A 144179-nucleotide genomic window follows, 5' to 3' on the forward strand; every position below is an offset into this window, starting at 1 on the left:
AGAGTGATTGTTTGGCTCTAACCTTTCTTCTCAAATTCACATGTGCTGATGATGTATTTGTCTTTCACTCTGGCTGATCAGTAGGACTTGTCAGGATTAGGTTAGAAACTATCATTGTGATGCTTTCCACAGGCAATAAAGAATATTTACATTCTGAAGTTACACTTCAAACAAGGGAGATTTAGGGTTTGTCTGCATGGAAAGTTGCACGGGTAAACCTAAGATGTGAATTTAAATCAATATAGTTAAACTGGTGCAAACCTCTGTGTGAACACTCCGATTTTAGTTTGAGTGCCTTATTTTGGTTTAGCTTAAGGTGATTAGGAACAGGTTTAACTAAACTATAATAAACTGTTCTGATATTAAAATAAGAGTGTTCAGAGTCTTGTACACCAATTTAACCATACCAGTTTAAAAGCCAGTTCAGGTTGTATAGGTGAAACTTTCTTGTGTATTAAACTTTAGCTTGATATTAAATCCTTCCAAGAGGGAGATTTTGCTGATGTATCATTTGAAGTTCACCATCTAGTGGATCAACAAATAGTGATCATTCAAGTGATTTAAAGATGACTTATCTAAACTGATACCTGGATTTCCATTATATTTATAAGCATCTTTCCAAACCACTGTGCATCATCCATACCACTCACAGATATTTTAGGTAATTATTATTACACACCTCTCCAAAGCCTTTTAATATTAGCTTGCAGATTGGTGTCAGGGAAAACTCTACAGAAGCCTGCCCTGTTTTGTATAGAACTGAACACATGATTAATGCTTAAAAATAATAATAATCATACAGTGTCTGACATATGGTAAATAATTAATCATAGCTGAATCGTGAAGGCAACTGATGGGAGAACACAGCAATAGCCAAGGGGCACACTGTGGAACTAGTGAAGGATGAAGAGACAGAAGAATAGGAGATGTGAAAGCAAAGTGGCCAAAAATGAAGTAGCACTAAAAATGCTAAGGAATCTGAACTGCTGCAAGCAACCAAGGAGAGCTGGGAGGGGTTCAAAGTAACCAAGGAAGAGGGGATAAGGAGAGACCCTGAGTAAGTATAGTATGTGCTGGCAGAGTCCAGTCATAGCCAATGAAGTGAGATAGAAGGATCCAGTCCAGGCAGCCTTCTACAGTACCAGAAAAGTTGCATAATACCTTTGTGGAAAGCTTTGCCCATGTGTGTTTATAGGTGGCTCTCAGGAAGCAATGTAAAATTGAATGCCAAATCTTTATATTTCTCTTACTGTAAAAGTCTGTCAGACGAATCCTTCAATCACCCTTAAGTGGCTACTCTGAGGCTTTTTCATTGTTCCTTGGAAATGAAGAGGACATGAACAGAAACATGCCACAGCAGTCAATGGGAACCACTTCTGTGCATTCAAGAAAAAAATACAGCCTTTGGAATCTTTATATATGTGGATTAGAAGACAGATTGGCATTGCTGCAGAGGAAAAATGCTCTGGGGAGGGTTTTATGTTGCTCAGCTGTGATGCCCTGAGCAGATTAACAGGCAGCATTTCTGGGGTCTGCAGGGAGTTCTATCCAGTTGTTTTTGTTTAGAGAGATGATGGCTGTGACATTAGGCCTGGTAGGTGTCACTGTACTTGGAGTAGTGCCGTGTTCCTTGTCAATGTTTCTAGATAGTCTGCCTACTAGAAATACTTTTTTGCTGGTGCTATAAAGGCATGTTGGAAGGAACCCCTGAGCTGAAAAAAAACCACACACAGAGATAACTGGATACAGCACATATGGGTGTATATAAATTTTTGCTAGGGTCTATTTATTGGAAACCCCTTGTCCTTCCTCTCCCTGTAAGACTGTTTATTTCTCACAGTAATAGGAGAATTTAATGTAAGTACATAAGAATTGCTAGTGATCTGGTTTGGAACAGATAAATGGCCTATCTAGTTTCGTATACACTTTCTGCAAGTAGCAGATGCTTCAGAGGAAGGAGCAAAGCACATAACTGCAATATTTCAACAGGACTGATGGTTTTTCTTTACTGAAGCCCTGGCTCAGTTTGCGACCTGAAACTTGCATTGATGACAATGAGGAGGGGAGTGTTAGCAGTGATGGGCACACAGGCTAATAGTCATGGTCTAGGATCTAAGTGTCACCCAAGTAATTGAACTATAAAGGTTTCAGTGTGTCCCACTCCAGCATTTACATGGGCCTATCCTCTGGTTGGGTGCAGCTGAATTTAACTTGTGTTCCAGTATCGTCTGATGCCCTTGTACTCCAGTTTCTCTACAGGCAAACAGCTAAGGGACCCAGGAGCTCAATGAGGGGGGAAGTTTGTTGAATTTTCTGTTTCCCACCCCTTGAAGTCAGGAGAGGGGGAGCTCACCCCACCAAGAGTTGGATCAAGCCTGTTCTTTACCAGTGTTCAGGAAAGGGTGCAGGACTGAGCAGCAGAGTTATCTTCATCTCCCTAACTCTAGTGAGAGAGAACAGAGCCAGGATCCTTACCATGTCCTCTTCCCCAGCAACAAAGCAAGACAAGCGGGGATGGGTGTCTGCTGCTTTTCTCCTCCTCCTCTTCGGGTACTGGGAGGAGGGATGTGTACCCGACAGCTCAGGCCAGCAAAGGGAGGAAAATCCAATCAGTGCTACTCCTGTAGCTCTCCTTCACTTGATAAATATTCTGCTGTCATTCATACTTTTCAGCATATGTATTCTCAGCTACACCAACTTATATCATAGAAACATCTATAATTTTGTTGTTTTTTTAAGTACTAAGCCATTTGCTTCAGTAATATCCTAGAGTCTCTGCTCCAGCCTCCTTATAGTCTCCTTGCCCAGCCACTCCCAGTCTCCCTAGCTCTGATCTCAGTTTCATCCTCACCTCAACCAGCTCTTGGGTCCCCTATAGCCCCCCAGAGTCACAGTCTCTTCATCCCAATTTTCTCTCTCTACCACTCCATTCCTTCCTCCCCCCGCAGGTCTGAATCTTCTTTCTTCCTCCATGCTGCCTCAGGAGGGAGCATTGAGAGCACCAGGGAAACAGTCAACATGCTCTCGGCTCCTCTGCCTAACACCACAACAACTGGGAGCAGCCATTGCAGGGGAAGTGTTGCTCAGCCCCTTCAGCGGTAGCATGGAACATCCTCACCACAGACACAATCTTCAGAGAATTTGCAGTCTATTAGGGAACCCTGCAGCAGCAAGTCTCAGAGCCTGGGTTAACTGAGACAGGCTCATGCTGCAGGACTAAAAAATAGCCATGGAGGCATTCTCATTTGGACTGGAGCCTGGGCTTTGAAACCTCTCGCAAGTGGTGTGGGTCTCAGACCCCAGGCTCCAGTCTGAGCAGGAATGTCTACGCTGCTATTTTTAGACCCATAATGTGAGACCCATGAGCCCAGTCAGTTGATCCAGGTTCTGAGATTAGCTGATGTGTTTTATTTTGTTTTCAAGTGTGGACCTACCCTGTGAATCTATGAATAACCAAAAAGTTGTGAGAATTTTTTAACATGGGCGAAACAACATTTTCCCATAATCTTATTTTCATAAAGGGCTGAACCATTTTTGCTGAAACTTCTCAGAAACATTCAGCCTGAGACTGATATTGGGCATGGAAAATTTCAGCTCGATCAGTTAAAGTTTGACAAAGTTATAAGCAACTGAAAATAAGATCTTAGAATGGGACATGGTGGGGAACCTTAACTAGAGGGGACCAGCTCTGGCTGTAAGCAACAAAGTTCACTATAAGCAGCCTGGCTGTGGTGGGACTTTGGGAGACCCAGATGTGGACAGGGGAGGGGTCTCGTGGATGAGCCCATTGAGGTAGAACCATGCACTCTGGGCTGCATAAAAGAAGGCACAGAGAGGACAAATGGGAAGGCGGTTGGGGGCACCGACAGAGCGGAGGGCATGAGAGACTACAGGAATCTTCACAAGGGAGGCACAGAGATATGTAGAGCTTTGTAGGTAGTGATAAGTAGCTTAAAATTTGATGATATATATCATAATTCAAGAGAGGAGTAAAAATGATATCTTAGACCTTCTTTCACATCATGCACAAGTTCCTCTAGAACAGCTAGGGGAATACACAGGACACATGTAGTATAGATTGGTACCAAAAAGAGACTGAACCTTGAAATCCAGGAGAGCCCTTACTCATGAATAGACTTGCACACAAGTGCACCCAGGCACCCTATTCTTCTGATGTCCATCTGAACAGGATGGCCTCAACTCCAGATTAAGTTACAAAGATGCACGTTTTAAAAATGCCGAGCATTGCAAAGTTCCTCCTAACTCTATAACAAATACCAGAGCTTTGCCAAGGCCTGAAGGGTTTCAGGTGGCTAGTGGGTCAATTAACCACCTAGAATGCACCTGGAGGAGGAGCTAGGGAATAATGAAGGTTAATTAAAAAGGAAGCACAGCCAAACAGGGGGGGCCTTATAAAGCCAGGTAGCTGAGAGGAGAAGGGGGCTGCAGAGAGAGAGAGTGTGAGCAGGCAGGTGGGTGCTTCTGCTGCAGTTACTCTCAGGTGAGTAGACAAGGTAGGAAGTAGCCTAGGGATAGAGCAGTAAAGTTTAGGATTGTGCAGACCTTGACTGGTAGTTGGAGGGTCCTTGGGCTGGAATCCTGTGTAGAGGGTGGGCCTGCGTTTCCCTACCAGTACGTGGAGAAGTAGCACTGTTAAAGGGACAGTGAAAGAGAAGACTGCCTGGGACAGTTGGTCCAAAAAGACTTTAGATACTTGTGAGTTTCCCAAAAGGGGAAAACCACAGTGACCTGGCCAGAAGGCAAAGCCATGAAGCAGGAGCAAGTTGAATCCCAAGAGAGCGAGACTGAGAGAGCGGTGGAGTGCAAGTGCAGGAAGAGGTGGCAGCCTGGCTGAGCTAATCCCCAGAAGTGACCAGAAGGAGGTTCTCCAGCAGTAAGTAGTGCACCCTAGGACAGGTCTATGAATAACTCTGACAACTATTCCATTTCAGTAAAGTTATTGCTTTAAAAATACACTTTTTTTTCATTGAGAACTGGTATAAGGTATCTGATACTTTCAGCACCTGGTAATGGGGGGGTGTGTGGAAATCAGGCTTGTCATAACGTATCTACTTACCTATTTATGGGTGTAATCCTGATTTCTTGACTCCCCTGAAATTAATGGCAAAACTCCCATTGACTTTAATGGGGCCAGGATTTCCCCCAACCTAGATAATCAGTTTAATTGATCTTCTGTATTTCTAGAGTTCTCATCTCCATAGTATGTATTAACTGCAAAGGATTTCATAACATTTAAAGCTAATTCCAAATAAGAGTTTAACTTACAAGAAAAATATTTCTATATTTATAGAGAAGCAAAATATAGTAATAACTTTGTAGAAGACTTAAGTTGGAATTTTTTTTTAAATGACTGCCTGAAGTTAGTTCCTAAATGTGTAGGTTTCTAAATTCTAAAGTAGGTATCAAAATATGAATTTAGGAGTCTAACTTTAGCCACTGTGACAAAGCTCTGTCCTTGCCTCTATGGGTCCCGCGTTTCCTGGCAGATTTTGCTAGCCTCAGAGGCTGACTGTGACCCTCCACGTAACCCTTCTCTCTCTAGAGACAAGGGTCACAGTCTACTGAGCCATTTTCATCATAAGCCAGCGAGGGAGGTGAGGAGAAGTTATCCTTCCTGGCACAGTCTCTGTTGTCTCACAGTCTCGGTGATTAATCGGGAGGGCAAAGGATGGGGGTGGGAAGCCCAGGCCCACCCTCTACTCCAGGCCAGGGACCCTAATAGTATCAGCTATGGTAGCTGACCTTTTAGAAACATAACATGTACAATTCCCTGGGCTACTTCCCCCCCAGCAGCCCTCACTTCCTCAAGCTCCACTTCACCCTTACCTTAGGGCCTCCTTCCTTGTGCCTGATATGGTGTGTACTACTCAGCCTCTCCAACAGCACAACTTCCTCCCACAGCTCCTGACATGCACCCCCACCTGACTAACTGGGAGGCTTTTAACTAGTTTCAGCCAGCCCCTGATTGGCTTCAGGTGTCCCAATCAGCCTAGCCTTCTCCCTGCCTTCTGGAAAGTTCTTAATTGGCCCCAGGTGTCTTAATTGACCTGGAGCAGCTTCCATTTCACTTATCCTGGTACCAGGGATTTGTTTAGCCTGGAGCTAATATATCTATCTCCTACGACTTTTCTATAGCCATCTGGCCTTGCCCCATCACACCACCTAACCTTGAAAAAGTTTTCCCTGAGTTTCTACGCAAATTGATCTTTGGCATACTCCAGAGTGCAGAGCTTGCTTCCAGCAAATGTGGCTGTGCATGGTTGGTCTGGTCAGAAGATAGACCATATGTCCTGACAACCTGGCACTGCAAATGCACTTAGAAAGAGAGGCCTTTCGTGTATAGAGGACGTGGCTATATAACGCCATGATTAAATGCCATTTTATGTAGCTATAAGTACAAGTGTTCTTAAAAGAAGGTAATGCCTTGATCCACTATTGGAAAGTGGCAAGAAACTCACAAGTGGTCCACTAAAAATGCTTAGGAAACTGGAATTTTCTACTGTCTCTTACAACCTTCCTGTAAGCACATACTTTATTCGCTGTGTTAGAGGTTTTCAGGTTACAGAAACAGAGCATTAACAGCCTAGAGATGGTCTTGACAGGGAGGCAGTGTGGTCTAGTGGATAAAGCACTGGACCATGACTCTGAAGTAGTAGCTTCTCTTCCTAGCCCTGCCACTGGCCTGCTGGGTCATCTCCTTTCTGTGCCTCATAGGTAAGTCCTGACTTCAATCGCAGGATGATTGTCAAATAATTGTTGCTGAGTTATGAACAAGACATGGAAAAGTAATAATGGACCTTTTATCAATAGCAGTAATTTGGAAGAGCCAAAAGACCTATTTGTTTAAGAAAAATTTGCTGGAACAATATAAACACTCAAGTATTCTATTGTACCTGCTAATTTTTTTGATAACCAGACATTGTGCTGCAACTGTATTACACTAATTTGTGTGTGGAGCTGACAGCCTGAGGCCCATCACGCACAGGGCTGACAGCCCAAGCCCCAGCTGTGATCAGTTTGGATAAATAGGGTTCTACTGTACTAATGGCGGGGGAAGTGTGTGTGTGTTGTAAACCTCAAAATGTATTGAAAAAATGTGGACTGTGCAAAGTAAGCTAATTTAAAATCAAAATTGTGGTAGAAACCAAATATTGCAGTTTCCACAGTATCACCAATTAAATAGGGCCTTACCCTTATGTAATATGCTGATAATGATACTTACCTCCTTTTTGTGAAGCACTTTGAGATCTGCTGCTGGTAAGTGCAAGAGATGGTACTGAGCCACAAAGTTCATTTCAGGGATTGGTGCCAAACATACCCAAAGGTTAACCATGTTCAGAACCATGAAGTTCTGATCCAGTGTTTTCCCCAGGAATTGAAATTGGGGTGTCAGGGCTGATGAGAGGTGAGACCATAAGGGTGAAGGTGGGCTGTATGGCACCATAGTAAAAACTGAAAAATGTTTCATGACCATTTTATCAAGTTTTAAAATCATCACACAAATTAAAGTTGGCTACTCAAGCCTTCTATGAAGCCCTACACCTACATCCTTCTTGGTTTCTTGTTATTTTGCACAACTCTGTTAATTTCTTGAACGCAATGCATTCATCTTTGGTGGCTTCTTGTGTGTCCAGTACTTCCATTCCTTCAATTGATATGCTCATTAGTTCATTCACATGATCAGGCAGAAGGCGACTTCTTTCAAAACACAAAATTCTATTCAATGATGAGGAACACTCAACTGTAGCTGTTGTGTCTGGGAGTAGCAAGAGATGAATTCCTACTTATTCAGCCCAGGAAACATAGCATAAAGATTGGGTTGAGCCACTAGTGATGATAAAAAAAAAAGTTGAAGTCAAATCTTCATTCATTCATCGTAGGATATTTCACTCTGTGTTCAAATTCTCTATTCTGTCCTGAGCACATGGCAGCCCCATTGCTGGTAGTGCCTCACTCCACTCAACTGTCAGTCTTTTATAAGACAGGGATCTGTAAAATCTACGTAGAGGTTGAGTAGAATCTAGAAGTCGCTGCTGTAGATTTTTAAGAATCAAGTCTCTGTACTTTTTCAGTTGTCTTAACAAACACTTCTTGTCCTCTTCGCTTAAGGATTCAATATAAATGCCTTCATTAGTCAACTTCTGGACTGAACTCTTTGTTTCTCCGAGTACTTTTTCAATGGATAGCTCTGATTGGTCCAAATGTAGCTTCTATTGCTGGACAAAGATCTACTACTGTTGTAGCAGATGCCTGGATGGCATTGTTTAATGGCCCAAGTGGTTACGAGAGAGAACGGCATAGTCTCTTCTGAACGTAGTAGCAAAAGTAATCTATCAGCCTCACTACTTAGAATATCAGTGTTGGAAGGGACCTCAGGAGGTCATCTACTCCAACCCTCTGCTCAAAGCAGGACCAATCCCCAATGTTTTTGCCCCAGATCCCTAAATAGCCCCCTCAAGGACTGAACTCTCCACTCTGGGTTTAGCAGACCAATGCTCAAACCACTAAGCTACCCCTCCCCCTGAACTCCATCCCCTCTTGGTAGATACTTTCCAAAGCCAGTAATAATGACTGGAGTAATTTTAAGACAACAGCCAAGGATCACTCATGAGAAAGCCAGAGGGTTTTTCCAGGTTGGACTAATTTGAACTTCAGTCCCACTGTCTCTCCTATATTTTCCAAGATATTCAGTCTTTTTGGGCTCTTGCTGAAAACAGAATATAATGAAGACATTAAATTTATAGCTTTTTTAAAATGTCTTTTGAAGAGTCTGCAGCTCGTACTAGCGCTAGTTGGAGTAGATGGCTCCTGCAGTGTGTATAGGAGAGACTAGGGTTACACTTTTCTCTGAGCAAAGATGTGCGCCACTATGTCTTCCAGAGAAGTTTGCAACTCCATCAAATGCACAAGTAGCCATCTGTTTGGGGTCCAACTGACAAGCATTTAACTCTGCTAAGCTGTGGGTTGTCACAGATGCAGCCAATCTGCCTTCTGTAACTTGAACATCTAGAAATGCATGTACTGGCCTACCACTGACATCAAGATAACGTACACAGTGACTTAATACTTGGTGACCATTTGCATTGGTGCATTCATCAGCCATGTATGCAAATTTTTTTCAATGTGGTGATAGAGTTCTTCACTTTTTCAACTGTTGAGTCTTTCACTGTTGCACCACATGCGTCTAGCCAGTCAGTTGAGTTTCTTGCAGAAAGATAGTGAGCATTTGCTGGTCTTGTTCGGAATCAATGTTCAACTTCAGGATGAACAAGTGACAATGCACTTAACATTGGCCTCCAGTTTGTAGTGTGTGGTATCTCTTACCTAAATAGAAAGTATGATGCCACAGCCATGTTTGTTCGCATGAACTATGTTGTGTAACAGCCTCATTAACACTCATCGGTGTTGTCCTTGGTCAGTGGAGACTCGGAGTTCAGAGGTGCTTTCACATGAGTTCACCTCCCAGGTGGGGGGCAAGAAGGCACCTTGCTCATTCCTCCAGCTGCTCACTGTTCGCTCTGGCCACTGTTGTTCCTTGTGTCACTGTTCACTCCATCGGTCTGTTGCCAAAGGCCCTGCGCCATCGCCTTCTGCTGCCACCTGCCACTGTGACCTCTGCGAGTTGGTCTCTTGAGGTTCCACCCAGCTCTCAGTGATTTCAGCTGAGCTCTCCGTGGGGGAACCTCACTGCTAGTGCAGACTGGGCCATCTCTTCCACAGAGACCAGGCTGTAGGACTCTGCAAGGTGGGAGGGTCCCAGAGCCCACATGTCTATACTGCAGTTAAACAGCCCCTTAGCCTGAGTCCTTTGAATCCAACTCTACTGGCATGGGCCAGCTGCAGGTTTTTAATAGGGTATGTCTACAGTGCAAAGTCTCCAAGGGTCAGGGTTTAGGTCACACCCTTCTCCTCAGCATTTCCTATTGGCTACTTTAGGCAGCTCCCTTCCCAGCTTATTGGGATCCACAAAAGCCATTCTCAAATATCTAATTTTCCCTGGGCATTGGATAGGGAGCCTTTGTGCCTGACCCAGGGCTGTGGATTCCATCTGGCAGCAGGGCAACTAAAGTTGATGTTGCAATGCTGAGCCCAGTCCCCTTTGTGGATTCAGCCCCTAGGCACTTTTGAAAGTTTTTTACCCTTTTGTCAATATGAAAACCTGGATGTTTCAAAACATGGCAGAAGTAAGGGTCTCCTTCTGCCAAGTGCTAAATGCCCTCAATTCAGTGACTTGAGAGGGTGAATTGAGGGTAATTAGCATATTGGAGGATCAGAATTTAAATTGACTATTGCATACATATGGTGCATGGAATATTGTATCACAAGTTGGTTGCAAAATATGGATAGCACAACACAGATAATATAATAGGCAAGGTATACAAGCCAAACAAACTATTACATAAAATAATAGACTCTTAGACCCTATTACTATATAAGGAAGTAATGAAATCTTTGGGTATTTCTTCAGACTAGTTTTCCTAAACCTATGAAACCGGAAATGCTTCAAAGGACCAAGGAACAATACAAATATTCTTTTTTCTCTTGTATGTTTAACCAACACACACATTAGTAAGCTGTTGCCAAATTTGATTGTATATATTTTGCCTTTTAAAGAGAATCTAATATAAACAATCTTTTTCAAACCTGGCAATTCCTTAAAGTATATTATATCACTGATCAGTATTTGAAGTTTTTTTGTGGTCTTGCACAGACCAAGAATTAGGCTTTGTGTTAGCATGCCTCTGAAGAGCTATTTTTGACCCTGGAACTCTGTTTCATAGTTGGTTGCCATCACTGTACAACAGTTTGCAAATCTTTGACACAACACAAAATTGATGATATTGACCATGTTCGTATAGAAAGGCAGGAGTTGTGCATGACCAGATTTGTCTGACAGCAGACTAGCCCTGCCCTGGCACCAATATGGAGGAGTACATCTCTTGGATGTAGTTTTTGTATATAATTTCCTGTGGCTTTTAAAAAAGCAAACTGAAAAAAACAGAAATTTCTTCATGTGGCATCATATTGATATCCACATGGCTTATCAAGAGGGTTGAAACCATTAGATCCATCACACAGACCTTTACTACTTGAGCTAACAGACTAACTGATACCAATAGTGGGTTGTCATGCTCTGTGGACCAACACTAGAAGTGACACTTTGGCCAGTAGGTTTCACAGATATCGCTGAGAGCAGATGAATGGTAAGATTGAGACATGTTGGGTTCCAGTCTAGACTTGGGAGGGACGTGTGCTGTAGTGGGCACAGGTTCTTCTGCCCACTCTTCCCCTCCCACCCCCCTGCACCGTGACCCCTTCTGCCCCATCCCCTCCAACCTGTCCCAATCCTGTCTCTTCCCCACCTGCAGCTCCTCCTCCCAGTTCCATTCTCCTCTCCTAGACAGTCCCAACTTCCTTGCCCAGCCAGTCCTAGCCTCTTTAGGTCTCCTCGTCCCAGCCATTCCCACTTCCCCCGGCTCCTTGCCCCCAGTCTCTTTGTTGAGGCAGTCCCAGCTTCCCTTGTCTCAGCTCCTAGTCTGAACCATCTTTCTCCCTTCCCTTGAGTCACCCCTCAGTGCACATTGCACATCCCCACTGGGTCCTAGTCCCCCTCCCCAGGGTTCCTGTACAATCTCAGTGGCCCAACAGGCTCCTTGTCTCAGTCTCTTTGCCCAGCCAATCCCAGTTCTCCCCTTGCACTGAGGCTCCTTGTCAGGTCTGTCTCCCGCCCCTTCTCCCCACTCCATTGTTTCCTAGTCCCAGTTTCCCCGCATCCGCTAAGCCAGCCTCCAGTCCCACCTCTAGCTCCTTGTCCCAGTCTACTGCCCCCACCAGCCGCAGGTCTGCCACGTCTTGTTCTTTGCATTTGAATTAAGCAGCTTACTCCTTCATACTGCCTGAGACCAGCTGGGAGTGTGTTGAGAGCACAGGAGAGAGTATCCCTGCTCTGGTGACCAGTCCAGAGCTGCAGTTGTGCCTCAAGTCCCATTCAGCCCTGGGCTGAGCATGCTGGTTGCAGATGGAATACTTGGGGAATCTAGCTGCAAAGCTCCAGCAAGTCTCCACTGAGCACGTGCAAACTTCAGTTTTTCAAAGGCTTCTAGTTTGGGCGGCACCCCCTTGCCAAATTTCAAGTCCCTTTGCCAAAGTATTGGGGTGCTAGAGGTTTCTCAAAAGTTTGCCAGAATTTTTTAATATGGGCAACACTGTGTATTGTCCTCTAGCCATTTTCTGGGAAACAGCTTAGCCGTTTTGTGTGATATCCTCCAAAAAAAATTCGGCCTGAGACAGACACTCAGCATGGAGAATTTCACTGCAAACAGTTGAAATTTGGCAAATTTACAGGCAACTGAAAACAGGGTCTTATAATTGGAAGTGCTGGGCAACCTTAATACTAAGGCAGGGCTGGTAGGTGATGCTATACATATACACAGTGAACTAAAAGAACATTTATATTTCCCAAAGCAGTGTTCAACAAAGTAAAATGGTTTGTAGCAAACTCTTATCTGTAGAACTGTATATGCTGTTGTAATATTATTTAGTGGGGGTAGCATTTTCACAGGTTTTATTACTACCACAAAGCATTTTGTTTATAACTATTAATGAAAAAAGGTATGTTGATCAGTAAACTACAAAGTAAGTGTTAAGATGAACTCCCTGTTACAGTGTGGTGTTGTCTTAAGCTTATGAGAATAATGGCACTGCATTCACTTTAATAGTGGTAACAGTGAGTAATTTTGAGTGTGTGTATATATTCCTCTGAGTTCTGAGGGTCCAGTAATGTACAACTTCTGCTCACCTCTGCATGTAGCCTCTAACTTTTTAGGTCCCAAGCTGTTACTTGTGATGCCTCCTGGATTTGAAACTGTCTTTTTCAGTCCAAAATGAAAATATTTGTTTTCTGGTTTGAAGGCTAGACAGACATATTAGTCAATTTTTCAAGCAAAATTTCATGAGTCATGGTAACATGCTTTACTAAAGTCTAGATATAAGTTGTCTACTCTATTCATTTTGTCCAATGATTTTGCAATTCAGTCAACAGAATGTTTGTTTGTTTCGTTTAGTGGCTATTGTGTATCACTTGCATGAAAGAGCAGTTCCTATTTTGCTTCAAATAGGGAAGCACATATCTAACCTGTAGCGTTAATGGCAAAAAGACTTGGATTGTAAACAACTAAATAGCTCTTCTTTAGGTAGCAGGACATGATATATATAAAACTGTTTCCCCCTTAAACCTTAACATATTAAGCATGGTGGGGGGGGCCAGGGAAACTGATCTCTTTCCCATTTTCTGGAAGCACAGCTGCATTAATATTGTGTGTGTGTTCTCTCAGGCTGTATCGGTCACATTGTGGAACGTGTCAAATAACAAGGTGACATGACTGGCACAGCATGACTGGATGCTCAGGGAAAGCCTCAGAGCTGAAATGTCACCTCTAATTCATTTATGGGTGTTCTAGCCTGTATTTTGTTTACCCTTGCCATTCTCTATAACTAGTTTGCTAGATCACACAAATGTTCCAACGCTACTATGACACTTCTTTCTTTGGCTGTCCACAATGTAGTATGACTCTCCTGAATCGGGAAGTCCAGGAGGAAAAATAGGTTCTGACACTGTTTTTCATTTCATACAGTGTAGCACAACTTGTTTTAACATCTGGTAACTTTAACTACTGAAAAAGAAGGGTCAGTTGTTGCCTTCTAAGTATGGCTTAAAAATTTGTGTGCACGTCCGTGTGAGCACGCGTGTTTTGTACAAAAATCTGTCCTGCTGGCTGTGTTTGACTTCAGTGGTTTAGGGACAAAGCCTGCCTGGCTCTTCAGGGGTTGTGAAGTGGGTTGTTGCCAACTCTTGCAATTTTATCACAGGTCTTGTGATATTCATTGTGTTCCTTAAAGCTCCAGCTCCTGGAATCATGTGATCACGTGAAACTCATTCTTTTATTATTTGTTTTTTCCAGTGCAAGTTCTGGCCTTTCATGGTTGTGGGGAAAAAAGGTTGAAAATCTGTCCCCTAAAGAGTCAAAATCAGAAGGCAAATAAAAACTCAGTTTGTTTTTTAAGTATCATGATTTTAGAGGTCTGACTCATGGTCTTTGAATGCCGGGGGCTGGTAAAACATGGAGCTCCTCTCCTTCCCCTCGCAGATGGGGTAAGGACATGCACAGTACCAGTGAGCATAGGGACTTTTCTCCTCAGTTCTTCCCTACCCGCAGGACAGTCCATAAAACTGAATAGGCATGGTGAGGGAAGGAAGCTGCATCCCTTGAATGGAGTGCTGAAGTGCACAGACGGAATCTGCACTGGGAACTCTCTGTGGCAGGACCGAGTGTAATGGTTTTGCACCACTCCTTACTATGGGCTGTGCCCACAAGGCATACATGAGCCCTTAATATTTAAAAATCTGTTTACTCTTCCATACAGTACAGTGCCCAAAGATTTATTGCAAAAAGAAACCACAGTCTGTGCTTGCGGGTGCATTCTCCAGGCACTGAAGAATTATTGATCCATGGCCTTTTTTTAAATGAATCCTGTGTGTGACCCAGGAATTGTAGGTCTCTTGTGTGTGTCGAAGCCTTGTTTCTGTCTGTCAGTGTTACAATAACACTCTTTTCCTTGTCTGTATCAAAAGACCAATCCAATGAGCCAAAGCACTTTTGCTTCCTTACAGGGCAACAAATCATCTCCATTCCAAATGGAAAAAGACAAATATTATTAAACAGGAACATACATTCAGCTCCTGAAAGAGCTATGGCAACAAGCCCAAGATTAAAGACATAATAGGCTGCAGGTTTGATAAACCTGCCAACAGCCCTCCTGAACAGGAAGAAAATACTTAGAGATGCCAAAAGTACTAAAAGGTACAGTCCTGGCCCTTTAAAATGTCACCTGCTCTGCAGGGGGAGCTTCTGAAAATCCGTGAGTTCCTGTGAAAAAGGCACCTTTCCCGCGGGGCAGATGGCATTTCAAAGAGTCAAGATTATCAGAGCAGGAAATGGAAGTCTAGAAATCTGAGTTCTCTTCCCAACTCTGCCATTGACTTTGTTTTCTCTTGGTCAAATCACTTACCCTCCCTGTCCTTAGTCACATCATCTGTAAAATGGGGGTAAAACCCACATTTGTGAGGTGCATTGAGATCCTCACATACTAATTCTGAACTTCGTAATAAGCACAGAGAGTACTTATTTTCAGCACTGAACATGGGCCAAGATTTGGCCTGAGATTTCTATAATTGAAGGACAGCAAAGAAAAACATTTTCTTTACCTTTTTAAAAAAAGGTTGTTTTATTTTGTGCATTTGAAAACACTCTGAAATGCTGATTCCATTGACGTTAATGGGAGCTTTGAATTTTTCAGGTGCTCCAGGATTTATTTGTGTGTGTGTGTGTGGGGGGGGGTGTCAGTATTATTGTTTTCCCAAATAGTCACTCTGTTAGTAAGTTTCCATAACTCATGTGTGTCTTTCACACAGCAACAGAGGAGAGAGATTCTTTTTTTAAAAAAATAGGAAGATGTGTTTGTACAACCACAAAACTTGGCAGGGAACTCAGAACCAAGTATACTACCTGAAACTACTCAACTCCGTTTTTTTTACATATTGATTTTTCAGGTTAATCTGTGTCCCTTAAATTTTCAGAATTTTTGCTACTTGAAATATATCTTTGCAGAGGTAATTTACGATTTTTTTATATATATATCATTGCTGGTAAATACAAATATATGCCAGTACAGAGGTGTGGATAATATCTGTGGACTGAAATACTTCTATTCTTAGTTCATACACTTAACGGTGTTGCCAAACTTCAGATTTTTGAGTCACTGCAGATAACCAGTCACCAGCTAATGCAACAGGTGCTCTTAAATCTAATCTGCCTGTTTGTGATGGGTTGGACTCCCCCCACACTACCCCAGGTGGGCCCAATCTGCTAATTAGGCTGCAAGCAGGGGAGATTTAGAATGGAAGCAGCTAATTAAGGACAGCCTCACCTGTGCAGGAACAGGTAGTTGGCTGCAGAGAGGGTGGCAGTAGGCTGTAGCCACTTCCTGAGTGGAGGGAGTTGGAGGCTGGCAAACTCAGAGAGGAAAAGCCAGATATGTAGGAAGAAGCCCAGGGAAACAGCAAGAGGTTGGACTGTGCAGGGACTCTGACTGCTTGTTGTAGGGTCCCTGGGCCAGAACCCAAGGTAGAGAATGGGCTTGTGTTCCCCTACCAGCCACTGGGAAGTGGCAAGGGAATTAGAGGCACCAGCCAGTCTGGGAAGACTTCTGAATTTCTCAGAAGGGGAGGACTTTAGTGTCCTGGCCCGGAGGGCCAACCCACGGAGAGGAAGCTGCAGACCCAGCATGAGTGGGGCAGCAGAGTGAGACCAGATGGGAGAAGCCAGCACCAGAGAGAGAGTGCAAGCTGGCAGAACTAATCCCCAGGATGGCTAGCAGGAGGTGCTACTCATGGTGAGTGGACCCTGTGATACTGTTGCATTGTATATGTTTGAGGGTAGCTGTAGTGGCACATAAAGATAATACTTTTAATCCCACTGAAGAAATGCAACTAAAACTACTATTTTGCCGTAAAGTTCTTCTTAAAATAGCTATATTACAGGAATCCTGTCTGAAGGCTTAAGTTTCTATTTTAAGATTCTAACACAATAGTATGTTGGTAGGTTTCTCCAACATAATAGTACATCCATTACTTTGGATACTTAATGTTAGCACAGTATAAGGAAAAACATTAACTTATTACAGTGCACCCTGTTATGTGACCTATTGAGACCAACAAAAATAGGTTACTTAATAGAGGTGGTCATGTTACACACACACTCTCACACAAAAGGGTCAGAACTATACTTGGTGGGCCAGATCCAGGCCTACCATGCAGGTCTTTGTGCCACTGTGCTGGCACAACCAAACTATAAACCTCACCTAATTGGGGAGCTGAGCTGATTTCCCCATTGGGAAAATTTCTAAGTGGTATAGAGCTAATGTAGCTGACTCAGTGCTGCCCCTAGATTCTCAATGTTGGTGACCAGAGTAGCCCCCAGCTTCCCCAGGGATTGGTGGGGAAGTAAACATGGTTTATAGCCAACTTTTATTATGCTGTTAGGGGGCTTATTCCTTCACCCACTTACTTCCCTGGTCCTCCTCGCATGAACAGAGAGCAACAATACCCGAAGTCCAAAGGTGCAAACAATTTGATGTTTATTGGGGTGAACTTCCAGCAAGCATCATTCTAGTTTCCTTCCTTAGTGTCCCCCTTCCCAGCTCTGACACCACAGAGCCTTACACCTGTGTCCCTGTTCCCATTCCTGCCCTTAGTCAAACATGATTCCAATTTCCTTACCCCCATTCCCTGCTCCCATCTCCCACACCCACCCCCTCACTTCCTGATTGACTGCAGACTATATAGTAAAACTTGAGTTCTGCTTAGCTATACCTTAACCAATCATTTTCCTGAAATTTAACTAACCAATCCTAACGTATTGTAACATGATTATGTAACCAATTATATCTCACCACCTTAATTAGTTTACACCCAGCAAAATTAATTATACAGCAGACAGGAACAATCACAGAACCAGACAGAGATTATACTGATAAACAATAGCAAAGTGGGAACTATAATGACAAAACAATACAGAAGTGAGGATTTCACATCCCAGCTATTGATAAGTGAGTTCTTGCCAGACAGGATGCTATCAAACTAAGTTTCCTTTTACATTTTCTAGGCACTTCCCTTTCTCTGGAGGTGATAGGCACTATCAGGACAGGATTGTATTCCTAACAGCCCAATAGCACCTTATTTCAGTGTGACTCGTTTGGAATGTGAGGAGGTGACCGGTCGCTTCCCAGCTTATGGCTGCCTCTGCTGCTTAGCCAAAGGCCTTAGCCTAAGAACAGGGCCTCAGACTGTCACAGTAAGAGAAGGACCTTACACCGGCAGACAGTGATTTTGATTCTTTCTTTTATGCCTCTAGAACTAGCCAAGTGATCAGAATACATCTAAATTCTTCGAGTACAGGCCTTTACCGACAGGCCTGAATATCTATATCCTAACACTTTGCGTCCTCTGCTAAGTAGAACTTGGCCGGGCCCAAGGATTGGGGCCAATGTGGCTGGGGATTTTGGTGGCGAGGTCTCTTCAGCCAAGAAGGCAAGTCACAAGGCAGTTCTTGTTAAGTTTCACTTTATTGCTCACAGACTGATCTGAAGGCACCACAGATTCTCCTGTTAAATGTTTGTGAGACACATCATCATTGCAAAATACCATCTGCATTTTCCATTCCCCGGGATAGGAGAGAGTGAGTGGAAACCATCATCTGAATTATTTCACTGATTTTAAGAGCGCCTTAAAATGATTTTGGAAGAATCTGTAGCTTTGACCGGATTTGTCCTATCTTTCAAGAAGTGAGGGTTTTTAAATTAAATTTAATAAACCAGTAATTTGAGATCGGAGTGAAATATTCCAATCGAGCTATTCATAAAGGGGAATACTGCATCAGAGATTTCTACTGATTGCTCTCCATCTTCAGGAGTTACTCAGCACCTTGCAGGATCAAACATTCCCCAGGACCATCTGCCTGACTTCCTGCTGAAAATGTAATGAAACTGTATACTGTCTCACCCACTTTTCTAGGAAGTGGGAAGTAGCAATGCCTGGGGTAGGCATAAATCTTTCCACCTGAGGTATTACTACTCCCATTATTAATTATTTTATCATCTCAAGCTATATTAGGCTGCCCATGAACTCTTGCTCTAGTTAGGAGCAAAATCTTTGTCATTTCAGTAGTCAAAAGATGCTGAGTTTAACCTTTAATTTTGGCTGTGGGGTGATGATATTCAAGCGACAGAGAGTAGCCTCCATGCTGATGTGCTCTAGTTAGTTAAAGAAATGCTCAGTGTTTGCTGCTGCTGCTACTTGCGCCAGGCACACACATGATGTTCTTATCGTGAAATACACTTGTATGACCCTGAAGGAGTCAGCCTGCATAACACAGCTATGCCCACAGCCTGCCCATGAGGTCTTGCAGTAAAACCTTCTTGCTACTATACTTCACACAGACATAAGTTCCTGCTTTAAGCCTTCAGGGGACCAAAGTGACTTCTGGGGAGAGGAGGAACTCCAGTAATCTAGCAAAAGGAAAAAATAAAATGGCATCATTCTCTAACATTGGCATGATTAGGTCATAAGGTCAGTCGGTGACTTGAACTGCACATCCATGCAGGAGAGTGGGGTGGGAGGAGGTATTTTTTTCATGCTTTGTGTGTATATAAAAAGGTCTTCTACACTTTCCACAGTATGCATCCGATGAAGTGAGCTGTAGCTCATGAAAGCTTATGCTCAAATAAATTGGCTAGTCTCTAAGGTGCCACAAGTACTCCTTTTCTTTTTGTGAATACAGACTAACACGGCTGTTACTCTGAAACCTGAGAGAGTAAGGAAACCTACCCTCCCACTCTTCCCCTCCACCCCCTCACTGAGGGATACTGGGACTTTGGGTCCAGCTTGTCAGGATTGACAGGATGTTGTGTGCCTCCTACTCCCTCCCTGGATCAAGTGGGTCGGGAGTGGGCAGAGCACTGGCTTTGCTCCACCTCTCCCCTCCTTCACATTGCATTGGCCAGCACAGCTGAGTCCATGTGTAGGGAGTAGTTATTTGCTACATATATAATCCAGCAACAAATACTATTCCCCTGCCCTGTGTCTGAGGCAAAATGCCTCCCTGGGTTACTCCTGGAATCATGCTGGTTGAGTCTTTCCTTGCCTAACAGTACAATCAAACGGGGGTAAAGGGTGTGGGGAGAAAGCACTGCAATTTGACTTGAGTTCTAGGCTCAATTGCCATTGAGCTGCTGTCCAGCTTTGGCAAGTCACTTGAACCTTTTTCACCTTAGTTTCCTCATCTGTAAAATAGGGATGATAATGTCCACTTTTATAGAAGCAGTTTGAGGTCTCTGAATGAAAAACGCTATTAATGAGTGCAAAGCATTATTATTAAATGTACACATGCAGTTCTATTCTATATGTGCAGAATATACAGCTGCATGCACAGTTGCTTGTTTTACATTCACTCCTGCATTTTACATGTATAATTTATGATCCCCTTTATATATACTCCCAAAATAGCAAAATTGAAGCTTGAGAGTTCAAATATTTGCCAAAAAGCACAATTTGAATTGTATTGATTGAATTAGCCAATACAGTGCTAATTTGAATGTCAAATATGACAATCAGTCAGGGCACTGACACAACACTGTGTAACATACACTGGTAACCAATACTATGCAAATCTTGACTCTAGCTTGTGAACAGTTTGTGAATATTCTAATCATATAGAGTAGTGAATTGCCTGAAGAAATAAGCAAACAATTCTTAATAACGAATAATTTAAAGAATTTCACCATCCGAATGAAAATATTTCTCTAACAGAAAAGGAGAAAATTGACAACTAATTCTTTATGAATTATTTACTCACCCTATTTTTAGAAATAATGCAAAAGGTAAAAGGTATTTCTTATATGGGTGAATCTTGCCCTTTTTGCACATGGCATACCTCTTCAGCTCACCTTTATTGAATTACTCAGATAGGTTGAGTGATGCAATATATGGGCCATGGTTTCAGCTGTGCTACATGTAGGGATCTCCAGTTTCTTCTGTGAAGTTAAGTGACATTAATTGCTATCTGCTAGTGAAGATCGAAGCCACTGCAAGACAAGGGAGTGTACATTGGATCTGACGGAACGTGAAGGAATGACACTGTACGCACAGACTATTTTTTGTCAATGCTTTGGCGTGTCACTTGCTAGAGAATGTTTTAGAATATATGACATTTGCATTTGTCATCCACACCATGAGAGACTATTTGTCAGGGATGCCCAATGCTAATAAAGGGAGAAAAACATAAGGGAAGAAGGCACCCAGAAGAATTGTTGTCTCAGCAGACAAGATGAAAATAAGTGTTTTCCATGTTTAAATCGGATGCATCCTGTAAAGGACTGCTCACTTAGGCTTGTGCGTGTACTAATGTACTGTAAGAAATCCTTTACAACTCCTGCAACCTGACTTGCTCATCAAAATACTAAAATCAAAGTCCTGCCCTGACTGTGTTGGTAAAGTATACTTGTAAGATGCACTAGCGCCCTTCAGGACTCCTGTGAGGCTTTGAGGGGTTCTGTCACTGCCTGCCCTGAAACCTTGGGTGCCTATAGGCTGTGCAGCTTTGGCTCAGAGCCCTGACACCAGCAGCCTGCTCACAGCATAATAGTCTCATCTGCCTTCTGCCAGCCCAGTTACTACTTGCAGAGCGACCCCCAACAACCCTTCCAGTGGTCCAGTCCCTCTTACAGGACACTCACAGAAGTAACACCAAGTTCGCTGCCTCCTAAGAGCCAGTACACACAACAGCTTGTTAGCTCAGCTGGCATGATACACTCCACTCTAATACGCAGCTCTGAGATGGTTTGTAGTGAAACTAAACAAGCTTATTAAAAAAAGAACATAGACTTAAGTGATTTCAAGCAAGGATGAAAGAGGTATGGAAGGGCTACAAACAAATGGAAAACAACATGCTTGCTAGTATCTCAAACTTTTTTCTAATAAAAGAGAGCTTTGCCTGACATAGTTTTCGTACTCACAGCAAGTTGTCAGCATTCTCTAGCCTGTTGTAGCGGGAGGAGCCATCGTTTATAGGTACAAAGTGCTGTCATCTTTGTTTTTCTCAGGCGATAGATGCCCCAAAGACTTCCGGCAGTTCCTTTTTTATCCCCAGAATTTATCTTTGTCTTCCAAGTCACAAAGCCCTCCTGGGGGCTCAGCTTTCTGTGTCCACCAGGGATCTAACACCAAGCTAGTTTTGCCCTATCCTGTGATTTACAGTGCAAATTATATTCCGGGAATTGCCGATGCAAATGAGTAGTCCATTGTCCCTCACTCTTGTCACACCTGGCTCAATCTGCAATTGAGCCAAAGAGGTGTTTGCCTTTCTCCTTTTTCTGGACAAAAACATCGTGTTTTGCCTCCTTGGTCTGTTTACATGCTCCAAAACACGATACCGGCGAATATGCATAATCTCACATACAGCTTTGTTACATTCATTTCGCAGTGATATTAATGACCAGCGTGGTGTTAGTTTTCAAATTTATATATTTCAAAGACACCTTTTAAATGAACATCATGACAATAATGCATGAGGTGTTTTGAGCTGGTCAGGCCAGCTGAGACTTTTTACATACAATGGAGCCGCTTGCTGTCTGGCATTGGGGGTGTTCTTACGGTCACAACTCCTCACTGTTGCTGGATACTTTATAGCTATTGTTACTAAAAACACACTCTCTCATCTGTGGCTGGCTAGGATGGAGTGCAGCTTTTTATCAGTCAGATGCTGACTTGGCCACTGTGGTCCATATTGCCAAGTCCTCCAGGCTAGATTATAGCAACTCCTTATACTGAGGAATGAGCCCTCAACTTCAACTTGTTCAGAATGCAGCATTTGGCCTCTAGCAATCCTGGTTGTTGAGAACACATCACCATAGATCTCTGCTTATTACACTGGCTCCTCATAGAATATCAGGTCACATTGGTCTTGGTATTAAAGTGGTGTAAGGAATTGGCCCAACCTACCACCCAGAACAGTCCTTTCTCCACAATCCAGTTGGAACAGCTTTCTTCCTCAGGAACCATGAAACAGTTAACCTGGACTTGGGGGGTGGTGAGCGGGGGATAAAGCTTTCTCAACAGCTGTAGTATGCCCGCAGGAATCATGAGTCGTAGAAGCATGCTGGCTCAGTGTGGGGGAGGAAGGATTGAAGCTAGACCGGATCCTTTTTTAATATACAAGATAGTGCTTTCTATTTAAAGGGACACACGAGTTCAGGTTTTAGTATCTGCAGTTCTTAGTTAAATATTAACACATTAATGAATAAGATTAATAAAAACTAAAGCTAAGTAGTATTACGAGCTCTGGTCCTTACTTGGCCTAACCCAAGTCCTGATTTGCCTCAGCCCTGGACACCGGTTTTATGGTCCCCTTACCTTGGTTCCAACTTCCTTTTGGCTTCAGCCAATCAGATTCATCCATCAAACCAATAACACAATGTGCTTTTTTTCTCTCCAACAGCCACGAGAAAACTGGGGGTTATCTGCACCCAAAAAGAGAGAAGAAAGTATGGGGAGGGAGGGGGAAAGGAGGGGGAAAAATGTAAGTTGATAGTTGCACTCTCCCTCTGGGAGACTGAATTTCTGCTTCCACGTGGGCTCTGTGAGACTGACAGTCAACTGCACTCCCAGGCCCGCTCATGAGTCCAAAATGTCAATTCCTAGCCCATAGGAACTGCCGGTCTCTCCTGAGACTCTGAACTTAGAGGGGACCCAAAACATTGGTGAACAGTTCCCCTAACTTGAGAGTGTTGAGACTTGTATTTCTGTGGTTGCAGTGGCAGGACAATGGAGGAGGTCAGCTTTCTAGTGCTTATCCTCTTCCTCAGATCTCCATATTAAGCTCCATTAAAGGGGGTTGAGATGATTAACGTTGTCCCATCACAGTTGGATACAATGGAACAAGATTCATGTTTTGTCCTTGAATCCACTGAGCAGTTAGAGGCTGCTGAATAAAGTATAGGAAAGCTCTCCTTTACACTTTAACATGAACTGAAAGTACAGTAAACTACTAGAGGCTAATACACATTCATATCTTTCTGAATTTGAGGATGATAAATTAATTACCCTTCAGCCAACACATCCAGTCTATTGACTAGAACATCTAATGTGAGCATTTTAATAGGATACTTAAATCAGCATTTACATGTCTAAGTGCAGACATCAGTGTTCATTTTTGGACACAAAGTCACACTACGCTGAAAATTGAACTCTGAGTGTGCAGTAACAGACTCAGATAATCATAGCAGGGCTCTGAATGTTCCTCTGACGTTTCCCTAGATTGTGTTCTATTAATGTTGGCTGGGTTTGACAGGAAAACTTTGACATTCATTTGCTTGTTTTTCCTGTAACGTCTATGACCATTTTGTTTCAAGCTCAGATACTTTGTGTGTGTGATTTATTTGTTTTGTTTTTCAAATATGTATTTTTTTTTGAATGTGGAAAGAGTGCTTAAAAATCCTTTTATGGTCTATTATGACCATTCCAGCTGAAACTACATACTTGTAAATATATATAAAAGCTACCAATGTTGGTAACTGGTTTTTAATCAGCTTTATTTATTATAGACAGTGCTATTCATTTGCAAGATAAAAAAATATAAAGCGGCAGAGTGCTGCCAAATTTTTAATGGAAACCAATATTTATTTTATAAACTTACGTGTAATAATGATCAATACATATTTGTTTTCCTACCTACATACATAGTGGATTTTTAAAACAAAAATCCAGATCTACAAAAGTATTCATTTATGCTAGAAAAACAAACCAGGTTAGATGTAGTAATCCTCCAAAAAGTACCCCCTCTTCTCTGTTTTGAAGGTGGTTTCATAATTTCTGTATGTAATTAACTTTTCATTCCTTTTTTTTTTTTTTTTTTAAATTGAGGGTCTAATGCTGCCCCTCCTCCCAAAATAGTCCATCTGGTCTCCTCTCCTCTCGATGACTTTTTGTAAGGGACGTCTTTGTTAATCTCCCTTCCTGCACTATGTAATTGTTTAAATCAACTCGTCAGTATAACATATTATTGAAATACATTCAGTATATTCGGTAGTGGATTTGAGGGCTCTTGTTTGGCCAAGATAAGAATTGACCTGTACTTTCTCCCATCTCTTCAAACTGAACCAAAATGAGGCCTTTTCTGAACTTGATCTAACTTTGGTTAACCAATTACTTTTTTTTTTTTTTTTTCAAAAATCTACATGCCTCTTCTCGAGACTCTATACTTAAGAATATAGGATATCCCACTGCAGATCAGACCAATGGTCTGTCAAATCTTTTGTACTGCCTTTGATTCATTTTGCATGAGCAGTGTGACCAGTCGTTAACCTACTGGATTAACAGTTCTATTTTGATACTTAGAGAAGAAACTGGCCACCAAGAAGGCAAAAGGCACAGTAGAATAACTGGTCAGTACCACTCACAGCAGTGGAACTAATTTTTGGAATGGCCTGTGAGAGTACTGGAAAAATTCAGCATGGGAGTATCTGTGTGAATCTTCAAATAGTAAGGCCTGTGTAGAAGAAGTTATAATATTTCATGCTGCACTGAGCACCCTGTGGTACTCCCAAAATTTGTAAGGTATAAGTCTCACCTAGTAAGAGATCCCCCAAAAGCCAAAGTTTCTGGGTTCAAGAGAATGAAAAATTTCCTCTTGCTGTTCTGCCAGCGCCTATTCTGCCTGAGTCCCGCTTGTCCCCATGCACACAATATCTACTTATTCTCAGTGCTTTCTACATCCATGGGAGATCTCTGCAGGATACATTCAACATGGTGGTTTGCGAACCCTTTACAACATGTCTGAAACTCAGCCCAAATTGGAAAGCCCAGGTAGAGTTTCATACAGATGCCCTTATCCCTCAAATCCGGGGTCAGGGTTTATGGTTTCAATCAATAACTGTGTGAAACTTGGAGGTTTAGACTGATTGCTTTGAGGTTTTTTGGAACATGGAACTTGTATGGTAGGTATCTATGAAAACGGAAACAAAACAGCTTGCTTAAACTTCTGAACTTTGCACAACTGTAACCAGATCTGTACAGTCACTCGGTGGGAGATAGGCCTACAGATGATGATCTATCTTTATCTTCCAGCTTTGTTGCATTTGAGAGGACATAGCACAGTTTTTCTCTGCTTGGCATCAGCACTGCCATCATTACCCCTCACTAAGCAGAAACTCCAGCAGGAACACGTACTAGAACAATAGCTATGTTCCAAGGTGCACACTTCCTGCAAATGTGTGTAGCTGAGAACATTAAAAATCAGCTGGAATTCTTGGTTTATGTCCGGATCACCTTAGTGGGTCTTGCAAAAATCTTCTTTATTCTAGAGTGTGATAGCAAGGGAACAGAAAAAGTTGGGGTTTGCTCACACCTGCTTCAACAGTCAGCTTTCTTAACAGCAGGAAGTGACCACATTAGGTTCAGTACACAAGAGTGGCAGTTACACTAGCTTTAATCATTGAATATATGTTCATGAGACTCTTGTCCTTATCCAGCAAAATCAAACAATACCCAGTGCCAAAGACCATTCAGGGTATAGAATTCCATTCAGTTTGTAGCAACTCTGATGTCATGATCAGAAAATAGCAATTGCAGTATAAACCAATTAAAAAGACGTGTTGGAGGATGCCACCCTGACATATATTAGCTGTTTTGAGGGATCTCTATTTCATATCCTGAAACACTTTGTTTGCCTCCAAATGAATCGGCGCTGCCATGTTTAGGGGTCCCACTCTCCCAAATTTTGGGATTAGGGGCAAGTGAACAGAATAAAGGAAAGTCTAGACCTCATCCAGGATTCTTTCTTTCCTATTGATCACTGATGATGAGAGGGGGGAAAAAAATACTGTAGTGGTAAGTGGCACAAAAGCATGGATGGATAGAGAAGCTGCTAGCCCTGCAGTGAATAAGCCGCACGCAGTGGCTTCTCACTGAGTGGTATGTTTCCAGGAGTGGCAGCTCCCAGTTGAAAATACAGACCTAGGAAAAAGATGATTTGCAGGCAGCATTTAACTGAAACATTAAGCAGAGAAACTGATGATTCTATGCTGCAAAGATCTTTTCCTAATTGCACTCCTGCAGTTCCAGCAAAATCGTGCCCTTTCTACTGGTACCACACTAACCAAGTTCAGATCTGGACCAAACCTTTTCAAGATTTGTGGATGTTTTAATTCTAGGGGGTTAGACTGAGTTGTTATAAAGATGGCCAGGCGTGTAGTTTGGATCAAATTCTGAACTTCTGCAAAGTTTGGGCTTGTTTAGAGACTAGGTTTTAGTTTGGGACTATTTCCAGCTAGCGCATTTTCTGCAGCATTGGCCATTCCTGCAAATTGGCCCACAAACTTTCTGAGAAGAAGTGTTAGTGGGTCTGGAGCCAATGCACTGAAATATCAAAAGAGGGGTAAATGTGTATTGCTGCTATTCAGCTTCCACAATGATAGGAGACAGTATAATAATACTACTACTAGCTTAAAGGAAGTTTCTTTGCACTACTTTTATTCAAAGAAAGCTATTTGTCCTGCACTTGAGGCAATACAGCTGTGCCTACTAAATATCTTGGCTGCTCCTCTCCAGTATCTGTTGTGAAAGACTTCATTTCCACAGGGAATGTGGTCAGAAACAGAAATCTAAAAATGTTGAAAACTCCGTTGTAAAGTTAATGTATTTTCAGCTACAAAATATGCTAACACTAAGATTCAGGGAGTGTTCAGTGTTTAAGCTGAATTCCTGCTTGTATAAGGCAATCAGAAAACTTGGCTAAAATTAGGGCAGAATCCGGACTTTTGGGGAATTCTTTCACATGCAATGGTCTCCAAACCTCTTTAAGTTCACTCATCATAGATACAGTATACCGGAAAACCCTTAAGCCCAGATTTTTCAAACTGAATTTCTGAACCTCTGTTTAATTGAGTGTGTGAGAGCTTCAGTGAGAAGGGTATTCTATTTTCCTCCAATTTTATGAAAGTTTTGAGTTTTCCTAAACCTTCATAACATTTAGGCATCTCTGTAATGGAATTTATAGGATAAATTGTCTACTTCACATTGTTCCTTCTTATCTATAGGTCTGTTCTGGCTAAGAACATGAAGCAATGAACAAAGCATGAATCCACAGTAGCTGTGCAGCTGGTAGAGAAGAGATAGTAGGGAAGTAAGCAATTCTGTCTGCTGCACATGTGTGGTGCCTGAATAGCTCTTGATCTGTATGGAGATTAGGTCCCAGAAACTAATGAACCAATCACTGTGTGTGTGATGCAATATGGAGTAAAAAGCATGTGCAGCAGTCTATTTTAGAATGTGTATGTGTGTGTGTGTGTGTGTGTGTGTGTATATATATAAGCTGATTAATGACCTTTGTATTTTGGATGTGTGGTATGCCCTATACCCACTCGCTTCATGTGAGTCTGCTTACTCTGTGTAGTTTGATTATATGCCAATAAAGAAACCTCAATGATGAGTTTGGAGTCAAGCTGAGTTTTTGGGACATGAGTGGATAAGGTCTTGGAAGCCATCCCATCATAGGTCTCAGAGGCTACCCCAACTGAATCACGACTGCACCATCCTGGTATAATAATAGTAGTAATTTGTCATGCCAATTGTTTGCCTTACACTGCTTGCCTCGAGAGAGGAATGTGTACTGTGATGGAACAACTGTGGGACTGGTAGTTCCCAAGTGGTGGAAGGAAAGGGCTGGAAAGCTATTACATGGCAACTGTAACCTTCTGCACTCTACTCTTTTTGACCTCTGTTCTCTGGCTTTAACCATGATTTTGGTCTCCCTTCCTCTAAGTAGCCAAAGGGAGAACTTGAGCAAAAGTTACTTATCAGAATTGAAGAATAAAAATACAGTAACATGTTCATTCAGTGGGTGTTTCCAATGTACTGCGTGAGAAATTAACCTAAACTGCTCTCTGCAAACCTTCTTTTTGGGTACCTATATGTGACGGTGTCTGGCACTGTGTGAACATCTAAGACCGAGCTCTTAAGAGAGAGAGAACCTCTTTCTTAGGCAACAGGAAATAGATAGTTCATACTGCCTTTTTATTCCAAAGGGAGTGATCTAGTTAAGGTAGGATGTTCCCCTGCAGGATACTACAGCACTGTAGCCTTTAAAATTTTTTGGCTAAAGTGTTCTCCTTAGAATACCTCTTCAATTCACGTAGCTTACATAAATATTTAACTTGTACTGATGCTACTCATAATCTGTTTAGAATGCTGCTGTACTATTTACATATAGAGGAAAGCCATAAGCCTACTTGTCCAAATAGTTTAAAGCAAGGGAGATGCTGCTTTTTAGCACCTTGCATAAATATTTGTAAAACCTATAAATCCTAGATAACTTTGTCTCCCTTTAAAGATATTTACTACTTCCTAAAACCTTTCTCCAAAATGTCCTTTATTTTTTGTTACTGCATTAGAAGAGCTTGACCTTCACTGTGAAATGTATTTGTACGTCCTTGATGACTCTGGGCAGTACTGTGATTTATGAACTCTGTCCACCTGATGCTATACAGGTGACCCAGTCTAAGATCTGTTTTCAAAAATCCCTACTGTATGAAACAAAGCAAATTACAGCAACTCAGGACAAGTAAGTAAGTTGTCTTCAGTCTACACATAATCTATATGGTTTAGTTTACAATATATAGAAATCTGAACCCATCTTTACTTTTGTGTTTTTGCTGTGATAACAAGCTGTATTTATATTATAACATTTAAAAATCTAGTATTTCTACAGTACAATGGAGACTTATTCTGGCTGAGACAAATATTTAAAGAAGTTGTATTTTATTTAGCTAAACTGTATATGAAACATTTGTTTTTGGAATGAAATTTCATAATTTTACTTGTCACACGTTGGTGTCTACAGTGTGAAATGTATACAATTTCACAACAAAATCTATAGTGAGTTTCTGGTTTTGCTGGCGAGGTGCCAAAAGGAATTTTGCTAGGTTGTTCTATTAAAACTACATAGCTCAGTGCACCCAGGGTAAATGGCAAAATTCCTAAAGGGACTTTAAAGATGCCAGGATTTCACCCCTACTTCTATTAAGAAAACATTAGTACCATCTCCATAGTTCAATTTTTCAGTGAAAACAAAGTTTAAATCCCATTGTTAGACACACACACTAATTCTGATCGCTATCAAAAGTACACCACTTATTCCTCTGCTTATTCCTAGGAGTAGTAGACTCTGCTAGCATAACTCGGACCTCAGTAGAGTTATACAGGCAGACAAGGTTTTGTGAAAGTCAGATTTTTAAAGTTTTTAGGGCAGGTGTGTAATGCATTTGGGGATCCCTCTCTCTTACAAATGACTTAGTTTCAACAACTCAAGCTTCCAGCAGAAATATTGAAGGTCTAAACAAATTTTAACCCATCGGGTAGTCTTTCAGCTGTGTGTATATTTAAGTTATTAGCACTATTCTTTAGTTAATGTCTGTCACAGACACTGACATAGAAAATATTAGCCAGAATGGAAGCTGATGTAGAAAATATGACATGCAGCATTGACATGTAGACTATCATACATAGGCTCTTTTTCCAGTCTGGGGCAGCTCTCAAGAAGAGAGTTCCAGAAGAAGGTGCCTGCCCAACAAAGCTCCAAGTTCCTCAGAATCAGGAGGTGAAGTCCTGGCCCCACTAAGTGGGAGTTTTGCCATTGACTTCAGTCCAGAATGTCACCCAGGTTCTCCACTCCACAGGGCAGGCACTTTTCCCAGCAACACATTCACGTACAAGAGGGGAACCTTGTTGCTGTGGATCTTCTGAAATCCAGTGTTCACCCTAGGAGATGCATAGGAGTGGGGAGCCTAATGCCACACAACCAAAATTATGTGCCTGGTGCATAAAGTTTTATAGGAAAACTACTACTGGCCTGACATAGCAGAAAACATTATATGCCAAGCAATAGTTTGCTGTGCCAACTTGACTTAAATTTTCTTGTCTTCTTATCTATTAAAAAAGAAACCCATAATTCTTGCACACAAGCGTTGCTAATTTAAAGTTAAAGTGGGTAAAATAATTAATGTGATTGTTATGTGAGGTTCTGACTGGAACAGTCTCCTAACAGGAGTTGTGGTGGCAAACAATTAGTTTTAAGAGAGAGAGCTGGACAAATTTGAGTGGGATTATAGGGTTGCTTGTGATGGAGGGGGGCAGAGCTCAGCAGCCCTGGGAGTCCATTCCAGTTTGTCTTATGTGCCTAAAAAATCCCATGTTTCAGTACTTCAGCCGGTCACCTGAGTCAGGGAGGGATATTCTTTTCTCCCGCCCCCCATCCCCTCCCGCCCGCAAGTATTCTGCTTGGGTTTTTGTTTGTCTCCTTCTGAAGTATCAAGGATGACCATGACTGGAAATGAGACACTGGATGGGGTGACCAGTGCTCTGAGGTGGTACTGGTAGTACTCTTTGGCTGGCTGGTTCTTGCTCACATGCTTCAGGTGTAAAAGATTGCCATATGTGAGGTTGGGAAGGAGTTTTCCACCTGGTCAGGTTGGCAGTGACCTGGGGTTTTTTGCATTCTTCTGCAGGATGGGGCCCGGGTCACTTGCCAGGATTATCTGGGTAGATTTCGGTTAAAATGTTTCCTGCCTTTGCACTGACATCAGGTACCAGTAAATCTTGGTCCTTCCTATTCTCTGCTGGTGGCACACAACAGTTAGTCTCCTGAGCACTGTAATGCTGGGTTTAGTGTGCAGGTCTAATGTGTTGGTGGTCTGGGATATACCAGAGGCTAGACTAGATGATCTGGAGGTCCCTTCCAGGGGAGTGTTCAGAAATATTTTTCCATGGTCTGTACTGGCAATCCCTGTGGAGCTATCCCTGCTGCAGCTGTTGGCCTCATTGCCTCCCCTGCAGAGTCCATGCCATGATCAGCCCCTGCTTTCCAGCACAGCTCGCCCAAGTGCAGAGTCACTCCCTATCCCTGAGAGATGACCTGGGCTGCTGAAAGCCAGCTCAGGCTGGCCAGGCCCCAGAGGGTTGGATCCTTGCTGCAGGATCTGGCTTCATGGAGTAGCAAGGAGGAGCAGCACTGACTGCCACACGGTCCACTCAGGGTTAGTCCAGTGGCCCCTCCATCACGAGAGCTGTGGATCCAAAACAGAGTGAGTGATGTGACCCCTGTAACTCCGGTTTCACCCTATAGCCGCTCTGAGGCCAAACCTGAGCAGCAGTGTGACCCCCATGCATCAGGTCACAATGCTACTCACTCAGTTTTGGCCCCGCCAGCCCCTGTCGTGATGGAGGGCCAGCAGGGTCAAACCTGAGTGGGCAGTGGGGTAACCAGTGTTGCTGCTCCTCACTGCTGCCAGGTGTATGCACTGTGCCTAATGAATGTGTGGCGGAGAGTGCTAGCAGTCCTTTCTGGCCTCAAACGCGGACTCTGTTGGGTGCTCAGGATTTGGTCCAACGGGTGAATGTAGCTGAACCACTTCGTAATAGTGACCATAATGTAATTAAATTTAACATGCTGCGGGGGATGGGGGGATGAAGAGAATACCAAAGAAACTTGCACAGTAGCATTTCACTTCAAAAAGGGGAATTACACAAAAAAGAGGAGGCTGGTTAAACAGAAATTTTAAAGGAACAGTTACAAGAGTAAAATAGCTGCATGGAAACTTTTTAAAAACAACATAATAGAGGCTTAAATTAACTGTATATCTTAAGTGTAAAAAAATAAAAAAAAAATGAGGACCAAAAAAAGCCCTACTCTGACTAAACAGAGAAGGGGTGATTAGAGGCAAGAAGGCATCCTTTAAAAATTGGAAGTCAAATTTTAGCAAGGAAAATAGAAAGGAGCATAAATCTGTCAAGTTAAGTGTAAAAGTATGAGAGGTCAAAAAAGAATTTGAAAAGCGTCTTGCAAAAGATACAAACTAATAATAAAAAATTGTAAGGTACATCAGAAGCAGGAATGCTGCCAAACAATCAGTAGGGCCAGTGGACAGTCGAGGTGCTAAAGAAGCATTCAAGGAAGACCAAGCTGTTGCAGAAAAACTAAATTAATTATTTGTATTGGTCTTAACTACAAAGGGAGGTTCTCACACCTGAGCCATTCTTTTCAGTCCCGGACTGATGTCAATAGAGATGTTTTGGAATAAATTCATAAATTAAACAGTAAACACCAGGACCAGATGGTATTCACCCAAGAGATTTGAAAGAACTCAAATATGAAATTGCGGAATTCCTAACTGTGGTATGTGGCTTAAATCGGCCTCTGTATCAGATGATGGTTACGGCCAGTAAGCCTAACTTCAAATTGGTTGAAACTATAGTCGAGAACAGAAAACTCAGACCTATAGACAGGGCCCTACCAAATTCCTGGTTCATCTTCATAAATTTCACATCATAACATTGAAACTGTGAAATTCAATATTTAAGATATATTTAAATCTTAAATTACACGGTTGTTTGTAACAAAACGTGACGATGTATTTTAAAATGGCAAAATATAAACATGTAAAGCCCTTGACTCAGCATTTCTCAAACTGGGGGTCCTGACCGAAAAGGGGGTCACGGTATTGTCACCCTTCTTCCACACTGCCTTTAAGCTGGGTGTCTGGAGAGCAGTGGCTACTGGCCGGGTGCCCAGCTCTGAAGGCAGTACCACCACTAGCAGCAGCACAGAAGTAAGGGTGGCAATATCGTGACCCCCTTCCCATATAATAGCCTTGCAACCCCCTTTTGGGTCTGGACCCCCAGTTTGAGAAATGCTGCATACTTTTACCCTATAATATAGAGTTAAAGTACACTAAGGACCAGATTTCAGAGTCTGAGACAAGTTTTTCACGGCCGTGAATTTGGTGGTGCCCTACATATAGATGAACGCTATGCTGGAGAAGAGTCCATGTGGCTTTTGTAAAGGGAAATGATGATGCACCAATATATCCGAATTCTTTGAGGGAGTTTACAAACATGTGGACAAGGATGATCCAGTGGATATAGTGTACTGGGACTTTTAGAAAGCCTTTGACAAGGTCCATCACCAAAGGCTCTTAAACAAAGTAAGGAGTCCCGGGTTAAGAGGAAAGGTCCTCTCATGGATCAGTAACTGGTTAAAAGATAAGAAACAAAGGATAAGAATAAATAGTCAGTTTTCACAGTGGAGAGAGGTAAATAATGCGGTCCTCCAAGGCTCTGTCCTGGGACCAGTGCTGTTCAACATATTCATAAATGATCTGGAAAAAAGGTAAACAGTGAGGTGACAAAGTTTGCAGATGATTCTAAATGACTCAAGATAGTTAAGTCAAAAGCAGACTGCAAAGCGTTAAAGGGATCTCATAAAACTAGGTGACTGAACAAGAAAATGGCAGATGAACTTCAGTATTGATTAATGTATAGTGGAAAAAATAACTGTACATAATAAAGGATAGGGTCTGAATTAGCTATTGCCACACAAGAAAGAAATCTTGGAGTCTTTGTGGATAGTTCTTTGAAAACATCTGCTCAATGTGCAGCAGCAGTTAAAAAAAGCTATCAATGTTAGGAACCATTAGGAAAGGGATAGAAAATGAGACAGAAAATATAATGCCACTATATAAATGCATACTATGCACATACCTTGAATACTGCATGTGGTTCGGGTTGCCTCATCTGAAAAAAAAGATGTATGAGAATTGGAAAAAGTACAGAGAAGGGCAACAAAAATGATTAGGGCTATGAAATAGCTTCCATATGAGGAAAGATTTAAAAAGACTGGAACTGTTCACATTGGAAAAGAGATGACTAAAGGGGGGATATGATAGAGGTCTATAAAATCATGAATGGTGTGGAGTAAGTAAATAGGGAAATGTTGTTTACACCTTCACATAACACAAGAATCAGGAGTCATCCAATGAAAGTAATAGGCAGCAGGTTTAAAACCAATCTAAGGAAGCACTACTTCACATGCTGGACAGTCAACCTGTGGAACTCATTGCCCAGGGATGTTGTAAAGACCAGAAGTATAACTGGATTTAAAAAAAAAAGTTTGTGTATGGGGTGGAAGTTTGTGTATGGTCGCTATTAGCCAAGATGATCAGGAATGCAATCCTATGCGCTAGCTGTCCATCAATCTCTGACTGCCAGAAGCTGGAACTGGATGACGGGGATGGATCACTTGATAAATTACCCTGTTCTGCTCGTTCCCTCTGAAGCATCTGGCACCAGCTGCGATCGGAAGATGGACCATTGGTCAAACCCAGTATGGCCATTCTTATGTTCTCAGCACATCTGAAAATCAGGCAGGTGCCTAAGTATGGATTTAAGAGTGCAACTTTAGGCTACTATGTTTTAAAATCCTGGCTTACAGTATCACCATTACAAAACCTTAAGCACTAAACTGTCAAGGTAATTTACATAAATACCATATTAGCCTTACAGTTCATACATTCAGCTGACATTACTGACATGTGCAAACTCGCCTTATACATTTCAGTAACCTTAACTGTGTCCCCGTTTCCATGTATTTGTAAACTTCTTGAACAAATGGGAGGAGTAGCAGATGGAAATGAGGTTATCTGCATCGGAGGCAGAAGGCTGGTGGAGGGTGAGGCACTTATCGGAAAGCAAGGGTAGGGATGAAGGCAGGGCCTGGATTAAGGGAAATGTCACTATCAGTGAAGAGAAGGAGCAGGAAGTTGGGGATGAGTGAGATTTATGGAAGTAAGGGAGAAGGGGGCAGAGCAGAGGAATCTGCGGGTGAGCAAAATATGATTGATCTTGAGGGAGGGAGATGTAAGAAGGCAAGCCACAGAGAGGTTTATACCAAGTGGAAGACCCATAAGAGCATGGAAAGGTAGGAGGCTGTGAGGAGGATAACAAAGAACATGGTAAACTCTGAGGAAAATTTCTTTCAGAGGAACTAATCAATCACATTACACCATAAACCTAGCTAGCAGATTTCTATTGTGATCAGATGTAAAAATCAGAGAGGTGGTGGTTGTTAACTCCAAAGGTGATCCAGACTGGTTCAAAGTAATTTCCAGACTACACAGGTCTGCTCTGGAAATCCCAATACCTTCTCCAAGATCTGGGCACCTACCATTTTTTTTAGGAGGAATTCTTCCTAAGTGCCAAGTGTCCAATGAATTAATCCTTATACAGAGAGGAGAGAAGATGAAAGGTCTGGTTTTCCTTGTGAGATCTGATCAGTTGACATGAAAGAGAAGAGGAAACAACTAAGCATGAGAATCAGTTCTACATAGCTAGCAAATCTGCTAAACAGGCATGTATTTATATGCTGTGAATAGTCCTATCAATATAAATACATTCATAATTTCTTTCCAGTCTACTCTTTCATGCACAGAAGCTCTGCTTAACTTTCAGAGATGTTTAATTACAGTAAAAGGATTAAAAAGTGATTTGTTCTGTAGCTGTTGCTCTGTAAAGTAAATGCTCACAAAATGTCTATAAATTCTACTGAATATAAAGCAGAACCAGTTGTAGCCCTGCTCCAGGAAGCCTGCCAGATCCTTCTCTCTTCTGCATTGTCTGAGGCAGGAAAGCTAAACGTATTCTAGTTTGTCAAACTTCCCAAAGTGCTGCTATGTATTTTGTTGCATAATATCATGTTTAAGCCAGTCTCAGCCACTGGTGTGTGAGGAGGGGATAGGAGAAAAGTTCTGTGTAAGAGTAACGGAGAAATATTACTTTCTATTTGGAACATATATCCAGACTTTTACTATACAGGCCACCATGTTTAAACTTGGGTGCCTACAGTTAGTTAAATAAAAATGGCCTGATTTTTCCAAGGGATTGAGAGTATCAGCACTGAAGTTAATGGAAGGTACAGATACACATTGCCTCTAAAATTCAGGTTCCTTATGCAGTTACCTCAATTTGGATGTCTAACTTTAGGCAGCCAAGTTTGAAAATGTTGGACTTAGTCTACCAGCAATGGAAACATTCACTGTGCCTCTCTTGAACTACTGCTACTTTACAAGGAAAGTATCAGTACCCAGTTACTACAGTGATAAGAGTCCATACAAAACCTTAAGTTAGATGTAAAGTTAGAAATAACTTTGTACAGCAGCCTTCAGTACTCCACTTGTGATCATGGCTACCAGACAGTTTAATGGGCTGCTGTCAAGATAAAAAACAATATTTTAAAATATTTTTATCCAAGACCAGAAGGAGACCACTGCGATCATCCAGTCTGACCTCCTATAAAACACAGGCCCCACAGAGCTTCCCCAAAATTATTCCTTTTGAACTAGAGTATGTCTTGGATTGGGGGGAGGGGGGAATCTAATCTTGATTTTAAAATTGCTAGTGTTGAACACTCCACCTCAACCCTTGTAGTTAGTTTCAATGGTTAATTACCCTCACTGTTAAAAACTCGCACCTTCTTTCCAGTTTGAATTTGTCTAGCTTCACCTTCCATTGCTTGGATTGTGATAACTTTCTCTGATAGTTTGAAGAGCCCATTATCAAATATTTGCTCCCCAAGTAGATACTTATAGACTGGGGATCAAATCATTTCTTAACCTTCTCTTTGTTAAACTAAGTAGATAGACTCAAGCAGCTCAATCATTATAGGGCATGTTTTCTAATCCTTTAATCATTCTCACGTCTCTCTCTCTCTCTCTCTCTCTGAACTTTCTCCAATTTATCAACATCCTTCTTGAATTGTGGGCACCTGAATTTGACACACTATTCCAGCAGTGGTCACACCAGGGCCAAATACAGAGGGTAAACTATAACCTTTACTTCTACTTGAGATTTCCCTCTTTATGCATCTAAGGAACACATTAGCCTTTTTGGCTATAGTGTCAAACTAAAGGCTCATGTTCAGCTGATTATCCACCACAAACCCCAAATCTTTTGTCACTGCTTCCCAGAATACAGCCCCCTTATCCTGAAAGTATAGCCCATATTCTTTTTTCCTAGATGTATATATTTACATTTAGCCATATTAAAAGGCATATTGTTTGCTTACACCCTTCTTTCTAAGAAATCTGGATTGCTTAGAATCAGTCACTTGTCCTCTTCGTTATTTACCACTCCCCTAATCTTTGTGTCTTCTGCAAACTTCATAAGTGATGACTTTACATTTTCTTTTGGGTCATTGATAAAAATGTTAAATAGCACAGGGCCAAGAACAGCTCCCTGTGGGACACCACTAAAATCATACCCACTCGATGATGAATCCCATTCACAATTACATTTTGAGACCTATGGTTTTTAATCCATTTAATGTGGTCCATGTTCATTTTGTATGTCTAGATTTTTAAATCAAAATGTCTTGTGGTACCAAGTCAAATGCCTTACAGAAGTCTTATGTATATTGCATCAAAACTATTCCCTTTATCAACCAAACTTGTAATCTCGTTTTTAAAAAAGATAGCAAGTTAAACAGGATCTATTTGCTATGAACCAAGGTTGATTGTCCTTAATTATATTGCTCTCCGTTAGTTCTTTATTAACTGAGTCCCATATCAGAGGCTCCGTTATGTTGCCTGGGATCAATGTCAGACTGATAGGCCTATAATTACTGGGTGGTCCCCTTTACCTTTTTTAAGTATTTGCACAACATTTAAAAAAAATTCTTTCAATTTTAACAATATTAAAAATCTACCTTAACTTTCACCCTTTAGGATATTAATTGTGCATTACATTAACATGGACAGGAAAATGAACCCGCTTTGTTTTGTTATCAGTTTGATTAGTTTTACTTCCTTCAAATGCCTTGACTAGCACAGTGCTTCTGTGGCTTTGGGTTTGCAGGACCATGTATAAATTACAAATGTTTTAACTGAAATATTTTTTAAAAACATAAAATTATCTTAGTCTGCTCAGTAAAACCTGCTTTCCCTATCCTCGGAAAATAAACAAGAATAGGCAAATCGTCTGTTTTGGCTTTGGTAATGTATTTGAATGCAAGTTTCAGGTTGGCAGAAACTTTACCACCAACCTATAAAACAGGGTTCATTAGGAAGTTTTAGGACTAGATTCTGACTGGGACCACATACCCATGTAAGTGAATAGGAGGGAGTCAGGACTCTTCCTTTTACCCCTTGGGCAAGCTATTTGGACCTTGGGTCCAAGATGTAGAAGTTGCACCTTTCCTGTAGCACATGTGAGCAGAGAGATGCAGAGAATAGGCTGAGTGTTGCCATCTCTCCCCCAATGCACTGGCCAGCAAGCAACATATTATTGCGCTCTCTCAGCATGTCAGAGCAAGAGAGAATCGGGGAGAACTGTGCCTGAGATGGCTATATCGGTGTCCCGGTGCCTCCTGGTGCTTAAGGCTGTACCCAAAGACGCAATCTGGCTTTTAACTACAGCAGCTGAACCAAACCAGTGTAATTAAGATTAGGAAGAAAGTCCCATTAGCAAAAATTTTACCTTGCTACAACAAATTTGTACAAACCCATTTTAACAGCCTATTGCAGGAGCCAACCTGACCCTGTAGTATCCTAAAACTGAATAGAAAGATGTTGTATTGAATTCAGCATATGATCAAATCAGCTATGTGCTGATCAGCCATAGTATGTGATTCCTTCCAATAATGGCCAGGTGATAGTGTATCTGTCAGTTAACTGTATGCTGCTATTGAATTGCAAAAGGACAAGACATATTAGGGTCCATAAACCTAAGATGAGAAGTATAGACTAAGATGATGTACAACCACAAGAGGATGAGCCCACCAATGACTTCTTAGAAGTAGGTGACATTTTTAAAGAGATGTAGGAATGATTTTAGCCTCTTGCTATATGTTAACTCAAAGTAGCTATCTGTCCAGTGATTGATGTGTAATGAGAGACTTGACAGTCCCAAAAAGGGAGAAGAGACAATGACAGGAAGAGAGAAAAATTAGGGATGGGAGAATATTGTGGAACTGGAGGCTTTCCAGATGATGTGAATGGTTTCTGGATTTGCAACCCTCTTAGAGTTTGCATCACCTTTTCCTGTAATTTAAACCATGTTTTTGGTGGGTTTTTTTTATGGATTATTCAATGGTTCCCCAGCTAAAAGGAAGTGTGTACTATGTGTTAAGAGTAGAACAGAAGAATATCTAGGTGAGTATATTGCATCTGTTTTTTTCATTAGCATTTTTCTTTGTTTAAACAGTCTCTCTGAAGTGAGGCATGATGCTTCTCATATTTGAATTAGGATTTAATCTCAAACCCATGGTGATTTGAGTTGATTAGGCAAACAAAGCGTGGCCTTTTCCCTATCAAGACTATCGTGAACCTACTTGTGTGGGGTGTAGTGCAATTCTGAGCTTCATGAAAGCACAGTCAGGGACCATGTATGGAAACAGATGTCTTCAAGGATGAACAAGTATTTTTAAATAAAATAAGTATTTTTGAGCCATTTTCTGGGCGTGACTTTCTGGTCAAAAAATTATGTAAGATGTGGCAGTGTCAGAACCCAAGAGAAGAGAAAATGATGCCCCTAATGGGTTGAGGAGCCTGAAGAGAAAAGTCAGTGTTTAGAATGTTATAATCAAAATATTTCATTTAGAGTTCTTTTTATGATGGTTAAGCCATTATTAAAGCAGGAAGGGAAGACTATTTTACTCTCCCCCACAGAATTCTCATATTGCCACATTGATTTTTGTTTGGCAAGATGGCTGCCCTCACCTCACCCAGAGGCTGAGAAATGCCATTTTTAACTTAAAAATGTATTCATGGTGACAAGTGATGTGAACTTTCACATGGCGTGGCAGAGCAGAATGGGTAGTCTCTTTTTTCACCAGAGCAAATCTTCTGGTTTGACAAAATAACTTAAAGGCCAACACCACTGGCATGAAAACAACCACCTGCAACTGATCTGAAACCAGTTTGTAAGGAAATAGACCCAAAATGGCTGGTAAGCAGTCTTGCAGGTTCTATCATGTTTCATAAAGCAAGGAGGAGAAGGGGTGAAAATTTGTTAAAAGAGGAGGAAAAAAATAGGACCTAGATATTGAACTAGTGGTGTTTTTTGACTCCTTAATAGGGTAGCAAGATCTATTCAATTTGCTTTCAGAGAAACATGTTTGTTTGAATTTCCATCTCTTAGTGTTTTTCACTTGTTACTTCTGGTAACCAGATTCCTTACTAAGTACCGTTTGGACTCCCTTTGTATTTTCTCCACTAGTTCTAGTTCCTCTTCCTTTATATTCCTAAGCACTTCCAGACATTAGCCACCAGGTGTCACAAGTACTCATGCAGTGCCAATATCCCACTACTGAAAAGAGAATTCCATAAAATTTGTTCTATAGTGCCAGATTGCGTTTCTCCTTAAATGATTTTGTAACCCATCTTCTTTATATGCAGCATTTGACTTTGTTTCTCCAGGAGAAGGGAAGAGAAGCAGTGGGGAGGAGACATGGGTCTGTGTCTTTGCACATGTGCAGACAGCAGGGCAGAGTAACTCAGACACAGAAACCACCAGATATTGCCAGTACCTGTTCTGAGGCTGTGTAGGAAGTTTTTGATTGTGAGGAACCCCAACTGGTAGGTCTTCATATTTTAGTCACCCTCTGAGAGCTGAGCTAATCAGAGAACAAAAGGGTACCGGGGGGGGGGGGAATAAATAAAGGAGTTAAAAACCACTCTGTACTCAGGTTTCAGAGTAGCAGCCATGTTAGTCTGTATCTGCAAAAAGAAAAGGAGTACTTGTGGCACCTTAGAGACAAATTTATTTGAGCATAAGCTTTCGTGAGCTACAGCTCACTTTATCGGATGCATACAGTAGAAAATACAGTGGGGAGATTTTATATATACTCTGTACTCAGTGGCCGGTTGATACAGGACCAAGCATTGTGTTTGCTGTGAAGGCTGGGTCCCAATCCATGTACCAATCTGGATACAGGTTACAGAGGTCTGTCATCAGCTGAGAAGACCAGTCAGCTCGCTGTGGAGATGCCTGTGTTTGCTGACATTCTGAAGTTTTTTGAAAGGATGAAGAGATGCTGCCATTTCTCAAGCTCTGAAGAGTCCAGGTGTCTCTCACTCCATAGTATGCTCACACTATAAAGGCTCAGAAATCATCTCAGAGAAGATCAGAGGGGAATGTATGTTGATGTATGTGCTGAAGTATAGAACTTTATGTTGCAACCTTATATTTGAATGTCTGTAACAAAAACAAAAGGGCAAGTTTGTAAAAACACCAGTAAATTTACTGATCTGAGAGATTATTCATTGTTTTCCAGGCACAATTTACAATACCTTATACTGTACTATTGACTATGTGGTTTTGTGTTCATTAAACTACTTTTTTACCAAGAAAGGGTATGTTGCTCCATCTTTGAAATTGACAGGGAAGATAATGTCTATTAGGGTTTTACATACAATAACCTTGATTTTTAACTCTGTGTGCTGCTTCCTGAAGAGTCCTACAAAGGCAGATCTCTGGCCTGTGCTTCTGCAAAGAGTTAAGCTGAGGTGCTTGGAAAAATGGGAGCGTAATACATTATGCAGAATATTTTTGACAGCATTCTCCCTCTTTCCCTCTTTCCCGCCCCCCCCCCCCCCGCCTTTTACATATGCCCTGTATTGAGAGCAGATGTAAGGAGCATTCATCACTCCTGCATAGGGGCTGGGAAGAATTGCAGCCCCCCATAGTCTGAGGCAGAATGGCTCCCAGTGTTTCAACAAGGACAGCGTGGTTCTGTACCACCTGAACTATGGGCTGGGCCCAATGGTACAAAACAACCCATAAAGAGTAGGAGGAAGAGAGGTAGAAAATAAGCCATTGTTGTTCTAGTGAAGAATAAAAGTTTTCTCTCTCTCTCTATCTTATTCATCATCTTTCACAATAGCTTTGGGTGAATCTTTGAAGTGGTCTCAGGTATAAAGCATCCTTCCTAAGCAGTACTGGTCACTGAGGCCTCTTGTTTTTGAAAACTTCTCCTAGGTCAATGGAAACTATTGAATGCACTGGAGAAATTGAAGCGAAGAGTTGAAATGTTTTTTGTTACCTCTTGAAATGCAGTGTGTGCCATAAATCCCCAATAAATGTTAGAAACAAGCTTCTGCTTGGTCCTCTTCAGGCTACACTGATGACCAGCACGTTGGCTGAGAAACACATCCGAGATTATCCTATAGTTATGCATGTATGTATATATGCATGCATGCATACAAACAGCCTATTAAAAGAATGTTAAGGTCGCAAAGCTAAGCACTCGAAAGTTAGGAAATATTGGAATCAAGGTTGTCCATGCAGCCTTAGATTTGACTCTCTTTTTTGTGCATATATACTATGACTATTAAGGTCTTGTCCTACATTGCTGTGTTAGAAATAGAATCCAGCTCTCTTGGGATAGTCCCAGTGTGTTACCACAGAGAATAGTGCCGCTGTTACAACCCTGTCTCATTTGCTGCCCTTCCTGTGCACTGAACGAAGGGGGTATCCCATAGAAATAGTATGTGATCATGTAATAAAAGATTCTATCATGAGGCATAGGCACAAAGGGGCCAATTAAGATGGCAATGGATAACACTAAATTCTGGTCTTTCCTGATTTTGAGTGCTTGATTTTGCAACCTTAACATTCTTTTAATATAGTTTTTTTGTATACAACTTCTTAGAAAACTGAAAAATTAGAATTTTTCATCATGTAATCGTATTGATCCCCGTGTGAATTATCATTAGTGTTTGAACACAGCACTTTTAGATCCGCAGTGCACACTCCTATGGCTTGAATTAAAGGAGTAGCTGATAATTATTACAATAGTCACCCACATGTTCTATCTATTGCTGTGGTATCTAAATGCATATCTAGGGGAAATCAAAGTCGCTAAAAGGTCTTACCATAGCTAGACAACGATATGAAAGGATTTGAAAATACAAGAAAAGCCTCTTTTATAGGGCACTAGGAAATAGCTAATGCTATTAGTTGTCTTACGGCATTTTTGAATGTTTCAAACCTACTGAAATTTTGTCAAACTTTGATTTTTGCATGCACATTCTTACTGCATAGTTATCAAATGCAGGCTGCTATACTTCGCTTTAGTGTGTGTCAGAATGTTTTTGCTGTTACTCAGGGTTACCGTTCCAGGCAAGGAAAGATTAAGCGTTCTGTTTTTACAGACATAATTTTTGAAATTCTGTCATGTGGAACTCTGGTAGATGGTTGGCATCTAGCTTCAAGCTGGTCAAATCTAAACAGGGGCTCGATGTCTTGGCAGTTGTTGCATGTTAAATATGATCTATGGAATTTGATTAGGGTCAAATCAGTGCGCATAACAGTAACGACTGTGGCTGTTGACCCGTCATGCAACAGGTGTGTTTGGCTTCAAAGCTGTGATCCAGTCTTGTTTCTGCCAGCGAATAAAATAATTCAGTTTTCTTGTCAGCATTCCTGTGTGTCAGATACCTATTACAATGAGACTGGAGTCTCATTACACATATTGTGTCCAGCTCATCCAGTGTATCTGTAGTGCAGAGGAGGGATAACTAATTTTTTTGTTCATGTCTGTCCATTTCAGGTGTCAGTTTCAGTAGTTTCTACACTGTATTTGTACCTTAAATTCTTCTTCTCCTTTTGGCTTAAGTATGCCTTTCTTCATTTAAAGAATAATTTCAATTAATCTCCCTCACTCTCTTGAATCATAGTTTGGTTCCTTTCAAACAAGTAACTTGTCCTCCCTTACTAGTCACAAAGCCATCAGATTTAGGCTTTGGTACTTTTATTTTCAGATCAAAGTTTTTTCTAACTGGAATCAGGGTTAGGCTATGTGCTTGTAAGGTTTCTTTCACCAGCTGTCATCTTATCTAACTTATCTCCTTGGAGTACTATCACCAGTAGTATTGTCTCCATCCACAGTGAGTGAAAATTAAGTCTGTAGGTTCCTGCAAGAGAAAATAAGGAAGATGAAGTTTGATGAGGGGATGGATGAGAAGTGTTGAGATTTGGAACCAGCACACGATTTCATTAAGTATTTGAATGTCTGGTTTTATTTGGGTTTTTTCCAGCAGGAACGTTAATTTTACTGATAACATCTCATCTGGACAGAATCTCAGAGTAATTCTCTTCCAGCTGATGATATCCTGAATCCCATATTGCAAGGCAATCTGGTGAACACTGCTTCCTCTAGAGATTCAGCTAAAATTTTTCATTATTCTGAATGGATTATGTGAGAATCCACTTCAGAGGCTGCAATCTCTGTTTCCCAGTGCATTAATGTTTTATGGGTGATTTTCTTAGATTTTTTTTTTTTCACAAGATGTGTGTCACTAGTTCTCCAGGTGTTGTGGATTTTTGTTTTCTGTACTTCTGGACAAATGGGCTTGTTAGGAACTGTTTACCCTAACTGTGGATGTTACTAGTATAATGAAGGATTCTTTTGTATACATATAGTTTTTCCACCAACAAAGTCATCAGCAGCAGATTTTCTAAACAAATATTCATTTCCATTTTTAATTTGGCTGCTTTCCACATTGCATCTGTTCTCTGCTTCTATGGTTAAAGTACATCTTTAAGCTCGTATGTGATAAAGATCTGTCCAAACTAATTCAATCAAGCTTTCATCTAGGACAAATTGTCGAGATCGCTCTGGCCTATGTGACCGTCTTATAAACACATAGAGTTCAAGACATTTAGTGGGTGTTTATCGTTTTTAACTTTATCGTTTCCTACTGCCCAGAAACCATGAGATCCTACTAAAGATTCCGGTAGCTTTTGCCCCAGATCTGGTGTTACATGGCTGAAAAATGCCACTGCTTTTAGTCCATAGTTCTGAATCTGTTTTGGTGCACAGTGGTTTGCATAGTATGTAGCTTCATGGTTCTGATCTTTTTTTTATTCATTTCCGCATATTACTGTTACCCGCTGCTTTTAGAAAAGTAATTTTAGCTTTTATTTCCAGTCAGATTAACATCAAATCCAATTTACCACCTCTGTCAAGAGATATTGGTGCCAAAATGTTTTGAGCTGTAATATAAATACATTTGCAGAACCTATTTATAAACACTTCTTTCTGCACAGATTATAGAAAAGAACCATAGTGGCTTTTCAAAAAAAAAAGTCTCTGTTTAGACTGCTGCTTACATGTTAAATTAAAAAGTATTTGGAGTGTGTGGTGTTCTAGATGATGGTTGAACTTAGATTATGTATTTGCAGGGATCACCTAGCGCAAGATCCAATAAAGCAGCACTAAGGGTCAGATTCTGCATGGTTCTTGCATGAGTGTGCAGTTGGAGGGGAAGGAACAAGACTCTCTTCCCCTCCCATAATGCAGCCTGTTAGGGCCAGGCCAGGCTGAGCTCTAGTCCCCATATGGGAATTGCTCATGTCCTATTCCCCTTGGAGTGTGAAAGCCGAAAAGAGGAAGGAGAAGAGGTGCAGTCAGGGCTATGCCCTTCTGGCCCACTGGGCAGAAGAACTGGCTGGCCCTGGAAAGCAGGGAGCATGATGCTGTGCGGAGATTCCTATGGGATTTTTGTTGCGTTACAAGAACCCCAATGTTTAAATTCCCAGGCCTCCAACAAGCTAGATACATGTTCATTAAGGCAAGATCGTTTACAGGTGATCGCTGAAAATGAAGTGAGAGAGAGAATGGCTAGAGAGCTGCTGGTGGAAATCTCCTCTGTCCTCATGAAATACTGCCACAGTTGTTCTTAGTGGAGACATCTGGTCTGGAGCCCCATTGATACTGTATAGAGAGAAGGCTGCTGGCAAGACATTCTCTCTGCTATGCTCCCGTGTCTTTGTAATTCATCTCTCCCCTTGCGCTGCAACAGCCCAAGATTTGCATGTTGCGAAGCCCATCTTTTCTCTTTGTCCTATAAGGAGATGGGAGAAAGGCATGGATGAGGAGTGGGACATGTGGTGGTCTTGCAGGGGAAGGGGTTATTATATTTCTGTTGTTTGTTGCTGCAAGGCTATTGTAATCTGGGGGAAATTGTTGAAACCTATTTTATTGAAAGTCTGTTGGATGTTAATAGACTTTCAAGGGCACCTAGAGGTTCTTGTATTTCGTGTAGCAGAAAATCTGAATGAATACTTTAAAAGAATTGACTCTGGCTTTTGGTACAGCCCTATGTAAGGGGATGCTTGTAGTTGTACTTCCCCAGGAAGAAGGAATTGTGTACATGGAGAGTCACTATTCTTCACCTGCTCTCCAGTTTCTCTCAGGGGAGGAGGTAATCTGCTGTTTCCCCTGACCAGTAGCAGATTCCCCTCCCCACCCAACACATGCTCAGTTGTACTTGCTAGAACATTGGAGGGGCAGAGCTTGTGCTCCAACCATTCCTGGCTCCTCCATCTGCTCCTTACCTTCTGCACAGGTGGGCAAGGGAAGTACTAGACACACAGCCCCTGCTTTGCCCTACCCACTGCCAAGCTATAGGGAGTCCATGCAAGGCAGGATGAGGTGGTGTCACTTCGCTGTATAGCCATGTAAGACTGAGTCACAATCTGCTCTCAAAAATGGATACTCTCATAAAAAACCAACCTTCCACACAAACTTCCTCGTGGCTGGACTTTACTAAAACTAGACAAGCCATTTACAACACACACTTTGCTTCCCTACAAAAGAAAAAGGACACTAAACTTTCTAAACTACTACATGCCACAAGGGGCCACAGCAATGGTTCCCTCAACCCACCCAGCAATATTCTTAACCTATCCAACTATACTCTCAGCCCAGCAGAAGCAGCTGTCCTATCTCGGGGCCTCTTCTTCTGCCCCTCCACCCCCACAAACATGATACAGTTCTGTGGTGACCTAGAATCCTATTTTCGACATCTCCGACTCAAGGAATATTTCCAACATACCTCTGAACAACATACTAATCCACAGAGACCTCCCTACCAACACTACAAAAAGAAGGATTCTAGATGGACTCCTCCTGAAGGTCGAAACAGCAGACTGGACTTCTACATAGAGTGCTTCCGCCGACGTGCATGGGCTGAAATTGTGGAAAAGCAGCATCACTTGCCCCATAACCTCAGCCGTGTGGAACACAATGCCATCCACAGCCTGAGAAACAACTCTGACATCATAATCAAAAAGGCTGACAAAGGAGGTGCTGTTGTCATCATGAATAGGTCGGAATATGAACAAGAGGCTGCTCGGCAGCTCTCCAACACCACTTTCTACAAGCCATTACCCTCTGATCCCACTGAGAGTTATCAAAAGAAACTACAGCATTTGCTCAAGAAACTCCCTGAAAAAGCACAAGATCAAATCCGCACAGACACATCCCTGGAACCCCGACCTGGGATATTCTGTCTACTACCCAAGATCCATAAACCTGGAAATCCTGGGCGCCCCATCATCTCAGGCATTGGCACCCTGACAGCAGGATTGTCTGGCTATGTAGACTCCCTCCTCAGGCCCTACGCTACCAGCACTCCCAGCTATCTTCGAGACACCACTGACTTCCTGAGGAAACTACAATCCATCGGTGATCTTCCTGATAACACCATCCTAGCCACTATGGATGTAGAAGCCCTCTACACCAACATTCCACACAAAGATGGACTGCAAGCCGTCAAGAACACTATCCCCGATAATGTCACGGCTAACCTGGTGGCTGAACTTTGTGACTTTGTCCTTACCCATAACTATTTTACATTTGGGGACAATGTATACCTTCAGATCAGCGGCACTGCTATGGGTACCCGCATGGCCCCACATTATGCCAACATTTTTATGGCTGACTTAGAACAACGCTTCCTCAGCTCTCGTCCCCTAACACCCCTACTCTACTTGCGCTATATTGATGACATCTTCATCATCTGGACCCATGGAAAAGAAGCCCTTGAGGAATTTCACCATGATTTCAACAATTTCCATCCCACCATCAACCTCAGCCTGGTCCAGTCCACACAAGAGATCCAATTCTTGGACACAACAGTGCTAATAAACGATGGTCACATAAACACCACCCTATACCGGAAACCTACTGACCGCTATTCCTACCTACATGCCTCCAGCTTTCACCCTGACCACACCACACGATCCATCGTCTACAGCCAAGCTCTGCGATACAACCGCATTTGCTCCAACCTCTCAGACAGAGACAAACACGTACAAGATCTCTATCAAGCATTCTTACAACTACAATACCCCCCTGCGGTAGTGAAGAAACAGATTGATAGAGCCAGAAGAGTTCCCAGAAGTCACCTACTACAGGACAGGCCTAACAAAGAAAATAACAGAACGCCACCAGCCGTCACCTTCAGCCCCCAACTAAAACCCCTCCAATGCATTATTAAGGATCTACAACCTATCCTGAAGGATGACCCAACACTCTCACAAATCTTGGGAGACAGGCCAGTCCTTGCCTACAGACAGCCCCCCAACCTGAAGCAAATACTCACCAGCAACCACATACCACACAACAGAACTATTAACCCAGGAACCTATCCTTGCAACAAAGCCCGTTGCCAACTGTGCCCACATATCTATTCAGGGGACACCATCACAGGGCCTAATAACATCAGCCACACTATCAGAGGCTCGTTCACCTGCACATCCACCAATGTGATATATGCCATCATGTGCCAGCAATGCCCCTCTGCCATGTACATTGGTCAAACTGGACAGTCTCTACGTAAAAGAATAAATGGACACAAATCAGATGTCAAGAATTATAACATTCATAAACCAGTCAGAGAACACGTCAATCTCTCTGATCATGCGATTACAGACATGAAAGTTGCTATAGTACAACAAAAAAACTTCAAATCCGGACTCCAGCGAGAAACTGTTGAATTGGAATTCATTTGCAAATTGGATACAATTAACTTAGGCTTGAATAGAGACTGGGAGTGGCTAAGTCATTATGCAAGGTAACCTATTTCCCCTTGTTTTTTCCTACCCCCTCCCCCCCAGACGTTCTTGTTAAACCCTGGATTTGTGCTGGAAATGGCCCACCTTGATTATCATACAAATTGTAAGAGAGTGATCACTTTAGATAAGCTATTACCAGCAGGAGAGTGGGGTGGGAGGAGGTATTTTTTCATGCTTTGTGTGTATATAAAAAGATCTTCTACACTTTCCACGGTATGCATCCGATGAAGTGAGGTGTAGCTCAGGAAAGCTTATGCTCAAATAAATTGGTTAGTCTCTAAGGTGTCACAAGTACTCCTTTTCTTTTTGCGAATACAGACTAACATGGCTGTTACTCTGAAACCAGTCTGTCCCTCTCTGTTTTTGAATAAATACAGCTGTCCTACTTTTAGAAAGGATATAAAAAATCTGAATGAAAATCAACTTTTATGTCCATTGAACTGAACTTAATAGATTTGAGAGGTTTCAGATATTACATCAGATCCATGAGTAAAAGTAGGGTGCTTAGAACTCTGTTATAGATTTACCCCCTGGCAACATTAAATATGTTTGAGGAAGGCGAGGTCAGGGTAGTGATTCCAGCATTTTTCCTTTTAACCTGCATTATGCCTGGCTTTTTAGTGACTAAAGACGGCAGTTGGAAGTAGTTCTTTGTTTTTGTGTGCATGTATTTTTTAAATTAGAAATACCAAAGTAGTAAAATTATATATGTGCCTTTTGAAAGTAGAATTTTGTGGAAGTTCAAATGTGTCCACCTCCTTCAAAACTTGGAAAATTAAGAACTTCCACACGTTGAGACTGCCTCCCTGATTTTGTGTATACTTCCCAGGGATGATAGGGTACAGTGTCCACAGCATCCAGTGCAGCAGTTTTCAAACTTTTTGAGCTGTGTCCCACCTTTGAGTTACAACTGTTGGTTATGCAGCCCAGACAAAAAGAGGTGAGTCTGGGGGTGGGGATGGTGCTCCCTTCCCAAGCCCCACTGCTTTCCCCACCCCTCCAAACAGTCCTTTGGGGCGTGCCCTACAATTTGAAAGCCTCTGATCTAGTGAATGGAAAGGATTGAGATTGATTGATTTTTGTCTATGTACATTCAATAGATAACTGTCTGTTTCAGAAGGATTGCTTGATTAAACTGGAATTCTACTAAAAATATTCTCTGTAGGTTTTAATACATATCAAGATTTCAGGTAAAACTGCTACAAGTATAAAAAGACAATGGATTGTTTGTTTTTGTTTTTTATTCAAGGCTTCTGATCAAAGCAGCAGCAGGAGACTTCATGCTTTCATCCTTTAAATAGCATTCTTTATTTACAGTTTCCATTTAGGTTCAGTGCGATCCTGGATAATATGCAATGGGACATCATTAGTTTTAAAAAAAATTTAATTGAAAGTTCTAGATGCCTTGCAAGCTGTTGCAACCTTGAGTGATGACTATCAGCTGCTCTACCACTTTGTGTCTAAATTAATATTGTAATGTGCTTTTTATTAAATGTAAACAGAATCTTTAAATCTCCATATTAAAGATAGCCCCAAGGGCAACTTTAAACGAGAGTTGAGTGTTGGTAATCTAACCTCTTCAAAGAAACTGAAGGCTCAAGGTAATATAAATTTTGAATCTATTTGTTGAGTTTTTAGGTGAGGAAGCTTCTCTTTAAAACAGTGGGAATTACCCTCTTTCATTCAGTATTTTGTACTGATGCCTACAAGAGTGGTTAAGTACAGGCTGATCTGCAGTTGGCCATGTTTGTTTCTTCATTCCCGAGGTTTGCTTTGCTCTTGAAATATTTTCCATCAAAAGTGTGTTTTGTTGTGTTTTTGACTAAATCACATTTTTCACAAGTGTTTGCTTTTCACAGAAAACTTCAGTTTTTCATCAAAAAGACTGAATTCCCAAAATCCAACTTTTGTTTTTCAACTGAAAGAAATATTTGGTTTTTAGCTGAAATGTTTTGGCCAAAAGTATTTAGATTCTGAAATGCTGCTGCAAAGCCTCATGGGAACTGGAGTTTTGGTGCCTCATACCTGGTGCCTTTTTCTCTGTAGGCCAGGCTCCCCAGCCAGACATCCTCTCACCAGATGCACCATGGCTATATGACTGCCATGATGCATTGCGTCTCCTTATAAAGAGGAGATCAGGAGGCACTTGAACTACAACTCCCATAAAGCATGTCAGAATTGAAATATTTCAGTCTTTTGGTTTGATTTTGCTTTTCTACCAGCTCTATTATGAACTACTGAGCAATATTTAACTTAGGACACCTTTATAGTTGTTTGGTGCCAGCCTGGGGTAGATGTCCTGCCTGATTCATGGCTTCCTTCTTAGAGACTTTCCAAGTCCTCAGACAACTGCCTTATCCTGTTAGTCTCTCAGACTTCTTCCTCTCAAACTTCCTCTGCTCCTTTGAGTTTCTCCCAAATAGTATTTGCCGTATTACCATTTGTAATCTGTGTAATCCAACCTGGATCATTTGCAAGTCTTTCTCAGTCACTACTCCTTTCTGATCATACTTTTTTTAAATTCACTAAGTAGGGTTAATGATTATTTTAAAAATCGGTTTTCAATTTATATTCTGGTAGCCAAGAGCCCTCCTCAGGCAGTGGAATATATCATGAATGGAATGAGGCAAATTAGCCTAAAATGGCCAGTTACATTCCTTGGCTTTAAAAGATCAGCTTGAGGGGATATAATTTGTTCAGGATCATGTGACCTTTATATGCCTGCTTTTTCTAAATTTTGACTAATAGTTTTTTTTTTCCTTTTAATTTATGAGTTTGACGGTTATCTTGAGATCAAGTCTTCCTTGGCTAGGGAGTGGATTAAAATCAATCTGATCAAAACCAAGCAGCATTCCCCAACCTTTCTTCTCTCTCATTTTTATGGTGTTTTTGGAACAGGTTACTAAAGTGAGCCAAAAAAAAAAGAACAAAAAGAAACCCACCCTGTTGATTTGGATCTTTGGGGGACGGGGGTGTGTGTGTTTTGTGGTTTTGTTTGTTTGTTTAAAGAAGATGAAATGTACTGTGGAGAAATATTTTGATAACTCTGACAAGGCCATACTAGGTGGTAAAAACATAAGATAGTTAAACGCTGATCCAGGATGCAGATGAAGAATTTGGGTTACCCATGTAAGTACAGGTAAGCTTGTTGGCTGAGCAAAGCAAAACCCTTTACACAATGGAATTTCTCTCTGTATGTAACATGACTTTTAAAAACTGCATCTGATAAATTCCAAATTTTCAAGGAATGTTCTAGACATCAGTGAGTAGAACTCTATCATGGGCAGTAGCTTATGAGAGGGTGGAATGCTTCATTGATTATGTAGACTGGGTTGTACACCCAGCCAGGCCCCTAGTCCCCCAGCTCCAGCCAGCTCTCGTGGCCGTGCTGTCGCCCTCTTCACCACTCTGTTCAGTCCCCCACAGCAGGGTTGGAGTAATTTGGGTTACCCATATGAGTAAAATTATATGTGAGTTAAGTTTTATGTAAGTGTTTCAAGATGACTATATCTCTAACATTTAGAGGTACAGCAACTCTATATTTTAATACCCTTGCTTGTGTTACTAATCATTCAGATTATTAAAACTAAAACACTTTTTTAAAAAAAATCTAATTGACAATGTTTATGGTGTTTGCTCATCATAGACAGTGAAAGTAGATTTGAGTTTTAAGTTTGTTTCATTGTTAACTTTGTGTAGTCACTTTCACTTAATATCGAGACCTGGTACAGTACTATAATTGGGTTTCTGAACAAAAGTGAAGAGAAATGGTTAAATTTTAAAAACTGTTTTCATTTAAATTTATAAAAAACAATCATAAAGGCATGTTCTTTCTTTTTGGAAAGAGTGAGACTCAAAGAGCATGAATATCATGCAAAAGCTATAAATCTAAAATTACCTTTTACACCATATGACCTACAAACATCCATATTTCTAAAGATAAGTGAAACAAATACCTTGACGTTTTAGCCTGTGGGCAAATTAATCCCTTGTGTAAATCAATTTATGTGAGGGATGAATTTGAGCTAGTATGTTTGCATCCTTTTACCCAGAGCCAATGGGCCTGATTCTGATCTCACTTCTGATTTACACTGCTGTAGTAACTCCCCTAGCATCAGTGAGTAATTCAAATGACATTGATATCTTAGTAATCTTACATCAACGTAACCCTATGTGTGAAACCAGAATCTGACTCAGTCTTATTTGTAAATCGATATGCTCTGCGTACACGTAAATTAGCTATGGGATCAAAACAAAGAAGAGTATCTGAAAAATTCTTTGCTGATCTGGACTGTGTACTAATGACAAAAACTGGTGATCTGCAAAAAGGGCACTGGCTGCTGAATAAGCAGTGTGGTAATCACCCTGGAAACTTTGACAGTTTTACCACCAGCAGTGTTTACAGGTAGTCATTTTGGAGAACGGTTGGTTGCACTACAATGCATTGATCATGATCCCATGTCATTTAACTGATAAGTCTCTACAGCACTGTACAAGGGTTTTCAGCCAAACAGACTTCATTTAAAGATTTCTAGTATCTTCCTTAATACTGCATATGATCGAGAAGGCTCATTTTTTACTTGGACATCTTTTCTTTTTTGAGGAAACAGAACTCAGGAAGAATGTTAGCTACAATGTGCAGACTTGTAGGGATCTGTTATTTATTTACAGTCAGACTACTTGTCTGGAAACCTCTTCCAATTCTGTATCGGATCCCATGCCCAGCTCATTGTAGCAATCTCTAATAATAAAAGCTCATTTATTCCTGACTTCAGACCCATTCCTCTTTTCATTAATGCTGTTATTCTTATGTTCTTATTTGCACTTATCTTTGAAACTGACAAATCACCTACACTTCATTGTTATACAACTGCATCATGCTGCTGTTACTTACTCATCCATTTTGAATAGCTAAGCACTCCCAAGGTTCACAAGCAGCAGGTCAAAAGTGCACAACATCCATCTCAGGATTTAAAAACGCTTAGAAGTCAGAATCTGACGAGCCTGAGAAGGGAAAATCTTCATTTGAACAACCACTTTAAATATAGTGTTCTGAATATCCCACCAGGAGGAGAATTTTGTATCATCTACTTGTGAGTCCACTGTTGGTGCTTAATAGATCATAAATAAGTACTGATAACGTGAATTTTGTTGAAAGCAATATGCATGAGGCTTGCTCTTAATGATCCCTTCAGTGCCAGTGAAATGCTGTAAAGATCTCTGGAACCCATGCCAGACTCCATTAAAATGTGACAATGTCCAAGACAAAAACAGAAAAATCTCTCATTCTCCAATTTTTTCTCTTTCCTAGGGTTATATTTTGCATGTAACTCCACTGCATGTATAAGGGACCAAATTGGTACACAAAACTCTAGATATTCTGAAGGATCAATGATCTCAAGAATCAGGTAACTGTGTTGATGGGGATGGGGGGGCAGAATTCTACCATAGCATACTAGCCAGTTAAGAGTCAGCTATGCATGCCTTTTATTTTTGAAAAAAGGATAGGAGTTAGTTTTGCGTAACCAGGCTCTCTAAGTGGGGAGGGGACATAATAATCATTAACTTAGCACAAATTTATTATTTGGGATGTTGCCCAGAAGTGATCTGATGAGAGAGAGTCTCCTACAACTATAATGTAGGCTCAGTGAAACAGGGAATAGTCCCCCAAGAGAAGTGATGTAAGTCCTCAATGCCACTCACATGTAAAACTAGATCTACCCTAGAAAAAATACATCAGACGAGTGGACTGGATGAGCTAAGAGATCATTTTCATTTCTAATTTTTGTGTTCACATAATCAAAGATAATACATTTTATGTGCTGTACTAATCTTGCCTATGTGATGTACCGCACACAGACATAAGAGGTCCAGAATGTAGATAAATGAGAGTATGATATGCACCCAATGGATTGTATTCCACATGGCTTTCATATCACACGATGCATAGCATCAAACATAATTTACCCAAGGGTATACAGTGTTCCGCCCTTACAGGTATTATGCAATCACCATAATTCAGGAGAGTTCTCACCAGACAGGTATTAATATGATTCATCTTAGACCTGTTAAGCTGCTCAGAGGCTCAATTATACACTGTCATAGAGCAAAGTGGTGTCCCTGCTGTACCTTTCGCAGCTAGGCAACAAAGAATGCTTAAGGCATGATGTGGTATGCCTCAGCAGTGCGATGACTGTATCCATTAAAAGAACCTATGGTGAATATTTGTCAGACATGTGTACATGACATCAGTCAGTACCTGAAGTCAATCACATATATGAATGCATGAGAAGTATGTGCTAGTATGCAAGTGGATGTCAGTCCAACACCTCATTGCGTGAACACAACCGCGCTGTCACTGGTCCCAGCATGTCATGTTGTTTTCAGTACAAATGTTGCCCCTGAAAGATGTGAGCATGGATGTGATGACGTATACTAACACGCTCAAGCTGGATTTGTGTTATGGAAAGGTCTGATCCATACTTCTACTGAAGTCAATGATAGTCTTGCCTTTTAACAATACAAATTTAGATAACGGAGTAGTGGTTTAATGGCATAACTCCCTCAGCCCAAGGGTGGAATAAGTGAAGAGTCAATGTAGAGAGGATGGCTAGCCCAGTGGTTTAAGTTCTAGCCTCAGATTTGGGAGACCCTGGTGATCCTGCTCTGCCACAGACTGCATGTGTGACCTTGGGCAAGTCTTTTGGACCCAGATCCACAAAGGTACTTAGGCTCTGAAGTTCCAGTTATAGGCGCCACTGCAATCCACAAAACTCCTGCTTGGTTACCATTTAACCCCAAAGTAGACACCTAAACTCACTTAGCACCTACATTTTCAGGGTAAAAGTTCCGTAAGCACTTAATTTTCTGCCTCTATGCATGTACATTGCACAGGCACACCAGGACACCTATTGCCCGCCTAAGCTCCAGAATGATCCCTGAATTGGGGGAAGACAGGTGTTCATCTGCCTAACTCACAGGTGGGGCTTGAACTGGTAGGCATGCTCAGTGGCCACTTACCAGAGCAGGTACCATTCAAAATCTGGCCAGAGAAGAAGGTGGCAATGAACTGAAAGTTGGGCAGCGGTTAGAGGACTCACCTGCGCTGTGGGAGAATTTCTGCCTGAGGGGGTGAAAAGGCACCCACCAATCTGAATCCTAACCAGCAGGCTACAGAGTTATTCTCACTGGATTTCACTGTTTTTCCACAGAGGAACAGCTTCAGCAGGAGAGATTGAGGAAGCCCCACCTCCAACTATCCCATAGCCCAGTGATTAGAGCACTTTTCTGAGAACTATGGGAGACCCCCCCATTCAAATCCTTTCTCCCCCATCAGGCAGATGGGGGAATTGAACCTGGGTCTCCCATGTATAGGCAAGTGGTCTAACCACTGGGCTAACACCTATAAAGGTACCAGTTCCTCCTCCAGCCATTTTGTGTGGAGTGAGGCTGGTACCTAACTTATTCTCACAAGAAACAACTTAAGTACCTAAGCCGCCTGACTCCAGGGGAGGAGTTCCTGGTTGTGGATTGCTACCAGAGATATTTGTCCCCTTGCAGTCCAGACTTAGATGCCTAAGTCCCTGAGAGAGCTGGGGCTTAGGACACCTCTCTCTCTCATTGGATCTTACATAGGCTAGCTGAGGCAGCTCCCCAACTATCATGCTGGCTTTTGTGGGATTGCATTATTTGGGGCTTAGTTCTCCTCATTCATTGTATAGGAAGTCTAGGCATCTAAATCAGGCTTTGTGCATCATACAGCTGTTCCTGTGATTTTTCTAGGTGCCTAAAAGTTAGGTGTTGCAATGCTGAGTGAAGTCCCTTTATGGATCTGGGCCTTGGTCTTTCGTTCCTCAGTTTCCCATATGTACAATAGGATAATAGCACTACCCACCTCAGATGGGTATTGTGAGGATAAACACATTAAAGATTGTGGGGTGCTCAGATGCTACAGTAATAGGGAGCAAGACCAGTACCTAAAATATCTAGATATCTTGGACTGTAAAGTACATAATGGAGCGGAGGGTGGAACACAAATACTGAATCCTCAAATGAGCTCTGCCCTACGTGTAATTTGGGGACAGTGTACTTACTATATGAGGCCACGTCTCAGTAAACTGGCTAAGAGGATGTTGCTTAATGATGATCTTGCATCCTGTGCTCTTATCCTGCTGCAGGTGATAAAGGAGACCGGATTGCATGCAGCCCATCTCTGAACCACTACAGAATCTCCAAGCTTTTGCCCAGCATGCCTATCAATAAGCTTGGAGATTCTGTAGTGGTTCAGAGATGGGCTGCATGCAATCCGGTCTCCTTTATCACCTGCAGCAGGATAAGAGCACAGGATGCAACATGCTGAGGGTAGAAAGTGCTAGTGTTGATCTCGGTAAAAGTACTGGTTTGGTACACTGGCATTCATATATTAGCCTGAACCCTGGTGGGGAGAGAGAGAGCAATAAGATATTGAGCACATTAGGATCACATTCCTCCCAAGCACATATGAGGGGAAACAATGCATCCGATGAAGTGAGCTGTAGCTCACGAAAGCTCATGCTCAGAATGAATTAATACTAATGGCTATAATAATAGATGATGATGCGTACCTACATCACAAGGCTTTTGTGAGGATTAATGTTTATAAAGTGCTTTAAAAATGAAAAGCATGATGTTAATGCCAAGTATTAACATCAGCATTCTTGGTATTATATAACTGATAGCTCCATGGAGTGAGAAATCTGAAGGTCTGATTAGCTGATCTCATGGAGATGCACATGTTGCACAGACATGCTGCATTCAAGTACTGTGCATTTCACATACCCCACCATCAGATAGTGTTCCAAAACAAAGCATGAATCAGTAAAGTGTCATGTTGGGTCTGAGCATAGAGTCCACTGGGAAATCTATGTTCCTACAAGCTTGTGTGTTCTGAACAGAATACATGTGCTGTCGTAGTGACTGTACAGATTGTAACATGTATATTGCTAGTAGCATCGAGAAACTTCAACAGAGATTGGGGCCCATTGTGCTAGATGTTCTGTATACAAATATTAAGAAATCATCCCTGCCTCCAAAAAATTACCCGTCTATAGAAAAGACAAAGGATGGGAGGAAGTATTATTTTCCCTATTTTACAGATGGGCGATTGAGACATGGGAAGATTAAATGACATGCCTGAGGTCACACAGGAAGTCTGGGATGGGGCTGGGGATTGAACCTAGATCTCTTGTGCCCGATAAAGTGCCTTAAACACAAGGCCATACTTCCTCTGACAGTGTCACAATTGTATTTCTTTACAGTTTTCTGGTAATAATTGTTTTTCATTCACGGACTGAATGGGCCAGAAGGGGGACTCTTGTTTTAGGATAAAACCGAATTTGAGAAGCCTCTCTAGTTATTGACATAGTAGGTGAAGTTTTCCATTAGGTGTTCCTAGTGACTACTGAAGACATTTGAGACTATTGACCTCTCATAACACTTAGGTCACAAAAGTGCCATGTGTTTTTTGAAAAGCCATTGGGTGTTGCCCTAGGGTCCTGAATTGCTAGGTTATCTCTGAAGGGCAAACCAGAAAAATCTTCTGTAAGATTGACATATTGGGATAAGAATGCAGGCATCCTGCTGGTCAATGCCAGATGTTATCCAGTCACCCTGCTAGACAGCTGAAATCCTGAACACTACATATATAGTTTACTTAATCATTTAATTGACAAAGAAAGATGTAAATTAAAATTAACCCTGAGCCTACTGAGTTAAAATCCATCTTCCTTCTCCTGCTAGTCCCTGGGGCTCCTGCAAGTTTTGTAACAATTTCTACATTTTCTGAATTCTGGCTCACTTTGAGGAACCCTATGGAACATGAGTGTAAATTAGTCCTGAGAAATGGAGCAGAGAAAGAAATAGGACAGAGAGGTTGCAGGAGGTAAATACGTAAAGAACTCTTCCTTAATAGAAGTGGAGCTATATGCTTTGATCTGTATGATTGGTCATTTGTGTAATGATGATGATCATGAGCTAGATTCTCAGCTGGTATAAGTTAGTTCTGCTAAAGGAAGGTAAGTATCCCTATCCCCATGTTATAAATCGGAGAAATTCAGGCACAAAGGAAAGCGGAAACTTGGCCAAATAATACAGTAGATCATTGGCGGAGCTGGAAATAACTCTTCTTAGATCTCCTTATTGTCAAGTCAGTATGTTATCCACTGGGCCACATCGCCTACCTGTACTCATCTGTGCACACTGCCTCCTATACATGACCAGAGGTGGGCTATTACTTTCTCCAGTTTTGTATTTCATAGTAAGTATCAAATTGGGCCCTGTCACAGACTGGAATGGAGATAAGGGATAGACCCTTTTCTTTCTTAACATTCTTATTCCTAACTAAATCTATTTACTGATAAACGTTTGCCAGACTAAAAAAAGGATTTTCAGTATTTACGTTACTTGTTTCTGTGATAATTCTAAATGCACATAAATATGTTGTTACTCAAAAGCTACATAATCTCTGTTTCTCTGAAGTACAATTAAATCTCCTGCATCTCTATTAATCAAAAAGTATGTTTTTATATATCAAGTTCCGATTCTTAACAGAAATCACCAAAAGTTGTTTGTATTCTGGACAGGATTAATAGATTGCAAGACACACTTGATTCCTTTTATCACAACAGATGCCTTCAGGAAAGCATATACTGCAGTTGTTTTGTGATAGTACTCCGTTCCAAATTCCATTTTACATCTCTGCAGTGTCGTCCATAGAAAGGAAAATCAGAAACATCTGGTTTTTTCCTCGCCCCATCTCTTCCTCCCCCTACCCTGAAAAGAAATGTTACAAACAGGAAACTGGCATAAGTAGTAGAAGTTAATGCACAAAAATAGGATAATAATACAGAGCCAAATGGATGCATATTCTGCACATTAATTAAAAAGACAAATCACTTGTCACTTACTAGCAACAAATATCGAGATGCTCTTTGGGAATAATCATTGCCCATCTTGTGTAGTAATGTGTTAGTGATGCCAAGAGTGCACAGCTGTGGTATTTTAGGAACAACCATTATCAGTGTGCCCTTTATTGTGACGAGGCAGCATGTTCAGATCTGTGGCTGAGAGACTAAATGATGACGGGAAAGGAACCGAGGGTAACAAATACTTGTCTTTTCCCTTTCTGCAATACGTCTGTCAGCCAGCATTTTTGTTCTCTGAAGGATAACAAAATGGTCCCTTAAGTTTTTTATATGATTTTTATATTTGAGCAAACCAACGTATGCTAGGTCCTTCCCAGAAACAAGTACAGATGTAGCTTTGTCCTGCGGGGCTTACAACATGGAAAACAAATGAAGGTCACAGCTGAGAAATAGGGAAGGCAGGGAGGAGGAGGAGAACAAAGGTAAGTATGATAATGATATGGTTATTCATTAAGGTCCTATCCAGAGCCAGCTGGAGACAATAGAAGACTTGTCATTTACTTAGGTTTTGGGTAGGTTTTGGATCAAGCTAAAGGCAAGTGATGGCTTTGTTTAATCAGTTTTTCTATTTTCTAGCTCATTTCTCATTTGCAACACAGTAGAAATGAGAGAGATGAATGTTGAGAGGGAGTTGGCTGTTCAGACAAGTTTAAGGAGAGCATTCCATGCAAAAGGGGTCATGGACATTAAAATTAGGAGGAGAATGCCAGGTTAGCCAAATAACTGCTACAAACCTTTGTCCTTAGTAATGGCTTTATTGACATGTAAAGGAAAATGTTTTCATGCATAAAGGAGAAAACAAACTATAGATAACTAAATGACAGTCTGTCATGTTAAAATCTTCCAAACGTTTTGGGCATTTTTAGAAGGACATAGTAACATAAAGCTAAATTTTTTAAAAAGTCACTATCATTTTAAGGCACTGAAACACTGCTGAGTGTTGATACTGGGATATCCCTCCATTTTCATTTATGATAACTATATTACATTTAGAGCTGAAAGAGCATAGAATTCTACCTCCTGACTACAGTCTTTCCACGGTATGCATCCGATGAAGTGAGCTGTAGCTCACGAAAGCTTATGCTCAAATAAATTGGTTAGTCTCTAAGGTGCCACAAGTCCTCCTTTTCTTTTTACCTCCTGACTATTGACTAAGGTCCTGATTTAACTTCTAAGGCCTGGTCTGCACTGCGGGGGTGGGGGGGGAGGACGATCTAAGATACGCAACTTCAGCTACGAGAATAGTGTAGCTGAAGTTGACGTATCTTAGATCGACTTAGAATCACTTACTTCGCATCCTTGTGGCGCAGGATCAATGGCTGCCGCTCCCCCATCAACTCCGCTTCCGCCTCTCACCCTGGTGGAGTTCCGGAGTCGACAGCAGAGTGATCGGGGATCAATTTATCGTGTCTACACTAGGCCTGGTCTACACCTGTAACTTAGGTTGACTGAGCGATGTCACTCAGGGCTCTGAAAATTTTTTCATCCAGAGCACCATAGTTAGGTTGATCTAGCTCCCAATGTAGATGTGGCTAGGTTGATCGAAGGAGTTACCTCAGAAAGGTGGGTTACACTACATCAGGAGAAAAACTGCATCTGTTGATTTAGGAAGCATCTACACTACAGTGCTAACAGCAGCCACTGCAGCACTTTAACTGTGCGGCTGTAGAATAGACATACACTTAGAAAGGGCTAATCAGAACATGTTAACATTGGTCAAAGAGCAGTTTTATTAACATTGGGCAAAGTTGAAGAGCAACTAACAAAAGACACAAAAACTAACAGAAAATTTTTATTAAGTACATCAGAAGCAGGAAACCTTCCAAACAATCAGTGGGGCCACTGGATGATTGAAGTGCTGAAGCAGCGCTCAAAGAAGTCAAGGCTGTTGCGGAGATGCTAGATGATGCTAGATGATGCTTTGCATCGGTCTTCCCTGCAGAGGATGTGAGGGAGATGCCCGCACCTAAGCCATTTTTTTAGGTGACAGATCTGAAGAGATGTCCCAGATTGAGGTATAATTAGAGGAGATTTTGGAACAAACTGAGAAATTAAACAGTAATTTCACCAGGACCAGACAGTATTCCCTGAAGAGTTCTGAAGGAATTCATATGAAATTGCAGAACTGCTAAATGTGACATGTAATCTATCGCTTAAATCAGTCTCTGTACCAGATGAATGGAGGATAGGTAATATAACACTGTTTTTTTTTTTTTTTTAAAAAAGGCTCTAGAGGTGAATGTGGATTACAGGCCAATAAACCTAACTTCAGTGCCAAACAAATTTGGTTGAAACTACAGTATAGTAAAAAACAGAATTATCAGACACACAGATAAACACAATATATTGTGGAAAAGTCAACATGGCTTTTGTAAAGGGAAATCATGTCTCACCGATCTATTAGAATTCTTTGAGGGTGACCAAAAACATGTGGACAAGGGTGATCCAGTAGATAGTGTACTTGGACTTTCAGAAACCCTTTGACAGGGTCCCCCTCCAAAGGCTCTTAAGCAAAGTAAGGAGTCCTGGGGTAAGAGGGAAGGTCCTCTCATGGATCAGTAACTTGATAAAAGATAGGAAACAAAGGGTAGGAATAAATAGTCACTTTTCAGACTGGAGAGAGGTACATAGTAGGGTCCCCCAAGGTTCTTTACAGGGACCAGTGCTATTCAACATATCCATAAATAATCTGGAAAAAGGGGTAAACAGTGAAGTGTCAAAGTTTGCAGACGGTACAAAATTACTCAAATTAGTTAAGTCCAGAGCTGTCAACAAAGCCTTACAATGGGATCTCTCAAAAAATGGGTGACCGAGCAAGAAAATACCAGATGAAATTCAGTGTTAAGTGTTTGTTTCCAAATGTGCATTACTTTATAAACATAATGGTACATACAAAATGATGGGGGTCTAAATTAGCTGTTACCATTCAAGAAAGAGATCTTGTGGGTCATCATGAATAGTTTTCTGAAAACATCTGCTCAGTGTTCACTGACAGTCAAAAAAGCTAACCATGTTAGAAACCATTAGGAAAGGAATAGAAAATAAGACCTAAAATATCATAATGCTATTAAAAAGTCCATGTTATGCTCACCCCTTGAATACTCCTTGCAAGTCTCATCACCCCATCTCAAAAAAGGTAGATTAGAATTGGAAAAAGTACCAAGAAGTGCAGCAAAAGTTATTAGGAGTATGGAACAGCTTCCATATGAGAAGAGATTTAAAAGACTGGACTTTTCAGTTTAGAAAAGAGATAACTAAGAGGGGATATGATGGCAGCATATAAAATAAGGAATGGTGTGGAGAAACTGCATGAGGAAGTGTTCTTTATCCCTTCATAGAACACAAGACCCAGGGGTCAACTAATTGAAATTAATAGGTACCAGATTTAAAATAAACAAAAGGAAGCACTTCACACAATGCACAGTCAACCTGTGGAATTCAATGCCAGGGGATGTTGTGAAGGCCAAAAGTATAATTGGATTAAAAAAAGAATTAGATAAATTCATGGAGGATAGCTCCATAGGGGTTATTAGCTAAGATGGTCAGTGATGCAACCCATGTTCTGGGTGTCCCTAAGCCTTTGACTACCAGAAGCTGAGACTGGATGACGGGGAATGGATCACTCCATATTTGCTCTGCTCTGTTCATTCCCTCTAAAGCATCTGGCACTGGTCACTGTCAGAAGACAGGATATTGGGCCAAATGGACTATTGGTCTGACCCAGTATGGCTGTTCTTATGTTCCTATGTCTCTAATCTTAATTTCCCCTTCTAATAAAAAATTTTTTCTTTTTTTGAGATTACTTACCTTTTATTTATATTTTTTTCTAAACAGTCAAACATTTCTAGAAGGACCTTTAATACTAATGTAGAGTGGACCAGAAACAAATGACTGGTTAGGGAAAAAACGTATTTCTATTTCAACCAGGAAAGCAAACTTGTTTCAGCCATTTTGGTGATATGATGGTCACGTTGATGACACTGGGGGGTGGAGGGGGGGACTTAATTAGCTCTGGGCCGAATCCTACTCACCTGGCTCACACTGGGCCTACTTCAGTAAGTCACCATATTGTGTCAGGCTCTTTGATATTATAGTTAGGACTCAGCAACTCTCATTCCTTCTAGGAATTTGCCAATACTAATATATTTAAAACATTTCTTTTTCACATTAGTGTGGGTTTAAGGTAGTATAAAATGACCGGATACAGAATACCATTTTAAAAATCTACCATAAGTTAGAGGCCATATAGGCATAAAATGAGAAGAATGTGGCATCTTTAGAAAAAATTTGAAACTTCTGTTTGCACAACTAATTTATCCTTTGTACGTGATAAAGAAGTTAACTGAATTTAAATTGGGATCTCTTCCATTCAGGTGGGTTTTATTTCCATCATCACAGAATTGTGTACAAACAGAAACCCATCTAATTTATAAATATAAAAATAATGCTTACTTGTGTTTAGACTTGGCTTTCAGTCAAAATTTATGTCTATAATTAGAAGAGCAGCTGGGTAGTTGAAAACCATCAAAATGCCTTAAAGGCAGGAGGGAAAATATGTTACATTAGAAATTATTTTAAAATAACTATAGAAAATCCTTTAAAAATTCTTTATACTATTTTTTTTTAAAAAGAATGTGGCTCTGATAATTTAGGACCATGTTTTACTGGATCTGATGTCAAGGTAAAGCTCAGCTAGTATCTTTAATTTATCACACAAAAATCTTTATGTATATTTGTGAAGATCACAACAGGTATGAAATAATAGTGTGCTTAATAAGATATTTCTTTGTTTGTTTTATTTAAAGATAAAATGAACCTTTTAGGCCAGGTTTGAATAATAATAAAATACAAGTTTGTCATTCCCATGCATATCCCGTGTCTTGCAGAAATACAGACAAAGGCATAAATATAAAGGTCCAAGTTCTCTGCTGGCACAATTCTGTTGACTTCAGTGGAATTACGCTAGCAGAGAATTTGGCTGTAGGACTTGTTCTGGGAGAAGGTGCTCCGGTTCTGGCCAGTTGTTCAAGCATTGTGTAGCACTTTCATAGAAATCACTATCTGAAAACTTATTTGCAAAGAGGGTTAGAAATTAGTGGAAAGTTCTTGTGAATTAATGTTTTGACATTCCCCTTAAATACAAGGAAAATATTACATGTATAGCATAATCCGTGACACTAGAACTAAGGCCATGAGCCAGGATTCAAGGCTCATTTATACCAACTTTAAACCAACCTAATTTCAGTCACTTAAGAGTCCCTGGTTTTAAACCAGTATACTGCTTGATCCTGCACTATTTCAGTCACTGGGAGTTTTCCCTTTAACTTAAATGGATTGGTGAGTTCAAAATCAGACCCATGTATCTTTAAGAGCTTGATCCTGCACGTTATGAAATGCCTCATTGAAGGTGAGGTGTTCATTGACTCTAAGGAGGCACTTGGTACCTCACAAGATCAAGCTCTAAATACAGTAGGTGAAATCCTGGCTCCTTTAAAGTAAACAGGAGCACTGATATTTAGTTGAATGTAGCCAGGATTTCACCCAGTGAATCAGAAAAGAAACATAGTAGATGCAGGTGTTGTATTGTCACACTTCAGAGCCACTGTACCTGTATTCCCGGTCCCTGGTCCCTGGAGGGCACCTGAGCTAGTTCCGAGCTCTTCAGCTGTCACCTCTCTTGGGCAGAGACCCCTGTCTGTGTGTGTGTGTGTGTGTGTGTGTCTCTCTCTCTCTCTCTCTCTCTCTCTCTCTCTGCTAATCAGGGATTTTTCAGGCTGCACAGTTCCCTGTCTATAATGTGATAATCCCAGCAAGCAAGACTGCCAAAACAGGACAGCATCTGTGCTCTGCTTCCTCTTCGAAGGCTATGAACAACATAATTGCCAATAGGTACAAGTTACCAAGCTGTCCTTTTCTAAGCAAGCACATTTATTCTTAAGGTGAAAGCCTTACAGAGAAAACATCAAAAATAATAAAAGTTCCTATATACATGATAAAAGCTTACCAGCGGTCACCCATCAGATTTACGGAGCCTCCATAGGCCAAAGTCCTTCAGTCTCTTCTCAGGAAGGATTGGTGTCCTCCTTGGACAGAGGGTTCTGGTCCATTTGCTGAATCAGAAGGAAGGCTGAGTCAATTTAAACTAAGGCTATTTGTCCAAAAGTCCTATCTTTGGCTCTTGGCCTCTGGAGAATCCAGTTTGAGCCAATATATGTGAGCTTCTGTGGGTATCTCTCGGGAGGTGTTACAATTTGAGTGAATTTGCCTAATCACCCCCTACAATTCTTAGTTCCAGAAGGGCTATGGTCACTTTTCCTCATAGAATTACATGGCCCAAAATGATATACAAACTTAATATGGCAAGAACTCCCAAAGATATTGCAGGAAATGGCCATATCTGTCACAGTACACGCTTATGAAAATAAGGAAATCTTACATTCTCTGTTACCTCTGGCTTGGTGTTAATTTGTTTGCCTGGCCTGAGTACTGTACAAACACTTTGATTTTTTTTTTTCATTTGTACAATGAAATGTAATCCAGTTAATTCTTATTTCTGGTTAGTGTTAAAGAACCATAGCAACTCCCCAAATGTGTGTCTAATAAAGGTGGGGAAGGGTCACAGTGCACAAATCTGGTGCAATTTCTTCTTTAATGTAAATGGAGGACTTACATTCAGCTCGTCAGGCTCAGCAGCAGCTCCTCCTCTGCTACATGAGAATGCATAGGAATGGCAATTTATTTGCAAATGTATTTGAATAATGGGTTTTGTATTACACGGAGTATAGACTCTCTCTCTTGATCCCATACTTGCAGCTATAACAAAGTAAAAGCATGGGTGTGGTTGCCTGGTGGCTGGCCAAGAGGATAGAGTACAAGGGGGGAGATGAAATAACATTTACACTTACAGTAACTGTTTAAAAATGTGACTGAGTTCTGCCTAATCCTCAGAAGTCCAATTTGGGAATCCAAATTGTTAGCATTGCGAACAGCTCAACTTTTCTCACCCTGCTTTTGCAGTTATTTCCTGCCGGACAAATGTAATCACAGAGTCAAGGTGGGTGAGGTAATACCTTTTATTGGGCCAACTTCTGGTGGTGACAGAGACAAGCTTTCGAGCTTACACAGAGCTCTTAAGAGAATGTGTACTCTTAAAAGCTCTATGTTAGTGTGAAAGCTTGTCTCTGTCACCAACAGAAGTTGGTCCAGTAAAAGATATTATTTCATGCACCTTCTCTCTGTCATATCCCGGGACCAACAGTGCAAACAAACTTAACTACAGTAATTCTTATCATAGAGTGGGGCAGGACATGTTCCACCACCCTTACTCATGTTCGGCAGTACCTTTCTTGGCAAATAATTGCATGGATTTCAGTGGGATTGCCCATAAGGAACTGCGTAGCATGAGGAAGGAGTTACAGAATCAGGTCCATAATGTTCAACAGGAGAAATGAATTCAAATCTAAAGGAAAGTGTTCTACTTGCAACTCTAATGCCACATGCTGTAATCCCAGTAAACGTCCACAAGCTAAGCAAGGTCAGACTTGCATTGGAGAACTTCACAGAGAGCACAGGTACCGCATGAGGAGGTGATTCCAAAGCTGGTGTTCTTCCCTCTGAGTCAGTACTGGAACTGTACCCCAGCACCGTTTGAGTGGGACACTGCTGCTAGAGCTGCTGTCTGGCTGATGAGATATAAAATTGAGGTCTTGGATGCATGCATTCTTCAAAGTGCCTCTTATAAGAGTGTAGGGTGTTAACCCCTGTATCCTATTAATTCCAGCTCAAGTAATTATTACATTCTGCCTACCTAAATTCCTCCTACAATATCGAGTGGCGATGATAGTATTCTTCACTTCATTCGCTAAACTGCAGTGTAGTGCTGTTATGCATGGCTGAACAACTGATATGTTCCACCACAGAGGTGGCTTTATTTTGGTTGTGGGTGAAGTCACTACCATATATCCCTTACCTATGTTACAAGAGTGTTGTGCAGCTTAATTACTTGTAAAGTGCTAAAGATGTGCCATGTATTATTTTACTAGGAATAACAATCACCTTAAATGTCAGTCTAAATACTTAGCATGGCTACTTAGATTCGCCATAGATTGTTGTATGAAGAACAGATGATTGACACTGAACCCAAGTAAGGCAGTGGTTATGCTGCTGGGACAGAGGGAAACACTTTGAAGAGTTTGCAGCCAGTGAGTGCAGTTTCCTTTGCTTGAAGGTACACACTTAATCAGTCAGTTCAGTCTATAGTTTAGAAGTGCTTCTGCATTCCTGGGTGGTGATAAGCTCTCACATAGCAGCATCTGCAATTAATGCTTTCTACCATCTCTATTCCATGCTAGCAGGTGATTCATAGAGTTTAAGGCCAGAAAGGACTTCGATCATGTAGTCTGACCACATGTATATCACAGGCTATTAAATTTCACTCATACACTTATCCGTGTATTAAGCCCAATAACGTGTTTGGCTAAAGCTAAAGCATATCTTCCAGAAAGACATCCAGTCTTGATTTGAGAACATTAAGAGATCCACCACTTCCCTTAGTAGTTAATTCCTGTGGTTAATCACGTCACCTGCATGGTTAAAAATGCGTGCCTTATTTCTCATTTGAATCTGTCTGGCCTCAGCTTCCAGCCAGTGGTTCCTGTTATGCCTTTCTCCACTAGATTAAAGAGCCCGGTAGTACCCAGTGCTATATCCCTGAAAAAGTACTTGTATATTATAACCAAGTCACCTTTCAGTTTTCTTTTGATATACTCAACAGACTGATCTCTTTAAGTCTCTCAGGATAAGGCATTTTCTCTAGCCCTTAAATAGTTTTTGTGCCTCTTTTCTGCACCCTCTCTAATTTAGAAACATCCTCTTTAGAATGTGGACACTAGAACTCTATGCAATATTCCAGTATCAATCTCACCAGCCCCATATACAGAGGTAAAATCACCTCCCTGTTTGTTTATACATCCAAGGATCTCATGAGCCTTTTTTGCCACAGCATAGCACAGGGAACTCATCATGTTCAGTTGCTTGTCCACTGTGACCCCTAAATCCTTTTCAGAGTCACTGCTTTCCAGGATAAGCACCCTATTCTGTAGTTCAAGCCTGCTTTCCTTGTTCCTAGATGGATATCGTTGCATTTGGTAATATTTAAATATATTTTGTTTATTGGGTCCAGTTTATCAAACTATCCAGATTACTCTGTATAACTGCCTGGTATGACAGCTACATTCCACTGGCCCAGTGGAACTCTCTACCATAACAATAAATCTTGACTGAGACCAAGCTTTCTCGGGAGCCAGTTTAAGACTATGGAATGAAGGACCACCACAAACCTCACCACCTTCTGCTCTGTACGTGCAAGGCATGCAATTTTCAACTGCCTCCTCTAATGGAAACACAGAGTGTCATAAATGTAAAGGGATATAATATAATAGATCCAGGTTTGTTGTAGAAAGAGGACTTTTATACAAGGAAACTCTTTCTGGTGGACACCAGGAAGACTGGCATCCTCAGAGACAGTTGGTAGTTCCAACTAAGTACTGGGTCAAGCTCTTGAGCTTAGCCCACGATCATCCTAGTGGCCATGCTGGGGTGAACAGGATCAAAGACCATTTGGGGAGGTCATTCCACTGGGAGGGAATGGGCAAGGATGTTTCTACCTATGTCTGGTCTTGTGAGGTATACCAAAGAGTGGGAAAACCCCAAGACCAGGTCAAAGCCCCTCTCCAGCCACTCCCTATCACTGAAGTTCCATTTCAGCAAGTAGCTGTGGATATTCTGGGTCCTTTTCCGAAAAAAGAGACCCAGAGGAAAGCAGTACTTACTGACTTTCATGGATTTTGCCACCCGATGGCCAGAAGCAGTAGCTCTAAGCAACACCAGGGATAAAAGTGTGTGCCAGGCATTAGCAGACATTTTTGCCAGGGTAGGTTGGCCCTCCGACATCCTCACAGATGCAGGAACTAATTTCCTGGCAGGAACTATAGAAAGCCTTTGGGAATCTCATGGGGTGAATCACTTGGTTGCCACCCCTTACCATCATCAAACAAATGGCCTGGTGGAGAAATTTAATGGAACTTTGGGGGCCATGATACGTAAATTCATAAATGAACACTCCAATGACTGGGACCTAGTGTTGCAGCAGTTGCTCTTTGCCTACAGAGCTGTACCACATCCCAGTTTAGAGTTTTCACCATTTGAACTTGTATATGGCCGCGAGGTTAAGGGGCCATTACGGTTGGTGAAGCAGCAATGGGAGGGGTTTACACCTTTTCTAGGAACTAACATTCTGGACTTTGTAACCAACCTACAAAACACCCTCTGAACCTCTTTAGCCCTTGCTAAAGAAAACTTACAGGATGCTCAAAAAGAGCAAAAAGCCTGGTATGATAAACATGCCAGAGAGCGTTCCTTCAAAGTAGGGGACCAGGTCATGATCTTAAAGGCGCTCCAGGCCCATAAAATGGAAGTGGTGTGGGAAGGGCCATTCATGGTCCAGGAGCACCTGGGAGCTGTTAATTATCTAATAGCATTCCCCGCCTCCAAATGAAAGCCTAAGGTGTACCATATTAATTCTCTAAAGCCCTTTTATTCCAGAGAATAAAAGGTTTGTCAGTTTACAGCCCGGGGAGGAGATGACGCTGAGTGGCCTGAAGGTGTCTACTACAAAGGAAAAAGTGCTGGTGGTGTGGAAGAGGTGAACTTCTCCATGACCCTTGGGCGTATGCAGTGACAGCAAATCAAGGAGCTGTGCACTAGCTATGCTCCGACATTCTCAGCCACCCCAGGACTGACTGAACGGGCATACCACTCCATTGACACAGGTAATGCTCACCCAATTAAAGTCCAACCTTACCGGGTGTCTCCTCAAGCTAAAACTGCTATAGAATGGGAGATTCAGGATATGCTACAGATGGGGGTAATCCGCCCCTCTAGCAGTGCATGGCCATCTCCAGTGGTTCTAGTTCCCAAACCAGCTGGGGAGATATGTTTCTGTGTGGACTACTGTAAGCTAAATGCTGTAACTCGCCCAGACAACTATCCAATGCCACGCACAGATGAGCTATTAGAGAAACTGGGACGGGCCCAGTTCACCTCTACCGTGGACTTAACCAAGGGGTACTAGCAGGTACCACTAGATGAATCCGCCAAGGAAAGGTCAGCCTTCATCACACATCTCGGGCTGTATGAATTTAATGTGCTCCCTTTCGGGCTGCACCCGCCACCTTCCAAAGACCTTGTAGATGGTCTCCTAGCAGGATTAGGAGAATATGCAGTTGCCTACCTTGACGATGTGGCCATATTTTCGGATTCCTGGGGAGAACACTTGGAACATCTACAAAAAGTCTTTGAGAGCATAAGGGAGGCAGGACTAACTGTTAAGGCTAAGAAGTGTCAAATAGGCCTAAACAGAGTGACTTACCTTGGACACCAGCTGGGTCAAGGAACAATCAACCCCCTACAGGCCAAAGTGGATGTTATCCAAAAGTGGCCTGTCCCAAAGTCAAAGAAACAGGTCCAATCCTTCTTAGGCTTGGCCGGATATTACAGGTCATTTGTACCGCAATACAGCCAAATTGCCGCCCCACTGACAGACTTAACCAAAAAGAAACAGCCAAATGCTGTTCAGCGGACTGAAGTGTCAGAAGGCCTTTAACCAGCTTAAAGCGACACTCCTGTCTGACCCTGTACTAAGGGCCCCAGACTTTGACAAACCGTTCTTAGTAACCACAGATGCGTCCGAGCGTGGTGTGGGAGCAGTTTTAATGCAGGAAGGACGGGATCAAGAATTCCACCCTGTAGTGTTTCTCAGCAAGAAGCTGTCCGAGAGGGAAAGCAACTGGTCAGTCAGTGAAAAAGAATGTTACTCCATTGTCTATGCTCTGGAAAAGCTACGCCCATACGTTTGGGGACGGCATTTCCACCTGTAAACGGATCATGCTGCGCTACAGTGGCTTCATACCACCACGGGAAATAACAAAAAAACTTATTCGGTGGAGTTTAGCTCTTCAAGATTTTGATTTTGAGGTACAACACATCTCAGGAGCGTCTAACAAAGTGGCTGATGCACTCTCCTGTGAAAGTTTCCCGGAATCATCTGGTTGAAATCGTCCTTGAGATGAGAAAAATAGTTTTTATATACTTGGTTGTATATTTAGAGGTGCATGTGTCTTATTAACCCTGTTTTCTCCTAGAGCTCCAGGAAGAAATCACAGCCAGCGTTTCACCCTATCTGTGATTTGGGGGAGGGGAACGTGTCATAAATATAAAGGGAAGGGTAAACACCTTCAAATTGCTCTTGGCCAGAGGAAAAATCCTTTCACCTGTAAAGGGTTAAGAAGCTAAGATAACCTCGCCGGCACCTGACCAAAATGACCAATGAGGAGACAAGATACTTTCAAAGCTGGAGTGGGGGGGAACAAAGGGTTCTCTCTGTGTCTGTGTGATGCTTTTGCTGGGACCAGAGCAGGAATGCAGGTCAGAACTCCTGTAAAGAGTTAGTAAGCAATCTAGTTAGATATGCGTTAGATTCTGTTTTGTTTAAATGGCTGATAAAATAAGTTGTGCTGAATGGGATGTATATTCCTGTTTTTGTGTCATTTTGTAACTTAAGGTTTTGCCTAGAGGGATTCTCTGTTTTTAATCTGATTACCCTGTAAAGTATTTACCATCCTGATTTTAGAGGTAATTCTTTTACTTTTTCTTTAATTAAATTTCTCTTTTAAGAACCTGATTGCTTTTTCATTGTTCTTAAGATCCAAGGGTTTGGGTCCGTGTTAACCTATGCAAATTGGTGAGGATTTTTATCAAGCCTTCCCCAGGAAAGGGGGTGTAGGGCTTGGGGGGATATTTTGGGTGGGAGACGTTTCCAAGTGGACACTTCCCCTGTTCTTTGTGTAACGCTTTGGTGGTGGCAGCTTTTAACCTAAGCTGGTAAGAATAAGCTTAGGGGTCTTTCATGCAGGTCCCCACATCTGTACCCTAGAGTTCAGAGTGGGGAAGGAATCTTGACACAGAGCAACATACATATTTTAAAAAATCAAAACAAAAAAACCCAATAAAACCATACCAAGCACACACAATTCTCCCTCTGGGAAAAGGACAAGGGGAAAAAGTAAACCACATGTGACAGATGTCAGTCCACATCACTTTATGCACTATAGGAAGCTGCTTACATACTATGGTGATGAGGGCAGTATAAGAATCTATACAAGATAGAAGATAGTTGTTAACTTCTCTAATGTACTGTTACATTTCCCCCATTGTGGGATCACTGAAGATTGTTTATCTGAGACCCTAACGAGGCAATATCACCAGATGGTCACTATTGTATTTCTTGGAAGTATTGTGTGAGAAGATACAAGGTCTGTGATCTGGATATACTTTACCTTAAATATCAGCTTTATGAGTATGTACCAGTGTGTTTTGTTTGCCTTTACAGTGTGATTATGTGCTTCTATTATTATGAAAATATTCTGATCAAACATAAGTTTATACAACTGAAGAGGACTAGCATTGTTTGGATAAGAAAATCCCTTTGTAGAGGGAATAGATTGTATTTACTTTAAACTCTCCTAAAGACTACATTTTCTTTTTGTAATTCAGCATTCAATTTTTAAAGAATTTTCTGATAAAAATCTGGCATGTTCCTTGACGCCTTTAAACTAGGGTATGAATGGTTTCTTTTCTTCACAGGCTGCTATAAAGAGCATTGGCTAAGTTTAAATGAGCCAAACAGTAAACCTTGCATGGAACATCAGCATGGTGTTTAGAGTATCAAACAGTCTGAAATCTGGAAGTGATTCAGTAAACTGAGCAGCAACCTTTGATTTTTTTTTAAGGTCCATTTAATCATGTTAGTAAAGAAAACACAAGACTGTTTAGACATTCAAATCAGTGCACGTTAATTATTAGGAAAACTTACTATCTTTATTCACTAAATAAATCCTATCCATCAACTGTGCTGACAGCATCATCTAAAATGAATGTTTAGAAGTGTATTGTTTTAATTATCAGATGGCAGCTTTAAAAGTGCGGTGTAATTCTGAAACAGATCCATTCCAAGATCAGCAACGTACACAGAATAGTTCCAATACACACTTTTTAAATATTTCAGCTCAAAATCTTCTCTTAATGACTACGGTTTCACAAGATATTCTAGTCCGAAGCCAATAGTCAAATCAAGACCCTTGTGGGTTATTCCCAACATCTCCTGCCCTGTGCCAGACATATTCTCATCTGCCCACTTGTAGTAATATCAGAATTTGTCCATCTGTACTGAAGTGTGTGTTCTCAGGATAGTAATACTGTCATGGTTTGGGGTCACTCAGGCGAGTAAGGGGTTCAGTCATCATCTGCCTTGTAACCCGGGGTGTCTCCTGGCTGTGCAGCTTTGGTTCAGAGCTCTGACCCGAAAAGCTTATTAGCAGCCCACAAGCCTCACCCTGGTTTTGTCCACCTTGGATGCTCCTTGCAGAGTGACCTTAGTATCCTTCCAGCCCCAAATTTGCCAGAATCCTCTTACTGTGGAGAGTAGTCCCTCTCACTGGACCCATGCCGGTTCGCTGCCTCTACAGAGACTAAAACTTTACTGAACTGACATGGCACTGAAAGCAAAACAACTTTATCAAGAAACAAGCCTAGAGTGAGTGATACAAAGTAAAAGAAATAAAGGCGGAGATGGTTACAAGCAAATAAAAATGAAAACACCAATTTCGAACTCTAAGATATAATCTAGCAAGATACAGTCTTTGTTCAAGATGGCTTCTCACACCCACAGTCTCTTTACCAGCTTTTACTGGCCAGGATCCATCACAGAGATCATAACGCTTGATTTCTTTGTCTCCTTAAGGTGAAGAATAACGATGGAATCTCTCTCTGGTTCTTATATCCTCAAAGGGACATCTTTCATAGAATATCAGTGTTGGAAGGGACGTCAGGAGGTCACCTAGTCCAACCCCCTGCTCAAAGCAGGACCAATCCCCAGTTTTTGCCCCAGATCCCTCAAATGGCCCCTCAAGGATTGAACTCACAACCCTGGGTTTAGCAAGCCAATGCTCAAACCACTGAGCTATCCCTCTCTCACAAATAAGGTCTTTGTCCTACAAGGCAGGAAGGCTTCCTGGGGATTCAGTCTGCTGTGTCTCTCTGATGGGCAGGAGCCATGTTAATTCTCTGTCTCTTGAGTTCTGGCTCAGGGTAACGCCCCTGGTTTAGCTCGATATCTTTGTTCGTGGCTAATATATAAATTGACCTAAATTCCTTTGTCTAGGGCAGAGCTGTTTATCACCTTTACCTAGACTAGGCTGTCTTGTTTTAATATAACCCTTCTGCCAGGTGAAGCTGGCAGCAACCAGGGCTGGGTTCAATATCTGGGGGTTCCTCTTCAACAACACAACACAGAACCGGCTTGAGCCCCCACCCACTAACCTTGGAAAATTACTCACCACCCCTGGGCGCCTCTGAGAGGCAATACGTCTCCACTTGAAAGCACAGAGTCTGAGTGTAGAAAAGAAACCTTTTTAATGAAAGGAGGGAAGTCACCTGATATTAATTAGGGAAAATGCCACAAGCAGGATTCATAAGCATAAAACTGTGAGCAGGATACCTACCCCAGAGTGTGTGGGGCAGTGCTTTTTGCCTCATGTTCTTGAGTTCTACAACCAAAAGTTCCTTTTCTGTGCTCCTCTCTGCTCCCTCACTGTACCCCACTCTTGGTGGTGATAACTACTAAGGGAACTGGAAACCCTAATTAAGCCCAAACCCCCACACTTCAAGCCTGTCCCCCTGCTGCATCTATCATCAGTTAATGATTTATTCCCAAGAAACCAAAGAGACAGAATTAGGTACAAAACAAATAACCGTTTATTAAAGGACCCCCAACAACGATACCCAATAAGGAAACGGGAAACCCACTCGATGTTAACAATACAAACCGGCTTTAAGCCAAGAACCCAAAACCGTACACCAAAGGTGTGTAAGACAAATTAAAGGTATTAACACATCACCATTCTTCTCGTGGTTTACACAGGACCCTGGACACACAGGAACTAAGGACATCACCGGGACCACAGGACATCAAAGGACAGGAACCACGAACACCAGGATACTCAGGACAGGATCAGGTAAGCTTTCTTCTCAATTGGCCATGTTGTCTCAGTAGGGAATAGATGTAAGCACTGGGCTGCCTCTGTGATGGACAGCAGTTGTCACAAGGCACTGTAACCTTTTATCACCTTTAGTTGCCAGGCAGGATTCTCTAGGTCATCTAACCGTTTCCCGCCCAAATGTACAAAAGGCACCAATACTTCCTGCCAAAGTGCTGTGGCTAGGCAGATTATAGACAAGGGGGAACAAGAGAGAATATAATATGGAGGGTGAAGTACAATTCAAGGAGACCAACATGGCGAACTGAAAATTCCTTAAATTGTCCTTGGTCAGTGAGGACCCAGGGTTCAGAGGTGCAACTGTGTGAGTTCACCTTCCACACGGGGAAGAAGGCACCTTGCTTGTTTGCCATCTGAGCACTTGTTCTGGCCAGCCATCCCGCCACCCACGGATCCTTTCTGCCTGGCTGCCCCACCAGCCACTCGTTGCCTCACCAGACACTCATTCTGATCACCGTCTTGCCAGGTGCTCATTCACCGGCCAACCGTCAGTCGCCTTCTGCTTCCACTTGCCTCTCTCCTGTGACCTCTGCACATCCGTCTTAGTGATTTTCAGCTCTTTTCAGGCTGAGCAGAAACACTGCCCCACCACAAGTGATTTCAGCTCTCATTTGACCACTTTAACATAACAAAAAGGCTCCTAACGATACCTCTTTAGCTCTATCTTTGAACCGTGGGAAGGGATGGGTTAAACCAGATTGGGGACCCTTAGGGAGAGTCCACCTCTCCTGGCTAGGACACCTGTCCCCACCCCTCTTACTTTTACAGAGGTCTGTCATTGGAGCCCCTGGCTTAACAAGTTCCTTTCAGCTGAGGGTGACCCCCTCAGTCGGGACAAGCTCAGCACAGTTCTGCTCTCCTTTAGTCACACAACGAAGATGATAACATTTCACTACCCCTGCATTTAATACTAAAGTGATCTGTAATCCCAATAACCATCCAAAGCTGATCACTTGGAGCTACACAACTCCTCTCTGCTAGATATGTATGCAGAGTAAGGGTGTTCATGTAAATAAAGTTTGCTCCTGAAGTCTCCCCCCATCCCGAACTAGTTATCAGGGGAGAGTTCATTCAGACCCTGCTTACACCAGCATGGTCTAATAATATAATATAGAGGGAAATTGGAACTTCACATATAAGGTTATCGCATGCATTTGACAATTATATTAATAACCAGCATGTTATTAACTTTCACATAATACCTCTCAAGGCATATTTTGCGCACACATTATTGCAGCAGTGTAGAGGTGTGAATACAGGTGTACCTAGGGCAATGTTTCTCAAATGCGGCCACTGTGGCCACATAGAATCATAGAATATCAGGGTTGGAAGGGACCTCAGGAGGTCATCTAGTCCAACCCCCTGCTCAAAGCAGGACCAATCCCCAATTAAATCATCCCAGCCAGGGCTTTGTCAAGCCTGACCTTAAAACCTTCTAAGGAAGGAGATTCTACCACCTCCCTAGGTAACGCATTCCAGTGTTTCACCACCCTCCTAGTGAAAAAGTTTTTCCTAATATCCAACCTAAACCTCCCCCACTGCAACTTGAGACCATTACTCCTTGTCCTGTCCTCTTCTACCACTGAGAATAGTCTAGAACCATCCTCTCTGGAACCACCTTTCAGGTAGTTGAAAGCAGCTATCAAATCCCCCCTCATTCTTCTCTTCTGCAGACTAAACAATCCCAGTTCCCTCAGCCTCTCCTCATAAGTCATGTGTTCCAGACCCCTAATCATTTTTGTTGCCCTTCGCTGGACTCTCTCCAATTTATCCACATCCTTCTTGAAGTGTGGGGCCCAAAACTGGACACAGTACTCCAGATGAGGCCTCACCAATGTCGAATAGAGGGGAACGATCACGTCCCTCAATCTGCTCGCTATGCCCCTACTTATACATCCTAAAATGCCACTGGCCTTCTTGGCAACAAGGGCACACTGCTGACTCATATCCAGCTTCTCGTCCACTGTCACCCCTAGGTCCTTTTCCGCAGAACTGCTGCTTAGCCATTCGGTCCCTAGTCTGTAGCGGTGCATTGGGTTCTTCCGTCCTAAGAGAAGGACCCTGCACTTATCCTTATTGAACCTCATCAGATTTCTTTTGGGCCAATCCTCCAATTTGTTTAGGTCCCTCTGTATCCTATCCCTGCCCTCCAGAGTATCTACCACTCCTCCCAGTTTAGTATCATCCGCAAATTTGCTGAGAGTGCAATTCACACCATCCTCCAGATCATTTATGAAGATATTGAACAAAACCGGCTCCAGGACCGACCCCTGGGGCACTCCACTTGACACCGGCTGCCAACTAGACATGGAGCCATCGATCACTACCCGTTGAGCCCGACAATCTAGCTAACTTTCTACCCACCTTATAATGCATTCATCCAGCCCATACTTCTTTAATTTGCTGACAAGAATACTGTGGGAGACCATGTCAAAAGCTTTGCTAAAGTCAAGAAACAATACATTTACTGCTTTCCCTTCATCCACAGAACCAGTAATCTCATCATAGAAGGCGATTAGATTAGTCAGGCATGACCTTCCCTTGGTGAATCCATGCTGGCAGTTCCTGATCACTTTCCTCTCATGCAAGTGCTTCAGGATTGATTCTTTGAGGACCTGCTCCATGATTTTTCCGGGGACTGAAGTGAGGCTGACTGGCCTGTAGTTCCCAGGATCCTCCTCCTTCCCTTTTTTAAAGATTGGCACTACATTAGCCTTTTTCCAGGCATCCGGGACTTCCCCCGTTCGCCACGAGTTTTCAAAGATAATGGCCAATGGCTCTGCAATCACAGCCGCCAATTCCTTTAGCACTCTCAGATGCAACTCATCCGGCCCCATGGACTTGTGCACGTCCAGCTTTTCTAAATAGTCCCTAACCACCTCTTTCTCCACAGAGGGCTGGCCATCTATTTCCCATGTTGTGATGCCCAGCGCAGCAGTCTGGGAGCTGACCTTGTTAGTGAAGACAGAGGCAAAAAAAGCATTGAGTACATTAGCTTTTTCCACATCCTCTGTCACTAGGTTGCCTCCCTCATTCATTAAGGGGCCCACATTTTCCTTGGCTTTCTTCTTGTTGCCAACATATCTGAAGAAATCCTTCTTGTTACTCTTGACATCTCTCGCTAGCTGCAGCTCCAGGTGCGATTTGGCCCTCCTGATTTCATTCCTACATGCCCGAGCAATATTTTTATACTCTTCCCTGGTCATATGTCCAATCTTCCACTTCTTGTAAGCTTCTTTTTTATGTTTAAGATCCGCTAGGATTTCACCGTTAAGCCAAGCTGGTCGCCTGCCATATTTACTATTCTTTCGACACATCGGGATGGTTTGTCCCTGTAACCTCAACAGGGATTCCTTGAAATACAGCCAGCTCTCCTGGACTCCTTTCCCCTTCATGTTAGTCCCCCAGGGGATCCTACCCATCCGTTCCCTGAGGGAGTCGAAGTCTGCTTTCCTGAAGTCCAGGGTCCGTATCCTGCTGCTTACCTTTCTTCCCTGTGTCAGGATCCTGAACTCAACGAACTCATGGTCACTGCCTCCCAGATTCCAATATGCTGCCACCCAGGGCTTTTCTTGAGGCCTTAACCGTCTGGGCAGTGATTGGGGAGGTGGGGGGAAACAGCGGCCCCTCCCCTGGGACCACCAGGATGGGTTGGGCCCTGCCCCTCTCTGTAGTCACAAATGCCAGTGGAGCAGACAGATGGTGTGAGTTCCCCACCTTCCCAGGGGTAGTGGGACTCTGGCTTCTGGCTTCAGCCCTAGGGTGGCGGGCAGCAGGCTCTAGCTATGTGGTGGCAGGCTCCAGCCACAGGCTCTGGCCCCCCAGCCTCAGGGCCTGGTGAACTCCATCCCCTGATCCATCAGCCCTGGCCCGCACTGCCTCCCTATCCACCTCCCCATCCAAGGCTTAATTTATCCCCCAGCTTGCCAGGGCTGAGAAGTCTGCTGTGAAAAGTGATATTAATAAACTTACAAATATCATTTTTCACAGAAGCAAACTTATTAGCTAGCAAGTCTAAAACAAAAATGCAACCAAAAAAAGCAAAAGAAACAAGACAAGAACATGCAAAGCACCTTATCTGTGTTTCTGTCCTGTTGTTCTACCTATGCTTTTATCCTGACTTTACCTCTAGCCATGCCCTGATATTTGCCACCTAGATACTCCACATTTATTATTGCTATAAACCATAGTGAAAATGTCCTTCAAGGAAACCAAACAGGGAGGGACAGTCTTAGATTCTGAGGGGCAATGGGCTTGATAAGCCACACAGACTTTTAATACTGATTGATTGGAGGATTTCCTTAGTTGAGGCCAGGACCATTGGCAGGGACAAGTAGACACAGAGTGTATTTCTTTGCAGCTCCATCCACAAACTTTACCCTAATGAGGCACCTGCAACCGTCCCTCTTGGGACACCAGATCTTCCTCCTCTAGTTCTGTAGGCTGGAGCTCTTGTCCTTCCTGCTTTTCCTCACATATCTTGCTGGCCCAGTGGTATCTGTGTTGAATCCTGTTGGTTATCCCTCCATGTGGATGATCTCCTTCTGTTCCTACTGAGTCCAGGAATCTTGGGAGCTGTGATCTCTGACCACGGATCTTTTTTTTTTCTTCTGGCTATAACAACTGACTGTCTCCAAATTAGAGGACTTTGCTAGCTTGGCCTGCTCCAATACTTCCTTCTACCTTATCTGTAGGAGAAGACAAGTTATTTCTTTGTATTGGCCCCTAATACAGGTAGCTGTTTCTTTCAGGACAAACTACCAATTACTTAAGCATCCAAAAAACTATAAAAACCTGCCTAAACCGTCACTCATTCATAAAGCAGATAGACGTTGAGATAGAAGAGCAGCATGATAGCCTAGACCACTGCAGGGCTGCTCTTCGCTCTGAGTCCTTGCTCCAGCCGTTAATACTGTGCATGAATCAAACAAGTTATAAGTAGATGGAGAAGGAGATGGGCTGGATCTTGGGAGAAAGTAATTATTTTTTAAGAAAGTTGAGTGGAGCAGCTGGGCGTGAGCACAGCACAGAGAACCTATGCAAGTGCATACATAGTATATGCTCACTGTTGGTGCCGAGACTAGAGTGGGTTATTCTTCCTTTACTGGGTGGGTGGAAGCATTCAGCATTTTAGACTTACCGTAGGAAGGGCAGATTATAGAAGTAATATGTAAGGAAGAGTAGATTATGAAAGATAGAGTAACTGGCTCTCTCCTAAAAGGTACTTGTGTTTGGGAAAGGTAGTAAGGTCCAGAAACAAATTAGAAAAAAAAATGACCTGAGCCATATTAAAAGCTAAGAAACTTATGTAAATTTGGATGTTCAAGACAGAATCACCTTTTAGCTTCACAAAGACCTCCACTCTCCACAGAACAGTAGACAACAGTTGCCCCATGAAACACAAGACAGAGGTATTGTATCAACAGAACAAAACCTCATTGGCTGATCAGTGATTCACGGGGCAAAGGAAACTTCTGATTAATCTCACTCAGGGTGTCAGGTACACCAAAGTACATATTTCTTGTGATCACCGTATAGCCAACACAGTAAATCTATAGAGGGAGTAAAGAATTTTCATCTCTTATTGCTAGTTTTTCTTCCCTTGTTTGCTAGTTCAGTGCAATACTACCAGTCTGGTAGCTGCATGAAGTCTTTTTAAGGGCTATTTAAGTCCTCAACTGACTGAAAGGGAAAAAAATCTGTTTCATATTTTTCCACACAATATATTATGTTTATCCTTAATATAATAATAAAAAAAACTTGCTTATAATGTGGATTGATTCAAATAAGGGAATTCTTCAATAGTCCTTCCTGAGTGGTTAACTGTTCCCATGTTTATAGAAAAAAGAGAGAGAGGAAATTACAGAAGAGATTTTGAATATTATCCTACACGTTAATACCTTTTAATTCTAATAAAGGATTTCTGGAGTTCTCTTCTAAATGTCTGCATGGGAAATAAGAATTAAATTGGGAACAGTTGTGTGGAAAGAGGATTTAATCTTTAGGCTCCAATGTAGTTTGTTTGCTTTTGCCTTGTAAATCACTGAAGTTGTATCACTAACCTTGGGACTGGATCCTCAGCTATGCCATTTAACAAAAAGGACCCAGAAATTCAGCTGATGTAAACTGGCATGGTTCCATTAGAACTGCACTGATGTGTGTCAGATAAGTATCGTGCTCTTTATGTTTAAGGGTGTATATATATATATATATATATACACACACAGCAGTGTAAGCTCATGGTCTCTGGGACTGAAGCCCACAGGGTTGGTGTTCGTAAGCCTGGGCTTGAGCATCCGCACTGAATATAGACAGTAGGTTTAGAGTTTCTGAATATGGGTTGCTGTCACCCGCACTTATGCGTCTACACTGCACTATGCAAGCCCAAGTCAAGTCATCTTATCCCAGGCTTCCTAGTGCCTTTCCCAGTGTTAGCCAGCCTAGCCCTTTGCTTATGATGCAGCATGAGAAAACTTGACAGTCCACCCTGCTGCACTTTACAGAAGGTTGTTACTGCCTGCCAATGCATCCAGCTGAGCTGTCTTTTAGGGCCACTGGCTCCTAGCAACCGGAGCCAGTGGTTCGTTTGAAGAATTTGTCTTGCCCAGACTTCCGCTCCAATTTCAAGAAACAGGCAGAGCATCCATAAGAACATAAGAATGACTGTGCTGGGTCTGACCAAGGGTCCATCTAGCCAAGTATCCTGCTTTCCAACAATGCCTGGTATCAGATGCTTCAAAGTAATCCATCACCTGTCATCCAGTCCCAGCTTCTTGTAGTCAGAGTTTTAGGAACAGGAAGAGCAGGGGATTGCATCCCTGATCATCTTGGCTAATAGCCATTGATAGATAAATTCATGGAGGATAGGTCCAATTCTTTTTTGAACTCAGTTATAGTTTTGGCCTTCACAACATCTGGCAATGAGTTCCACATGTTGACTGTGCATTGTGTAAAGAAGTACTTCTTCTTGTTTGTTTTAAACCTGCTGCCTATTAATTTCATTGGGTGACTCCTAGTTGTTGTATTATATGAAGGAGTCAATTACACTTCCTTGTTCACTTTCTGCACATCATTCATGATTTTATAAACCCCTGTCATATCAACCCTTAGTAGTATCTTTTCTAAGATGAGCAGTACCAGTCTTTTTAATCTCTCATCATTTTTTGCTGCCCTTCTCTGTACTTTTTCCAATTCTAACATCTTTATTGATATGAGGTGACCAGAAATCTTCACAGTATTCAAGGGGTGGGCGTACCATGGATTTATATAGTAGCATTATATTTTCTGTTCTGTTTTCCTAATGGTTTCTAACATTCTGTTAATTGTTTTGAATGCTGCTGGAAGTTGAGCAGATGATTTCAGTGAACTGTCCATGAAGATTCCAAAATCTTTTTGAGTGGTAACAGATCATTTAGTCCCCGTAATTTTGTGTGTATAGTTGGGATTATGTTTTCCAATGTGCATTACTTTGCAGTTATCAACATTGAATTTCATCTGCCATTTTTTTGCTCAGTCACCCAGTTTTGAGAGAGCCCTTAGTTATATCCAAAGCTGATTGTGAAGACTTACAATCTTGAATAATTTTGTACCATCTGCAAACGTTGCCATTTCACTGCTTACCCCCTTTTCATTTATCCATATGTTGAACAACACAAGTCCCAGTACACATCCTTAGGAACCCCGTTATTTATCTCTCCATTGTGAAAACCAACCATTTATTCCTACCCTTTTTTCTTATCTTTTAACCTGTTACTTATCAATGAGAAGATCTCCCCACTTATCCCATGACTGCTTATTTTGCTTAAGAACCTTCAGTGTGGGACCTCAAACACTTTCTGAAAGTGGAAATCTCACCCTTCTCCACATTTGTTGACCCTCTCAAAGAATTCTGATAGATTGGTGAGGCATGATTTCCCTTTACAAAAGCTATGTAGACTCTTCCCCAATGTGTCGTGATCATCTATGTGTCTGATTCTGTACTTTACTGTACTTTCAACCAATTTGTCTGGTACTGATGTTAGAGTGACTGGCCTGTAATTGCTGGGATCTCCTCTAGAGTATTTTTTAAAAATAGGTATTACATTAGGTGTCCTCCATTCAGCTGATACAGAGGATGATTTAAGCGACAGATTACATACCATAGTGAGGAGTTCTGCAGTTTCATATCTGAGTTCCTTCAGAACTCATCACTGAATACCATCTGGTCCTGGTGACTTATTACTGTTTAATTTACCAATTTGTTCCTTAATCACCTCTATTGTCACCTCCATCTGGAATAGTTCCTCAGATTTGTCACCTAAAAAGAATAACTCAGCTGTGGGAATCTCCCTCACATTCTCTACAATCAAGACTGATGCAAAGAATTCATTTTGCTTCTCCGCAATGGCTTGGTCCCCCTTGAATGCTCCTTTAGCACTTTGGTTATACAGTGGCTCCATGGATTGTTTGGCAGCATTCCTGCTTGTGATGTACTTAAAAAAATTAGCTATTAATTTGAGTCTTTTGCTAGGTGCTCTTCAAATTGTTTTTGACCTCTCTTATTATACTTTTACACTTGACTTGTCAACGTTTATGCTCCTTTTTATTTTCCTCACTACGATTTGACTTCCGATTTTTAAATGATGCCTTTTTGCCTCTAGCCACCTCTTCTACTCTGTGGTTTAGCCATGGTGGTGGTTTTTTGGTCCTCTTGCTTTTGTTGTTGCTGCTGTTTGGGTTACACATATAGTTTGAGCTTCTATTTTATAGTGATTTTTTTAAAGTTTCCATGCAGCTTGCAGGCATTTCACTCTTATGATGGTTCCTTTATTAATTTCTGTTTAACTAGCTTCCTCACTTTTGTGTAGTTCCCCTTTTCTTCAAGTTAAAAGTTGTCATTAGTAGTGTCTAGAATGGGATGCTGGTGGACATTTTGGTGGTGCTTTCTGACCTACTGATGCCACCTGTCATGGCATGAGGAGGATGAGACAGAGGTGGCAGACTCAAACTAGCTGATGCTGTGTAGCTCCTGATGTCTCCGGTGTAGACTGAGACTTCTGGAGCAAGGCCACATACCCAGACTAGCAAGATCACGTCATCATGCAGACCTGGGATGACCAGCAGTGACTCCAGAACTTTCCCATGAAGAAAGCTACACTTCTGGAGCTTTGTAAGCAGCTTACCCTGACCCTTTAGCATCACAACATATGCATGAGGGCAGCCATGCCAGTCCAGCTTGCTATAACCATCTGGAAGCTGGCTTCCCCAGACTGCTACTGGTCACAGGCTAACCAGTTTGGTGTTTGACAGTCAACTCTGGGAGCAGTGAGGGCAGAGGTTTTGGAGGCAATCAGGCAATTGATTTACCCAAAGGTGGTGGGCATAAGCAATATCCCTGAAGTAAATGCTTGTTTGGTGAGAATGGGGTTTCCAAATTGCACTGGTGCCATTGATGGGACTCGTGTCCCCATAGTTTGCCCTTCAGAAAGGGTACCATTCCATTGCTATGCAGGGCTCAGTAGACCACAGAGGCCAATTTTTGGACGTCCATGTGAGATGCACTGGAAAAGTTCACGATGCCAGGGTTTTCCGATGAAGGGTCTGCCTTTGTGGACAAGGTAGGACACTATTCCCAGCAAATGGCATTGTCATAAATGGAGTAATTTCCCCCTTTCGCCTTGGCTTATGAAACTCTCATTAGGTATAAAATGGTGGTTGAATGGGCTTTTGGCAGAGTGAAATCCCACTGGTGCTGTTTACAGAACCTTTTGGATTTCAGTGTAATCAATGCTGTCTCCATTATTGTGGCTTGTTGTGCTCTTCACAATCTTTGAAAATCTAAAGCTGTGCCATTTGCCTCTGAGTGGACCTAGCAACAATAATGGATTGCTGAACTCAGTCAGAAAGTGCACCTGTCACAGCTGGGACAGGATGGACACTCATAACAGAAATCAGAGATGCTTTGTCCTCCCCCATTATGGACTTGCTTGGATCAATGGACGAGGAAGAATAGTATGTTTGTGGTTGTATTTGTACAGCAATTTGTACACTATGAATAGGGGATGTGATATTGTGGGAGAGATGAGTGCTTATACAATATAGAAAGTGGTGGTTTGTGTGACGTGAACTCTGGATTTTCATCATGGATTGATCTGAATAGATGTGCTCAGAAATTGTGTATGGATACAACTTCCCAGTTGTGCCTTATCATGCCTTTATCTTTATTCTTCAAAATACACATTATATGATGTAATACAGTGATGGTAATAAACTTTATTAAATAAAAGCCTTTATTTTTGAACATGGCTGTATTACAAAAAAGAAAAAAATTTAAAGCTTTGTCAGGCAGGCCAGCTGCCATTACGACACACAAACACCAGTGATAAACTGACACTCAAACGGCAATAAAATAAGGTGCATAACACAAACATTGAACGGTGCAAAACCATGAAACCAGGGCAAACAAACAAATTGCCTACTTTTGCATGTCCTCTGGCCCCCCATTCACCCTTCCCTCTCTGGCACGTTTATCACACACTTGGTGCTGTTGCATGGGGATGGACAACTGCAGTGGGTACATTTGCCCTGTCCAACTAGCGTTCAGTCCTAGGCGCCGGGGTCACCCACCACGGTAATGTTCAGTGTGTTGCTAATGGTACCATGGAGGAGATGCAGGATGTGGTATGCATGGAGCAGGAACCTGAACTCTTGTGGCCATCAGACCAAGCAGACTCTCAAACAGGACTTCCTGCTGTGATCTGTCTTCCTCCGATGTTCCTGCTCCAAAAACTGTGCTGTAAGTTTCTCCTCATGCTTGACAGCCTGTCTGTGCCTTTCCATTTGCCATGAATTCTTTTTTCCCTTTGGTATGGTACCTGCTTCTTGGCCCTGACCAGGATGTCCACCATAAGTCCATCATGGAAACGGTTCCTCTGACGGCTCAATGAAAGTTCAGAATCCCAGGCTTCTGCTGGAGTGTGGCTGGGGTGCAGAGGTGGGAGGGCTGCAGCGATGGAACGGGCCTGAAAGCTGACCTCAAACAGTACATTATTGTTTTAGTCCTTCAAAAACATTCCAGTGCATCCTCAGAGAAAAGTGCCTGTTGAATCTCAAGTCCACAAAATGATACTTTGTGAAACTCAGCTTCAGTATATTCTCAGTGGAACTTGTTGGTTCCCAGAAGTTCCGTGGACACAACTGAGTTAAGCAGAATGAAAAGAATTCATGCACAATGGTAAAGGTGAAATTTTGAGATTTTTAAATCTCAGACCATTTTAGCATGAGGGGTCTGTGTGGAGGGGTGTGGATTTACTACCTAAAGTTTCTCAATCCTTCTCAGGCTTTCCACATTTTGGAGGACATAATCCAGGAGGTTCCTTAATAGCAAAGGGACGTTCTATTCCAAGCTACTGGTGGCAAACCAGCCATGTATGACACGGAGCCTTTCAGGCTTCTGTGACCTGAGCAAAACATCTATGAGTGTCCATAGAGGAGGGCCCAGAAAATACGCTGTTGCCTTTTGGGGAATTCCTACTACAGGAAAAGTTTGCAGCTGTCAGCACTCAGGAATGGGTCAGAATGAATGGGGGAAGTCAACAGGATACTGCATTAGCATCCACATGGATTGCTGCCACTGACTTCCTGAGGAAACTACAATCCGTCGGTGATCTTCCTGAAAACTCCATCCTAGTCACTATGGATGTAGAAGCCCTCTACACCAACATTCCACACAAAGATGGACTACAGGCCATCAGGAACAGTATCCCCGATAATGTCACGGCAAACCTGGTGGCTGAACTTTGTGACTTTGTCCTCACCCGTAACTATTTCGTATTTGGGGACAATGTATACCTTCAAATCAGCGGCACTGCTATGGGTACCCACATGGTCCCACAGTATGCCAACATTTTTATAGCTGACTTAGAACAACACTTCCTCAGTTCTCATCCCCTAATGCCCCTACTCTACTTGAGCTACATTGATGACATCATCATCATTTGGACCCATGGAAAAGAAGCCCTTGAGGAATTCTACCATGATCTCAACAATTTCCATCCCACCATCAACCTCAGCCTGGACCAGTCCACAAAAGAGATCCACTTCCTGGACTCTACGGTGCTAATAAGCGATGGTCACATAAACACCACCCTATACCGGAAACCCACTGACCGATATACTTACCTACATGCCTCCAGCTTTCATCCAGACCACACCACATGATCCATTATCTACAGCCAAGCTCTACGATACAACCACATTTGCTCCAACCCCTCCGACAGAGACAAACACCAACAAGATCTCTATCAAGCATTCTTACAACTACAATACCCACCTGCGGAAGTGAAGAAACCGGTTGACAGAGCCTGAAGAGTGCCCAGAAGTTACGTACTACAGGACAGGCCCAACAAAGAAAATAACAGAACGCCACTAACCGTCACCTTCAGCCCCCAACTAAAATCTCTCCAACACATCATCAAGGACCTACAACCTATCCTGAAGGACGACCCATCACTCTCACAGATCTTGGGAGACAGTACTTGCTTAGAGACAGCCCCCCAACCTGAAGCAAATAATCACCAGCAACCACACAATAGAACCACTAACCCAGGAACCTACCCTTGCAACAAAGCCCATTGCCAACTGTGTCCACATATCTATTCAGGGGACACCATCATAGGGCCTAATCACATCAGCCACACTGAGAGGCTCGTTCACCTTCACATCTACCAATGTGATATATGCCATCATGTGTCAGCAATGCCCCTCTGCTGTGTACATTGGCCAAACTGAACAGTCTCTACGTAAAAGAATAAATGGACACGAATCAGAGGTCAGGAATTATAACATTCAAAAACCAGTCGGAGAACACTTCAATCTCTTTGGTCATAGAATCATAGAACATCAGGGTTGGAAGGGACCTCAGGAGGTCATCTAGTCCAACCCCCTGCTCAAAGCAGGACCAATCCCCAACTAAATCATCCCAGCCAGGGCTTTGTCAAGCCTGACCTTAAAAACATCTAAGGAAGGAGATTCCACCAGCTCCCTAGGTAACGCATTCCAGTGTTTCACCACCCTCCTAGTGAAAAAGTTTTTCCTAATATCCAACCTAAACCTCCCCCACTGCAACTTGAGACCATTACTCCTTGTTCTGCCATCAGCTACCACTGAGAACAGTCTAGATCCATCCTCTTTGAAACCCCCTTTTAGGTAGTTGAAAGCAGCTATCAAATCTCCCCTCATTCTTCTCTTCCGCAGACTAAACAATCCCAGTTCCCTCAGCCTCTCCTCATAAGTCAAGTGTTCCAGTCCCCTAATCATTTTTGTTACCCTCCGCTGGACTTTTTCCAATTTTTCTACATCCTCCTTGTAGTGTGGGGCCCAAAACTGGACACAGTACGCCAGATGAGGCCTCACCAATGTTGAATAGAGGGGAACGATCACATCCCTCAATCTGCTGGCAATGCCCCTACTTATACATCCCAAAATGCCATTGAACTTCTTGGCAACAATGGCACACTGTTGACGCATACCCAGCTTCTCGTCCACTGTAACCCCTAGGTCCTTTACTGCAGAACTGCTGCCGAACCATTCGGTCCCTAGTCTGTAGCGGTGCATGGGAGTCTTCCGTCCTAAGTGCAGGACTCTGTACTTGTCCTTGTTGAACCTCATCAGATTTCTTTTGGCCCAATCCTCTAATTTGTCTAGGGCCCTCTGTATCCTATCCCTACCCTCCAGCGTATCTACCTCTCCTCCCAGTTTAGTGTCATCCACACCATCCTCCAGATCATTTATGAAGATATTGAACAAAACCGGCCCGAGGACCGACCCTTGGGGCACGCCACTTGATACCAGCTGCCAACTAGACACGGAGCCGTTGATCACTACCCGTTGAGCCCGACAATCTAGCCAACTTTCTATCCACCTTATTGTCCATTCATCCAGCCCATACTTCTTTAACTTGCTGGCAAGAATACTGTGGGAGACCATGTCAAAAGCTTTGCTAAAGTCAAGGAACAACACGTCCACTGCTTTCCCCTCATCCACAGAGCCAGTTATCTCGTCATAGAAGGCAATTAGATTGATTCCTTGGGGACCTGCTCCATGATTTTTCCAGGGACTGAGGTGAGGCTGAGTGGCCTGTAGTTCCCAGGATCCTCCTCCTTCCCTTTTTTAAAGCTGGGCACTACATTAGCCTTTTTCCAGTCATCCGGGACTTCCCCCGATCACCATGAGTTTTCAAAGATAATGGCCAATGGCTTTGCAATCACATCCGCCAACTCCTTTAGCACTCTCGGATGCAGCGCATCCGGCCCCATGGACTTGTGCTCGTCCAGCTTTTCTAAATAGTCCCAAACCACTTCTTTCTCCACAGAGGGCTGGTCACCTCCTCCCCATGCTCTGATGCCTACTGCAGTAGTCTGGGAGCTGACCTTATTCGTGAAGACAGAGGCAAAAAAAGCATTGAGTACATTAGTTTTTTCCACATCCTCTGTCACTAGGTTGCCTCCCTCATTCAATAAGGGGCCCACACTTTCCTTGACTTTTTTCTTCTTGCTAACATACCTGAAGAAACCCTTCTTGTTACTCTTAACATCTCTTGCTAGCTGCAACTCCAGGTGTGATTTGGCCTTCTTGATTTCACTCCTGCATGCCCGAGCAATATTTTTATACTCTTCCCTGGTCATTTGTCCAATCTTCCACTTCTTGTAAGCTTCTTTTTTATGTTTAAGATCAGCAAGGATTTCACTGTTAAGCCAAGCTGGCTGCCTGCCATATTTACTATTCTTTCTACTCATCGGGATGGTTTGTCCCTGTAACCTCAATAAGGATTCTTTAAAATACAGCCAACTCTCCTCGATTCCTTTCCCCCTCATGTTATTCTCCCAGGGAATCCTGCCCATCAGTTCCCTGAGGGAGTCAAAGTCTGCTTTTCTGAAGTCCAGGGTCCATATTCTGCTGCTCTCCTTTCTTCCCTGTGTCAGGATCCTTAACTCGACCATTTCATGGTCACTGCCTCCCAGGTTCCCCTCCACTTTTGCTTCCCCTACTAATTCTTCCTGGTTTGTGAGCTGCAGGTCAAGAAGAGCTCTGCCCCTAGTTGGTTCCTCCAGCATTTGCACCAGGAAATTGTCCCCTACACTTTCCAAAAATGTCCTGGATTGTTTGTGCACCGCTGTATTGCTCTCCCAGCAGAAATCAGGGTGATTGAAGTCTCCCATGAGAACCGGGGCCTGCGATCTAGTAACTTCCATGAGTTGCCGGAAGAAAGCCTTGTCCACCTCATCCCCCTGATCTGGTGGTCTATAGCAGACTCCCACCACGACATCACCTTTGTTGCTCACACTTCTAAACTTAATCCAGAGACTCTCAGGTTTTTCTGCAGTTTCATACCAGAGCTCTGAGCAGTCATACTGCTCCCTTACATACAATGCAACTCCCCCACCTTTTCTACCCTGCCTGTCCTTCCTGAACAGTTTGTATCCATCCATGACAGTACTCCAGTCATGTGAGTTATCCCACCAAGTCTCTGTTATTCCAATCACATCGTAATTCCTTGACTGTGCCAGGACTTCCAGTTCTTCCTGCTTGTTTCCCAGGCTTCTTGCATTTGTGTATAGGCACTTGAGATAACTCGCTGATCGTCCCTCTTTCTCAGTATGAGGCAGGAGCCCTGCCATCTCACGCTTTCCTGCTCGTGCTTCCTCCCGGTATCCCACTTATCTCAGGGCTTTGGTCTCCTTCCCCTGGTGAACCTAGTTTAAAGCCCTCCTCACTAGGTTAGTCAGCCTGCTTGCAAAGATGCTCTTCCCTCTCTTCGTTAGGTGGAGCCTGTCTCTGCCTAGCACTCCTCCTTTTTGCGACACCATCCCATGGTTAAAGAATCCAAAGCCTTCTCTCCGACACCACCTGCGTAGCCTTTTGTTGACTTCCACGATTCAACGGTTTCTACCCAGACCTTTTCCTTCCATGGGGAGGATGGACAAGAAGACCACTTGCACCTCAAACTTCTTTATCATTCTTCCCAGAGCCACATAGTCTGCAGTGATCCACTCAAGGTCATTCTTATCATTGGTGCCCATGTGGAGAAGCAGGAAGGGGTAGCAATCCGAGGGCTTGATGAGTCTCTGCAGTCTCTCCATCACATCGTGAATCCTAGCTCCTGGCAAGCAGCAGACTTCTTGGTTTTCCCGGTGAGGGCAGCAGATAGATGACTCAGTCCCCCTGAGGAGGGAGTCCCCGACCACCACCACCTGCCTCCTTCTCTTGGGAGCGGTGGTCGTGGAACCCCCAACCCTAGGACAGTGCATCTCATGCCTTCCAATCGGCGGAGTCTCCTTTTGTTCCCTTCCCTCAGGTGTATCAACTAGTCCACTCTCTGCATTAGTACCTGAGGAGAGAACATGAAAACGGTTACTTACCAGTATCTGTGTTGCTGGTACATGGATGCTCCTCTTTCTTCTTCTGGAGGTCACATGCTGCCAAATTTCTTCACCGTTGTCCTGTCCCCGCAGTGCAGCCTGCTCTGAATCTTCAGACTGTTGTGTCTGTAGAAGCATATCCTGATGTCTGTCCAGGAAATCTTCAGTTTCCCTTATGCAACGCAGGGTCAATACCTGTTGCTCCAGACCTTGAACCTTCTCTTCCAATATGGAGACCAGCTTGCACTTTGTACAGACAAAGTCGCTTCTGTCCTATGGATGAAAGACAGACATGGCACATCCCAGTGCAGGTCACAACAGCTGAACACTCCCCATCCATATTACCTTACTTCTACAAGCTTCCTCAGGAGTTGTTGTAACTACTCAGAGAAGCCTGCAAGATGTAAGCCTCAGTGGGCTCTCCCCAGGTGAACTCCCAGGCAAACTCCCTCTGTTAGCCTCTCTGCTGACTCCCTCTCTTAGCCTCTCTGCTGATCACTCGATTACAGACCTAAAAGTTGCAATTGTTCAACAAAAAAGTTAAACTTCAAAAACAGACTCCAACGAGAGACTGCTGAATTGGAATTAATTTGCAAACTGGATACAATTAACTTAGGCTTGAATAAAGACTGAGAGTGGATGGGTCATTACACAAAGTAAAACTATTTCCCCATGTTTATTCTCTCCTCCCCCCGCCCCACTGCTGTTCCTCAGACGTTTTTGTCAACTGTTGGAAATGGCCCACCTTGATTATCACTACAAAAAGTTTTTTCTCCACCGCTCTCCTGCTGGTAATAGCTCACCTTACCTAATCACTCTCATTACAGTGTGTATGGTAACACCCATTGTTTCATGTTCTCCGTGTATATAAATCTCCCCACTGTATTTTCCACTGCATGCATCCGATGAAGTGAGCTGTAGCTCACGAAAGCTTATGCTCAGATAAATTTGTTAGTCTTCAAGATGCCACAAGTCCTCCTTTTCTTTTTGTGGATACAGACTAACACGGCTGCTACTCTGAAACCTGCCTCCCTACTGCTTATGATACAGCCTCTTCTGACTCCAGGCAAACACACATGATGATACGCACTCTCAAAGAGCTGCACAGCCAGCCCCCGTCAGCGGAAGCACTCTATGTAGAAGTCCAGTCTCCTGTTTCGACCTTATCCTCTACAGCAAACAGGGAAAGATTAAGAATGAGCTCTCAAAAATGGATACTCTCATAAAAAAACAACCTTCCACACAAACTTCCTCGTGGCTGGACTTTACTAAAACTAGACAAGCCATTTACAACACACACTTTGCTTCTCTACAAAAGAAAAAGGACACTAAACTTTCTAAACTACTACATGCCACAAGGGGCCACAGCAATGGTTCCCTCAAACTACCCAGCAATATTGTTAACCTATCCAACTATACTCTCAGCCCATCAGAAGCAGCTGTCCTATCTCGGGGCCTCTCCTTCTGCCCCTCCACCCCCCAAACATGGTACAGTTCTGTGGTGACCTAGAATCCTATTTTCGACATCTCTGACTCAAGGAATATTTCCAACATACCTCTGAACAACATACTAATCCACAGAGACCTCCCTACCAACACTACAAAAAGAAGGATTCTAGGTGGACTCCTCCTGAAGGTCAAAACAGCAGACTGGACTTCTACTTAGAGTGCTTCTGCCGACGTGCACGGGCTGAAATTATGGAAAAGCAGCATCACTTGCCCCATAACCTCGGCCGTGCGGAACACAATGCCATCCACAGCCTCAGAAACAATTCTGACATCATAATCAAAAAAGCTGACAAAGGAGGTGCTGTTGTCATCATGAATAGGTCGGAATATGAACAAGAGGCTGCTCGGCAGCTCTCCAACACCACTTTCTACAAGCCGTTACCCTCTGATCCCACTGAGAGTTACCAAAAGAAACTACAGCATTTGCTCAAGAAACTCCCTGAAAAAGCACAAGATCAAATCCGCACAGACACACCCCTGGAACCCCAACCTGGGATATTCTGTCTACTACCCAAGATCCATAAACCTGGAAATCCTGGGTGCCCCATCATCTCAGGCATTGGCACCTTGAAAGCAGGATTGTCTGGCTATGTAGACTCCCTCCTCAGGCCCTACGCTACCAGCACTCCCAGCTATCTTCGAGACACCACTGACTTCCTGAGGAAACTACAATCCATCAGTGATCTTCCTGATAACACCATCCTGGCCACTATGGATGTAGAAGCCCTCTACACCAACATTCCACACAAAGATGGACTACAAGCCGTCGAGAACACTATCCCCGATAATGTTACGGCTAACCTGGTGGCTGAACTTTGTGACTTTGTCCTCACCCATAACTATTTCGTATTTGGGGACAATGTATACCTTCAAATCAGCGGCACTGCTATGGGTACCCTCATGGCCTCACATTATGCCAATATTTTTATGGCTGACTTAGAACAACACTTCCTCAGTTCTCATCCCCTAATGCCCCTACTCTACTTGCGCTATATTGATGACATCTTCATCATCTGGACCCATGGAAAAGAAGCCCTTGAGGAATTCCACCATGATTTCAACAATTTCCGTCCCACCATGAACCTCAGCCTGGTCCAGTCCACACAAGAGATCCACTTCCTGGACACTACAGTGCTAATTAAACGATGGTCACATAAACAGCACCCTATACCGGAAACCTACTGACCGCTATTCCTACCTACATGCCTCCAGCTTTCACCCTGACCACACCACGCGATCCATCGTCTACAGCCAAGCTCTGCGATACAACCGCATTTGCTCCAACCCCTCAGACAGAGACAAACACCTACAAGATCTCTACCAAGCATTCTTACAACTACAGTACCCACCTGCGGAAGTGAAGAAACAGATTGATAGAGCCAGAAGAGTTCCCAGAAGTCACCTGCTACAGGACAGGCCTAACAAAGAAAATAACAGAACGCCACTAGCCATCACCTTGAGCCCCCAACTAAAACCCCTCCAACACATTATTAAGGATCTACAACCTATCCTGAAGGATGACCCAACACTCTCACAAATCTTGGGAGACAGGCCAGTCCTCGCCTACAGACAGCCCCCCAACCTGAAGCAAATACTCACCAGCAACCACATACCACACAACAGAACCACTAACCCAGGAACCTATCCTTGCAACAAAGCCCGTTGCCAACTGTGCCCACATATCTATTCAGGGGACTCCATCACAGGGCCTAATAACATCAGCCACACTATCAGAGGCTCGTTCACCTGCACATCTACCAATGTGATATATGCCATCATGTGCCAGCAATGCCCCTCTGCCATGTACATTGGTCAAACTGGACAGTCTCTACATAAAAGAATAAATGGACACACATCAGATGTCAAGAATTATAACATTCATAAACCAGTCGGAGAACACTTCAATCTCTCTGGTCACGTGTTTACAGACATGAAAGTTGCGATATTACAACAAAAAAAACTTCAAATCCAGACTCCAGCGAGAAACTGTTGAATTGGAATTCATTTGCAAATTGTGTACGGTTAACTTAGGCTTGAATAGAGACTGGGAGTGGCTAAGTCATTATGCAAGGTAACCTATTTCCCCTTGTTTTTTCCTCCCCCCCCCCAGACGTTCTTGTTAAACCCTGGATTTGTGCTGGAAATGGCCCAACCTGATTATCATACACATTGTAAGGAGAGTGGTCACTTTAGATAAGGTATTACCAGCAGGAGAGTGGGGTGGGGGGAGGTATTTTTTCATGTTTTGTGTGTATAAAAAGATCTTCTACACTTTCCACAGTATGCGTCTGATGAAGTGAGCTGTAGCTCAGAAAAGCTTATGCTGAAATAAATTGGTTAGTCTCTAAGGTGCCATAAGTACTCCTTTTCTTTTTGCGAATTCAGACTAACACGGCTGTTACTCTGAAACTTCTCATTCATATATTACTAACAACGTATATGGAGCCCAACACTTACTAGACTCCATGGCTACTTCTGCGTCTTCTGTTTTTCCTGCCAATTCTATGGTAGGCTGCTTCTCTGAGTACAGACCCAGGACATGCTGCAGCTGCTCGGGTGGCAAAGCCTCCTCAGGGACTGGTGTGACCACCAGTCATTTCACTAACCTGATCCAGCACCTGCTGGCTCTCCTCTGGTCCTGTACTAAATTTGGGGGTAAGATGGTCACCACTCTGGATGACCAGGCTATTGTGAACAGCTTGGGGCTCAGTGCTCTGCACAGTACCCAGCACCCAGTCAAAGTCCTCATAAAAGAGGCAAGATGACAGGGAGCTCAGAGGTGCAGTACTCATCCCTTGCTTTCTGGCAGTTGCTCTTAAGCCATTCCCTGTACTGATCACCGGTCCATTGAATCCCCAATAGGATAGGAACACTGGCCCATGGGATTGTGGGATAACATTGGCGGACTCTCAGGAGACACGTCTGGGTGACCCAGGCCTGAGCTGCATCCATACTACAGAATGATGCACTGTGGACACAAGTCCCTGTGGAACTAGGGTTTCGGACCCACCCCTCTTGCTGGGTCCTTGCATCCAGGTCCTGAGGGCTTACTGGCCCAAGTCAGATAGATTCATGTGTAAACAGAAAGGGGGGTTGGTTCAAGCCCAAGTCTGAGCTCAGGCTTACACTGCAGTGTAGACCTACACTAAGAGTCCTGCTTGTGAGAGACTTTAGTTATTGTTACATAAATAATCCATGGAATATAAAAAATAATTGTATTCATTCTCAGTTAACTTTGAGAGGAAATCATATGTGGGTAGTGTGGAAGTATAACGTTGTATAAGGGGACATGCTGGATACATTGTATATGAGAGGGCATGCCAAAACATGTTACAAAGTATCTGAGGGAGCACACGTAGGGACGGTTAGCTTTTGAATGGAGAAGCAATTAAGATAGAGCCAGCACATCTAAGAAGCAGGCATCAGAATGGAAGGTGTGAAGAGCAATTAGTTAAGTTAACTGGAAGCTGTTAAAGGAGATTGTTAAGGGTGGCAGGTAATTGAAGATACGTGACTGGTCTCAGGAATCTCGAAGGGTGGTGACTAAAATCTTTTTCTTCTTTGTCTGTAACTTCTCTGTAACTTGTTCTCCAGCAAGCTGTATAAATTAAGAGACACAAGCCCCACTCGGGGGGCTCACTTCTAAATGTATTAGCAGAGCAGCTTTGCTAATAAAACAGAGTGGTCTGATAAATTGTGAGTCTGAGTCAAACTTTGACAATTTGGAGGTTCCACTGAGATGGCAAGCGGCTTCACTGAGGCTGTGTGATCCCTGACTGCCTTGCAGGACGATCGTGGCAGCCGGCGCCTGGACGCTTAGTCCAAGCGATCCTCCACAAGACAGAAAGGTACACAGCAGCAGCGCAGTCTACACCATTGAACTTGTTGGTTCCCACTCTGTTCGGGTAGGGGTCTTTGGATCCAGCTTCTGGAATCAGACGTCTCAGGTAATTATTATTTTTGTGCTTTAACCGGTTTGAGGACTGTCTTGTCTTTGTGTCTGTCCGTCTTCCCCGTGGTGTGTGTGTGAATCTGGGAGCCATCTCTGTCCGGAGACTGGCTGACCAAGGGGTCCCTGTCCCCATGGTCTGAATAAGTGGAATCTGCACAGCTGCAGCCGCACCACGCCTTGGGTGTAACCCCTGGTGTGAAAGCAAGGGCAGTTGAGGCAGTAGCCTGTGGGCTCCTTTCTGTGTGTTGCACCGGGCACCGCTCTGCTGAGCCCGAATTTCCTTCTTGTGTGAGTGCTGTGTGAAGTCCTCTTGGATGGGTAATCAGAAGTCTAAGGTAGAACAGTTCCCTAAGGGAACTCCAGCTTATTTTATGTATTTTAGGGGGGGTCCGGACTCTTGTAGGTTTCTTGAAAAATGGTCCAAATTAGCTCTAGAGAACCCCAAATTACAGTGGCCACTGTTAGGTTCTTGGGACAAGGATCGAGTGGACACTTTAAAAAGCAACCTCGTCCTCCCAAAAACCAAATTGGAGAGACGAGAAGTAGACTGCTTCATGCAGTGGTGGGAAGAGGCAAATCGTAGATGGACTGAGTCAAAACTCACCTCTCTTAAAAATTCTATCAAAAAAACTAACAGTTCAATTGGATGCAGTCTCTCTCACCACTAGTGCAAGCGCTCCCCTTTGCCCAGTCCTGTGCAATGATCCGGATCAAACCTGACCCCCACCATACTCCTGCGCAAATAAGAAATCAGAAAAGGAAAAATCTTCAGTGACTACAGATAATGAAAGTGAAGAAGATACCCTCATTGGCCTCGCAGCTCTGCAAAATATTATGAAGAAGAAATCCAAAGCAGACTGCAAAGATTCTCTTGACATCTCTTCTTGGAAAAGAGAACCTGATGGGAGGTTAATGAGAGAGACTGATCAAACTGTTGTGGCACCCTTACGAGTCCTTAAGATGGGACAAAGAGAGTCCATATGGGATTATAAGCCCTGGACTCGTACGGAACTTTTATCTATAGTTAAAAGTTTTCCCAAACCACAGGAAAACTCTGTCAAATTTGCTGAGGAGTTTCTGTTAATCTGTGAAACCTATGAACCCTCTGAGACAGATCTCCTCCAACTGTGTAAATTGTGGGCTCCTGCCAGTTATTATGAAAAATGGTTGGCTGCCGCAGACTGGCCAGCTGAGTACCATAAAAAGTACTGGCCCATATTCGGCATACAGAGACCGGTGTATGGCTCTTTGGAAGTGTCTGCATCAAGCCATTCCCAAAGTGTGGTCTCCTAAAACAAACTGGACAGCAATACGTTGCTGTAAGCAAGGGCAAGGAGAAAGCCCAGGCGACTATAGGTCCCGGCTAACTGATATTTTCCTACAACATTCAGGAATACAAGAGCCCGATGTAAATGGGCAGGGGGCCTTGGCACATGCATTTGTTGATGGTCTTCTCCCTGCCACAGGCAGCATGTTAAAACGAATAAGTGTGGGATGGGAGACTGAAACTATGGACAAATTGCTGGCAGTAGCAGAGCATTGCCACCGCACTTTAAAAGGAAAGGAGGAACAGTCCTCCCAAAAGTTAATGGCTCTGCAGATACAGCATTATTCAGGACTAAGCAGACCACACCGGGGACAGGGACGGGGTTGCGGAAGGGGGCGGGGGGCTGGATTAACTGGGGTTTGTAACTACTGTAAACAGCCTGGACACTGGAAAAAAGAGTGTCCAAGACGACCTAATAATTGTATGGGAAATCAAGCGAACCCCCCCCCTCCGCTGGTTCCTCCAGCTGATCCCCAACCCTATTTTTCACCCCAACAATGATGGGATGCTGGGGAACCTCACAAAGTTTTAGCTCCCTTATTACCTCTGTCCCCTACTGGAGAATGTGTCCTGACTGTAAATGATCTCTCTCTCCCTTTCCTTGTTGATACTGGAGCTTCTCTTTCTACAATCCGCACCACTGACTTGCCTGAGGTTCCCCGATCTGGAAAATCTGTGTCTGCTGTTGGCATTACAGGGATCCCTACCTCTTTTCCCCTCTCAAAACCTTTGAGTGTTCAGGTCAGTCCCCTCTCTGAGGAGCATGCATTCCTCCTCTCTGATTCCACCCCTGCAAACCTTCTGGGACGGGACTTGCTATGCAGACTTGGTTGTTCTATTTACTGCTCCCCAGATGGTGTCTATCTGCAAATCCCTCAGTCTTCCTTATGTGATTCTGTAGCCTCCCTGCTGTCTGAAACTTCCCTCTCCACTCCGGTCCCTTGCTGTCCCTTAACTCCATCCCTAGAGCACCTAATCTCTCAGGTTCCTTCCTCCCTATGGCCATCGCATACCTTCTTTTCCAGTGGTTCCTAACCCTGCTACAATACAAGCATCTATTCCTCCAAATGCAACCCACTTTACTGTTGTAGATTTGTGCTCCGCTTTCTTCTCTGTCCCAGTTCACTCTGAATCCCAGTATCTTTTTGCCTTCTCCTACAAGGGTCAGCAATATACATGGACTACCCTTCCCCAGGGGTATACAGAGAGTCCATCCTATTTTTCTCAAGCCCTAGCCAGGGATCTCGCTGATCTGGTTTTCCCATCAGGATCCACACTGATCCAATATGTGGACGACTTACTCCTGTGCTCCCCCTCTCTGTCTGCCTCAGAAACTGATTCACTAACACTTCTCACAGCTTTAGTGAACAAGGGTCATAAGGCTTCTCGCACAAAATTGCAGCTCTGCCAAACCTCTGTCACATACCTAGGCTTCCTTCTCTCCCAGGGCTCCCGTATACTCTCTCCAGCCCGGGCACAAGCCATCCTTAGCTTTCCCCAGCCTTGCTCTCCACACCAGGTCAGAAAATTCTTAGGCATGACAGGGTTCTGTAGGCAATGGATTCCCCAATATGCTTCTCTGGCTAAACCCCTCCAAGAACTCACTCGATCCTCTGTACCTAACCCCATGCCATGGCCACTTGAAGCAAATGCTGCTTTCATCTCCCATAAGCAGAATTTAGCCTCTCCCCCTGCCTTAGGGTTACCTAACTATGAAAAGCCTTTTACCCTTTTCTGTCACGAACAATCTGCTTGTGCCCTCGGGGTTCTTACTCAGGAGCACGGTGACAGAAATCGCCCGGTGGCTTATTTTTCTGCAACCTTGGACCCTCTAGCTCAGGGTTTACCCCCTTGCCTATGCGCTGTAGCTGCTGCAGCGTGCCTGGTCGAGATGTCTGAGTCCCTTGTCCTCCGCTCTCCTCTCACTCTCATGGTTCCCCATTCTGTGGAAACTCTCCTTCTGCAACGCAACACTGCTCACCTCTCCTCTGCTCGCCTCACTAGGTATGAACTTTTGCTGCTTTCAGCCTCACATATCACTATTAAGCGCTGCTCCCGGTTAAACCCTGCTACCCTCCTTCCTTTACCTAGGGATGGTGAACCCCATGACTGCCTTGCAACTGTCTCCGCTATCACTTTCCCGCGCCCCGACCTTTCAGATGTACCTCTCCCTAACTCTGACCTGGTATTATTCACTGATGGGTCCTGTTATAGAAATGACCAAGGCCACCTTCTTGCAGGGTACGCTGTGGTCTCTCTCTCTGAGACCATAGAAGCTGCACCCTTACCCTCTGTGACCTCTGCCCGGATGGCTGAACTGATTGCTCTAACCCGTGCCTACTTTCTAGCCGAGGGGCTTTCTGCCACTATTTTTTACTGATTCTCGGTATGCCTTTGGGGTTGTGCATGACTTTGGCACCCTCTGGCAGGCTCGAGGTTTTCTTACCTCTACTGGTACCCCTATCAAGAATGGCCCCACATTGCCGCCTTCCTGTATGCAGTTTTACTACCGTCTGCCTTGGCAATTGTTAAGTGTACTGGCCACTCAGCGGCAGACACCGAGGTGGCAAAAGGTAATGCACTTGCTGATGCTGATGCAAAACATGCTGCCACTATAAAACCTTCACCAGAAGCGTTTCTTGGTCCCCTCTCTGTCTCTGTAATGCCACCATCCCTGTCTCATCTCGCTCAGCTCCAGGATTCTGCCCCAGAAACAGAGAGAGACTCCTGGAGTGCTTTGGGTTGCTCTTTGCATTCTGATTCCCTTTGGCGATCGCCCACCAGTAGCTTTGTAGCCCCCCTCTCACTCTACCCATCTCTAGCCACCCTGCTACATGGTGTTTCGCATGTCGGCAAGGAGGGGATGGTCTCTGCTATGAGTAAGGTGGGGTAGTGGGCTCCCCATTTCAGCTCCTTTGCAACCCACCACTGTGCCGCTTGTGTTACTTGTCAAAGCCACAATGTAGGCAAATCTGTAAAAGTAACACAAGGGTTCCGGGGTTTGCCTCAAGCACCTTTCCTACACTGGCAACTTGATTTTGTACAAATGCCAAAGTGTCAGAAATATGAATTTATTTTAGTTATAATATGTCCATTTTTGGGTTGGATTGAAGCCTTTCCCTGTCGCAAAGCTGATTCATTGTCCGTTGCAAAATGTCTGTTAAACCACATTATCCCTACCAAGGGAATTCCTGCCACTTTGTCTAGTGACCGGGGAACACATTTTACTGGAAAAATTGTTCAACATCTAAACCAGGTATTACATATCACCCACCTGTTGCACTGCCCTTACCATCCACAGAGTGCAGGAGCAGTTGAAAGGCGAAATGGTGTGCTTAAAAATAAGCTGGCAAAAATCTGTAGTTCCACAGGGTTAAACTGGCCAGCTGCTTTACCACTGGCCCTTATGGAAATTCGGTCATCCCCATCCCAGAGACACAAATTGAGTCCATTTGAAATCATCATGGGATGCCCTATGTGAACAATGGCTACTATTACCCCAGCCCCAGACCTAAACCTAACTCACAGCATGCTCCTCCAGTACTGCAAAGGGTTAATGCAAGCTGTGAGCTCCTTCCATTCGCAGGTGCGAGCAGCTTGGCCGACGAAACCCACCTCTGCTGCCTGTCACACTCTTGAGCCTGGTGATTGGGTCTACCTGCGGCACCACCTTCGGAAGCATGCCTTGGAACCCTGGTGGAAGGGTCCATACCAGGTACTGCTCACTACCCAGACAGCAGTGAAATTATCCGGCATCGCTGCATGGATCCACACCTCACAGTGTAAGCCAGCGCCACTGCAAGGGGACCAAGCACCTCTGCAAGACCACGCAGAACCAGCTTCAACCCCAGAAGACAAAGAGGAACAGCCTGCAATACCTTACAATCTGCGCTCTCGTAAGGGTTGCCAGAAGCAGAGGGTAAGCAGACAGCAGGACCCAACAAACAAGAAGCAGTAGTGAGCCTCGTGCCTGCTGCCTGGTGGATGTAAAACCGTGACTGCGGTTCCCTCGAAAGGGGTTGTCGGAACCAGAAAGGGTCCTGCTTCCAACATGTGTCCTTTGAGAAGCTTAATCCTCAGCTACTGTGTCCTGAGGGTCTGGGGAATCCAGAGTGACAGTGACAATTCTTTCATCCAACAACAGGTGTAGATAGCCCAGATCCTAAATATTTCTAATTGCTGGGTCTGCAGCCACATCCCAGCTCACTCACAAGCTAGTATCCCCACCATGGCAATCCCTTTGAATTCCTCAGAGCTTGCTGGAAAACCCTATCCACTTAAAAGGACATGGAAGGAAAATGACACTTGGGGGCTGGGAAAAACATATGTTCCTAAACTTATAAGTGTGGTGAAAGGAAAGGGCCACTGGTGCTGGGTGTGTAATGGGACAGGGCTGAATCTAGGGAGGAGCAGCTGTCTCCAATACATCGTGTCCCATGGTGTATGGGACTATTCAAACAAGGCTGGAGAATGGCGAACCGGGTATGGAAAGATAAACTTCCTCTCAACCTGGGACCAAACCAAAGATTTAATCTCTTGCTCCCCCTACAGCCTCCCTGAGAAAAACAGCACCATCTACAAATGTCATGTGAATGCTACCTCTTCTCCCAGTGAAAATCATCCTGTGCCCTTTGGGGGATACTATTCCTCCTTCGTAAATTTTCAATTGATTTCTTGTTGTATCCAAAACTGCACAAGACACACCATCCATCAGGTTACCCCTAACCAGAGTGCTAATCTAATGTTGTTAAATGTCACCAGTGAAAGTAATGAAAAAAAACGATTGATGTATGGAATCCAGTAAGTCATTGGTCATGGGCATAGCCTTGACCAAAAGGGGGGATTGTGGAAGTATAAAATTGTATAAGTATAACGTTGTATAAGGGGACATGCTGGATACATTGTATATGAGAGGGCATGCCAAAACATGTTACAAAGTATCTGAGGGAGCACACGTAGGGACGGTTAGCTTTTGAATGGAGAAGCAATTAAGATAGAGCCAGCACGTCTAAGAAGCAGACATCAGAATGGAAGGTGTGAAGGGCAATTAGTTAAGTTAACTGGAAGCTGTTAAAGGAGATTAAGGGTGGCAGGTAATTGAAGATACGTGACTGGTCTCAGGGATCTCGAAGGGTGGTGACTAAAATCTTTTTCTTCTTTTGTTTGTAACTTCTCTGTAACTTGTTCTCCAGCAAGCTGTATAAATTAAGAGACACAAGCCCCACTCGGGGGGCTCACTTCTAAATGTATTAGCAGAGCAGCTTTGCTAATAAAACAGAGTGGTCTGATAAATTGTGAGTCTGAGTCAAACTTTGACAGTAGTATGGCAAAAGTAAATGACATTTTAACTGTCACAATCTGTAAGTAACAAGAAGTCAACACCATGAGATGGTCAAGTTCAGGATCCTGACTAATGGAAGAAAGAAGAGCAGCAGAATACGGACCTGGACTTCAGAAAAGCAGACTTTGACTCCCTCACAGAACTGATGGGCAAGATCCCCTAGGAGGCTAATATGAGGGGGGAAAGGAGTTCAGGAGAGCTGGCTGTATTTTAAAGGAGCCTTATTGAGGGCACAGGAACAAACCATCCCAGTTTGCAGAAAGAATAGTAAATATGGCAGGCGACCAGCTTGGCTTAACAAAGAAATCTTTGGTGAGCTTAAACACAAAAAGGAAGCTTACAAGAAGTGGAAATTTGGATAGATGACTAGGAAGGAGTATAAAAATATTGTTTAAGCATGCAGGGGTGGAATCAGGAAGGCCAAAGCACAATTGGAGTTGCAGCTAGCAAGGGATGTGAAGGGTAACAAGGGTTTCTACAGGTATGTTCGTCAGGAAAAGTGTGGGACCCCTACTGAATGGGGGAGGCAACCTAGTAACAGATAATGTTGAAAAAGCTGAAGTACGCAATGTTTTTTTTTGCTTCAGTCTTCACAGACAATGTCAGCTCCCAGACTGCTGCACCGGACAGCACAGTATGGGGAGGAGGTTAGCAGCCCTCAGTGGTGAAAGAACAGGTTAGGGACTATTTAGAAAATCTGGACATGCCACAAGTCCATGGGTCTAGATCTAATGCATCCGAGGGTGCTGAGAGAATTGGTTGATGTGATTGCAGAGCCATTGGCCATTATCTTTGAAAACTTGTGGTGATCAGGGGAGGTCCCAGACGTTTGGAAAAAGGCAAATATAGTGTCCATCTTTAAAAAAGGGAAGAAGGAGAATCCAGGGAACTACAGATAGGTCAGCCTCACCTCAGTCCCTGGAAAAATCATGGAGCAGGTCCTCAAGGAATCCATTTTGAAGCACTTGGAGGAGAGGAAGGTGATCAGGAACAGTCAACATGGATTCACCAAGGGCAAGTCATGCCTGATCAACCTGATTGCCTTTTATGATGAGATAACTGGCTCTCTGGATATGGGGAAAGTGGTGGACGTGATATATCTTGACTTTAGCAAAGCATTTGATATGGTGTCCCACAGTGTTCTTTCCAGCAAGTTAAAAAAAAAAGGATGGATTGGATGAATGGACTAGAAGATGGATAGAAAGCTGGCTACATTGTCAGGCTCAACAGGTAGTGATCAATGGCTCAATGTCTAGTTGGCAGCCAATATCAAGCGGAGTGCCCCAGGGGTCTGTCCTGGGGTCGGTTTTGTTCAACATCTTCATTAATGATCTGGATGATTGCACCCTCAACAAGTTTGCGGATGACACTAATCTGGGAGGAGAGGTAGATACGATGGAGAGTAGGAATAGGGTCCAGAGTGACCTAGACAAATTGGAGGATTGGGCCAAAAGAAATCTGATGAGGTTCAGCAAGGACAAATGCAGAGTCCTGCACTTAGGATGGAAGAATCCCATGCACTGCTACAGGCTGGGGACCAACTGGCTAAGAAGCAGTTCTGCAGAAAAGGACCTGGGATTACAGTGGATGAGAAGCTGGATATGAGTCAACAGTGTGCCCTTGTTGCCAAGAAGACTAATGGTATATTGGGCTGCATTAATAGGACCATTGCCAGCAGATCGAGAGAAGTGATTATTCCCCTCTATTTGGCACTGGTGAGGCCACATCTGGAGTATTGCGTCCAGTTTTGGGGCCCCCAGTACAGAAAGGATGTGGACAAATTGGAGAGAGTCCAGTGGAGGGCAATGAAAATGATTAGAGGGCTGTGGCACATGACTTATGAGGAGAGGCTGAGGGAACTGGGGTTATTTAGTCTGCCGAAGAGAAGAGTGAGGGGGGGATTTGATAGCAGCCTTCAACTAACTGAAGTGGGGGTTCCAAAGAGGATGGACCTAGCTATTCTCAGTGGTGGCATATGACAGAATAAGAAGCAATGGTCTCAAGTTGCAGTGGGGGGTAGTCTAGGTTGGATATTAGGAAAAACGATTTCACTAGGAGGGTGGTGAAGCACTGGATTTGGTTACCTAGGGAGGTGGTGGAATCTCCATCCTTTTTTAAAGAGGTTTTTAAGCCCTGGCTTGACAAAGCTCTGGCTGGGATGATTTAGTTTGGATTGGTCCTGCTCTGAGCAGGGGTTTGGACCTTCTGAGGTCTCCTCCAACCCTAATCTTCTATGATTCTATTATTCTAACACAGTATAGAGTTCTCTCTTTGACTATAATTTGCTGTGTGGCTGAGTTTTATTTATAAACTAAGTTAAACATCTGCATATAGATTGCATATACAATTTAATCTTAATTCAGGCCTTCATGTGCAGTAAAACACAGGTTATAAGGTGGTTTGCTGACTTTTTTCTTTTTGTGCCTTTTGGAGTTTTTATGTGTCCAGCACCAGTCTTCCTCCTCCCTTTCCCCCTTCTGCTGTCCTGGCCCCCAGAAGTATACCTGCGCAGCTCCTAGAGTCTCTCTGGCTGCAGGTACTCTAACTGGGTATAGAAGAGATTGTTCATACATGGTCCAACCACCAAAGACTCTTGAATGACCTGGATGGTACAGTGGTACTAGGTCAGCTGAATTTCCTCTCTCTCTCACCACTACTAAAGGATACACTTATGCCTTTCTATAGAGGTGGGAAAGCCCATATGACTGACTATTATAGCCGCTCTGTTTAACCAAAACCAAAGTGTGCTGACAGTAGCAGGATCTTAGAGTCCTGTGCAGCCCACAAAAAGGAAACTGCCAACTTGTAAAAACTCTTCACTAGAAAATGCTAATTTTTAAGATTATACCAACCAGCTATGTTAACAAAATAATATCCAAAAATAAATGAAGGGCCACCCTAGAGGCCAAGTGGTAGCACTCTGCATTGCCCTCTGGGGAGACTGGCTTGATTCCAATTCCCGTTGTCTTGCTCCCTGAACTGACACTGAAGACCAAATTGTTAGACATTCAGATGCAGATAGGCACCAGGGAAATGGGGGTGGAGAGAAGGATTTCAAAAGCCTAAGGTGCTAGGGCAATTTTGAAAATCCTGCTAGGTGCATATCTGCATCTTTAGGTGCCTAAATACATTTCAAAATGTGGCCTGGAGTCCCCAGAGAGAGGGGGAGGGATCATCTTTGGTTTCCCTCAACAGCAACCGTTATGTCTGACTAAGGAGCTGAATGGGCAGGTCCTAATGGAAGCCGCATTCAAGCCCCTGCCATTGAAAAGGATTTGGCTACCTTAAAGGACCCCAAAATGAGGTTCTTCCTCTCTCTTGCCCTTCACTGGAGAAGAAGAGAAAAACACAAGCTATAAGTAGTTTTTCAAAACAAAGTACGCAGACTGTAAAGCGGGGCTGTCAGCACTCAGCCAGGTAAGACCTTTGGTCTCAGCACATGACTCCCATTGGCATCATTGGGAGCTCTGGAGTGAGGGTGGTATTGAGCCCGTAGACAGGATGAGGGGGAAAAACAGCTACCCATATGTCCCTATGCTATGATTATTCTGCTACATGGCTGGGGAATTTTGTACATCTTAATTTAAATAATTTATGGTCAGAAGCAACAGTGCACTGATTGGTGCTTAAATGTCCTACTGTCCAACCAAGACTTTTTGCTCCTTATTGCAAGAGGAACATGTGCTATAGGGTCTATGCACAGTGTAAGTACTAAGTATGGCTGCAGAACAAGCAGTTTCTGATTTGTGCAATTTTGTAATGAAAGTAAAAAGTGCCTTGTTTAAGATCTGGGGGAGTAACTGGGTTCTCCTGGGACATCAAAGATCCGTACACGTGTGGTCAAAAAGGTGAAGCAGCCAAGCTTCTGTTACACAATGCAAACACAAGAACCCCACACTTAACAGAAAAGCCCCTAAGCTCTGCTAGGTTATGAACTCGTTCCAAGAGAGGGGTGTGTGTGTGCTGTGTGTGGGTTTTTTTGTTTTTTATTTTTTTTTAAATGTAACCTCTGTAGAATGCACTGGAGAACATCTAATCCCACATTACAGGGATATGGTTGCTGTAGTACTGTGTGTGGATCTGTTGTTTTTTCCTGTTCTTGACTTGCAGACTAACATTATTGTGATTTTTTTTTTAATCTGTTTTTCAATCAAAGCTTGGCTTCTCCCTCATTGCAAAGGGTTTTGGGTTGGGGAGGTGTTTGAAAACTATCCTTGTGTTTTCTCTGAATTCACCAATTGTTAAGGGTAGCAGAGATCCAGTGGATTGAGCACGAGGATAATAGTCAAATGACCAGGGCTCTGTTCTCAACTGTACCATGACTTATATGACCATGAGTTTCATTTGTTTCATTTACCCCATCTGAAGATAAGAAGATTAATTCACAGATACATATATGCTAGGCATATGTTTAAACCAGCATATTATATAATAAATAGTAATATTTAAGTCTCATATAGGGCTTTCCATGTTTTTGGTGATATTTTTAAGTTCTATTGATTTCATCTATACATTTCTATAGCTTGCTTTTAAAAATCAGTCCAAATAAGGAACTGGTTTAAAAGCTAACAGGAATCTATTTGTAATCAATGTACGGAGTTGAACTGGGTGATTTTTTTTTTCTTATGCTGAGCTCCTCCAGATCAGCAGAGAATTTTGATTTTTTTAAAAAAGCAAAACATTTAAATAAGTAACCAAAATGAGATATTTTAAAATGATAAAGCCTAGGTAAGAGGATTTTCAGGAAAGATCATTCTTTTTACTTTCAATTAATCCTGTGGGTTTTATAGCAAAAGTGTCACTTCTCATGTAGAGTATAATACATGTTGGCATAAATCACCCAGAGAACTGCTCAATATATATGCTAACAGAATAGCATTTCTTCACTTCAGCTCATAAGTCTGTGAAAAAATTGGAGTCCATGTACAAGAATAGACCGTTCTCAGAGAGTCTGAGCACAGGTTTGGGATCCAGAAACAATTAGCTTCTGATTCTGACCCCGACACCTCTCTGGCCTTCAGAAGTAATTTAGTTGTTTTGTTCCACTGGTGATAATTATACTTGGTAGATTTTAGTGAATAACTAACAACGGCTAATTTGCTCAATTTATCTTCTTTTCCTTCATAAGGAATGTCTTAATGGATTTTTTTGTTTCTCTCTGGGCTTTTCCCCCACCTCTGTGATTGATCATGAACAGTTTGTGAATGTTACACACACCATATCTGAAGTTCAAGCTGTGTTAGTTGGCTGCGATGGGCCACAAGTCACATGATATTGTTTCTATTCCCTAATTGGATTAACATACTCATCATCCCCATCATTGGAGGTTTTTAAGAACAGGTTAGATGAACATCCATCAGGGATGATTTAGGTTTACTTTAACCATGCCAGCAGAAATTCTGAGCATAGACAAGGCCTAAGAAGTGTAATTCTGACAGCAAAAGTTGTCAGATTCTTGTTTAGTTCATTTAATTGCATCTGTGCCAGAACTCTGGCAAGGGGTTTTGGTCTTGTTGTGTCAAGCAACATCTCATCCTATATAAAATACAGTACTTGTTTGTATAAGTTTAAAATCTGCCATCCACAAACACTTGCATATTTTATATGATTTATTATTCTGACTTATTATTAGAGCTAGATGAATAATTCAGTATATTCAAGATTTTTGTCTCTTTTTTCTCTTTGTGAATTGTCGGTAAACAGACTGAAATTCTCAATTCAGCAAATAATTCTTAGTTTGCAGATTACTACAAACAGATATGTAATTAGGAAGGTACACTGTGTTGGTAGCCCACGAAAGCTTATGCTCTAATAAATTTGTTAGTCTCTAAGGTGCCACAGATACTCCTTTTCTTTTTGTGGATACAGACTAACACGGCTGCTACTCTGAAATGTGTTGGTTAGTTACACAAATCCTCTCATCAAGGAACATATGACTTAGGTCAGGAGTTCTCAACCCTTTTCTTTCAGAGGCCCTCCCAACATGCTATAAAAACTCCACGGCCCACCTGTGTCACAACAACTGGTTTTCTGCATGTAAAAGCCAGGGCTGGCATTAGGGGGTAGCAAGCAGGGCAATTGCCTGGGGCCGCACACCCCAGGGGCCCCGGGAAGCTAGATTGCTCAGGCTTTGGCTTCAGTCCCAGGTGGCTAGGCTCAAGGTCCTGGGTTTCAGCCCCGTGTGGTGGGCTTCAGCTTTCTGCCCTGGGCCCCAGTGAGTCTAACACTGGCCCTGTTGGTTACCCCCCTGAAAACTGCTTGTGGCCCCTGAGAACCACTGCCTTCGGTAACTAACCCAGTCACTGAACTGTATATTTCACTGTTAATCTTGCAATTTGCAATGCATGCTGCATTGGTTAATGTTAATTGTGAATCATGAATTTGACAGTGATGCTTGCAATCAAAATCCATTTTGATAAATTTTCAAGCATCTGAGATTATCTGAAGTTGCCATTAACCAATATTTTTAATAGTAACCTTGGACACTCAGATGTTCACAAAAAGGAAAGATAAAATGGGTCATGATCGTGCCTGATCAAAATTCTCTTCAAATGTCAATGTATAACTGAAAAAATTAACTATTCTCTCAACTCTGAGTATTCTGACATTTCATTTAACAGTTCAAGCCGTAAATAAAAAGTGACTAAGTTGAATATTTTAAAGTGGATACCTATGCATAATTCTGCTTGATCAGAAAGGTCTCCTTCTCCCTGAAGAAGATCTTTAGAAAGCTTGTGGAAGTTTACAATGGTTAGCTCTGTCACTAATGGCATCTGTTGCTCATCTAACCATTGAAATGCTAATCAGTCCCATTTATTAAATATGCTGGAAGTTCACCAGTAATGTTGTAAATGTCGTTGAACTGATACCACTAGTAGTCAATTAATTCAATTTAAACACACGCTAATGTCCGAGGAACCACCTATGTACAAAGGAAGGGTAAATGTTGCTGTTTTGTTTTGCTAATAATTACATTCAGGGTTCAGTCATAAGCAGTGACTGGCGACTCCAATTTGCATGTAAACCCTGAGGTTTTCTCTTAACAAAGTTGCTATAGAGCAGGGCTGTCAGATCTGCAGTAACATTAATTGACTGGCTGCTTGGGAGTAAGGGACTTACGTATACCCAAGGTATTCTTGAGAATATTTACTTTACTCATTAAACAAGTTCTGCATTTTGTTTAACATTAGCTAAGTATTTACCAATTGAGGCTTTACAATAATCCTTTTGCTTCATGGGAAGAGTTTAGTTTTGCTCCCATTTTCACTGGTTGACTATCATACTGTTATTTCCTTTGTATGTTTGTGAAAGAGATTACTGAATATGAGCAGGAAGTAGCCTCTTTTTGACCATCTGCATAAGCTTCCTGCAGAGGTGAGAACAATGCAGTTTTATTAGTATAAACTTTTAAATACTCAGATTGCAGATTCCAAATATCAAATTGTGCTTTGCATTGTGCTTTTGATGCTAGGTCCAGAAGCAAAATAATAGATTATTTCCTGATTTAAAAAAAAGTTTATTGTTGGCTTTTTTTAATGAATATAAATCAACCATATGAAATCATCTTTGTGTGAGAGGATGAGTGCAGTTAGTACATAGTCAAGCATAATACAGTAGTAACTTACAGTACATGTCCATCTTTTTAAAAGATGAGCATTCTGTTCCATCTGTCTTCCTACCTACCCAGCTCATCACCATGGAGGGAAGGTAATCCATAGTGTGCAGTACCAAAAAGGGAGTCATGTTCATTTATTCAGTCAACACTCGGCAGACATACATAGGTCAATACACTGTTAGACAGACCTGTTACTGGATACATTATACATAGTAATCAGGAATAGAAAATGGTGATCAGATGCCACAAGGATCTTCTTGCCACAATGGTTGAGTCACTGGATAAGGGATCAGAAGATCAGGCTTCATATTCTGTATCTGCTACAGATTTTCAGTTTTTTGGCGGGGTTCTTTTACTGTATTTTTTTATTTGGATTGTACGTTTAACTTGAGGCTCCATTATGCTGTTTTTAAAAAGTTTCCATGCAGCATGCAGGCATTTCACTCTTGTTGACTGTTCCTTTTAATTTCTATTTAACTAACTTCATTTTTGTGTATTTCCCATTTTTGAAGTTAAATGCTACTGTGTTGGGTTTCTTTAATATTTTCCCCGCTACAAGGATGTTTAAATTTAATTACATTATGGTTGCTATTACTGAGAGGTTCAGCTATATATACCTCTTGGACCGTTCCTGTGCACTACTTATGACTAAATCAAGAATTACCTCTCCCTGTGTGCTTTCCAGGACTAGCTTCTCCAAGAATCAGTCATTCTGGTGGCTAAATATTTTATCTCAGCATCCTGTGACATGTGTTCAGTCAATATGGGGGTGGTTGTAATCCCCCATTATTATTGGGTTTTCTGTTTTTATAGCCCTTTTAGTTTCTCTTCAGCTCCTACCTGTGCTTTATCAACTTCTATCCTCTCCTCCTTGCTAGGATTAGAGTACCCCTTTAATAAATCCTCCCACAAGGGATGTCTCAGTCCAATCTGTGTGCTCCTCCACACTTGTTGGTTTTTACCCATCTCTTAGTTTCAAAACTCCTCTATGGCCTTTTTACTTTTACTTTCCAGCAATCTGGTTCCATTTTGGTTTAGCCCATCCTTTCTCCTTTCCCAAAAGATTCCCCATTTCCTGATCAACCTAAATCCCTTCTCAAAAATCATCATCTCATGCACCCACTGAGACTCCGCAGTTCTGCCTGTCTAACCGACCCTGCGCATGGAACTGGAAGCATCTCAGAGAATGCTACCATGGAGGTCCTGGTCTTTAATCTCTTACCTAGCAGCCTAAATTTGGCCTCCAAGACTGCACATCTGCCAATGTGATATATGCCATCATGTGCCAGCAATGCCCCTCTGCCATGTACATTGGTCAAACTGGACAGTCTCTACATAAAAGAATAAATGGACACAAGTCAGATGTCAAGAATTATAACATTCATAAACTAGTCGGAGAACACTTCAATCTCTCCAGTCACTCGATTACAGACCTAAAGGTCGCAATATTACAACAAAAAGACTTCAAAAACAGACTCCAACGAGAGACTGCTGAATTGGAATTAATTTGCAAACTGGATACAATTAACTCAGGCTTGAATAGAGACTGGGAGTGGATGTGTCATTACACAAAGTAAGACTATTTCCCCCCACTGTTCCTCAGACGTTCCTGTTAACTGCTGGAAATGGCCCACCTTGATTATCACTACAAAAGGTTTTCTCCCCCCCTCACCCTCCTGCTCTCCTGCTGGTAATAACTCATCTTAAGTGATCACTCTCCCTACAGTGTGTATGATAACACCCATTTTTTCATGCTCTGTGTGTATATAAATCTCCTCACTGTATTTTCCACTGAATGCATCCGATGAAGTGAGCTGTAGCTCACGAAAGCTTATGCTCAAATAAATTGGTTAGTCTCTAAGGTGTCACTAGTATTCTTTTTCTTTTTGCGAATACAGATTAACACAGCTGCTACTCTGAAACGTGTTCTCCTTGAGTTAGCCGGATCCCCTTGTCAAGGTATTGTAAAGGGAACAGAGATCAAAAGATGACAGGCCAGAGCCTTGTTGGGAAGCTCTCAGCCTTGCCTAGCTGGCCACTAGGCTCAGCACACAGCCGCCCAAACAGATCACACTATAAACTTCAAGCAAGCAAGCACAAAACAATACACACACAACAGTCTCGCCCCAATGGTCATGTAGTCATTCCTCCTTCACCTGGAGAACTTGCTTGCAAAATTCCCGTTGCCACTCCTGGTTGCTAGGAGAGATTAACCCACATTTCATTTAACATAGAAAATGAAAGAACAGCAGCAAGACAAAGAATACCATATTATGAAACAAAGCAAACATTATTAGGATAGTTGTTAGCTCCTTGATGTGAACACAACCAATGTCAGCTTCAGGCAATTTTCACATTTGCCCCCCCCCGCCCCAAATAAAGGATATATTTGCTAAAAGCAGGATGTTGGGGTTCTTACATTTTCCTCACTGCCACATGGTAGCATGTTAAAAACTATCAACCTTTCTGAGTACCAAATGGAGGGTCTGACTAACAATGTCCTGTGTTGTCTATCCTCTTGGAGTTCAGAATTATTTTTCCATCATGCTGTCCTTTAAAAGCATTGTATTTCCAAACTCTAGTGGTAGTATAAGTGTGTGGGTGTAGGTGTCCCCTAAGTTAAAAGTGTGGTTGCACATTAAAAACATAATTTTCTTTCACCATATTTTCCATAACACTTTACCACTCTGAAATAATTCCACTTTAATTCAAACTTCACGTCTCCTTAGGCCTTCAATTATTATTTTTTTAATCAGTACTCTTTTACTACCTTAAAATCAGAGAACACATGTAGCATTATACTAGAGATGATTAGTATTTCATTATTAGTAATTGTGAGATTTGCTCATCCAAGAGAGGAAGGATGGTGAGTCCAATGTTTAGAGTGCTAGCCTGGCACTTGAGAGACCCCGGTTTGATCCCTCATGTGAGGCTCCAATCAAATCATCTAGTCTCTCTGTGGCTCTGCTACTCATAGCACTGGCCTATCACACACGCGTATTGTGAAGATAAGTACATTCAAGACTGTGAAGTGCTCGGTTACTATGGTAATGGGAACCAGAGATATTTAGTATTTCCTGCCATCTTGACCACAGAAATAAATAAATATAAATTCTCAGATCTCTCATGTCACTTCTAGGCGTTCTTTCTGCTCCTTACATTTCAGGAGGTATTTTGATTTTTATAAGGGCATAGTAAAATAGCCACACAGAGGGAAAAGAACAATGTTCTCCTCCTCAGAATTTTAAAGCAGATATAAAATGTAGGTTGACTTCTGAGCCTGCTAACCTTAAAAGTGCTAGATTAGCATCATCAGTACAGGTAGGGGCCAGGCCTCAACACTGGGACCCCACCATGGACAGACTGAAATGAGAGTAGGATGTTCATTACTCATTCTCCAGGACCAGCTGGTGTAGAGAAAACTGCTTTATGTTGGCAGAGCTTTGTGGAGAGAATGTGCTCATAGGCAAAAATGCACAAGCCAGTTACTGGTGACCTTGACTACTGGCCATAACCCCTAGAACTAAAGCCTCCAACCCTCCCACCTTCCCCATAATCAGGCATGATAAAACTGTTTGAGGCGAGAAGGTGATAAATAGAATGTTGGCCTTTGCGGATGGGCTACGTATGGGTCCCTGCATTTTTTTTAATGAGCCCTGATGTTTGGATCTAAAGTTTTGGTTGAGCTCTATGTAGAGGTAGGGCCTGGCTCTGAAGTTGAATTTAGATATGGATCCAGACTTCCCCTAACTACTGGGAGTGTTCACAATGGAGTTGTGCTTTGGGTTCATCTCTTCTGGTTGCCATATATCTTCTTTCTTTGCTACTGATTCAGGTCCCAGCCCTATGTTTCAAGCCCCTTTTCTTTAGGAAGGTGATCAGATGGTGGGAATGGCTGCGAATAACACTGTAATTTTCAAAGACAGATCCTGCTTTACTCTCTGACCATCTGAATGGTAAATATCTCCTTCAAATCCCCTGTCTGTGCTGCCAGTATGTTCTGTTCTGTATAGGTTCTTATACTGCACCCATTACTGTAGTATCTGAGTGCCTTCCGGTAGCCCATTGAGCAATTTGACTGTATTGTGTCAGCGTCTTAACTCCAGTCACAACCAGAGTTGGATAAGAATTTAAAAGCAAATGGTTTGCTTTTACTTTAAGAAGTTTGGAGGTTGCCATTCCAGGCAATGACCCGCCATTCCAGGAAAGCTCAAGAATAAATTAAATGCAATTGCTATCAAACACTTTCCATTGCATTTCACTTTAAATTAACATCTCCTCCCCAGAGTAAATTTCATACAGCTGTCAGCATTTTTATAACTCCATAAAATAAAGAGAAAACACATTTCACAATATTATGACATGCACATCATTCTGTTTTTTTGCAAGATTAAAGTCTATTAAGGATCTATTTTTTGCATCAAAAGCACGTCAGTGGTTGGAGAGTGAGAGAAACAACCCCTTCTAGAGGGAGAAAATGTCTTAATGACATAAGTTAAGATAGTTTTGGAAATATCTGATATGTTAAATCTAGCAGTAGCAAATTGCACTGACATACAGGAGCCCTTCATTTCTGGACCAAAAATGCAAGACAAGCAGCACAGTCAGCCCCGGGCTCTCAATTGTCTTGCTTTTGGAAGCATGTCCCATTTTCAGCTTTTTTCCTGGACATATTATTGGTATGTCCTGCAATATGAGAGCAGGCAGCTGGGTCTGCTCCACTCCCTGTGATCAGAACTCTGCTGCTCTAGGGAATGGGAAAGGCAGCTGCATGAGCAGCCACTGGTGAAGGGAGAAGAGGTGGAGATATAGGGGGAGTGTGGAGGAAAGTTGATGGGAGAGGGGCAGAGAGAGCATTAGAAAGAAAGTGTGATAGAAGTAAAGGAAGTGGAGATGCGGAGCAAGAGAAGGAGAAATGAGACAGCATGAGGGAATAAACTATGTCCTGCAATGAGCTCCACATCTTGGATGTCACTGCCTGTCATGTTTATGGTGATTACATGCCACTCTGCAGCTGTGGGGTTATTTCAGGAACAACGCTGATTGACTCTGGAGGAAGTCACAGGCCTCTGTGCTCAACTGGGGAGACAATCATTATGACATGACATAAGAGCCTTGAGGATTGGGGCAGTAAAGAGCAAACATGGGACACTCCTTAGGGCTCATATTGTTGATAGGCCTTGATAGAATACTAAGGAAAGTGTCATTATTCTGGGAAGCCCTAATGACTTTAGCAGTTGACTTCCAAGTAACCTTGAAATTTTATCCAAACAGTACTAACTGTAATTGCAGCTTTGCTGGGAAATCATGAATAAGTTGAATGTAGCCTGAAATGAGGCAGTGGGCCTTGTTCTGATCTCACACCCGATTATTGTGTTCACTGAAATTACTCCTGATTTACACTTCTGTAATTAAGATGAGAACCTGTCCCACTGGAGATAGTAGAAGAAATAGGAGAGCTTTAGTGTACTGAATTATTGATAGACTGGGATTCTACAGGCAGCTCTTGCAGATTTGTAGGACCAGCTTCAATAGACCAGCGATGATCATTTTGTTTTAGGTCTACATTTTAGATCCAAAGGTTACTCTAAAAACAAGAAATCCCCAAAGCAGCATGGTTCAGATGCTGGGCCAGATTGTGTCAACCAGCTCCACAAGGGGCACAACAGCTGGGGAGGATTCAGAGAGCTGTCCTGGCTGACACCCTGCTCAGCAATCAGGCACATATGTAATCCCTGCCCTAGGCAATGACTATTACAATGTAAGGGAACAGAAATGCATTTTTATAGGAGATAAATGAGCCCACAGCATGCTTCTACCTGGGGGTTTTCCTTTCTGCTCAAGCATCTCCTCCCCTTCCATGGCTGTTAGCTCATTCTTGCTGCCTGTTTCTTGATTTGATTTTTTTTTCCCAGGCTAGCAGCAGGACATTCCATGGAGAGGGCCTGTCCTTGAGGAACTTGCTTCTTCTGACAGTCTGCTGAGCAATCAGCAAGGCCTGGTGTGAGGCTCTCCTGTTTACTCTGCCTTTTTAATTATCACAGTGAGACATGATCTATCTGTAATGTTCCTGAGTCATCCATTTGGTTAACTCATGTCATCATCTTTGTCAAATTTTAAATTGAATGTGAGGCAACCAGATGACATTGCATCTCTTGGTGAAGAAAGAACAAAACAGGAAGCAATTATTTCTGGATCTTTTGATCTTTACCTGCAAAGAGTCAGCATGGTGTAGTGGACTGAGCATGGGAAGCCCTGAGTTATAATCCTAGCTATGTCAGTCATTCACTTAGTGGCCTTAGGCAAATCATTTAACCTTTTTCTGTGTCTGATTATGCACTGCCCTACACCTTGTGTAGTCATTTGCATTTCTACGAATGGGCCAGATTCTTAGCTGCAGTCTGGCTCCTTTAAATTTCTCTGACAGCATAAAGAAACTAGAAAGCCAATGGAAATGGCCCCAGGAAATACGCCCAGCATGAGGAGATTCTACAGGCTGAGTACAGCTACTGGAATAGCTTTATGCCAGCTCTGGCATCTCCCTCAGTGTAGGGGATGGGGAGGGGATGTGACCAAAGCACACTATGCTGCCCTCCAGCTATTCTCAGCAGCAGAATGGCCTCTTGGGGCTGTTGCAGCTGAGCGTAATTAAAGCACCCTTGTGGGTGTGCTGATTTTTGCCGCAGACGGATAGGCCTTAGGGAAGGCGAAGGATACAGGATGCAGAGGTGGATTAATGTCACCTTTACCCCTACCCTCTTATCCCATGAATCTTGGGAGAATAGAGAATTGGTCCATTGAGTATAAAGTGCATATAAAATGCAACCAGATCAAAATGGTAGCTTTGTACACCCACTTGGCATGCCATGTGCAAGTGCAAATGGCAACAGAAGGGGCAAAGCACTGGAGAATCAGGCAAAATAACTATTTCTCCATATGTAATAAAGGCCCAATGATGATAGGCTGACAGTGTTTGGCTTAAACAATCTACCCTGTTAGCAGGTGTTGATCCTGTGGAGAAAGGGTTAATGTACAATGTAGACCAGTTTTAACACTTTTAAAAACATTGTAGGCTCGGGCTGACCATGAGCAGCTATCATGTTTATAAAGGTGTTAAAACATGTCTGCACTAGACTCTAACATGTTCTTAAACAGCAGGAAATTAAAACATGTTTGCTAACACACCTAAAATACACCATTTCCCCTAGTGTAGACAAGGCTGGGCAGGTAGTTAGCAACCGCAGCTGGATATAAGGGAGGCAGATGTGACCTCCTAGAAAGATCTGGAAAAGGATTGGACATTTTAAGCTAGTAACCCTAGGAGCAGCCAAGCCAGGGAGAAAGTCTGAGCTCAACTCTTATGCTTTGTTGTTGTTAATTTCTGCACTAATAAAACCAAACCCCCAGAAGGATTTGGATTGCACTAGAGAGTAGCTTGGGAAAGGTGCCTGCTCGCAGATACTTGCCTCTCGGGGGTATTAGTGAAGATTAATGAGTGCTTGCACAGCACTTTGAAGCAGTTGAATATTATTAGAAGTGCTGTGTCAGCAGTGCGTATAGAAGTCCAACTGCATCTGTGAGGGATCTAGTCAGTTTACATGGCTCAAAATGGAAGTACGTAAACTGTGCAGTTTAAATCAGGCTGAGTGCTAAGGAGAATTATGGGGAGCCAAGATAGAAAGAGTTCTCTACGTCAGACCATCAAGTGGCTTTGGAGCTGCTCTGCAGCTGCTTATGCAGCCTCAGGGCTGTAATAGCCTCTAGATCAGGGATGGGCAAACTACGGCCCAGGGGCCACATCCGGCCCTCCAGCTGGTTTAATCCAGCCCTCGAGCTCCTGCTGGGGAGTGGGATCTGGGGCTTGCCCTGCTCCCACGCTCCAGCCAGGGACTGGGGTCGGAGGCCGCTCTGTGCGCATGTGCCAAGACTTTCGGAAGCAGTAGCATGTCCCCGCTCTGGCTTCTATGTTTAGGGACAGCCAGGGGGCTCCACGCTCTGCCCCTGCCCCAAGCACCATCCCTGCAGCTCCCACTGGTCGGGAACTGTGGCTGATGGGAGCAGCAGGGGCAGTGCCTGCGGACGGGGCAGCGCACAGAGCCGCCTGGCTGCACTTCCGCATAGGAGCTGGAGGAGAGACATGCCGCTGTTTCCAGGAACTATTTGAGGTAAGCGCCACTCTGAGCCTGCACCCCTGACCCAGCCCGGAGCCCCCTCTTGCACCCTGAACTCCTCATTTCTGGCTCTACCCTGAGTCCTCACCCCCTCCTGCACCCCAACCCCAATTTCTTGAGCATTCATGGCCTGACATACAATTTCCATACCCAGATGTGCCCCTCAGGCCAAAAAGTTTGCCCACCGCTGCTCTAAAGCTTTATGATCTCCACACAGTTCCAGACCCACTGGCCCTGACCCCATATCATAGCACCTAGTGTCCCTTCCCCCCTAATGGTGGCAAATGTAGATGATGAACATTACAGCAATTTCAGAAACTTTTCACATCGTTTCTACAAATGAATGTTTCTCACCACCAGGGTCTCCAGTGTTGGGACGATGGATGCAGTACTGTCAATACAATCATGTTTCCTAGTCTCCATTTCAAGGGGTGAATGGAATCAACCTGGTACTCTGGATGATAGTGAAATGGAAGGTGGAAGGAAGGGAAGGTGTTGTGTCTTCACTGGATATGGATAAGAGCCAGATAGGGGGTTGTGCCCTCATGACCTGGAGAAGGGTCAGTGGCTTCTCTAAGGTGGGTACAGATGATTGTTAGCTCAGTGTGCACAGTACGTGAGCTGCAGGTCTCATTATGAATGGAAATATAGAGGAGGAATTGTGTAGGAGAGGGTCATGTCCCTTCTGTGGCCTTTCACTTTTCCTCACTAACCCCAAGCCTTCTATTTGCTCTGCCTCCTGTCAACTTAAGCCATGTCTGCAATATGGGCATTACCACAGCATAGCTGTGGTGCCGTTGTGATGCTGCTGTAATCCCATAGCATAGAGGCAGACTACGGTGATGGAAAGGGTTTTTTCATCACTATAGGACTCCAGCTCCTCGAGCAGCAGTAGCTAGGTTGATGGAAGCATTCTTCTGTTGGCCTAACTGCACTCTACACTGGGAGTTAGGTTGGCATAGCTGTGGTGCTGAGGAGTATGGATTTTTCACACCTCTGAGTGCCATAGCTATGTCAACCAAAGTTTTAAGTGTCAACCAGGCTTTATTCTCCTCTTCAACCAGCCTCTCTGCCTTGGAAGACCTCTGTCACCTACTGGCTCTCTTGTGTGATTGCCATATGGGCTAACACTTGTCACAGGAAATCTACATGAGACAGTGGTAGAAATACCAGCGACAACTGGCTCCTTGTCTACAAAAGAAAACCCACTTTTGCAACCACCAGTAAGTTGCATTGACATCAGAGAGCCATTAAACCATTCTGTGTGGGGAAAACTTAGCCAAAGGAGAACAAGTACATGCCATGTCCATAACAAAGTCTAGCAAAAAACTATAATGTTATAAACAATGCAAATCAAGACCATGGTTAATATATTGCATACATTAAGCAGCCTGCCAGTTGAAGAGATGCTGTGATAAATGAAGGGTGTGGCGGGGGTAGCTCCCTTTTATGGACACCCAGCCAGCCAGTAGCTGTAAAATCGCTCTTAGTAGCTGTTCTCTAATTGCTCTACCTGTAAAGGGTTAAAAAAATCTCACTGCTATACATAGGTAAAAGGAAGTGAGTGGGCACCTAGCCAAAAGAGCTAATGGGAAGGCTAGAGCTTTTTAAAATTGAGAAAAGACTCCCCTTTGGTCTGTCTGGTGTTCTCCTGGGGAGAGGTGGACAGGGCAGCAGCTATGCTGTAAGAAGCTTGGGCCAGGTATGAAAAAATAATCAGTATCATACCTAGAAACTACTCATTTAAAACCTCAGATATGTAAGTAGATCAGGAAATGTCTAGGAAGACACGATTATGTTTATCCCTTTTATTTCTTTATGGCTTGTGGCTTCCCCTGGGCTAACCCCAGGTGCTTTTGTTTTGCTTGTAACCTTTAAATTGGACCTCAAGAAAGCTATTCTTGGTGCTTAATCCTTGCAGTTGCTCTTTTAAAAATCTAGCAGTAGCCTGAGTTCCCAGATGTATTTTTTTTTATTAATACAATTTACCTATAAGAACAGAATTGGATTTTTGTGTCTTAAGAGGTTTGTGCATATGTTGTTTTATTAGCTGGTGGCAACAGCTGATTTCCTTTTCTTTTTTTCCCCCCTTTTCTTTTCTTTCTCAGCTCTTCCCCGGAGGGGGGTGAAAGGGTTTGAGGGTATTCCCAAGTGTGCCTTCCTGAGCTCTCAACGGGGTTCTGCACTTGGATGGTGGCAACATTTACGAATCCAAGGTCAGAGAAAAGCTGTAAACTTGGGAGTTTAATACAAGCCTGGAGTGGCCAGTATTAATTTTTAGAATCCTTGCAGGGCCCCACCTTCTGCACTCGAAGTGCCAGAGTGGGGAATCAGCCTTGACAGATGCCTTCTGTCCAATTCCAAATGTGCACAACATAGTCTGATGCCAGTATTGACGATTGCATCTTATAGCATTTTAGTGAATTGTTTTTATTCAGGTTGGTAAAGTGAGGTTTCTCTGTTGAGAATTACTGTCCAGCATCCAGTATGTGAAGTAAGCAAAATATATTCTCATTATTCATAATGTAGTGTCATAAATTTTCATCTTGCTTTACAAACTTAGAGTAAGATATGGTCCCTGCTGCCTCTCATGCATGGCTTTGCAAATTTATTCTGATTCTAGACTCCTCACAGGTGATCTCAGTCTTTTCCATGCACAGACGATTACCTTCTTAAAATGCTTGCCTTGTCTGGATTTATTTCTACTGTGTAGTTCCACTTCCTGGCTTTCTGAACAATGTCCTCCTTATAGGAGACTTTCTAGCATAGCACAGTTCTTATTACTGCAGCTGACTTCCTTTTATACCAAGAAGCATTTGTTACCACATTCGAAGATGCAGAGGTACAAAATAGATTCAGGAAACCCTGTGGAAGAGCTGTCAGGGCTAAATTATGCATGCTAGGGAGAGGAAGCTTATAGAAACAAACCACCATCGAAACGGCCAGAAGGGCGCAGAGGCAGTGCATGGTAGCGTGGCTTGACCTGGCTAACGCCTTTGGGTCCATGCCCCACCACCGCATCTTTGCCATGCTACAGGAGTTTGGGATGCCAGAGAACTTCCTCCGTGTGATCCGAGAAGTATATGAGGGCTGCAGCACCACCATTCGCTCGGTCAAAGGGGAGACCGCCGAGATCCCGATCTGGAGCGGAGTTAAGCAGGGCTGTCCCCTCAGCCCCATCATCTTTAACCTCACCATGGAGCCGTTGCTGCGAGCGATCTCCAATGGCACAGATGGCTTCAACCTCCACGGTGAGAGGGTGAGCATCCTGGCTTACGCGGATGACCTGGTCCTGACCGCGGACGACCCAGAGAACCTCCAACGTATGCTAGATGCCACCAGTCGAGCTGCCAATTGGATGGGGCTCCGCTTCAATGCAAAGAAGTGCGCATCTGTCCACATCGACGGCCGCAAAAGGGACTCGGTGCAGACAACAGGGTTCCAGATCCAGGGCAAGCCCGTCATCCCCCTGGCAGAGAGGCAGGTGTACTGGCACCTCGGCACGCCGACAGGTTTCTGTGTCCAGCAGACACCCGAGGACACCATCCAGGAGATCTTGCGGGATGCCGCCAAGATTGACGCCTTCCTGCTAGCACCGTGGCAGAAGATAAACACCCTGAACACCTTCCTGATCCCCTGAATCTCGTTCGTCCTAAGGGGATCCGCCGTGGCGAAAGTACCCCTCAACAAGGCAGACAAGATCGTCCGGCAGCTCATGAAGAAGTGGCTGTTCCTTCCCCAGAGGGCCAGCAATGAGCTGGTCTATATCGCTCACAGGCATGGCGGTGCCAATGTCCCCCGTATGGGTGACCTGTGTGACATTGCAGTGATGACCCACGCCTTCCACCTGCTGACTTGTCCTGACGCCATGGTAAGGAACATCGCAACAAACGCCTTCCATCACACAACAAAGAAGCGGATCGGCAGAGCCCCCTCCAACCAAGACATCACCAGTTTCCTGAGCTGTTCCCTGGATGGCAAATTCGGACAGGACAGTGGCAACATCACTTCACTGTGGTCCCACGCTCGCAATGCCACGCGTTGCCTGGGGAAGCGCATCGGCTGCCGCTGGGAGTGGTGCGAGGAGCACCAGGAGCTGGGAGTCCTGGTGCCGCAGATCAGGTCCGACAACAACACCATCGTCACCCCGAGCACCAGGGGCATGCTGGAGAGGACCCTGAAGGCGGCCATCCACTCGCTGTACATGGAAACCCTGAAGCATAAACCGGACCAGGGTAAAGCCTTCGAACTGACCAGCGAGTGGGACGCCAGCAACCACTTCCTCGCCGGGGGCGGCTTCACCCGTTTTGCCGACTGGTCGTTCATCCACCGCGCCCGGCTCAACTGCATCCCGCTCAACAGAGCTGTCCGCCACAGGAACCGAGACAAGCATTGCAGGAATGAGACCCTGCCCCATGTCCTGTGCAGCTGCAAGCCCCACTCCAGAGCCTGGCAGCTGCTCCACAATGCCATCCAGAACCGCCTAGTGAAAGCCATTGCACCGCGCCCAGGGGAGGTCGCCGTGAACTGTGCCATCCCCGGTACTGACAGCCAGTTGTTACCTGACGCGGTAGTCACCAATGAGGCCCAGAAAAAGATCATCCTCGTCGACATCACGGTCTCTTTCGAGAACAGGACCCTGGCCTTCCGCGAATCCCGAGCTCATAAGCTAGAAAAATACACCGTCCTGGCCAACACCCTGAGAGCGAAGGGCTACGAGGTGCAGATGGATGCCCTGATTGTCGGAGCCCTGGGCGCTTGGGACCCCTGCAAAGAGCATGTGCTGCGGACCTGTGGGATCGGTCGACGCTACGCACGGCTCATGCGGGGCCTCATGGTCTCGGACACCATCCGATGGTCCAGGGACATCTACATCGAACACATCACCAGCCACCGACAGTACCAGGAGGTGTGAGCCGGTACGACATAATGCATCAACTGTGGGAAAGGGGCTGAGAGACTTTTTCCATTGGGCCATATGAACTGGAACCATAAACTCACTGAACACTAAATCCCACCAAATGAGGGTTGATCCATCCTCATCATCGTATCCACTCATTATACTCCACACCTGAACATAGCCATTATATGGACAACATACCCCCAATAGCTCAATGTCTGTACTTTGACCCGTTAAACTTTTACCCCCAATCGGGGAGATTGCAGATTATGTATTCCTTACGCCACCTGTTCCTAAACCGAATTTCGCACTCCTTGATAATCTGTACCTTATTCCCTGATAACCAGAAACTTCTATGCTTAAACTCTGTACCGTTTTCTTTTTACTTCAACATTATCTTAATAAAATTATTAAATCTGTAAGTGGGTGGGACGACATGCCTGTCTAAGGCACCGTACCTCATAGGAACTGGGGGAAATGCCATGAGCTGGAAGACTTACTTCACCTTCAGAAAGGTGCAGCCAGCACTCCTCCCAAAGCTGTCTTGATGCCATCTGTCTGTGTGCCAGGACAAAATGACCGTACTGTTTCCACACCCAGACACACATTCCTTCTCTGGGAGGTATTCAAGCAAATTGCCCTGCTTATCAGGCACCATTTTGAGTTGTTTTTTTAGTAAAGGTGCCGAGCGTGCCTCGAGCATGGTGCCTCTGAATTGGAAGCTACTGATTATAAAAGTAATTGGGTCTCATTTAGCCCCACTGATTGTGAAGAGAACTCGGTAAATCTATGCTGTATTAACTCAGTGGTCATATTTTCACTAACCAAAGGACGGCATTTCAAAGCCATGTGAAACATTGTTCACATGCAGGCACTGCAAATCTGTTTCTAACACAATTTGGCTGACTTTTTGGACAAAGGCCAAACAAGGGTAATGCCACTGAAATGGGTTAGAAACAGGAGTAACACAACTTGTGTCCATTTGACCTGCCAGCATGTGTTAGAACCAGTTTTACTGCAAGCTATGTTTAAACACAGTGTTAAAGCATGCTTCTTTGGACAGGGAGTTTGGGGTCATTGGGGATATGTCTACACTACAACTAGACACACCTGGCTGGCCCGTGCCAGCTGACTTGGGCTCATGGGGCTCGGGCTAAGGGGCTGATTAATTACAGTGTAGATGTTCGGGCTAAGGCTGCAGCCCAAGATCTGGCACCCTCCTACCTCACAGGATCATAGAGTCCAGGCTCCAGCATGAGCCCAAATGTCTACACCACAATTAAACAGCCCCTTAGCCAGAGCCCTGTGTGCCTGAATCAGCTGGCACAGGCCAGCTGTGGGTTTGTAATTGCAGAGGAGATATACCCTGAATCTGGAGCTTCCATGTCAATTGGGATGATGATACAATTTCATGTCCTCCAGAATTATGACTTCTCCCTTGGGTGTTAACTTTTAGAAGCCAATTTGTAGCTCCTTCAATAAGTAAATCAGTGCACTGCTTCCTTGTGCAGTATACTATATCCAGGCAGCCTGAAATGATGATGCTACCACCAGAGTGTAAACTTCCCCATTTGTCTCAATAGGGTGCTAATGTAAAAGCCAAGCTGGGCAGATTTTTAAAAGCTGATATGATAAACAAGTAGCCAAACCCAAACACCCACCTTAAGTAATTGAAATACAATTATAAAATGACAGGTTTCAGAGGAACAGCCGTGTTAGTCTGTATTCGCAAAAAGAAAAGGAGTACTTGTGGCACCTTAGAGACTAACCAATTTATTTGAGCATGAGCTTTCGTGAGCTACAGCTCACTTCATCAGATGTTTACCGTGGAAACTGCAGCAGACTTTATATACACACAGAAATCATGAAACAATACCTCCTCCCACCCTATTACCAGCAGGACAGTGGGGTGGGAGGAGGTATTGTTTCATGATTTCTGTGTGTATATAAAGTCTGCTGCAGTTTCCACGGTAAACATCTGATGAAGTGAGCTGTAGCTCACGAAAGCTCATGCTCAAATAAATTGGTTAGTCTCTAAGGTGCCACAAGTCCTCCTTTTCTTTTTACAATTATAAAAGTTCGTCTGTGACTACTTTTGACTCTGAGAACTGGTGGTGGGGAGGGGTTGGAATGCACCCAGCTTTTGGCACCAATTCAGAGAACCCAAGTCAAAACATTATAAGCATGTTTCCCAACTGCTTCTAGCCTGTTATCTAGTCTCAGAAATATATGCTGGATTTTTTAATTAATACACTTGTCAAGTAGCAGAAAGTTAGCATTTTTCTTGCAGAAATTAGAGAGAAATGTCCTCTAGATTATTTCCCCTCTGAAGTAATTTATTTTTTTCCACAATTTGAACTGCCCTTAGCATTTTCCTTTGGTCTGTTACTATTCTCACAAGTTCAAATCTTTTTCTTTGCTGTGGCCCAAGTTTCATCGGTTCTTTCCTTTAGAACTCGGTGACTTCCTTTCAAAGGGCAAACTGTCTTTATCTAGCCAAAATATTTTGCTGAAGATTGGTACTTTTGCTGAGCTTGATAGTCATAGGCATGCAAACAAGGAGTTTTTTAAACTAATCAAAGGATTTTTGGGGAAAAATAACACTTAATATGAGATTTTAATTCCCCATGTTTCTTTTGGTTAGCTAAATTTAAAAGCTTTATTAACTGATTTTTCTTAACATAACAAGTAATTGTTGCAATCAGTTAGTACTTCTGTATTGCCAATTATTTAATATTTCAAAGTGGCATTGGTTGATTAGAATGCATATAAGGGCTTTAGGCAGGGTACGGTATGAAAAGAGCCCTAGTAGCACTATAAGATGAGCTTCTCATGGAGACTAATAGAAGCTGTTATCACAGCACTCATCCTCCTCAATCTCTCTCCAGCATTTGAAACAGTTGACCCTACGGTGTGGCTGATCATCTTAATGACGTAGCTGCAGTAGATGGTGTAGCAGTACAGTGGCTTTGATCATTACTCAAACAAGGTCTCAGGTGGTGAAGGGCAACTTGCGCCTCTTCCACAAGAGCTCTCACTTCTTGTGTCCCAGAACGATAGAATGTGTCCCACTTCCTCTTCAATGTGTAGATGAATCTATTAAAAGCTTATGAGACAACATGGGCTCCCCAACCAGCAGAATGCCTATAATCTCCACCCATATATCTAAAATTCCACCGATGCAATCAGTCCCATCACAGGGATGTCCCAATGCCGACAAGAAGTCAGCACCTGGAAGAAGAACAGCTGGCTGCATGTAAACCTGGACAAGACCAAAGCAATGCCTGTAGGGAGAGGGAAATAACTGACTGAAACATTGACCTCCCCTTCTAGTACAGGTATGTACCCAGGTTTTTCAAAGTGGTATGATCTTCAGAGTCCTATTTCACTCTTCACTTATCCTAGATAAACAGGTACCATCCGTGCTGAAAAAATGTTTCCATGTTCAGCTTGCTAGGAAACTTTCCCCTTACCCCATAAATGAAGATCTGGCCCCAGCGTATTCATGTATTCATCGTTTCCCCACTGGATTACCACAATATGCTGTGTCTGTGTCTCAAGGTGGAAGCAAGTCAAAAGACCCTAGGTTGTGCAGAATGCAGCAGCCCGCCCTCCTCAACAGGATGCACTGCTGGGATCATATCACTTCTGTGCTCCAGTCCCGTGACTGGATCCCACTCTGCTTCCCCCACTGCCAGTCCAAGACCCTGGTTCTGATTTTCATCATGGGGGGGACCCAGCTGCCATATTCACATCCAGAACCCACCAACACAGATAGGCATGGTTTAACAATGCAGTTTATAAACACCCAAGGAAAATGTGAGGTTAATAGAGTTGTGGGGAAAAAAACCCAGCAGAGATTAGAGCAGTCTAAAATTTTAGTGCATACTGCAAGACTCTCCAACGCCATAACTGGGATATTTAAAAAAGAAAAATTGTGCATCTACCCCAAACACAATTTCCTGTGACCAGTGAAAGGAGAAAAGCAAATGACCCCATGAAGTCCATTAGGGACATTGCCATGCTGATGTTAAGGTAGCTGGGGAGTGCTTAAGTATTCTAGTGGATGGATACTATAGAAAACCCTAAAACCAGCAGAAAGACAGGATTTTAAGTTCATTAGCTAGCATTAGAGTAAAGAAAGCATTTTTTATGGAGACTGACACTTTCTCAGGGACTGTTGTGCAGATAATCATGAAAAAGGCAGAAATATTTAGTTTTCAACAAATTTATCCATTATTTAATTATGAAAGAAGTATAAAGATAATGACCCAAGGAAACTGATGTAAGTGTAGAGAGTAAAATGAATCTCCTACTGCACAAAAATAGATACTAAATCTCATGTGTACCATTTAAATAAAAGAACAACAGGGTTCTCCATAAAAAATGAGAACCAGAATATTTTTTTAAAACTAGAAGAATTACTTTCTCAAATGTTGTTCCAATGCAATCAGTCTATTTTCCGCTGCTATGCACTTTCCTTTTCCATGACTGTTGTGATTATATCGTATAATTACATTATAATAACATTTCAGCTTGGTTTTTGAATCTCTGGCCCTACTGGAACTTCCCACCCATGGTGAGAATGACACTCTAAAGTCATAGAACTTGCTTTTGCTGGATACTATCTAGAGATACTTACTGCTAGTGAATGAGTAATTTTGGCTTTGGAGAGGAGACTTGTGAAGTCAGGCTGAAATCAGTTCTCATTCATAACTCCTCTGTACGCTTTTAAGCCATTTGAAGCTGTCTTTCCCTTAGAGACTAACCAATTTATTTGAGCATAAGCAAGTGAGCTGTAGCTCAAATAAATTGTTAGTCTCTAAGGTGCCACAAGTCCTCCTTTTCTTTTTGCGAATACAGACTAACACGGCTGCTACTCTGAAACCTGTCTTTCCCTTGTTTCCCATTGACATCTTTTACTTGGAGAATACCAACTGTGTGATGTCTATCCCCTTCTGCTCTGAATTCTCTTAAATAAGCAAGAAGAGGCATTGTCATTCCAGCTGGCCAGCAAATGGAGTGTGAAGAGGTTTTACCTTTCTATTTTAAAATAAGACAGAACTTTAAACCACTCTAAACACAGAGATTATAGGCATTGAAGAAAAGGACATAAGCATATATATATGGTGCAGCAGATGGTGAAAGAGGAAAATCTCAATCTTTCACTTTTTCCTACTTTTCTTCATGTGTTTCATATGGCTCCATTGAGACACATTAATGGTTATAAATCACCTCTCCTCAACAAAAATCTCCAAGAACCATGCCTATCGGTAAAAAGAACTAAATACATAACTCAATAAATCATTAATAAGCAAAGCAAAAAGATCATCTGTAAAACAAAGCACCTCTCTTCATTCAGACTTTCTCTAGTTACATCAACATGTTTGTAGACCAGGAACAAAAATAATGAAGGTAGAATAAGCAGATATTGGACTTTGTCTTCCACATCTTCTATGTCCTTGGGAGTCAAAAATTCTACAGACTGATGACATGCATCCACTGAAGTGAAGTGAAAAATGTCTATAGGCCCAGTTTGCCCAGAGAAGATCTGACTCAGCAGGAGAAAGTACAGTCCAACAGCAGAGGAGGGTAAGAGGTAGAACTAGTTGTACTTGAAGGCAGAGAATTCTAAAGAGCACGTTATTTTAGTAATTCAAATGAGTACTTTGGCTCTCTCTTGACAAACTGCCAACAGGCCTGTGGTAATAATAGTGGCATAAAGAACTAATTGTTGAGAGCTTCCAGTAAAGATGAAAGAAAGAAAAACGAAGATGTCATAATACAGTGACTGGAAGATAGAGAACATTATGTTCTGGCTTCCTTTTTACGTTCAGACAGAGTTTCTACAGTTTGTCATATTCAGCCTCATTTGCCTCGTCAGAGTCAATGAAGAAGCCTGCAGCTATCAAACCCTTGAAACAATGAGAATGAGCTGCGCTTCTCCCATCCCAAGCAAAGGAATGCCAGGGAATGGGATGTTTCATCTTCTTGTATCTACCTCAGCTTCCTAACTGGGAAGAAGGCTTATTAGTTAGCAGCTGCTGCTGCAGACTTAGCAGCATAATCACATCAGGCTAAAATATTGTTTTGGGGAAGTTTTCACAAGATGAGTTGCTACTGGGGTTGAAAGAGAGGAGGTTTGTTTAACTTCTCAGGGGTGGACTTCTGGAAGACTTCATGGTTTTTTAAAATAAAAATAAAGAATTGTTATTTGGCATCCAGGTTCCTCACTAGATTCTGGGGATTTTATGGAGGCCAAATTTAGAGCCTCTTAAGAAATCCAATCTAAAGCCTATTAAAATTGATAAAAAGACTATCATTAACTTTAGTGGGAGTTGGATGAGGCCCTAAATGAGAAGTGAACAAATTGACATTTATTTCTCAGGCGCACAGAAAATGCCATCTCCAAACCACCTGATTAGTTTTGTTTTTGTTTTCAGTGGGCTGAAGGTTACTTTTCAATGCTATCTGGAACCCAACCAGAAAGCTTCAGCCTGCAATGCATTAACAGTGGTTTGTCCTTCTAAATGGAAGCCTATGATTAACAAAGGAATATAATGTATAGGTGTGCATGGCAAGAAATTGAAGTGGGGAAGAGTAGTATTAGGAAAGATCTGAAGTACTGGCCCAACTAGCCTTGTAGCAATTAGTCATTGACTCTAAAGAGGAGCTGTCTACTTAACTTTTCATCTGGAGTAAAGATGCCACAATATCAGCAAACATTTGGAAGATGTTAAGGGGAAGGAATTGTGACTGGAGACAGTAGCATATAACATCAAATGACAAGGGTGCTGGAACAATTTGTACAGTGGAGATGCTGAGAGCCTTTGAACCAAACTGTAAACCCCGTATCTGATGGAAACCACTTCAAGCTAGGGCATGCAGCAGGACCCCCAGAACTCCTAGTTCTAGCACCAATATCAAATGATCATGAATGTAAATCTAGTCTGCAATATACATGGCTTCCCAAAACATCTAGTTACTTAACAAGCAAAATTAGGGAATCACTTAGCTTAAATTTGTGGAAAATCAGACACTAACCATAAGAACACCATTTAGCTTTTATATCCTCCACTTCCTACTTTTAAAAACCTACTCCTACAAGGAACAGATAGATTTTGTTTATAATAGTGCAATTCACTCTGTTGCTACCATAGATCATACTTAAGTTTTAATATGTGCAGGAAAAAAATCCTAGTGTCTTAGTTTCTCGTTGTTCTCTGTCTCAATTCCCCATTGTCAATGTTTTTCAGTTGTTTATAGCTTATGATTTTACAGAATGTTCTATTCTTCTTTTGCTTCCTCTCTGGCACACCCTCTAGCTTTGCTAATGAGGTTTTTCTATGTAAAAGTGGTTAGACTTGTATTTCTATAACTTTTTGTTATAAAACCACTGTGACCCTAGAACCTCTTAATGCCAACTGGCAAGTGTCTAGACAGATGCGGCAGAGCCTTCCCAAAAGTGGGGGGGCCGGAGGCCTCTGTCCTCCATAGCCTTGCCCCTTAACTCCCCCCAAGACCCTGCATCTTCCCGGGATCCCACCCCCACCCCTCCTCTTCCTCCAGAGGCCCCGGCCAAGCTGGAAACTAGACTGAGACTGGGGTGTGCCCCCCCCACATGGGGGGGGGGGGCAAAAGCAGCTCCCTGCCTGTGTCTCTGTCCCCTGGGTCCACCACCCAGGGCACATGGAAGGATCCAGGCTCCTCCCCAGCTGCTCATGCAGCTCTTACCCCGACTCTCCTGTGGCTGGGGGGCAAGGCCTCAGAGCCACAGCCCGGCCATGGTAAGAGCTGTGGTGGCAGCTGTGGGGAGCCACAGCAAGGACCTTCCACCTGCCCTTGGGTGGAAGGTCCAGGGGGTGGAGCCATGAGCAGCAGGATGCTCTTGGGGGGGCCCCTTGCACCACAGGCAGGTGGAGGCTCCTTGCTGTGGCTCCCCAAGCTAACTGTATGGCTCTTACCATGGCCAGGCTGTGGCTCCGAGGCCCTGCCCCTCCGCTGGAGCCCAGTCGGGGTAAGAGCTGCGCGGGCAGCTGTGCGGAGCTGGCGCGGACCCTCTACCTCCACCTCCACCTACCCTGGGCTGGTCAGAGATGCCGGGGGGAGGGGACATGGGCCGGGGGCTGCTTTCGGGCCCCCTGCACCGAAGGAAGGTGGAGGCTCCGCATGGCTCCCACAACTGGCCAGGCTCCACCAGCTGCTGGCCTGGCTGGGGGGTGGGGCCTCCAGGGGAAGAGGAGGGGAAGGGGGCAGGGTCCACCATGGTGAAAAGTGGATGGGTCAGGCCTGTCTATTTTCAAAAAGTGGGAGGGCTATGGCCCCCCTGGCTCCCTCTGTTCCGGCACCACTGGATCCAGAGGGGGTCACAGGTACCTCCTGATTCTAGGATGTACATTCTGGTTACCCAAATAATGTCATGTGAGGGCTCAAATGAAAGCCTGTGTCACACTGGTCATCTATACCATTTTGAAATGTATGTACAAATACTATGTAAGACGTTATGTATACCTAACTGAAAATACATTCTTAAAGGCTGTATCAAGGTACCAGCAAATGTGAAAAACAGCTTTGTCAGACGCGAAATGTCCATCCCTCCATCTGTTCACATGTAAATTGAATATTGTATCATTCACAATGTGTCCCTTATCAGCAGTCTGAACTGAATGCAAGTGAAGGATTATAAGAAAGAACTTCAGAAACAAACGACCAGGAAGAGAAAAACAGTGCAGGGAAGAGAAAGACTTCAAGGTGCAGAGAATCCTCCAGCAAGTGACCCGTGCCCCACGCTGCAGCAGAAGGCGAAAAATACCCAGGGCCTCTGCCAATCTGCCCGGGAGGAAAATTCCTTCCCAACCCCAAATATGGCGATCAGCTAAACCCTGAGCATATGGGCAAGACTCACCAGCCAGACACCCAGGAAAGAATTCTCTGTAGTAACTCAGATCCCACCCCACTAACATCCCATCACAGGCCATTGGGCATATCTACCGCTAGTAGTCGAAGATCAATTAATTGACAAAATTAGGCTGCCTCTGACCCCCACCAATCTATGCAAATAAGCAGAAGGGCAGGAACATTCCACTGTGTATAGGAGTGCCCTAGGAAGCAGGCCTTCCTAATGTGTCTGTACATGAGCTATTCTGAGGGAGACATGGAGAGCTAGTGTTTATGCTGCTGTCAACAACTAGTGCTAGTTGGCAGACAGAGGGGATGGCTGTTGCTCAAGCTCAGAGGCACGGCAGGAGGCACAGGACAGTCCAGTACTGTAGACCTTCTGATTAGAACCTTGCCCTGGGCAGTGCACGTACCAAGGCTCTTTCCCTCTCTTCTCTGGTAGCACGCACCCTTTCCATGTCAGCGGTGTTCTGAGGGGACAACCAAGTTCAAAGCTTTTTTTCTTTCAAAATGTGTTTCCTTCTGTATGTGGAAACTAATAAACACATATAGACAAGGGACTATAGAGTGCACTTGAATGGAGCAGTAATCTTGGTGGGTAGAGAATTAGGTTCAGGTATCAAAACTTCTGCTTTGTTTTTTGTTTTGTTTTTTCAGATACCACTGTCGGCGTGTCATTACCCGCAGACTGTGTGAATAAATACCAAGCAGCACAGGTGGAGGCAGGTATTATTTTAGCATTTTAACCATCCCTCCCATCTTCAGCGAAGAAAAGAGATGAGTTTATTTTATTCTGAATCCTGTAATCTGGTTCTAAAAATTGGCATTTGGGTATAAAGATAATTTGTGACCTGTGAGCTTTCTTAGCAGGCTGCTGACAGACCACCTTAGCACAGAAGAGGAATCCGAAAGGTTGCAGAAGACAGCTCCTTCTACAAGACAGTGTTTTGGAAGAATACGAAGAGTAAGTTTTTTTGACTAGTTGACTTGCAAAACTCTCTCTCCATTCCAGGCTATTTTAAAGGTTCAGTCTTCTGCTTGCATTTCTACTTGTCCCCTAAGGGGATGCCCATTCGGTTTCTGCTGGGAAAGATGGATGGGTCTGGCCCTCCATCAGTCACTTAAAGACTGAACAAACAAGCAGAATCAATAGCCTCTTTCATGCATTTTATCTCTTAAGGACCAAGACCACTCTTTGCAACCTCTCCTATTTCTGTTTCCCCATCCAGCTCCTGTCTTCATAAATATGACAAATTGCACTGCGCTATACAAACTAGTCTGCCACAGTAGACCCATCTGTAGCACTGAATAGCCTTTGCAGAAATGCCACTTGAGGGAATAGCTCTTCTTTTTATGAGAGGCTTCATTTTCAAGCCCTTGGAGGGGAACCATGCTGCCTTTGAAACTATTTCTGTATACGCAAAAAAAAAAAGGAGTACTTGTGGCACCTTAGAGACTAACAAATTTATTTGAGCATAAGCTTTCGTGAGCTGCTACTCTGAAACCTGTCATTATTTCTGTATAGTTGCCCAGGGATTTTGTGGAAGAGTGTGTGTGTGTGTGTGTGTGTGTGTTTGAGAGAGAGATCTAGTGGGTTGTCAAAATGAAGACCGATGGCAGTGGATTAACTCTAATAAACACCATAACTTTATTGTCCTTGAGTCCTCTACTTAACTCTAACTAGAGAAGTCTTGTCTTGTCTACCCTCTCATCTGTCCCATGCCACCTAGTGATTTAGCAGGGAATTGCAGCATGTTGTAGGAGAACTGCAACTTAAAGGATAAATTAATAATCTTATGTTTATTGCATGGGTGTGTTAATGGGAAGTTATATGCTTATGTAACCCACACACCTCCTGGGTGTGGCATTCTGTCCCCCATAGTGGCACAGAGATCACTTAGCATAGTTCAGTGGGGGAGGGATAGCTCAGTGGTTTGAGCAGTGGCCTGCTAAACCCGGGGTTGTGAGTTCAACCCTTGAGGGGGTCATTTAGGAATATGGGGCAAAAATTGGTTGGATGAGTTAATTGGAGATTGGTCCTGCTTTGAGCAGGGGGTTGGACTAAATGATCTCCTGAGGTCCCTTCCAACCCTAATATTCTATGATTCTAAGGCTGAGGAGCCGACTCATTAATCTCTAAGTGCCATATGGCTTTTAGCTCATGCAGTAGAGGCTCATGTATTTACCTCCAGAGGTCCCAGGTTTGATCCTGCCCACTGACAACCGGGGTCTGTCAGTGTTACACTTACTTACCTTTTTCATCCTTTGACCATTAAGAATTTATTTGCTACTTATTGATTCCGCAAAACTATTAGTTCATAAAGTTTGTATATCCTGTATGGTCTGCTTTCTTACTTCAGAAATATAAAAGTAATTAGAAAGGATGTGATATCCTCTTCTGGACCTTTCATTAAAAGAAAAGAGACAACTGAATTTGCTCTACAGCTGGAAAATTTAACATTGTCCTCCCAGTGTTTTTTTTCCTGGATGTATCTTTTGTTACATGCAGGCTGTTTAGCTTTACATGGTTAACAGAGCTTCTCATTAGGACTGTGTACTGTCACTGCTTTTGTATCCTGTGAAGGCATACCCATGATTTGCATTGTGGTTGACCCCTTCAGATCACATGCTTCCTGCTAATCATACCTCTAATACCTACCATATAATTTACTGCATCTAACCATTCACTGTAAACTCAGTTCAAACCAACAAGACCTGAGCCTCAACAATTCTGCATTTCTCCATGTAGTTCAACAAATGTCAATTCCAATTTTGACACAACATTTTTGAGCCTGAAAAAAAGTTCAGACAAAAACCTACTGGTTCAATAATTGAGTGCCAATTACAAACTAGGGAAGTTCTGCTGTGGACCTTTGGCATAGCTCTATTTCTAATCCTGTCTCTTGAGATCTTGCCAATAACTGTAAAAGCTTGATTTAAAGTGATCTGCTACGTTCCATAATTATAGGGAGTTTCACTATTCCTCTTTGCTATGCCATCGGTCTCTCCATATTCAAGTCCTTCCCTACGACTCACTTCTTCCATGATACTTTCAAGATGTGAACAAAGACAAACAAAAGTTTATATAACACAAAGTTTCTCTGTGTTTCCTTGTGCAATCCTATCTTTCCTATTTTGTTTCTTAGCTTGTTAACTCTTAGATGTGTAAGCTTTTTGTGTCTTGTACAGCACTGAACACATTGTCCATGCTTAAATAAATACTGGGATTTTGGAATTAGACAAATTCAAAATCTAAACTTTTATGTTCCACATTACTTTTGCTATTGAATTAGATCATATTGTGCTATGGAATATTGATACATATTATGCAAATCACTACCACAAAGTGCAATAACTCATGATTATTTTTGTTTGGACTAGATATAATTGAGCAGTTCCAGACCCGGACTTCTTGTCTGCAGTTTATTGAGAAACATTACTTTTTTTTTTTCCTTCTAGTTCTTCAAGAAGTGTTCAGGGTATGGGAGGGAATCCCTTCAAAGATTTCTGAATTCTAGTACACAGGATATAACCTATCCATTTCCACCAATATGTTGGTGGCCTAAAGGGAGTAGTCCAACACTGATTATAAGTATACCTCCACATTTCTTGTACTAGGAAGATACAAATTAACTATACTTAAGAATTCCACAAGTGTGCTCAAAGTCTATTTTAAGTGGTTAACACACTAATGATACATTTTTCATTAGGCAAAAGTAGTTCTGAGAAAAAACAAAACACACCAAACACAGCAGAAGTATTTTTCATTTACAGCATGAGCCTCTCCCCTTCAAATCCTTCCCCTGTTTTCCTTTACTGTATCCTGTTGTAATATTCCCTTTGGAAGGTCTATTATAGAGTATTTTATACAGATTCTGAAAACTTCCTTCCTGGTGTTTGCATCCTCTCTTCAGATGTCAAAATCAAAAATAATGGTCCATTGCTAAACTTTTTGGGAGGGGAGAGAGTTTGCAGTCTCCACACACTTGACAAGTCAACATATTTTGTGTGGTGTGAGGGACCTAGTGTATTCCAACAGTAGTTCACTGTTAGCTATTACAAGGAGGCGGCATTGAAATTCAAGGCAAGCTTTGAAAATTGTCAGTATTTTCTGATCCATGTCCACAAATGAAAAGCAAACAGCTTCTATATTATCAGGAGCATTGTGAATATGACACAATGTCTGAATGTAAATGGCAATTTCCCTTGTAATACATTAATGTAAAGTTATTCTGTCAGCAGTAGGAACACATTTCTATAGTCCATTAAATGATTGCTACTGCTGAAACCTTTGACAGTTAAAAATAGTGTATGTTCTTTAAATACACAGTAAGAGTTGTGCTCTGATGACAAACACATGAGTTAGTTAGCAGGGGAAGTGTAGGTGTAGGATTAATGCATCAGCCTTAAACTTCTGGAGACCTCAGTTCATCTCCTGTCTTGGGTTATGTACAAAAAATAGTTTGAGAGTCCTAGTCCTAGTTTCTCTTTGTTGGTATTGCAAAACTCAGGATGTTTCTTTCTCTGCTCCAGAGAAGCCTAAGACTCAGAGAGCAAAATTGTGTGTTGCAGGCCAGGACTGAGGTTCATTGGCAGAGCTGTGTAAAGAAATTTACATGTCACATATGTGGCTTAAGCACCTGCCTTTTACCGTTTGTAATGTATTTATAAAATGCTCCTATCACATTCTTTAGGTGCACATATGTCACTGATATAAGCCCACACATTAAATTATATCAGAATTAGCATAATTCTGCAGAATTCATCAAATACAGAAGACCTCAAAGAAAGATCTGAATGTTTTTGAATTTTTTTAAATTGTCATAAAGTCTAATTTACTTAAAGCCTTTTTGATGTGTTAGAGCATGTTCATGGTGAGATGAGCTCTAATGGGGACGGTGTCCCTAGCATCTGCTTGCCAGAAGCTGGGAATGCGCGACAGGGGATGGATCACTTAATGATTACCTGTTCTGTTCATTCCCAGTGGGGCACCTGGCATTGGCCACTATTGGAAGACAGGATACTGGGCTAGATGGACCTTTGGTCTGTCCCAGTATGGCCGTTCTTATGTTCCCTGAAGGGAAAGAGCACTGAAATTTTGGGCTGATCTTCACAAATTCATTTGTAAATTAATTAAGTTAAATACTGTGCACAGAGGACGATTGATGCCTGCAGACAAAGCGTTCACTCTTCTTTACAAACAACTCCTGCCTCAGACCTGACAAACTCACTGCACCTAATACATCACTTCCGGTATTTATCCATGAAGGGTAGCATGTGAGGTCTCTATCGAAAGTTTGCAATTTACCAATGCTCACAGTCATTGCAAGATGTGTGTATGGGAAATATTTAAGGAATAATGTAACTATATCAAACATTATGCCCTTATGGTCTTGGAGTAAAAGTGAGCCAGGGCTCAGTGATGGTCCATTCAAGAAGTTGAGAGTTGTCACCCCTTCCTGGCTAGCCAATTACATAATGTATCGCTCAACTGTCCGCCATTGCAGTAACAACAGAAAAGCCAATGGAAAACCTTTAAGATAAACTGTAAGTATCAAAAACAGTTGGAGGTAAAAAGGAACATTGTAACAGACAGGGGATCACCCTGTCTGCCAATAAATACAAAAGACTGATTCAGTATATCATAGGGTGGAGAAAGATGCTCAGCATCCATTCGCTGAGGAGACATCTTGCTGAGCAGGGGTGTTTCCCTCTTTTAGGTTTTGTGTTTGGTTTCATTCAACTAGATTTCCACTCGTTATAGTTTTCTACAATAGACAAGGGAGAGGGAGGGATAGCTCAGTGGTTTGAGCGTTGGCCTGCTAAACCCAGGGTTGTGAGCTCAATCCTTGAGGGGGCCATTTAGGGATCAGGGCAAAAATTGGGGATTGGTCCTGCTTTGAGCAGGGGGTTGGACTAGATGACCTCCTGAGGTCCCTTTCAACCCTGATATTCTATGATTCTATGACAAGGCCTGAATTTGTAAGGGAGAAGATTTAAACAAAAAAAAAATTAGGCCTTTGCTAGACAGCATAAAGAAACAAAAAGAGGCACAAGTCCTCCGGCAAAACCATTACCAAACAGATAGGCCTTGTACTATGCAGTGTAGGTCAGCAAACCAAGGGCTTTTTCTTTTTACCTTTGGGTTTGCAAGTAGATCTTTTAGAATAAAGCAGCACTTGTTCATCTGAGCTTTTGGGGTTTATCTGAACCAAACTTCAGATGTATTTATACGTTCACCTAATACTGTTTTCTAACTTGCAATGGATGTTGTTAAAATAAGAGCCTTTTTTGTTTGTATATATATCTTCAGGCCCCTTTCTCCCCCTACCCCCTTTATGCACTGTACTCCTCATGCATAAATGAATAGCTAGAGCAAACTTTTAATTTTCATAGAAATGGTGCTCTGCCTATGTGTTACTTGAACTCACTTAGCAAAACAAAAATTAATTGAAAGATATGTACCCCCCTAGGTTTTCTGAGATAGCTAGGCTAGCAACATTGACTGCTTCAGTGACCAAGCATCCTACTTGAAATGGACTTGACAACTGAACAAAATCTGTGTGTATTGGAAAAATTCTATCTGTTTAGAAGGAAATGATGCTTTTAAGAGGATGGTGTTTAATGAAAAGTCAATAGGTATCTCGGGTTATTGTTCCTCCTTCCTCCCCCTACCCATCTTATAGGTAAGTATGTTTGGGTTTTTTCCATGTTTAAACTACGACTGAAGTGGAGAAAGGGGAAGACACTTCTTCCCAGGAAACGGACACTACAGTGAGTGTGGTCAGAAAGAGACCAGTTCAGCTGTTGCACGGCACACTGCTTTCAAGCACGGTTTGAAATAAGTGACATGCTGTAAATGAGCTTAGGTTGCAGAATCTTTCAGTGCACTCCCCCTCCCTGCCTTACTACTTACTCAAGCCAAGTTCCCATTATTATTTATATCTTTGCTTAGAGCCTCAAATCAGCTAGGTGCTGTACAGAACTCATAGCAAAGACAGTCTCCCAAAGAGCTGACAATCTCAATTGAAATTAGTGGAAATGTTGCCTCAGTGAAAACTGTAGAATAAGGCACCGAGTGGGCACTTTTCCTTTGCGTTTCTGCAAGCTGACTTTGTACAACATTCCTAGCCTGCTGCTAATAACTTTCCTACCCACACTCTCTGCTTGATCCTCACACCTGTCCACAGCCTTGGTCCTGCAAACAGATGCATCAGTGCAGACCCTTGCACTTGCATGAAGCCCCATTGGCTTAATTGGGATGCCGTTAGGGTGTAACATTCTGCACTGATGCATCTCTTTGAAGTATTGAGGATTAATTTGCCTGTTCTGGACCACAAAATCCTAACTTGAATTTGCACCTTTGAAAACTCCTAGTTTGTGTATGTGGGCTTCACACACTACAGACCTCAGCTGGGGTAAATGCTGCCGAATGCTTTTATGTTTGAAATGGGAGTCGATCAAAGCACACTACAATAGTGTTGCTGTATCCAGTATTGTGTACTGGGAGTAGTAGTGTTTGATTTACGAAAAACCAACAGGAAGCAGAAAATGTAAGTGGGTGTGTGTCACAGTTGGGTCAGGGGCTGCTGCTGGTGCAAGTGCTTCTGGAGCTACAAGATTGTTGTCTTAATAAGAAACTTTGTTGGATTTTGCTCTTTCGGTCTCTGTCTCCACTACTATGCCTCTACTATGGAACTTTTAATGTGCACCAGCAGTCCACACGGCCAGGGAGTAAGCGGCAGGCCAGTGCACTGTAGCTTTACACCCCAGGTTGCTACGCACTAATTCTCCATATAGACAATTCCTAGAGAAAACTGCCTAGTCATCTTACAGAGAGGTGGGTAGCACAGTGGTGTCAATGATACCTGTATAATAATCATGCGCACTGAGATGGCTGCCATCTCTGCTCCAGGGAGGGCCTTCAGAAGACTTGCTGGTATTATATGTGGTATGTACAGAAGGGCTAAATTACCTCTAGGTAACAGATACTGTCACAGATGAGTACAAAATGTTGTTGTCTCACATAATAGCAATCCATTTCTTCTTGTGGTGTGAAATGTAATTGTCTTTTTAGAGACATTTCAACAATATTTTTTGGCTAGGTGTGGAGCTGAATACTGTGGCTTTATATTAGAAGTCTGTAGACAGTGGTTCTTTGAAGCTGTGTCATTAAGCCTGACAGCATGACGTAAATAGAATTGTTACACTGACATTTACAGTTTTACTTGTTGAATTAATGTACAAAGCCACCTGCAAAAACAGAATGTTCCTGTGTAAAGAAGAACGCTAAATGCCATTATTTAAGCTGTAGTGCAAATAAAATATTCCATCCAGTTTGTGTCAGCATCCCACGTCAACAAAAATATCCTCAGTGTGTGGTGTTTGCGCCAAAAACAATATAGGGCTAAATTCTGTGTGTACTTACAATACATGCAATACTACTGATGTTAATGGGATTGTATGGGTGTGGCAGAGGGCAGAAATCTTCGTTTTGCATGACTGCGAGGTTGGAGTACAGCTTGAGCCTCTGGAAGAGCATTAAACTTACAACGCAGGCGGCTTTGCTAAGGAGGCATATGTGATACAAACTCAAGTGCACCAGGGCAGAAACAAATTGAATAGACATGGCAAAGAATGTGAGGAGAAGGATTTTTTCAATTGCTTAAATACCACTGCTAGGAGCTAGGGTAAGAAGGAAGAGGAATTGGAAATTCTTATTTCTGAGAAGAAACTGGATATAATTGGCATTATGGAAACCTGGTATGACCCTTCCCATGATTGGAATGTTAAAATAATTGATTTTCATTGGGCCAAAGAGAGAGTGCGAGTGACTCTATAGCCCTGCAGTAAGAGCACTCACCTGGGAGACCGGGGTTCCTGCCCTTGATCCAATGAATATTTCAGTATTTCATACAAAGTTCAACAGCTTCGACAAGAGAGACTCATCCACCCCTAGAATGCCCAATAGCTCAGGGCACTCACCTGGGAGGTGGGAGACTCAAGTTCAGGTCCCTCCTAATTCAGAGCGGGGGCGGGGGAGGGATTTGAACCTGGGTATTTCACATCCTGGGTGAGTTCTCTGACCACTGGGCTATACGGTGACAGCAGCACTGTTTTGTGTGAGACCCAATCCGGTAGGTGTGCACTTAAGTGATCTCTGAGAACGCCTATCAGATTGGGCACCACAGGCAAGAAAGGTAGAGGAACGCCTAGTTTGTGAATCCTACCAGGGTTTACCCATGAGTTAGGTGCTGAGCTGCTCAGTGCTGTCAGGACTTAGATGGCTTTGCACATGCCTGCTGGCCAAATTTAGACACCTAGGGGAGTTAACCAGTAGAGGTGCCTAGGGAATTTAGGGAGCTTCTGAGGGGTGGTTTTTTGAATGCCAGTGGCACCTAAATGTTGGATTTAGGTACCTAAAGTGGCAGTTTGGTGCCAAAGTCCCCCTTGTAAATACCTAGGCCAAGGAATGCAGGCCACACTCATAGAATGGGGGACTGTATCCTGGAAAGCAATGATGCTGAAAGGGATTTAGGGGTCTTAATGATCAAGCAA

General features: G+C 42.9%; 1 protein-coding gene across 1 annotated transcript in view; it reads left to right on the forward strand.

The window, feature by feature from the left end:
• The first annotated feature begins 135499 nt into the window (after positions 1-135499).
• LNX1 (ligand of numb-protein X 1) overlaps positions 135500-144179 on the forward strand; it is a 128050-nt gene continuing 119370 nt past the window's right edge. Inside the window, exon 1 of the mRNA XM_078852532.1 lies at positions 135500-135585. The gene's annotated coding sequence lies outside the window, so the exon portion shown is untranslated. The remainder of the gene's footprint in view (positions 135586-144179) is intronic.

The sequence above is a fragment of the Lepidochelys kempii genome, chromosome 4 (assembly GCF_965140285.1).
Source record: "Lepidochelys kempii isolate rLepKem1 chromosome 4, rLepKem1.hap1, whole genome shotgun sequence".
Classification (NCBI taxonomy): Eukaryota; Metazoa; Chordata; order Testudines; family Cheloniidae; genus Lepidochelys; species Lepidochelys kempii.